Source organism: Cetorhinus maximus, chromosome 21 (genome assembly GCF_964194155.1).
Source record: "Cetorhinus maximus chromosome 21, sCetMax3.hap1.1, whole genome shotgun sequence".
NCBI lineage: Eukaryota > Metazoa > Chordata > Chondrichthyes > Lamniformes > Cetorhinidae > Cetorhinus > Cetorhinus maximus.
Window position 1 is genome coordinate 72,495,983 of NC_135899.1, and position 144,179 is coordinate 72,640,161.

General features: G+C 44.4%; 2 protein-coding genes across 2 annotated transcripts; both read right to left on the reverse strand.

Moving 5' to 3' along the window:
• Positions 1-6,061: 6,061 nt before the first annotated feature.
• Positions 6,062-49,328, reverse strand: LOC144695994 (trafficking protein particle complex subunit 3-like). Its single transcript, XM_078567149.1, has 4 exons — positions 49,239-49,328; positions 16,418-16,517; positions 10,294-10,476; positions 6,062-7,325 (listed from the first exon to the last, which is right to left on the reverse strand). The coding sequence occupies exons 1-4, from the start codon at positions 49,244-49,246 to the stop codon at positions 7,206-7,208; spliced, it is 411 nt and encodes a 136-aa protein (XP_078423275.1). The 5' UTR covers positions 49,247-49,328; the 3' UTR covers positions 6,062-7,205.
• Positions 49,329-53,027: 3,699 nt separating this feature from the next.
• LOC144695992 (amine sulfotransferase-like) lies at positions 53,028-102,091 on the reverse strand. Its single transcript, XM_078567147.1, has 7 exons — positions 101,925-102,091; positions 92,012-92,182; positions 80,772-80,971; positions 72,024-72,150; positions 65,318-65,412; positions 58,769-58,946; positions 53,028-54,720 (listed from the first exon to the last, which is right to left on the reverse strand). The coding sequence occupies exons 2-7, from the start codon at positions 92,166-92,168 to the stop codon at positions 54,572-54,574; spliced, it is 906 nt and encodes a 301-aa protein (XP_078423273.1). The 5' UTR covers positions 92,169-92,182; positions 101,925-102,091; the 3' UTR covers positions 53,028-54,571.
• Between the last annotated feature and the right edge of the window lie 42,088 nt (positions 102,092-144,179).

Genomic DNA, 144,179 nt, shown 5'->3' on the forward strand with positions numbered 1-144,179 from the left:
ATTCATGTACCAGGACACCCAGATGCCTCTGTACCACTGAGTTTTACAATCCTTTCATATCACAGAATCACAGAGTGCAGAAGAGGCCCTTCAGCCCATCGAGTCTGCACCAACATGTGAGAAACACCTGAGCTACCTACCTAATCCCATTTACCAGCACTTGGCCCATAGCCTTGAATGTTATGACATACCAAGTGCCCATCCAAGTACTTTTTAAAGGATGTGAGGCAACCCACCTCCACCACCCTCCCAGGCAGCGCATTCCAGACCGTCACCACCCTCTGGGTAAAAATGTTTTTCCTCACATCCCCCCTAAACCTCCTGCCCCTCACCTTGAACTTGTGCCCCTCATGACTGACCCTTCAACCCAGGGGAACAGCTGCTCCCTATCCACCCCGTCCATGCCCCTCATAATCTATTAACAGACAGTGATTTTAAAATTGGGCTGCACACAATGCCACTATCAACCAGCGTAATACAAAATAGAAAAATTAATAAAGTAAAGGAACATCTATGATACCCATTATTGTAACTTCCATCCTAAAAGAAGAATTTGTACAGATTTATATTCAAATATAATTATCTATAATCCTTCCTCTTGGTCAGGTGTGCTCAGCCTTACTCATTATGTACAGGAATAGACTTGCATTTCTTGGAACTAATATTTACTTTTGTATGCTTGCAATAGAAACTTAAGCCTTTCAACCTGTCCCCGAGCCTTACAAGCATCTAATCTCATAACTGTATCTGGTTACTATAGGTGGAGAATTTTCAGGTCGTCAGGCAGGGGCGGTGGGCGGACCAGTGAGCTGCCGGGAAATGGCCCACCCCCTGCGATCCTTTAAACAGTATCCTAATTTTGTCCAATAATGGATGATTCTGTTTTTGTACAGGAAAACCAAATCACACATAGAACCATCTTTTTTTAATGTAGTTACTATATTGTTAGGGCTTCATCTGATCAAAGTCGCAAACGACATCCTAAATGTGATTGTGACAAAGGTACGCTATCCCCTCCTCATCTATGACCTGTTTGCAGCCTTTGAAACAGTTACCAACACTAACTCAGTTCAAGATGGTGAGCATGTGGTTCAGGATAACATCCACACCGTGGTTTCGAGTTCTCTTCCGGCTTAGATTTGCCTCCTCACCCTGCCCAAGACTAAAATGCAATGGCGAACAACCATTGACAAAAGCTCAAGAAAACAGCTCAGCATTTTGTTTTATAATGCTCCTGTGAAGTACCTTGGGACATTTCATTACATGAAAGGGGCTATATAAATATAGGTTGTTATTCATCAGATAGTTTTCTTGTACTTAGTGTGCGCATTCTGCATATTCATGAGAAACAACGACTCCTCTCTAATCTTCAACTTGTGGAAAATAAACACTTGCACTCTGATACTTCATCTGTTAACTACAAATTAGGTTTATTAAAAGTGAAGGTAAACAGTAGCAGAACATTAATACAAATCGTATTTAATTACAATCTTTAACTTACACCTCCTGCAAAATAATACTATGCTTTGCAATTTTCTTCGTAATAGCAAACATGAACAAGGGTCCACAACTTGGGCATTTAGTTCCTTTAACCACCAGTGTTTCCAGTTGCCAGTCCTTCAGAACCAATCAAGGTAAAGAGCTGGAGCTGGTTGCCAAAATGCATCTTACTGATTGACAGCTTCCACTGAGGGCATCTTCTGGACCATCTGTTGTAAGAAACGTTGCTAGTCCAGAGGAGTTTTCAAGTATGTGGACTGTCAATCCACATCCTGCAGACAAAATGCACCTTGCCTGAGTTACACAATAAAAGCTAGGCAAGAACCAATTTTACACATTACCTTCAATCGTGTCCACGGTAAAACAAGCAGTCCATGCTAAGTGGTTTCTATTTGCTTTACAATTGAAATGTCTTCATGAATTAAAAATGTTTGTCTCTGAATGGTTCCCTGTAATTCTTCTTTTATTCTTCGCCTCATCCGTCGTCTCAACAAGAAACTTTTTCTCTTTCTGTCAAGTGCTAAGGAACGCAAGCTCCAACAACTCATCGACTCCAACACCCATCTGGGACCCTCCACCCCTGCTTGTCCCTCCGTCCTCACCCCATCTTCCAATCCCAGCCCCAGCCGCGTATTCACTATACCCCCTGACCTTCCCCTCTCCGATGCTGAACGTTCAGTGCTCAGCAAAGGACTTAGTTTCATACCCTTACGCCCTCATCTCAATGAATTTCGGGCTCGGCATGATGCTGAACTCTTCTTCCGCCGTCTTCGTCTCCGTGCTCACTTCTTTGGGCACGAGTCCTCTCCCCGTTCAACGGATCCTTTTACCCACCTCCAATATTCTCCCTCCACCTGGACCCCTCTCTCTGGATTCTTACCTTCTCTTGATCTTTTCATTGAGAACTGTCGGCGTGACATTAGCCGTCTCAATTTCTCTGCTCCTCTCACCCATTCTAATCTGTCTCTCTCTGAACTCACTGCACTCCGTTCTCTCAGGTCCAACCCCAACATTGTCATCAAACCCGCTGACAAGGGTGGTACTGTTGTTGTCTGGCGCATTGACCTCTACCTCGCGGAGGCTGAGCGTCAACTCGCAGACACTTCCTCCTACCTCTCCCTGGACCATGACCCCACCACAGAACATCAAGCCATTGTTTCCAGGACTGTCACTGACCTCATCTCCTCTGGAGATCTTCCTCCCACAGCTTCCAACTTGATAGTCGCCCAACCTCGGACGGCCCGCTTCTACCTCCTACCCAAAATCCACAAACAGAACTGTCCTGGCAGACCGATCGTGTCAGCCTGTTCCTGCCCCACGGAACTCATTTCTCATTATCTTGACTCCCTTCTCTCTCCCCTTGTCCAGTCCCTTCCCACCTACATCCGTGATTCCTCTGACACCTTACGTCACATCAACAATTTCCAGTTCCCTGGCCCCAACCGCTTCCTCTTCACCATGGATGTCCAATCCCTCTACACCTCCATCCCCCACCAGGATGGTCTGAGGGCCCTTAGCTTCTTCCTTGAACAAAGGCCCCAACAATCCCCATCCACCACTACTCTCCTCCGTCTGGCTGAACTTGTTCTCACACTGAAAAATTTCTCCTTTAACTCCTCTCACTTCCTCCAAATAAAAGGTGTGGCTATGGGTACCCGCATGGGCCCCAGCTATGCCTGTCTCTTTATGGGGTATGTGGAACATTCCTTGTTCCAGTCCTACTCCGGCCCCCTCCCACAACTCTTTCTCCGGTACATCGATGTTTACTTCGGTGCTGCTTCATGCTCTCGTCGGGACCTGGAAAAATTTATTAATTCTGCTTCCAAACTCCACCCCTCCATCATCTTCACATGGTCCATCTCTGACACTTCTCTTCCCTTCCTTGACCTCTCTGTCTCAATTTCTGATGATAGACTGTCCACCAATATCCATTACAAGCCTACCGACTCCCACAGCTACCTCGACTACAGTTCCTCACACCCCGCTTCTTGTAAAGACTCCATCCCATTCTCTCAGTTCCTTCGCCTCCGTCGCATCTGTTCAGATGACGCTACCTTCAAAAACAGCTCCTCTGACATGTCCTCCTTCTTCCTTAACCGAGGTTTTCCATCCACGGTCGTTGACAGGGCCCTCAACCGTGTCCGGCCCATATCCCGCGCATCCTCCCTCACGCCTTCTCCTCCTTCCCAGAAACATGATAGGGTCCCCCTTGTCCTCACTTATCACCCCACCAGCCTCCGCATTCAAAGGATCATCCTCCGCCATTTCCGCCAACTCCAGCATGATGCCACCACCAAACACATCTTGCCTTCACCCCACCTGACGGCATTCCGTAGGGATCGTTCCCTCCAGGACACCCTGGTCCACTCCTCCATCACCCCCTACTCCTCAACCCCCACTTATGGCACCTCCCCATGCCCACGCAGAAGATGCAACACCTGCCCCTTCACTTCCTCTCTCCTCACCGTCCAAGGGCCCAAACACTCTTTTCAAGTGAAGCAGCATTTCACTTGCATTTCCCCTAACTTAGTCTACTGCATTCGTTGCTCCCAATGCGGTCTCCTCTACATTGGAGAGACCAAACGCAAACTGGGCGACCGTTTTGCGGAACACCTGCGGTCTGTCCGCAAGAAAGACCCAAACCTCCCTGTCGCTTGCCATTTTAACACTCCACCCTGTTCTCTTGCCAACATGTCTGTCCTTGGCTTGCTGCATTGTTCCAGTGAAGCCCAACGCAAACTGGAGGAACAGCACCTCATCTTCCGACTAGGCACTTTACAGCCCTCTGGGCTGAATATTGAATTCAACAACTTTAGATCTTAAACTCCCCCTCCCCCCATCCCCACCCCGTTTCTTTTCCCCCCCCACCCGCTTTTTTTTTCAATAATTTATATAGATTCTTCTTTCCCCACCTATTTCCATTATTTTTAAATCTAAAACTAAAACCTTTGGTCTTTCCACCCCACCCCCACGAGAGCTGTACTTTGAATATCCTGTTTTCCATTCTTAATTAGCACTTTTCTCAGACAAAGACCACCACCTTCAACACCTCTTTGACCCTTCTGTCTGTGACATCTTTTGATTATTATCTGTTCACACCACACCCTCAATGTGTCTCTTCACCCCCCCCCCACACCCACCTTAAACCAATTTATATTTCTCCCTTGTTGAAACTATGCTGCAGTTCTGCCGAAGGGCCATGGAGGCTCGAAACGTTGACTGATTTCTTCTCCGCCGATGCTGCCAGACTTGCTGAGTTTTTCCAGGTAATTCTGTTTTTGTTTTGTTTTGGATTTCCAGCATCCGCAGTACCTTTTAGCTTTTTGTTTTTATCCCTGTAATAACAAGCTCCAGACACCCACTGGGAATGCAAATTTTATCCACAACCCAGAGAAAAAGTTTATGGTAAAACCTAAAAGGCCTCTGACTTGAAATCTGATAGAGAACTCCCCATCATAACTTTGCCCCCTGTTACAATATTAGGATTTCTTTGGTTCCGGTTTAAAAACACAGTTAGCTTTAGCTCGTGTTCCAACCAACTTTTGTGGGCGAGTAGGCTCCCTACCTCCCAAAGAGGGTATTTTCATTTGCCCAGATTTCTAAGTAAATTGGTAACGTGGTAGGGAATGAACAGAGAATCCTCTTCAATTTACTTAAGTTTTATACTTGGCTTTCATATGATCATTGTCTTTGGAAGGCGTAGAATAGCACCACATTGGTGTTTGACAAGGTTTAAATGGCAAGTGTATCTAAATTTTAAATACAACCAACTAGTGGAACACAAAACGTAATTTTAACAGTAGTTAAATCTAGCTAGCTCGATGATCAGTGGAGCCAGACTATGGGGGATTCCAATATTTGTCCACAACAGATAAAAGCAAAAAACTGCAGATGCTGGAAATCCGAAACAAAAATAAAAATACCTGGAAAAACTCAGCAGGTCTGACAGCATCTGCGGAGAGGAACACAGTTAACATTTCGAGTCCATATACTCTGCAACAGAACTAAGGAAAAATAGAAAAGAGGTGAAATATAAGCTGGTTTAAGGGGGGGTGGGACAGGTTGAGCTGGATAGAGGGCCAGTTATAGGTGGAGATAGCCAAAAGATGTCATAGACAAAAGGACAAAGAGGTGTTGAAGATGGTGATATTATCTAAGGAATGTGCTAATAGGTGACATTAAGGGTAGAAAGCAGGACGAGCAAGGTACAGATAGCCCTAGTGGGGGTGGGATGGGGGGAAGGGATCAAAATAGGCTCGTCCTACTTTCTACCCTTAATCTCACCTATTAGCACATTCCTTCGATAATATCACCACTGTCAACACCTCTTTGGCCTTTTGTCTATGACATCTTTTGGCTATCTGCACCTATCACTGGCCCTCTATCCAGCTCTAGCTGTCCCCCCACCCTCCCCCTTAAATCAGCTTATATTTCACCTCTTTTCTATTTTTCCTTAGTTCTGTTGAAGAGTCATACGGACTCGAAACGTTAACTGTATTCCTCTCCGCAGATGCTGTGAGACCTGCTGAGTTTTTCCAGGTATTTTTATTTTTGTTTTGTCCATAACAATTTGAATGGAGCCCTTTAATTGTATCAAATGGGTGCATTCACACAACCACTTTCAATGCTGTAACTTCTTTACAAAGTGCATCTTTATATCATCTTATTGGGATTGTGATGATGATACAATGTGTCACTGATAACCTGCTAGAATCATTTGTCAGGCAGCTATATTGTCTGTTTATTGAAAAGATGTGGGGGGTGGATTTTCACTGCTCTTGCTTTGGAGCATTGGAAGAAATTCATAGTTCTGTTTCTGTTTTAATGGACCATCTCCAGAATGTACAATCCACAAAGAGTTGGAGGAAAAGATTTACACTGGAGTGGAATCTATACCAAATTCAATTTTAAATAAAGCAATGAAGAAGGAGAATCAGATCACCATGATGCAGGATACATAGCACCCTCAATAAGCTCGCAACCATTCTAATAAAGAAGGAAAAAATGCAAATATTAGAAACAATGAAAATACGGAAAAATGTAAAACTCCACCAGGCTTCACTCAAACACACACTAACCTGTCTTCTCTCTTTAGCAGATCAGTCAGCATCTGAATGTATTTCCAACATTTACTATTGTTTACCATTTTAAAATAACCTTCAAGCTTTCTTCAAATTCCATTCATCTCCACATTACTACCAACATTAAATTCCACAAATCCATGACGTCAGCCACCAGAAACAAAGGTACACATTAATGATATGGCTCTTCAGTCATTCTGAGCAGAAGGTTTTGACAAAATATGGGATGGAGCGAGGGGGGAGTAGTCACCTTGTACATAACATTGCATTCTTTAACAGTAACCCATGGAGTTTATGTCAGAAGAACAGGTGAAGGTAGCATTTTTTTTTTGCACCCCCAAACAGATTTGCAATCCACAGAAATACAGATTATAGAACAGTAAAGAAAAACACAAATTTTTGAATATGATCTCAAAGAAGGTGGAAGGGCATGAGCGCAGGAATTCACTGCTGTTTTCAGTTTAAGGAGTCTCTCTAGGTTAATTCCATGGTTAATAAATTGTCTTCCATTGCTGCTCTTATAAATGTCAAACTTTTGCCAATAAATAAACTTCACAATACAACAATTTATAGTATTGAGAGAATATCTTCTAACTGTCCAGAAAAATGCTGCACTATGAAATGCTATTCTTCTCCAGCTGGAAGATTTTCTTCAATCCTTTTGATGAATTTCATTCTGATTTCTGTCACATTGTCACCCCTGAGTGTGTCCTGGACAAATTTCACATCAATTGCCATTTGAACCTGGTAACACAGAAAAAATTAAAGAGAGAATACACAGTACTGTTGATTCTACTAGTGCTCTTGACACAGAGGTCACAACTGTTTGTTTTCTTTTTAACCTACGGTCAATCAGCTTCAGGCCATCTGATGTTTTGACATTACTACATTAAATTTACTGGATCATGTTTTCATCTACAATTTAGCTGTGCCTTATATTTGAACAATATATATCATCTTTAAAAAACTTTAAAACTGCCATTAATTTGGAATGAAACATTTGCTACTCAAAAGTAGACTGTTCTCAAACTGATATATATTATGGATTTTCAACATATGTTATAGAGCATGTGTATGTGAGCTACAAGCCAAATAAATTGCTTTCATGCAGGGAATTAAAAACAGATATTATAATTATTTGTAAACAGGTAAGAGATTTATCATAAATATTGAGAAATTTTAAGATGGTCGTAATTCAAAGTTATTTGATATCACAGGAACTCATGAGGAGGAAGCATAAAACCTTGCAAGTAAACAATCCAGACAAGGATGTGAGGTATAAAGAAAGTGGATGAATACTGGTGTCATGGCTGCTGGAAGCATGAGAAAGTGGATGAATACTGGTGTCATGGCTGCAGGAAGCATGAGAAAGTGGATGAATACTGGTGTCATGACTGCAGGAAGCATGAGTAAGAAGTACCTACAATTTCACCAGCTTTTAGCTAACCATAGACATATGGAACTGCTTAAAGAAGACCTTTTTTTTTAAAATACAAAAGGAGACACTGATCAAAAGATGGCTGCCACAAGTCACCTGATAGCTGATACTGTAAAGTTGACCACTTATCTAGAAAGTCTATAGGAATTACACTGCACACATGTACATGGAATTTCACACCAGGGTTTGGGGGCAAGTGGGGGGGGTAGCGAGGAGAAAGAGGGGTTGTCAAGGACTACTTCAAACAGGGCAATCTTGAAAGGAAGGCATTAGAGGTGCAAAGTGCTGGACTTCGATCAGATGCTCATCAGGTATTCAAAATCCCCGAGGAGGACGAAATAACTCCCATCTCCTGTTTATTTACATCTCGAAATGTGCAAAAAGTTTCAGAGATGCAGAGATCAAAAAATGGGATTACTCGGTGTACAATAATGAATGCAATATATGCGAATTGAATTTCCTTCCAAGAATGTACAGGCGTGAGTTTAAAACTGGCTCTGCCAAGCAGAGAAAATAACAAGCAGGAAAAAAACATGACAGCAACCTAAAGCATTGCTAGAAAACAGCAGAAAGATTTATTTCTCTCTCTCTCTGAAGCTAGAAGAGGATCAACAAAATGCAGACCTGAATTAAGCCAGAGTGTCTTCAACAGAGTGCAGCCCTGAACAAAGCCAACTCCAGAATTCTACCAGGAACCACCTAACTTCAAAACGGCTGCAACATTCAACAATCTATGCCTCACAGACAAACAAACAACTTACTCATGTTCTTTTAACTTTTATTTGGACTCTAACCTTCTTACTTCTGACATATGTGTGTGTATGCGTCTTGTCGTGTCTTTTATTATTTTTTCCTCTGGTTTAGTGACAAATAAACTTACTCTTTCTTTGACTCGAGCAAACCTGATTTGATTGGCCCCTTTTAAAAAGAAAATACATTTGGATTTGAAAAGGCATCTATGGGGAAAAGAAATTTGTACAAACCGATGGGGCTGAATAAAAGGGGGGCCAGTTCACTCTTCCTCACCCAGTCGTAACACTGGCCATTCAAGGAACAGATGTGCTCTAACCTGAGCCAAAACAGATTGTCACATACCAAATTCGCTTTATTGAAAGGATCAAGTTTTAATGACATTGCTCCTTTAATGTAATAGAATTCCCCAAGGCACTTTTCGGAAGAATGCCAAATCAGGCAAAAACGGATACTAAACCAAAGGAGACATTAGATGGCGTGAAAAAAAATGTTTGATCCAGGATTAAGGTTGGTTTTAAGGGGTGGCGAGGGTTCAGGAAATACTTAAAGAGCATGCAGCCAAATCGGCTGCAGCCACGACTGCCAATGGGGAGCAAATGCAAAAATGGCCAAAGTCAGATTTTGGGATTGCATGAGGTTACATAGATAGGAAGGAGAAAGGTCATAACAAGAGGATAAAAATTTTAAGGATCAAGTATAAGGGTGTTTCAATTCTATTTAAGTTCTCAATCTTGCCTCAATGTCAGAAGGTTGAGGCTTCAAGACCACTCCAGGGACCTGGGCAATATAATCCAATTTCATGCTTCAATACGGTACTGAGAAAGTGCTGCACTATTGGAAGTGTCTTCTTTCAAATAAGATATAAAATGAAGGTCCCATTTTCTCCAAGATCACATGACATGAATATTTATCTCGATCAATGCCACTAAAAAGATTATCTGGTCCTTCTATATTGGTTGCTTGTAAGATCGTGTTATGTGTAAACTATCTGCTGCTCTTCCCCACATTGAAACTTAATCACACTTCAACAGTTCTCCATTAGCTGTGAAATGCTTTAGGACACTACATTGATGTAACTTTTTTTTCCTTTCTTTAACAGATATATCAAGTTAAGGCTCAAACATGGTTCCACTCACTGTTGACCAGAGGGCCTGGAGACAAGCAGGAATGGCATGGACAAGGCAGAGGAAAAAAAGAAATGCTGGAAAAGAGGGGCCACTGGAAGGAAACTCATTAGTAGACCTCGGGTAAACATTATTCATCTGTGCCAGCTGCAAAAGGGACTGCCACTCATGAATTGGCCTCTACAGTCAAAACAGGCAATGTTCAATACAGAAGTGACAAATGCCCTGGACACAGCCCATTGTCTCCCAAGGCAGACAGATGCCAATAATAATGATAATAAGGATAATGCTAATAATAATAAGTCCATTACCTAAACAAATCCATGTGCAATGCAGATTTAGCGAGATGAGCATTAAAGTGTTAATTGCCAATGCACAAATATATCACAATGCTCACCATTTCCAATGCACCTCTCAGAACTCCGCAGAGGAAATTAGAGTAAATCAAACTGGAATGGTTGTCAGGCAATTCCACAAAGTCCATGAGTGGATTATTTTCTACAATCAATGAAAATTCATCTCCAGCTGCATTCCAGTTGGTCACACTGGGAGTTTTACCCAGATACGTTTTAAAAACAACCTGTTAATTAAAAAAAAATGCAAAGCAAAATCCATTTAACTACCTGATACTGTTAAAAATAAAGGCTAGGTGACTGCATGAAAAAAAAATCACAGTGAAACTAGCAGCTCTCCATTATAATGGAATAAATCATTCAGGAACCTCTGAAGCATGCACATGCACAGTTAAACATCGGAAATCAGAAGTTCCAGTCCAAATTCCCAAGCTCCTTTGAAGTCTGTACAAGTTCCTCCACACTGAAATACATGCAACAGTGTGAATTGGGGGGTCATTACTCAATACTTACCCACTAAAAAAGCCAGAGGTTAGGGCTCATGCATTCAAGTGTCAGTTAATTTTTAACACTATGGCAAATGATAATTGCTGCCAAACAACTTCTCTGCCAGAAAGCTTATTTTTACAACTTTGGAATCTGTCACAAAACTATAACAATTTCCATAATCTTATTGTGGTTCATTGTAAAGTAGGTTTATGGGTGTGAGTGTAGATGGTTCTGTATGATTTGGGGAGGCAGTGGCGTAGTGGTATTGTCACTGGGTTGGCAATCCAGAGACCCAGAATAATGCTCTGGGTTCGAATCCCACCACGGCAGATGGTGGAATTTGAATTCAATAAAAGTCTAAAGATGACCATGAAACCACAGTTGATTATTGTTCACTAATGCCCTTTAGGGAAGGAAATCTACCTACATGTGACTCCAGATCTGCAGTAATGTGATTGACTCTTAAATGCCCTCTGAAATGACCTAGCAAGCCACTCAGTTGTATCAAAGTCAATAAAAATGAATGAAACCAGATGGACCTGGCATCGATCTAGGGGCCAGAAATGACAAAGGCAAACCCCAGCCCAATTGACCCTGCAAAGTCCTCCATACTAACATCTGGCGCTTTGTGCCAAAATTGGGAGGTCTGCATCACAGTCTTGTCAAGAACAGCCTGACATAGTCATACTCAAGGAATTATGCCTTACAGATCATATCACAGACATTACCTTCCCTGGATGTGTCCTATCCCACCGGCAGGACAGACCCAGCGGAGTTGGCGGCATAGTGGTACAGAGTCAGGCAGGAGTTGCCCTGGAAGCCCTCAACATCAACTATGGACCACATGAATTCTCATGGCACCATGGACAAGGAAACCTCCTGCTGATTACCATGTACCGCATTCTCTCAGCTGATGAGTCAGTATACCTCCATGTTGAACACCACTTGGAGGAAATACTGAGGGTGGCACGGGCGCAGAATGTAGCCGGGGTGGGGGACTTCAAAGTCTATCACCAAGAATGGCTTAGCAGCACCACCACAGACCGAGTTTGCTGGCTCCTAAAGCAGGTAGCTGCTATACTGGGTCTGCGGCAGGTGGTGATGGAACTAACAAGAGGGAAATGCATACTTGCCCTCACCCTCACCAATCTGCCTGTCGCAGATCCATCCATCAATGATAGAAAGTGACCACCACACAGTCTTGGTCGAGATGAAATCCTGTATCCACACTGAAGATACCCTTCATCGTGTTGTGTGGCACTACCACCTTGCCAAATGGGATACATTTCAAATAGATATAGCAACTCAAGACTAGGCATCAATGAGGCACTGTGGGCCATCAGCAGCAGCATTGTACTCAACCACAATTTGAAACCTCATGGCCCAGCACATCCTCCACTCTACCATTACTACCAAGCCAGAGGATCAACCCTGGTTCAATGAAGAGTGCAGGAGGGCATGCCAGGAGCAGCACCAAGCATACCTAAAAATGAGGTCTCAACCTGGTGAAGCTACAACACAGGACTATTTGTGTGCCAAACAGCATAAGCAGCAAGTGATAGTCAGAGCTAAGGAATCCCACAACCAACGGATCAGATCTAAGCGCTGCAGTTCTGCCACATCCAGTCATCAATGGTGGTGGACCATTAAACAACTCACTGGAGGAGGAGGCTCCAAAAATATCCCCATCCTCAATCATGAAAGGAGCCCAGTGCATCAGTACAAGAGAAGGCTGAAGCATTCACAACAATCTTCAACCAGGAATGTTGAGTGGATGATCTATCTTGGCCTCCTCCGGAGATCCCCCAGCATCACAGAAGCTAGTCTTCAGCCAATTCGATTCACTCCATGTGATATCAAGAAATATGTGAAGGCATTGGACGCTGCAAAGGCTATGGGCCCTGACAATATACCGGCAATAGTACTGAAGACTTGTGCTCCAGAAATTGCCGCGCCCCTAGCTAAGCTGTTCCTGTACACCTACAACACTCGTATCTACCCGAAAATTGCCCGTATCCTGCACACAAAAAGCAGAACAAATCCAATCCGGCCAATCGCCGCCCCATCAGTCTACTCTCAATCATCAGGAAAGTGAAGGAAGGGGTCATCAACAGTGCTAACAGGCACTATCAAGCATTGCTTTACAGTAACCTGCTCAGTGACGCTCAGTTTGGGTTCCGCCAGGCCCACTCAACTTCTGCCCTCATTACAGCCTTGGTTCAAATGTGGACAAAAGAGCTGAACTCCAGAGGTGAGGTGAGAGTTATTGCTCTTGAGATCAAGGCACCATTTGACAGAGTGTGGCATCAAGGAGCCCTAGCAAAACTGGAGTCAGTAGGAATCAGAGAAAATTCTCTGCTGGTTGGAGTCATACCTAGCACAAAGGAAGATGGTTGTGGTTGTTGAAGGTTAATTATCTCAGTTCCAGGGCATCACTGCGGGGGTTCTACAGGGTAGTGTTCTAGGGCCAACCATCTTCAGCTGCTTCATCAATGGCCTTCCTTCCATCATAAGGTCAGAAGTGGGCATGTTCGCTTATGATTGCACAAATTTCAGCACCATACATGCCTGCTCAGGTACTGAAGCAGTCCATATCCAAATGCAACAAGACTTGCACAATATCCAGGCTTGGGCTGACAACTAGCAAGTAACATTCGCGCCACACACATACTGGGCAATGACCATCTCCAGCAAGAGGGAATCTAACCATCGCCCCTTGTCATTCAATGGCATTGCCATTGCTCAAACCCTCACACTCAACATCCTGGGGGGTTACCATTGACTAGAAACTGAACTGGACCAGCCATACAAATACTGTGGCTACAAGACCAGGTCAGAGGCTAGGAATCCTGCGACGAGTAACTCACCTCCTGAGTCCCCAAAGCCTGTCCACTATCTACAAGGCAGAAATGAGGAGTGTGATGGAATACTCCCCACTTGCCTGGATAAGTGCAGCTCCAACAACACGCAAGAAGTTTGACACTGTCCAGGACAAAGCAGCCCACTTGATTGGCACCCTTTCCACAAAACATTCACTCCCTCCCTACCAACGAACAGTGACAGCAGTGTGTGCTATCTACAAGATGCACTGCAGAAATTTACCAAGCCTCCTTAGGCAGCACCTTCCAAACCCACAACCATTACCGTTCCATCTAGGAGGACAGGGGCAGGAGATAGATGAGAACACCACCACCTGGAAGTTCCTCTTCAAGCCACTCACCATCCTGACTTGGAAATATATCACCGTTCCTTCACTGTCTCTAGGTCAAAATCCTAGAACTCCCTCCATAACAACACTGCAGGTGTACCTAAAACACAGAGACTGCAGCGGTTCAAGAAGGCAGCTCACCTCCACCTTCCCATGGGCATAAGGGATGGGCAATAAATGCTGGCCTAGCCAGCAATGCCCACATCCTGTAAATTAATTTAAAAAAACCTCATCACCTTGGCAGTTGCTGCCATAAAAACTAAATCTGGACACGGAACATATTTGGCCCATGCAGGAACACTGGAAGATGAAAGAGCTTTGTAGGACACCTCCAACCACTAACCCTCCGTGAATCAAATTTTAAAACCCCTTTATCCATGTCGATGACCACTTAACAGGATGTTTCAGATAGACATCAAACTATGCAATTAATCACAAGGCTTAAAAGGCATAAAACTAACAACTTCAATAAAACTTACATTTCAATACATTGCAAAATAAAAATTCAATTTGAATATTACCACTTTGATAATCCAGCTACTAAAACAAGTAAAATTATCCTAACTATGATCATTTACAGCCAAGGCTTGTAATTATGTGTTTCAAATCCAATGTTTTATAAAATGATTATGTATTAGACTGTCTCTTTAAGGTAAAATGGTGTAATGAAGAGAGGCATGTGATCTGTTATGATTTCTGCCCAGCAACAGGCTTGCCTGGTTACCATGAGGACCAGAAGTCGAGTGCTATTGAAATGCATGTGCCAGAATTAACACCTGAGCACTAAGGGAGAGGCAGGTGTTTTTACTTTTGCAGACTTATTGTCTCAGAGACGTTGAACAAAGGAGAGAGAGAGAGAGAGAGAGTGTGCGTCCTGGAAAAAAAGTCAGGGAGCAGCTACTGCCATTTGCAGACGGAAAAGGCTGTTTTTCCTGCTATGAGGCAGAATGTGCGTAAGATGATGTTGCAGCATAGCAGGAGAAGGCCACTTGGCACTTTGAGCCTGCTCCACCATTCAATAAGATGTTCCTTGGTTGAAGAGACAGACCCCCTGCACATTTCAGGACTCTTAAAAATTCTTCCTTGCGTGGCCCAGAGAGAATCACTGGAATGAACTGTGCTGCTGGGAGTCCATTCGGGAATACTCAGAAGGCTGAGGGAAAGGACTTTCAACGATTGCTGGACATTAAGACCCATAGAAACAAGGAGAAGCAAACCCATTGGATACAGGGAGTGACTTTAGACTGTTCCCTGTAAATACTCCAATTCTGCAGAGAGCAGCTTGTAACGTATATTTATGTGGTGGTTATTGGTTAAGACATGAATGAGCATTATCCTTTCTGTGGTTTAGAGCATTAGTTGCCTACTATGCAACGCTTAGGCGGTGTTGCTTTCAGTTTGCATGCTACAGTAAAAGCCGTAAAAGTAGCAATGTTGGCCAGAATTTTTCCGTCGGCGAGTTGGTGGCGGGGCTCGCTCACTGACGCGAAAATGACGCGGGATGAGTCCCCGATGTCATCCCGCCCCATTTAAATATTCAGGAAGGCGGGCGGACAGCGAAATCAGCTGTCCGCCCACCGACCTTTCAATGGCAAATTGAGGCCATTGACAGGATAATTAACCCAATTAAAGTCCCTGCCCATCCAACCTTAAGGCTGGTGGGCAGGCCAGGAGCCCCAGCGGGCAATCGAAAAAACATGAAGCCTCATCCACTGGCGGGATGAGGTTTCATGTCCGTTTTAAAAATCTTTAATAAACTTTATGTCTTATTTATTAACATGTCCCATCTCGTGTGACATTGTCACATGAGGGGGACGTGTTAATAATTTTTTTATTTTTGAGGTTTTTTAAACTGTCACCAATCTCCCTGAGACAGCATTTAGTCTCAGGGAGCAGTGCGCTCTTTCGTGTGCATGCGCGTACTTTGACAGTTGGGGAATCCCTCCCCCCACCCCGGCACAGAAAGCGCATAGCACTTCCCGTCGGGCAGCCTGCTGGATGGACCTTAATTGGCCCGCCCACTCAAAATGGCGGTGGGGCTCGTTTTGGCAGTGGAGCTTGGCTGCCCGCCCGCCGCCGAGCCGGTGGGGCCCGCCCACCCATCGAGGGCTAAATTCTGTCCGTTGTGTAATTCCTTAAGTTGGTCACTGGGAATTCATTTTTTTTTAAAGTTGTCGGACTTTACAGGGATTCAGGGATTGTAACAAGTTATAATGTTGAAACCATTGCCCCACAGGCCTTCAGTCTTCACAATAGTTCATATTCTAGCATTTAAAATGCATATATAAGCTGTCCTGTAACAGCATGATTCTGGAGCAGTTTTATTTTTCCACACTTCTATTAATAATACACAACTTCTAACAGTTTTGTTCATTTCATACTCCATTCAATTTAAGTAGCACCTGTTGCTATAAGGTGATCATATAAATTGAAAGTACCTTTGAATTAACCCATGCCAAATTTTAATTTACCTTTGCAATAACATCTGCAGTTTCACGGAAATCATGGCATCTTCCAACATTAGAACGAGCCAGAAAATCTTCAATCAGTCTGACACCAATGTTGTACCCCCTATGTTGAAACACAAGGTAAACCAATATTGTTCATTTAACAGAAAATAAATGCTTTAAAAGGTCATGTATACACTCTCTTCAAACTTGAAGTGTGTACATTTCCTAACCTCCTTTGTAAAACACTCAAATAAGGCAACTTTTGATTTATTACAAAATACTAGTTAGATACAGGGAAAAACAATTTCTACTGTTGTCAAAAGATATAACTGTTATCAGATCAAATCAACAGACAGAAAAGCATGCCAAGAACATAATGTACATATACCATCAGACAGTAGTGACAGAATAAACAAAACCTATTTTTTATGGAATTTGCTTTGTTGAAATGAATGAAATGCAGAGTTCCCAATTCCTTTTCACTTACCTTCAAATTTTTCTTAAAATCTAAACTTAATGTAATCACTACGCCCCAATTTACCCCATTTTTCATTTTAATCTCTTCAAATTTATTGTGTTGTACCTTGAACTTTCATCTTGTTTGCTCAAACAATTGGAAATAAAATATAGTACAGTTGGGATTTTAAATATTGAGTTTTTGGTAACTTAAAAGATCAGTGCTCTGCCACTATCCCAAATCCCTCACCTTTCTGATTGGGGAAACTGCTTAATGTATAACAAAAAACAACCTCTGGTCACCAATAGTATTTTATACAGTAGAACCCACTTAAGCACACTCCATTTAGCCACTTTCCCAGCTATTCATCAAATTTTCATAGGCCAAAACTTTGAGATCACCCCACTGCAGTCTTCCAAGACCAATTCTGACAAAGTATTCTCTCAACCCTAGAAAGATTAAATTTAGTTTGTCATTTCCATTCCATTGGTTTTCATTCCCATGTTTAGGTGATTGTTACAGCAATCACCTTTTGTAAATATTCCAAAACTTAGGTATCGATTTCCTGCGACTTTCTATTATCCATTATGGAAGAGTGGTATTCCCTTGTACGCCCAAATTGTACCCCAGATGCAGATCCAAGGTTTCAGAGTCAAACAGCTGTGCTGACAAAATTCACTTGTTTATGTGGTCTTATGTCTACATGATTCAGACTGTCCTGCTTTTTACTAGATTACATCAACTGTACTTACATCTGAGTAAACAGACATCAGTTCAATCTGAAGCTATTAACAGACTGAAGTGCTACAGAAAGGACATCATACACTTACTTCTGAGATATGGGATATAATATTTATCCAAGTGGAACTGACTGCATATCATAAAAGCAGACATTATGCCAGGTGAGATCTGAGAGTTACAAATATAATCTTAACACATTGCTTGCCATGGAGCATGTGACTTAATGGAAATCTAAGTGCTGAAATACCCTGTGACATTATGCAACAGTTAAAAAACTGTTCCTCACCCTACAGTTAATCATTTAAAAAGTCATTGCTTAATTTTTACTGTTCTTAGTGAGGGCGAGACTCCATGTATCGTCCAAAGAACAGTAATCCTGAAAAATAATAACGCTGAACACTGCATTCATGCTCCAGTAAGATCTTCCATTGGATTGCAAATTCCAGGTTCATCTAATTCTAACAAACTGTACTTGCTTGTGTTATCAATGACAGGAAAAGTTTAGCATAAAAGGTAAACCATAAAGGGAAAGATTAAAGTAAGTCTGGCAAGTACAAGGAAACTGTTGGCCCAATGTAAAGTGACTTAAGTTTTTAAATACACTTAGATTTTATCCAACAGCTTATTGACATCTTCATCATTTTCATAATCTTTACAGAGTTGTGTAACTAGAGCTCCATAGGTCAGAGTGAATAGCTCTGAATTCTGTTGAGGAAGCAAGAGAAGTTGAGCAAAACATTCAAAAACACTAACAACTGCATCAACGTCTACCACGCTTGCACTCAAAAATCTAAATCTTTGTTGACCACTGTGATCATCAAGAGTTTATCTAACAAGTCACAGTATTGACTGCATTTTAAAAATTAATCAACAACTTACTCCTTGAACAACTGAGCCAATTGTTACATCATACAGCAATTACAAAGAACACATTGGATACAGCCTTCTATCAGGTCATCTCGAGCCAACAAAATAAATGAAGGTGCAAGTGAAGCGCTGCTTCACCTGAAAGGAGTGTTTGGGCCCTTGGACAATGAGGAGGGAGGAGGTAAAGGGGCAGGTGTTGCACCTTCACCAATTGCATGGGATGGTGCCGTAGGAAGTGGATGAGTTGTTGGGGGTGATGGAGGAGTGGACCAGCGTGTCCCGGAGAGAACGGTCCCTACGGAATGCTGACAGGGGGGTGAGGGGAAGATGTGTTTAGTGGTGGTGGACACTTTTCACCCTACCAGCCTCTGCATTCAAAGGATCATCCTCCGCCATTTCCATTCCCACGATCCATTAGATCAGTAGAGAAATCCATAAAGGAAACTAGTAATTAAAATTGTATTTGTTTATTTTGTATTTACTGAAGGCTGTTGAAGGCTGTGAAGGTGGTCAACAGCCTTCACTAAATACAAACTAAACAAACACCATCTTAATTATTAGTTTCTTTTATGGATTTCTCTACTGATCTAAGATATTATCTAATGCCTGTAATCAGATCATTTCCTCGTCATCATTAGTAACTGCACTGAGATCTTATTCCAAAACAATAAGTCAGGTCAAACAAGTTAATTTATAAAATAAAATTGAAGGAGGTGCAAGTGAACAGCTGCTTCACCTGAAAGGAGTATTTGGGTCCTTTGGTGGCATCATGCTGGAGTTGGCGGAAATGGCGGAGGATGATTCTTTGAATGCAGATGCTGGTGGGGTGAAAAGAGTCCACCACCTTTAAACATATATTCCTCTCACCCCCCCCGTCAGCATTCCGTAAGGACCATTCCCTCCGGGACACCCTGGTCCACTCCTCCATCATCCCCAATAACTCATCCACTTCCTATGGCACCATCCCATGCAACCAGAGAAAGTGGAACACCTGCCCCTTTATTTCCACCCTCCTCACCGTCCAAGGGCTCAAACACTCCTTTCAGGTGAAGCAGCGCTTCACTAGCAGCTCCTTCAATTTGGTCTACTGCATCCACTGCTCCAAATGTGGTCTTCCTCTACATCGGGGAGACCAAACGCAGACTGGATGACCGCTTTGTGGAACACCTCCACCCGGTCTGAAAACATGACCCAGAGCTTCTGGTCACTTGCCATTTCAACACACCATCCTGCTCTCACTCTCACATGGCCGTCCCTGGCCTGCTGCAATATTCCAGGGAAGCCCAATGCAAACTAGAGGAACAGCACCTCATCTTCCATTAGGCACTTTACAGCCTTCTGGACTTGATATCGTGTTCAACAACTTTAGACCATAAACTCTCTCCTCCATCCTCCCCTGCATTTTTTAATCTCCTTTTTGCTACATTCATTTTTATTTTTCATCCACTCATTTTTATTTATATTCATTTATCCGTGGTTTTATCCCTTTTTTAACCCCCCTTCTTTCCCATTTTCTATCCTTTTCCCCCCTCCACCGCCACCCCCTCCCCCCACCCCATCTCCTACAGGGCCATCTGTTACTTGCTCCATGTTGTTCTTTCACACAATTGCTACCCTTGTTCTGCTATTACCACATTCTGCTTTCTTCACTTCATGCCACTATCAGCACCTAAATTAGCACTAACCACTTCCATTAGCACTCCCTTTGTCCTTTAGCTCATGACATCTTTGTCAATGCCTCCTTCGTCCCCACCCATCGCTGGCCTTCTATCCAGCTCTAGCTGCCCCATCCCCCGAAACAGTATAAATTTAATCACATTTCCACTTCTCTTCACCTCTGAAGGAGTGTCATACGGACTTGAAATGTTAACTCTGTTTCTCTCTCCACAGATGCTGCCAGACCTGCTGAGTTTTTCCAGCATTTTCTGTTTTTATTTCAGATTTCCAACATCTGCAGTATTTTGCTTTTATCCTGTTTCCATGCAGTTTGCTTAGTCCCTATACCTCAAAATTCATTGGTCTGTTCATCTTGTGTATCTTTCTGGATAATAGAGTAATCAAATTTGATAGGGCCTCAAAAGGATGCATAAGGCTTTCAGCAGCAGGCAAAGGTTGACAGTGTTGTGGAGGTTGAAGTACAGGATCTTAACAGTGGATAGGCTGTGGGCTATGAAACTCAGTTCAGGATCAAAGGGGAAAAATGCCCCTGGTTCAACTCATCATTATTGCTCAGAAACCGCCACACAACCATGGTAGATATCCACCTCTGGGAAGTCATGAAGTTTATTTCTGAGGCCTTGAAACCAACATAGCTCGAGGGGCTTCCTGTGCTAGCACACACTGAACATTCTGATCTCCAAATGATAAACATCATCCTCAAAGAACAGCACCAGCTGAGAGCTAACTCAGCGCTCCCACTGACACTGCACCTCAAAATAAAGTCCCACATATTCATCTGAAATCCAATAGCCCTTAGTGGAACACATACCACACCTGCAAATGCGACAGCCCTACCTCTCGATGGCACGCCTCCTGGTTGACTGCAAACATTAACAACCACAACCTGGTAACTGATCCGAGTGGTCAAGTCCAATGTTTCGACCTTCTATGGAAAATCTGACCAACCCTCAACCACTTGAGGATGGGCCGGGAAGATGTGGCCATTTGCTTCACAAGTAGAACATGAGTAGCAGCTCAAATGGCCATCCAAGTCAGACCATCACGCACACACTGAATTTCTGCCCTGAGACAACCATTTCTGGTGGCATCACAGCCATTCACACCATGTCAGCTGTGGTCATTGAATGGATTTCTAACCTTGACATCGAGCTACTGTATAACACTGCCTCAGCCAAACAGAAAATATGACAATAATTGTGCAAAACTCAAAGCATTTTAAATGAATTTCTGCAAAGGGCAAAATGTTCAGGTTCAGCAATTTGATCAACTGTTGGTTACTACCACAGCATCACGAATGCAGGTTGTGCAAGAGATTGGAGCAGCTTAGGAAACGGAATTGGCTCTTGAAACCTAAAGCATAAAACATTTATTTACATGTCATTTTAACCTGACTAGAATACAATTTCAAAAATAGTATTCCAGTTTCATGGCTGATGAAAGTTAAATATTCCGGTAAATTGTCTCAATTATGACAAAAGGAGTTGCCCATAGTAAAAATGTCTTAGAAATTTAATCCACAAGTAGCTTTCCAGAAAAATAAGGATGCATTAGTACTTTCTTCCCAATCGTAAGATTGTTTTGTGTATTTGAGATACATATTTCTACTTCATTTTGAATGTGGATGCCTAGTCAGAAGATCGCGGTGTGAACAAGGTGCGATAGGGAAAGTGTTGTCAGAAGCAATTATAACAAAATACACTTTTTTTTAATGTAAGAGGGTCAGAGAGAAATTTATATCCCTGCATTAGTTAGTAAAAGGACCAAGCTGGCAAATTCGGCTTAAACTAATTTTGGTTTTTTTCCCCTCTCATTGAAACTGTCATTGGTGAAAAATATTCCCATAAAGGGGAATGAGTAACTTTGAAGGTTCATTTTTAGGCCCATTTACATCTCAGTGAATAAGCACCAAAACTGAAAGATAAATCAAATGACTAATACAGATCAGTAGCAGGATTGCCACAATTTCAATGTGATCATCAGTTTATTCCAGTGTTTGACCTTTGCTGAGCATTTCAATTAATCTGTTTTAGAAACCATTATAAATCAATGAGATCATAGAAGGTGTTACTATTATAAAAGTTTGCTTGTTGCAGCATTAATGAACTCAACTCATGACGCTTTAAATGATCATCACAAAGTGAAGAGTAGCAAAGAAAAGCTAAATGCAGCATTCTGGTTGATATTTCACTTCATCCCCTTCCCTCCTGTAATTGGTTTCCTGGTGCTGGTCACCATCCAGACTTTGCCAAAATGGCCATTGGTTATAAGTGAGTCTCAACAATTATTGGAAGACTAATTAATCATGGGACATCGCTGGGAACCCTAATCCAATCCTCACCAAACTGCACTTCCAGAAGGAGCTGAATAAAAATCTGCAGTAGGAACCCTGCCCAATCCTTTCCCCTCTCACCCAATTGTAATGTTCAATGGCTGACATTAATTAACTCAGTGCAAACCAGGAATCAGAGGATCTCCTGGTTCAATTAACTCAGCTATGCACTCAAACTCAGTAAGCTTTTGAAAAACTCTACAGTCGGGCTTGGATTTCCTGTCATCTTTTCTGACTACCTGTAAGAGGCAATAAAACAGAAAATAAAAAGTGGTCAATTTTAGAAAAATCGGAAAATCTCTCCTCGATTCCCAAAACAATCAGGCAAACTCCAGAAAATCACTGTTAGTCATGCTACACCTTTAGATAGTAGAAACTAATGCACATTCCTCTACCCTCTTAAACCCCACTCACAAGTTCAATTGTTCTAGGATTAAAGGACCTCACAGAATGGGAAAAAAATAATCTCCAGATGTCAGACCTGAAGTTGCAAACCCATTAGTTCTACAGGTGCTGGCTGTCTTGTACCTCTTCCACGTGGCTTTACGTGTGTAAATGCTGACAAGTTATTTAACGGGGCTGGGAAGGGAAACGACGTAGGATTGGTTTTGGCTGTCATCACCTATCTTTTCCCAAGATGTCAAGAAATAAATGCACACACCATTCCAGCAGTACATTGATAAGGGATATGCACATGATTTTTTAAACTCTCCTTGCATCCGAAATGTAGTTTCCATAATGCCACAGATATGTTCCACATAGCAGAGGTTTAATTTCAATCAAAATTAACCAAATGCATTTCCTTAAGTCCGACAGCAAAACTTCAAATAATGGTTGCAATCTTTATAATACAATCCCAAATAGTTTTGCGGCCGCTGTAAATCAAATCAGGTTTTGAAATCTGATTACAAATTTCACTTCACATTTCATAACTTAAGGAGAAACCCTACATTGCACAGGAATAGCCATGAAGCAAATCAGAAAGCAAAACGAAAACATGCATTGCAGCAAATCCATTTCCAAAAAGGTTAGTATTCCTAACACCTACCATGAGATGCAGAAGGTGAAATGAATGGCAAATACCAGTGCTACAGAATGAGTGCATCAGGCAGAGGAGACAGGAAAAAGACAGAATTGAGATTTAGTGACATCACACATAAAACAAAACTTGTATACAATGAAGAACACATCAAAAAAGATGTATTACCCAGATAAAATAATACAGAAGATCTTGCAGTCCTGCACATACAACAAACAAAGTAATTCACCAGTTTTAACTCCAACACATTGGTAATATGGTTCTGAATCTACTATTAATCAAGGATGTTTAGAGAAGTTCATCAATTTTGCCTGGATGAAATTTTCAGCAAAAATATTCTTGATTTACTTTTAAAAATCATGCTTGAATGGACAATACTTGTAAAAAAAAACCTAAATCTTACAGTTCATAAGCAACATTATGCTAACTTGCGCCAATATTTTGTCCCTCCAATCTCCATAAACTGAACAAGAAAAATATTGACAGGCATTTGTGACTTTGAGCAGCAGTAATTTAGTTGCTGTGTGCCTGGTGCCACAAACATTCGATAAACACAATAAATAGTAGTGACACAAAAAGGACTTGAATCTTATGCTTTGATTAATTTCTGCCACAGATTAACCTGTGCAGAAAAAGATTCTAAAGTGAAACCAATGCTGAAAACACAAGATATCAAATTTTGAAACCATCCTGAAAATTAGTGCATACATTGACATTATGTATGAAATAAATAGGACAATTATCCAGGTTAGTACACTATGATTCAAACCAGAGATTCTAAATAAGTAATTCACTGTTTGAAGAAATATGAAGATTCTCTCAAAATCAGAAAGGAGTTACTTGTGCTGTGTCTGGTTTATGACTATGACTGGCATTGTTTCGTGCCCACACAGGCAGCGATAGAAAGATATGTGATATGGATTCACAGACATGGAAAGAAAATGTGTCAAAAATTATGATAGCATTCTGAATGTCTACAGCTGTATGTTCACAATCAGGCTGCATGTGGCAACCTGATAGTTGTTTATAAATATTTGTGTTTCTGCAATGTATTCAGTTAGAAATATGAATTTAGCAATGTAGGCACCATGTTCCTATTTCATTTCTCCATGACACACGCAACAGCCAGCCAGGTAGAGCTGACAAACTGATCACCAGCACACAGGCCTCTTGTAATTCCCTTAATCTTCCAGGAAAAAGATGAGAGATAGGCCTAAAGTAACTTCTTACCTACTGAACTTTTATTTACATTATAAGCCTTCTACACAATGCTTAGCATCACAATGCAGCCAAGCATGGGAACTGCTCCATAGAATCAATATGAGCAATTCTAATATTAACAAATCCAATTTTCTTTACAGATTTCTTAAAATAGCTTTATTACTAATTTACTGCCTAAAATATAGGGATGCAGTCCATAACGTTCATGAGGACAACTTATTCAAAAAAGGAGTCATAATAATACTTAAGGAAGCATCAGTCTAACCACATGATGTATTACATCATATCTGATTAAATTACTACTGAATGAAACCACAGGCAACCTATTTTTCAGTTGATCTCAGTAGTAAACTGGGTAAAATTCTTTCCATTTTGTCATATGCTTAAAACAAGTGCATTTTTTTTAGTTTAAGGGCTTTTACATCTACAAGTATAACCATCGGGCTTTTCGTATGTAGAAAGTGGATTGGTTTCTTCTCATCCTACTGACATCGCTGTTCAAGTTAATGACAAATACAGAAGAATTGAAATGCTTTGTAAGAAAAGCTGAATTTGTCGTTACTGCAGTGTGTTGTCACCCAAAACTTCCTCTGTACACTACATTCCAAATAGGACAGAAAAAATCTCAAAGTTACACTTTAAAAAATACATTATACTGAAATAGAATTTTTCAAGGACCTTAGTTAGGATTGGGTACATTATAAAATTCAAATCAAAAAGCTGTTTGTTCCTCTATTATATTTTGTAAAAAATCCAAATTAAACTCTTACAAATTGATGGACAAATGGTCTTTGGTTTCCTATACTTCTGTGTTTTTTTCTATCTTACTCTAAACCCTAAACATTACAGTGGGGATTTTGATCATCAGCTATCACACTTACAAATATTATTGAAATTTGAGATGCACTATATTTGACAAGTTTAAATGGCATCCATTTCTTTACAAATATTTAAAATTAACTGAATTTGACACACAAAAAGTCTTTAAGAGAAAATGCAGATGCTGGCGAGGTATGCATGAAGCAACAAATCTGGATTGGGCAGACACGGCAGTAGGAAAGTCAGAAACACTAACTGGATCACATTACAGTTTACATCAGTAAGTTGCCACAACATAGCAGGTTATTATATTTTCTCCAGTTGTAATGCATTGGGATTTAAATTTAAGCAAAAATGCATTATATTTGAATTGCTTTAACTTCAATGGAAGATTTATAAACAAACTTGGTTACTATTTCACGTTATATATACCTTTGGCTTTGACATTGACATTTTGAAGTCTTTTCTGTCCAATAGACTAAATCACCATAGCTTGTTATTTCACAACATATCCAGGCAATAGCCCTAATAACCAAAAATGTGTTCACAAGCTGGATCCGGTTGTTAAAATTCAGCCAATTAAGTGTCTTACATACAATATTATGTTCCAACTCAGTCTAGACGTATGAGCCCTGAAATACTAGTACTTGAAAATGATCATACTCGCTCGAACCTGCACCTTTAAGGCAGCTTTCAAACTTGTAAATAAATACAAGTTGTTTTTGTAAAATTGCAATCATACAGCATTGCATCAGGACAATATCTTGTATTTATTTAGGGGGAGGTGATGGCAGAGTGGTCACTGAACCAGTATTCCAGAGACCCAGGGTAATGCTCTGGCGACCTGAGTTCAAATCCCCTGGAATTAAAAAGTTGATGATGACCACGAACCGATTTCCAATTGCTGTAAAAACCCATCTGGTACATACGAATTAGGAGGAGTCGGCCCCTCGAGCCTGCTCCACCATTCAATAAGATCATGATCTGATTACAACCTCAACACCACATTCCTGCCTACCCCCGACAACTTTTCACCCACTTGATCATCAATAATCTATCCACCTGTGCCTTAAAAATATTCAAAGACTGCCTTCTGTGGAAGAAAGCTCCAAAGACTCACAAAAGAGAAAAAAATTCTCATCTGTCTTAAATGAGCAACCCCTTATTTTTAAGACAGTTCTGGATTCTCCAACAAGAGAAAAAACATCCTCTCCACATCCACCCTGTCCAAACCCCTCAGGATCTTATATGTTTCAATCAAGTCGCCTCTTAATCTTCTAAACTCCAGTGGATACAAGCCTAATCTGTCCAACCTTTCCTCATAGGACAATCCACCCATTCCTGGTATTAGTCTAGTAAGTCTTCTCTGAACTGCTTCTAACACATTTACATCTTTCCTTAAATGAGGCCAGTGCTGTACACAATACTCCAAATGTAGTCTCACCAGTGCCCTGTCCAACTGAAGCACTACGTTTGTAATCAATTCCCCTCACAATAAACAATAACATTCTATTAGCTTTCCTAATTACTTGCTGTACCAGCGTACCTTTTGTGATTCATGCACTAGGACACACAGCACCCTCTGAATCTGAGCTCTGCAGTCTCTCACCATTTAGATAATAAACTTCCTCTTTATTCTTTCTGCCAAAATGGACAATTTCACATTTACCCACATTATACTCCATTTGCCAGATTTTTGCCCGCTCACTTAACCTATGTACCTTCGTTATGTCCTCTTCACAATTTACTTTCCTACCTATCTTTGTGTCACCAGCAAATTTAGCAACCATTCCCTCGGTCCCTTCATCCAAGTCATTTATATAAATTGCAAAATATTGAGGCCCCAGCTCTGATCCCTGTGGCACACCACTCATCACATCCTGCCAACCAGAAAAAGATCTTTTTATGTTAACTCTCTGCTTCTTGTTGGCTAACCAATCTTCTATCCATGCCAGTATGTTACCCCCAGGCCATGAGCTTTTAATTTCCGCAATAACCTTTGATGTGGCACTTTATCAAATGTCTTCTGGAAATCGAAGTACAGAACATCCACTGGTAAGAACTCCAATAAATTGGGTAAACATGACATCCCTTTCACAAAACCATGTTGACTCTGCCTGAAACAAAAACAAAAATATGCTGGAAAAACTCAGCAGGTCTAGCAGCAGCTGTGAAGAGAGAAAGAGTTTTTATTTTTGAAAAATATACTTTATTCATAAAATATCTGAAATAACATTACAAAACATTTCTAGATCACCATCAAAAAAAGTGCAATCAGATTCAACTTTCACACATGTATCACAAGGTGCTTCAATACAATCAATGAATATTACAATCATTTCAATATGGTCATTACAGATAGTCAGACAGTGCAATGGTATTGGAGTTATCAACATACATCATGTTGCACTCTGAGGTGCTTCAATACAATAATAATACATTTAGTATTCACTATATACATTCCTTGTGAGCCGTACGGCCCGAGGGGTCTATACCTTTCCCAGCCCCTCGGTGCACTATGGCAGACAGGTCTTAGACAGCGACCTTTCCCCATTGCGCCTTTGTGGCAGCTGCCCCAAGCTTTACTGCGTCCCTCAACATGTAGTCCTGGACCTTGGAATGTGCCAGTCTGCAACACTTGGTCAGGGACAACTCTTTGCACCGGAAGACCAACAAGCTTCAGGCAGACCAAACAGTGTCTTTCACCAAGTTGATGATCCTCCAGCTGCAGTTGATGTTTGGCACAGTGTGTCCCCCTGGGAACAGCCCGTGGAGCACAGGATCCTGTGTCACAGCACTGCTTGGGATTAACCTCGACAAAAACCACTGCATCTCTCTCCAGACCTTCTTTGCAAAAGCACATTCCACAAGGGGGTGAACAACAGTCTTTTCCCCACCACAGCCACCTCGAGGGCAACATGCAGAGGGGGTGAGACTCCTGGCGTACTAGAAGGATCTGACCGGTAGGGCTTTCTCACCACCAGCCAAGCTATATCTTGATGCTGGTTGGAAAGTTCTGGCGATGAGGCATTCTGCCAAATGACTTTGACAGTCTGCTCGGGGAACCATCCGACAGGATCAACCATCTCCTTTTCCCGTAGGGCCTCTAAGACGTTACGTGCTGACCACTGCCTGATGGACTTGTGGTCAAAGGTGTTTCTCTGCATAAATTTTTCCATGAGGGACAGGTGGTACGGCACGGTCCAACTACTTGGATCGTTCCACGGCAGCGTGGCCAGACCCATCCTTCGCAACACCGGGGACAGGTAGAACCTCAGCACGCAGTGAAACTTGGTGTCTGCATACTGTGGGTCTATGCACAGCTTGATGCAGCTGCACACAAAGATGGCCATCAGGATGAGGGCAATGTTGGGTACGTTTTTTTCCCCCTTTATCTGGAAGCTTGTACATCGCGTCCCTGCGAACACGATCCATTTTTGACCTCCAGATAAAGCGAAAGATGGCTCGGGTGATCGCCATCGCGCAGGAGTGAGGAATGGGCCAGGCCTGCGCCACGTACAGCAGTAGCGAGAGTGCCTCACACCTGATAACCAGGTTCTTACCCGCAATGGAGAGGGAGCGTCGCTCCCACATGCCCAGTTTTCTTTCCACCATAGACACTCACTCCTTCCAGTTTCTAATGCATGCCCCGGTCCCTCAGAACCATATCCCCAGCACCTTCAGGCCCTCTGACCTGACGGTGAGGGGGATAAAGGATCAGTCAGCCCAGTTCCCAAAGAACATGACCTCGCTCTTGCCACGATTTACCTTGGCTCTTGAGGCCAATTCGAACTGGTCACAGATGTTGATCAGTCTGCACACCGACAGCGGATCCGATCTGAAGATGGCGACATCCTCCATGTACAGGGAGGCTTTGACCTGAGTGCCTCCACTGCCTGGGATCGTCACTCCTCTTATGCCCTGATCCTTTCTGATGGACTCAGCAAAGGGTTCTATGCAACACACAAACAGGACAGGAGAGAGAGGGCAGCCCTGCCTGACTCCAGATTTAATTGGAAAGCTTTCTGATTCCCACCCATTGATTGAGACTGTACTACTGATGTTAGTGTACAGCAATTGGATCCAGTTGCAGATTCCCTCCCCAAACCCCATTTTGGAGAGCACATCCACCATGTAGGTGTGCAATATTCTGTCAAAGGCCTTCTCCTGATCCAGGCTGATGAGGCAGGTGTCCACACCCCTATCCTGCACATAGCCAATCGTATCCCTGAGTAGCCCAAGGCTGTCAGAGATCTCCTGCCGGGCACAGCACAGGTCTGGTCAGGGTAGGTCACCAACTCCAGAACAGACTTGACCCGATTGGCGATGACTTTGGACAGAAACTTATAGTTCACATTCAACAGTGAAATGGGTCATCAATTTCTAATTTCCTCCCTTTGCCCCTTGTGCTTGTAGATGAGGGTGATGATGCCTTTCCACATGGATTCTGACATGTTGCTGGCCAGAAGCATACTCTAGTACACGTTTAGCAGCTCTGGGCCGATTCAGTCCCACAGAGCTGAATACAACTCAGCCGGTAAGCCGTTGCTTCCAGGAGTCTTACTCTTCTCAAAGGACTCAAGGGCCTTAGTCAGTTCGTCAGGAGTTAGCGGTTTGTCCAGACTCTCCCATCTAAGGCCTCCATGATAGAGGACAGGAAGGACTGGGAGGCTGCGCTGTCTGTGGGCTTCACGTCATACAATTGGGCATAAAAGGATTTGCTGATCCTCATAATGTCAGACTGCAATGAATTTAATGAGCCGCCTTCTTCATTCAGCCTGTTGATCACAGAGCTCTCTCTGTGTACCTTTTGGGAGAAGAAACGTGAGCACGTCTCATCCTGCTCCACGGAGCGGTCTCTGGGCCAGAAGATGATCTTGGAGGCCTCTGAGGCAAAGAGCGAGGCTTGCTGGCTCTTCACCTCTTGGAGGTCCTCTTTGACACTGGCACCCATCGACTGCAGCCAGAGTAGGTTCTGCATGTTTTTCTAGAGTAGGGACATTTCCCTCTGTCCCTTTCTAGCTTCCTGGGCGCCTTTGAGGATGAAAAACCTCTTGATGTTTTCCTTGATCGCCTCCCACCAGTGTGTCAGGGACTCAAAGAGGGGTTTCATGGTTCTCCAAACTTTGTAATCCCTCTTGAGTTCCTCAATGTTCTCTGGGGTCAGTAGTTGCACGTTCAGCTTCCATGTTCCCCTGCCACCCTCTGGTCTTTCTGTAAGTGACAGACCGCCAGTAGGAGGCAGTGGTCAGACGGCTTGATGTTGGTGGATCGGGCTGTGACTGCATGGGACAGAAACAGGAAGTCTATCCTGGAACTGATGCACCCATCTGGCCGCAACCCGGTGTATCTACGCTGCGCTCCACCTGCTGGATTGCTGAAGATGTCGTGCAACTTGGCATTCTTCACTGTTTCCATCAGGGATCTGGACATAGCATCCAATGTGCTGTCGGTCCTGCTGGGTCGTCCAGCCGCATCGAGGATGCAGCTGAAGTCACCATCCAGAATGACCAGCCTGGAGGTCGCCAGCAGCAGTGGGAACTGCTGAAAGGCCGCCAGCCGCTCGGTCTTTTGAACTGGGGCATAAACGTTAATTAACCGGAGTGAAATATTCTTGTACATTATGTCTGCTATGAGGAGGCGCCCGCCCACCACCTCCTTAACCTCGGAGACGGTGAAGTTGCCTCCCCGCAGCAGAATACCCAGGCCGGAGGAACGTGAGTCATTTCCTCCTGACCAGATCGATGGCCCATGGGACCACCATCGTAACCATTGCCTGTAGGAGTTGAGGAGCGGTGTCGCACACTCCTGCAGAAACAGGTCAGCTTTGACCTTGGCAAGGTAATCCAAGGTCGCAGCACATCGTGTAGTAGATTTAATGCTACGTACATTTATGGATACAATCTTTATCCCCATTTTTAAAGTATTTTGTCGCTTACCAAACCTGTTGTCTTTGGAGAGTCCAGACCTCTGGTCTGCTTCTGCATACTCATAGCGTTCACAAATTGTCTTACTTTGGATGGGCTGAAGGAAACTATCCTGAACCACCCCATTGGAGATGTTCTGCTCAGGTGCCATCTGGGGGTTCATGCAAGGAACAAGGTTTGAATTGTTCTCTGTTGGAGAAGTCTCTCCGATCCACTCCCCCCTCTGGGGTGTTGCTGCTCCCGGTTTCCCGGAGCTGGGCGCGCTGAGCACTTCACTACTCCCAGGTTCCTGGGTCTGGGGTGCGCTGACCTCTTCAAGTTGTGGGCAAAGTTGGGGTGCGCTGGTCTCCTCATTGTCTCCAATGTTCTGGAACTCAGGTGTCTCGTCCTCCAGCTCCCTAGAGCTTTGCCGCTTCTTCATCCGAAGAGCAGCCGCCCTTGTCATCCATGTCAGATGGGAGACGCCTCTTGCCACTCATCTGGAAAGTGGTGTGAACCCTTCTTAGCCCCTTCTTCTTTTTGGCCTTCTTCACCAGCTGCCACTCCCCTTGATGATTTTCTGCTGGTTCCTCCTCCATTGGTTCGCTCTGCTGAGGAGTGGGAGGTTCAGGGGGCAGTGCAGTTGTTTGGCTGTCTGCTGCCTCAATCTTATCCTTCATCTTGTCTCTCTCCATGTCCTCCTTTGTCCCATTTTGCTAGCTGGAAGCCTTGGTGGTTGGACGGTTGCAAGTGTCCCTGGTAGTAGCGACACTAAGCATTTCATCGGCTTCCCCCTCGTTGGTTTTGGCCGCCTGTGCATAAGTGAGGCAGCGTTTGGGGCAGGTCTTGTAGAGGTGGCCTGCCTCACCACACAGGTTGCAGCACTTAGTCTGCTTGCAGTCCTTTGTCTGGTGCCCTTCCTGCTTACAATTCTTAGAGGACGGCGCTGCAGTTGGCCACGACACGACCAGACTTGCTGCATAAGCGGCAAAGTTTCGGCTGCCCAACGTAGACAAGGTAGCCACAGCTTCCCCCAATAGCGAAGCTGGAAGGAGGGTGGAGGATTGCTCCCTTACCATCCGTCTTGAGCGTGACCTTCTCCTGGCGTTTGTTGGTCCAAATCCTGAAGGTGTCTTTAACCTCGGTGCAGTTCCCAATCTTGTCGACGCACCTGGTGAGGAAGGTGAGCATACCGGCGACAAGGGAACAGTTAATGTTTCAAGTCCATATGACACTTCTTCAGAGCTGAAGAGAAGTGGAAATGTGATGACATTTATTCTGTTTAAGGGGGGTGGGGCAGGTGGAGCTGGATAGAAAGCCAGCGATAGGTGGGAACGAAGGAGGGATTGACAAAGATGTCATGAACTAAAGGACAAAGGAAGTGTTAATGGTAGTGGTTAGTGCTAAAAAAAAGGTGCTAAAGGTTACAAAGCAGAATACGATTATAGCAGAACAAGCTTTTGTGTGAAATTGTGTGAAAGAACAACATGAAACAAGTGACAGAAAGCTCTGCAGGGGATGGGGTGGGGGAAAAAAGGATAGGAAATGGAATAAAAAAGGGAATAAAACCACAGATAAATGAATAAAAATAAGTGGATAAAAAATAAAAATGAATGTAGAAAAAGGGGGATTAGAAAAAGGGGTGAGGATGGAAGAGCGAGTTCATGGCCTGAAGTTGTTGAACTCAGTATTAAGTCCAGAAGGCTGTAAGGTGCCTAATCAGAAGAGGAGGTGCTGTTCCTCCAGTTTGCGTTGGGTTTCACTGGAACATCACAGCAAGCCAAGGCCGGATATGCGGAGATGAGAACAGGATGGTTTATTGAAATGGCAAGCGACCGGAAGGTCTGGGTCATGCTTGCGGACAGATGGAGGTGTTCTGCAAAGCGGTCAGCTAGTCTGCGTTTGGTCTTCTCAATGTACAGGAGACCACATTAGGAGCAGTGGATACAGTAGACCAAATTGAAGGAGGTGCAAGTGAAGCGCTGCTTCATCTGAAAGGAATGTTTGGGCCCTTGGACAGTGAGGAGGGAGGAGGTAAAGGGGCAGGTGTTGCACCTTCTGTGATTGCATGGGAAGGTGCCGTAGGAAGCGGATGAGGTGTTAGCAGTGTTGGAGGAGTGGACCAGGGTGTCCCATAGGGAATGGTCTCGACGGAATTCTGACTGGGGGGGGTGAGGGGAAGATGTGTTTGGTGGTGGCATCATGCTGGAATTGGCAGAAATGGCGGAGGCTGGTGGGGTGAAAAGTGAGGACAAGGGGGACCCTATCATTGTTCTAGGAGGGAGGGGAAGATGTGTGAGGGCAGTGGCGCGGGAGATGGGTCGGACACGGCTGAGGATCCTCTCAACCACAGTGGGGGGAAACCTCTATTAAGGAAGAAGGAAGACATGTCAGAAGCTCCGTTTTGGAAAGTGGCATCATTGGAACAGATGCGACGGAGGTGAAAGAACTGAGAGAATGGAATGGGGTCCTTACAGGAAGCAGGGTGTGAGGAGCTGTAGTTAAGATAGCATTGGGAGTCGGTGGGCTTGTAATGAATATTACTGGACAGTCTATCACCAGAAATGGAGACAGAGAGGTCAAGGAAGGGAAGTGAATTACCGGAGATGGACCATGTGAAGCTGATAGAAGGGTGGAAATTGGAAGCAAAATTGATAAATTTTTCTAGGTCCAGACAAGAGCAAGAAGCAGCACCGAAACAGTCATCGATGTACCAAAAAAAAAGTTGTGGGAGGGGGCCTGAGTAGGACTGGAACACGAAGTGTTTTACATACGCCATAAAGAAACAGGCATAACTGGGACCCATGCGGGTACCCATAGCCACACCTTTTATTTAGAGGAAGTGAGGCAAGTTTGAGGAGAAATTGTTCAGTGAAAGAACAAGTTCAGCCAGGCGGAGGAGAGTGGTGGTGGATGGTAATTGTTCAGGCCTCTGTTCAAGGAAGAAGTGGAGAGCCCTCAGACCATCATAGTGGGGGATGGGGTTGTAGAGAGATTGGACATCCATGGTGAAGAGGCAGCAGTTCGGGCTAAGTGCCCTGCTATAACATCTTTAATAATAGCTTCTAAATTTCCCTATGACAGATGTTAGGCTAACTGGCCTGTAGTCTCCTGCTTTCTGTCTCCCTCCCTTTTTGAATAAAAGGGTTACATTTGCTCCTTTCCAATCTCATGGAACCTTCCTCGAATCTAGGGAATTTTGGAAAATTAAAACCAGTGCACCAACTATCTTACTAGCCGCATCTTTCAAGGCCTTAGGTTGAAGTCCATCTGGACCAGGGGATTTGTCAGCCTGCAGCCCCAACAATTTGCTCAATACCACTTCTCTGATGATTGTAATCGTCCCCACATTCCTCTCTCCCTTCCTTCCATTTCCTGATTTACAGCTATTTCCACAATGTTACTTATGTGCTCTATAGTAAAGATCAATGCAAAATACCTGTTTAATTCATCCGCCATCTCCCTACTTTCCATCAACTCCCCAGACGCACTTTCTATAGGACCAATGTTCACTTTGCTAAATCTTTTCATATTTAAATATCTATAGAAACAATAGAAACTCTTAATATCCTTCATTATGTTACTAGCTCGCTTTCTCTTGTACTCTAATTTCTCTTTGCTGTTCTTTATATTCTTTCTAATCTTCAGACCTGCCACCTACCTTTGCGCGATTATATACCTTTTCTTTAAGTTTGTTACTGTCTTTAACCATTTTAGTTAACCACAGATGGTGGGTCCTCCCCTTGGAACTTTTCTTTCTCGTTGAAATATATCTACTCTGCGTATTCTGAAATATCCCTTTAAATGTCTGCCACTGAACCTCTATTGACCTATCCCTTAACCTCATTTGCCAGTTCATTTAGCTAGTTCCACTTTCATGCCCTCATAATTGCCTTCATTTAAATTTAAAATACTTGTCTTGGACACACTCATCTCTCCCTCAAAATGAAAGAAAAATTCAATCATACTATGATCGCTGCTACCTAGGGGTGCCTTCACTATGAGGTTATCAATTAATCCTATCTCATCACTCAATTCCAAGTCCAGTATAGCCTGCTCTCTGGCTGGCTCCAGAACATGCTGTTTGAAGAAACTATTCCAAAAACATTCTATGAACTCCTCATCTATGCTACCTTTGCCCATCTACTAATGTCCTTTAGGGAAGGAAATCTGCTGCCCTTACCTGGTCTGGCCTACATGTGACTCCTGCAATGGGATTGACTCTTAAATGCCCTCTGAACAAGGACAATTAGGGGTGGGCAATAAATGCTGGCCTAGCCAGTGACGCCCACATCCAATGAACGAATAAATTATGTTTAATCACATCAAACTGTACAACGCTTAAATTTAAGAAAAAACAATGAATTCAGATAAGTGCAGATCTATCAATGAGTGGGTGGTTGGATTACGAACAGGATTTGAGACACTGCAAACTCATTGCACTGTATATACCAAAGCAGGTTGAACACTTAAACACAATGAACGTATCTCGATATATATTTATACGTGATTGTAAGTAACAAAGTATGAAGGGCCTGTCCCAGCCATTGGGAAACCCATTGAGTTAGGTCAGCAGCTCCAAAACAGGCCCAGCAATGACAGACTAAACACTTCATTCGTTTTGCTTTCAGCCTCAGCAATCGCAGGAATTCTAAACCAGGAATTACCATTTTCTTGCTCTCGGTACCTCGATTTGCCTGGCGAGACATTTTCCTGCAGCCTCAGGGCTTCTAACCGTCTCTCTGCTCCTTAATGAAAAAATCCTCGCCGCAAGATCCCAGGAAGGCAGAGTTACACATGTGCGCAGCCTCCCAATAGGTGCTGGGAGATGTGGTCTCTTCCCGCGAGCTCAACAAATAGCGTCCCCGAGAATGGAAAGGCAGCAAGGACTACAACACCCAGACTCCACTGCAGTACTTTTTTTCCAATAATTTATATAGATTCTTCTTTTCCCACCTATTTCCATTATTTTTAAATCTAAAACTAAAACTTTGTTAGTCTTTCCACCCCATCCCCACTGGAGCTGTACCTTGAGTGTCCTGTCTTCCATTCTTAATTAGCACTTTTCTTAGACAATATCACTACCTTCAACACCTCTTTGATCCTTTTGTCTGTGACATCTTTTGATTATCTGCTCCTATCACTGCTTGCTTATCTCCACAATCACCACACCCTCAACTTCTCTCTCCCCCCGCCCCCCCATCTTAAACCAGCTTATATTTCACCTTTCTCCTAACTATGCTTCAGTTCTGCCGAAGGGTCATGAAGACTGGAAACGTTAATTGATTTCTTCTCCACCGATGCTGCCAGACCTGCTGAGTTTTTCCAGGTAATTCTGTTTTTGTTTTGGATTTCCAGCATCCGCAGTAGCTTTTAGCTTTTTGTTTTTATCTCTGTGCTTAATTGACTGCCACCTCTCTTCAAGAAATGTCCTCTCTGAAGAAGTATGGCTCTGTTCTCCGACAGGATTTCCGCCTGTCTCTTCTGCCCTGCTCACCTTCATTGCTTTCCGTTTCTCTCCTGGTGTTTGACAAGGTGTTTACTAAAACCCGCTTTCACAGCCATATCTCCTTTCTCAGTGACTGTCTCCGTCTCCGGCTCACCCCACATGGATTTCAACTGAAATTCCATCCCTCTTGTTTCGAACCCACCCAGGATTACAGATATCTCTGGGACATAAAACGTTTCTCGGACTGCTGTTCCCGTCGCATTCTGAGATCCACACTCAGTGCCATGCGACGCCAAATGAACACACTCGACCTCTCCCTCCAGCAGCACCGCCGCACCCTTTTTCAAAGCTGCGCGTGCCCCCAGTTTCATTTTATTCTTCACCTCATCCGTCGCCTCAACAAGAAGCTTTTTCTCTTTCTCTCAAGTGCTAAGGAACGCAAGCTCCAACAACTCATCGACACCAACACCCATCTGGGACCCTCCACCCCTGCTTGTCCCTCCGTCCCTACCCCATCTTCCAATCCCAGCCCCAGCCGCGTATTCACTATACCCCCTGACCTTCTCCTCTCCGATGCTGAACGTTCAGTGCTCAGCAAAGGACTTAGTTTCATACCCTTATGCCCTCATCTCAATTAACTTCGGGCTCGGCATGATGCTGAACTCTTCTTCCGCCGTCTTCGTCTCCGTGCTCACTTCTTTGGGCAGGAGTCCTCTCCCTGTTAAACGGATCCTTTTACCCACCTCCAATATTCTCCCTCCACCTGGACCCCTCCCTCTGGATTCTTACCTTCTCTTGATCTTTTCATTGAGAACTGTCGGCGTGACATTAGCCGTCTCAATTTCTCTGCTCCTCTCACCCATTCTAATCTGTCTCTCTCTGAACTCACTGCACTCCGTTCTCTCAGATCCAACCCCAACATTGTCATCAAACCCGCTGACAAGGGTGGTACTGTTGTTGTCTGGCGCATTGACCTCTACCTCGCGGAGGCTGAGCGTCAACTCGCAGACACTTCCTCCTACCTCTCCCTGGACCATGACCCCACCACAGAACATCAAGCCATTGTTTCCAGGACTGTCACTGACCTCATCTCCTCTGGAGATCTTCCTCCCACAGCTTCCAACTTGATAGTCGCCCAACCTCGGACGGCCCGCTTCTACCTCCTACCCAAAATCCACAAACAGAACTGTCCTGGCAGACCGATCGTGTCAGCCTGTTCCTGCCCCACGGAACTCATTTCTCGTTATCTTGACTCCCTTCTCTCTCCCCTTGTCCAGTCCCTTCCCACCTACATCCGTGATTCCTCTGACACCTTACGTCACATCAACAATTTCCAGTTCCCTGGCCCCAACCGCTTCCTCTTCACCATGGATGTCCAATCCCTCTACACCTCCATCCCCCACCAGGATGGTCTGAGGGCCCTTAGCTTCTTCCTTGAACAGAGGCCCCAACAATCCCCATCCACCACTACTCTCCTCCATCTGGCTGAACTTGTTCTCACACTGAACAATTTCTCCTTTAACTCCTCTCACTTCTTCCAAATAAAAGGTGTGGCTATGGGCACCCGCATGGGCCCCAGCTATGCCTGTCTCTTTATGGGGTATGTGGAACATTTCTTGTTCCAGTCCTACTCCGGCCCCCTCCCACAACTCTTTCTCCGGTACATCGATGATTACTTCGGTGCTGCTTCATGCTCTCGTCGGGACCTGGAAAAATTTATTAATTTTGCTTCCAATCTCCACCCCTCCATCATTTTCACATGGTCCATCTCTGACACTTCTCTTCCCTTCCTTGACCTCTCTGTCTCAATTTCTGATGATAGACTGTCCTCCAATATGCATTACAAGCCTACCAACTCCCACAGCTACCTCAACTACAGCTCCTCACACCCTGCTTCCTGTAAGGACTCTCTCAGTTCCTTCGCCTCCGTCGCATCTGTTCTGATGACGCTACCTTCAAAAACAGCTCCTCTGACATGTCCTCCTTCTTCCTTAACCGAGGTTTTCCACCCACGGTCGTTGACAGGGCCCTCAACCGTGTCCAGCCCATATCCCATGCATCCTCCCTCACGCCTTCTCCTCCATCCCAGAAACATGATAGGGTCCCCCTTGTCCTCACTTATCACCCCACCAGCCTCCGCATTCAAAGGATCATCCTCCGCCATTTCCGCCAACTCCAGCATGATGCCACCACCAAACACATCTTCCCTTCACCCCCCCTGACGGTATTCCATAGGGATCGTTCCCTCCGGGACACCCTGGTCCACTCCTCCATCACCCCCTACTCCTCAACCCCCACCTATGGCACCTCCCCATGCCCACGCAGAAGATGCAACACCTGCCCCTTCATTTCCTCTCTCCTCACCGTCCAAGGGCCCAAACACTCCTTTCAAGTGAAGCAGCATTTCACTTGCATTTCCCCTAACTTAGTCTACTGCATTCGTTGCTCCCAATGCGGTCTCCTCTACATTGGAGAGACCAAACGCAAACTGGGCGACCACTTTGCAGAACACCTGCGGTCTGTCCGCAAGAAAGACCCAAACCTCCCTCTCGCTTGCCATTTTAACACTCCACCCTGTTCTCTTGCCCACATGTCTGTCCTTGGCTTGCTGCATTGTTCCAGTGAAGCCCAACGCAAACTGGAGGAACAGCACCTCACCTTCTGACTAGGCACTTTACTGCCTTCCGGGCTGAATATTGAATTCAACAACTTTAGATCTTAAACTCCCCCTCCCCCCATCCCCAACCCGTTTCTCCCCCGTCCCTTTTTTTTTTCAATAATTTATATAGATTCTTCTTCTCCCACCTATTTCCATTATTTTTAAATCTAAAACTAAAACTTTGTTAGTCTTTCCACCCCACCCCACTAGAGCTGTACCTTGAGTGTCCTGTCTTCCATTCTTAATTAGCACTTTTCTTAGACGATATCACCACCTTCAACACCTCTTTGATCCTTTTGTCTGTGACATCTTTTGATTATCTGCTCCTATCACTGCTTGCTTATCTCCACAATCACCACACCCTCAACTTCTCTCTCCCCCCGCCCCCCACCCCCCCCCCCCACCTTAAACCAGTTTATATTTCTCCCTTCTCCTAACTATGCTTCAGTTCTGCCGAAGGGTCATGAAGACTCGAAACGTTAACTGATTTCTTCTCCACCGATGCTGCCAGACCTGCTGAGTTTTTCCAGGTAATTCTGTTTTTGTTTTGGATTTCCAGCATCCGCAGTAGCTTTTAGCTTTTTGTTTTTATCTCCACTGCGGTACTATTATGACGCTGTTGGACTACAACACCCAGAAGCCAGTGCGTGGTGACTCAGGCAGTTTTGGGGGCGGGTTGGTGGGGGGGGGGGGTGCGGGGGGAGTGGTGCAGAAAATTCTCAAAATATTCAGTTGGTCCGGTAGTGTCTGTGGATAGAGAAATAGTGTTAACGTTTCAGGTTTGTGACTTTAGAACTGAGTAAAGTTAGGATTGTAAAAGCTTTTGAACAAGTGAAAATGGAGGGGTTGTCGGAAGAAATCATAAGGCAAGGAGTTAAGCGTTGCCAATCCTCCAGGAATTGAAGATCAATCTCCAGAACACTGCTGTGTGCAAACCTGGAGAAAATACTGGGGACATTAAAAAAGATTGTATTTTGTTGTTTTCTTTAAGCTTCTTTTTTTACCAAGTATAAAAATATTGAAAATGGGATTGTTGTTAGCGAAAACAAAAACAGAATTACCTGGAAAAACTCAGCAGGTCTGGCAGCATCGGTGGAGAAGAAAACAGTTGACGTTTCGAGTCCTCATGACCCTTCAGCAGAACTGAAGTATAGTTAGGAGAGAGGTGAAATATAAGCTGGTCTAAGGTGGGGGGGCGGTGGGGAGAGAGAAGTTGAGGGTGGGGTGGTTGTAGGGATAAGCAAGCAGTGATAGGAACAGATAATCAAAAGATGTCACAGACAAAAGGATCAAAGAGGTGTTGAAGGTGGTGATATTATCTAAGAAAAGTGCTAATTAAGAATGGATGGCAGGATACTCAAGGTACAGCTCTAGTGGGGATGGGGTGGAAAGACTAACAAAGTATTCGTTGTAGATTTAAAAATAATGGAAATAGGTGGGAAAAGAAGAATCCCGCCCCCCATCTTAGACCAGCTTATATTTCACCTCTCTCCTAACTATGCTTCAGTTCTGCCGAAGGGTCATGAGGACTCGCAACGTCAACAGTTTTCTTCTCCACCGATGCTGCCAGACCTGCTGAGTTTTTCCAGGTAATTCTGTTTTTGTTTTGGATTTCCAGCATCTGCAGTAGCTTTTAGCTTTTTGTTTTTATCTTTGTTGTTAGCGATGCTTGGGAAGTTCACATCTTTCGGATGTTGCTGTCAGAATACTGCAAAGAGCTAGGTTCACGGAAGCAGAGCTGGTTGCACAATATGAATGACCAAATTATGTGTAATTATCTGACAAAGCTGTGGTTGTAGGGTGTATCATAGTAAAACCTGAGCTTTCAATGAGCTTTATAAATAGAGGTCATAACCAAGTACAAAAGCCATGACGTTTTGCTGAACCTACATAAAACAGTTTTGACCTCACTGTAAATTAGGTTCCCAATTCTGGGCATACGAGGGTGTGAAGGCTTTGTCGAAGGTTTAGAAGAGATTTACTAGAATGGCTTCAGGATTGAGGGATTACAGAGAATCTAGAGTTGTTCTCTTTAGAGCTAAGAAACCTGAGGGTATTTGATGAAGGTGTATAAAATTATGAAGGATTAGAATAAATAGAAACTGTTTCCAATGGCTGAAGGATCGATAATTAGATGGCCCAGATTTAAGTTGATTGGCAAAAGAACCGAAGGTGACAGGAGGAGTGGTTAGGATTTGGAATGCACTCTCTCCCTGAGTTTCAAATTAGTGTTCAAAAGGAAATTGGATAAATACTTGGAGGAAAAAAAGTATAGGGAAAGAGCGGATGTATGGTGTGGTAGAATTGACTGGATTTATTTTTGAAAGAGCAGGCACAGACTCGATGAGCTGAATGGCTTCCTTCTGTGCTGCACTATTCTATTCTATAGGACCAAAAATGCAATGCAAAGACACTTGATGGAAGCTGTTAAGGGTTAAAAGAGAGGGTAAGGGGTTCAGAAATGGGAGAAGCACCAGGCTCTGATCAGAATCACTTGTGGACTGAATGGAGGTGTTCCCCAGCTTGCATTTGAGTAGAAAATACAGTGTATTAAATGAAAATAAATAAGTACAAGTAAATCGCTGTTACATTTGGAAAGAATGTTTGCTACATTGCAAGGTGAGAAGAGCGGAAGAAAAACAGCTGGAGTTGCTTCGCTATTGAATTGAATACAAAAGTAGGGAGGTTATGCTTGAGTTGTACAGAGCACTAGTGAGATCACATCTAGAGTACTGTGTACAATATTGGTCACCTTATTAAAGGAAGGATGTAAGTGCGTTGGAAGCAGTTCAGAGAAGGTTTACCAGACTAATATCTGGAAAGGGCAGGTTGTCTTATGAGGAACGGTTGGACAGGCTGGGCTTGTATCAGCTGGAGTTTAGAAGAGTAAGAGGTGACTTGATTGAAACATATAAGATCCTGAGGGGTCTTGACAGGGTGGGTGTGGAGAGGATGTTTCCTGTTGTGGGGGAATGTAAAACTAGGGGTCACCCTTTAAAAATAAGGGGTCGCCCATTTAAAATGGAGATGAGGCAATTGTTTTTCTCTGAGGGCTGAGAGTCTTTGGAACTCTCTTCCTGTAAAGGCGGTGGAAGCAGCCTTTGAATATTTTTAAGGCAGAAGTGGATTTGTTCTTGGTATGCAAGGGGGTGATAAGTTATCAGGAGTAGGCGGAATGCAGATTTGAGGTTACCATCAGGTCAGCCATGATCTTATTAAATGACAGAGCAGGCTCGCGGGGCCGAATGGTCTACTTCTGCTCCTTGTTCGTATATTTGTGTGATTTAGATTAGATGTGTAGATATATCAATGATTTAGACTGTATATGCCAACTATTTACACTTAATTGCAAATGTATTAATGAATGATTTTGACTTAAATGTGTCTATATATTGATGATTCGTACTTAAATGTAGGGGGCATGATTATAAAATTTGCATATATACAAAAATTGGGCTGTGCAGTTGATCGTGAGGAAGAAAGCTGTAGACTGCAGGAAGATAGCGATAGACTGGTCAGGACTGGCAAATGGAATTCAGTATGGAGAAGTGTTATGTAATGCACTTGGAGAAGGCAAAAAAATACACAATAAATAGTAGGATACTGAGCAGTGCAGAGGAACTGAGTGAAGTGCATGTGCACAGATCCCAGAAGGTAGCAGGATAGGTAGATAAGGTGGTTAAGAAGGCATTCAGAATATTTGCCTTTATCAGCTGAGGCATAACATGTAAGATTAGGGTTTGCTAAAACTATATAAACACTAGTTGGGCAACTGTGCAATACTCTAACTTGGTTCCTGTCACCCTGTGATAGGAAGGATGTGATTGTAATGGAGAGAGCGGAGAGGAAATTTACGAGGGTGTTGACAGAACTGGAGAATACTAACTATGAGGAAACATTGGCTTGGTTGGAGTTGTTTTCTTTGGAACAGAGGAGGTGGTGGGGAGATTTAATTAAAGTGAGTAAAACTCAGAGGGGTCTAGGTAGAGTGGATAGGAAGGACCTTTTTTGTTAGCAGAAGAACAGGGGAGTTGGGAGAAATTTTTTCACCCAGCGGTAGAAAACCTCATCATATTTAAAAAGTACTTGAATAGGTACTTGAAGCACTGTAACCTACAACGCTATGGGCCAAGAGCTGGAAAATGGGATTAGGCTGGATAGCTCTTTTTTGACTGAAGCATGCACAATGGGCCAGTGGTCTCCTATTGTGCCATAAATTACTATGAATTTTACGATTAGAGTCAAAATGCCCTCCGATTGCATTATGTAAATGCAATCAAGGAATCATCAGACAATCTTCAAGTGAGCAGAATGGAAACGCCATAATTCAGACCAGAAAAATCTTGTGCTGAGCTATTTAATTTCAGCCATAATTGGAATTCAACTCTCGTGTTTCAAAGAAAAATATCAGCCACGGTCCCTGATCACTATCCAATAATATCCACTAGAAATATGAATTTAAACTCCAGAGAGGGATCAAAAATGTCATTTAGACAAGATACAAGTGAAACTTCTTCCAGAAATGGCAATTGATGTTAATTATTAATTTTAGAGATTGATAAATTTTTATTAACCAAAGGTATTAAGGGATATGGGCAAAAACAGGTATATGGAATTCAGTCATGGAACAGCCATGATCTCATTGAATGGTAGAACAGACTTGAGAAGTTAAATAGCCGACTGTTCTATGTCCCCATAATGGCCGGAGCTCAGGGGGTTGCATTTCAGGAGAGTAAGAGAAAATTTGGTAGGAGAAAAGGCAAAATATTGTTCTCTTAAATTTGATAGCAAATTTTACAAAATTAGTTAATGAACAATATTTACAACAACAACAAATTGCACTTGTAAACCATCTTTAACATAAAATGTTCCTCTGTGGTTCACAGGAGCAAACAATGGTATAAATAAATAAGGAGACATTTGGATGGAAGAAGTAAGATTTAAGCAACATCTTAAAAGAGAGAGAGGTTTTGTTTATTCTTTCATGGGATGTTCACATCCTTACAAGGCCAGCATTTATTGCCCATCCCTCATTGCCCTTGAGAAGATGGTGGTGCTGGTGAGCTGCCTTTTTAAATCTCTGCACTCCATCTGGTTATGTACACCTACAGTGCTGTTAGGAAGGGATTTTATGATTCATTTTGATCCAGTGACAGTGAAAGAATGGCGATATAGTTCCAAGTCAGGATCGTGTGTGGCTTTGAGGGGAACTTGCAAGTGGTAATGCTCCCATGGAGAGACAATGAGATTTAGGGAGGGAATCAGAGAGCTGAGGGCCTAAATAGCCACCAATGGAAGGGTGAAAGAAGTGGATGAATACAGAATTCTTGGGGGGTTGTAGGGCTGAAGGAGATTACAGATCTTTAAGGAAGAATGAGGCCAATGAGGGATTTGAACAAAAGATTGAGAATTTGATTTGAGTGGACTGGAAACTAATGTATTTAAATTAGCATAGGCATAACGGGTGAATCAAACTTGATCTGAGTTGAGATACAGATGGCAGAGTTTTGAATAAGAAGTTTATAGAGGCGAGAAGATGGAAGGGCAGCTAGGAGAGCATTGGAATAGTTGTGGCTGGAGGTAAACAAAATGCTTGGATCAGTGTCTCAGCAGCAGATGGGCTGAGGCAGGGGCAGGGATGGGCGATATTACAGAATTGGAAGTCGGCAGTTTTTGTATATGAAAGGATATGGGACCGGAAGATCAGCTCTGGGTCAAGTAGCATGCCAAAGTTACAAATAGTATGGATACCCTCAGACAATGGTCAGGGAAGGGGACAAAATCAATGGCCAGAGAACAGACCTTATGGTGTGGACTGATGACAGTGCCTTTGTCTTCCCAGTGTTTACTTGAAAGAAATGTTGACTTCATGTATGACTGGATGTCAGAAAATCAGACTAACAGCCTATAGGGGCTGAGAGAGGTGGTGGTGAGTTGAAAAAGGGTAGATATAATATCAGCATACATGTAAAACCTGACATTATATCTTCTGATGATGTCACTGAGAGACACAAAGTGGAAATGGGAGGGGGAGAAGCCTTTGAGGGACTCCAGAGATAACGGTACCAGTGTGGAAAGAGAAGCCATTGCTGCAGATTCTCTGGGTACAACTGGATAGGTAAGAGTGGAACCAAGTGCTGGTGATCCCTCAAAGATGGAAAGCAGAGAAGAAGCTCTGGAGGAAGATTTTGTAGTCATAGACCACATAAATGTCCAGAAGGATAAGGAGCGATAGTGCACAGAGGACGTAATTTCTGACTTTGATTAGGGCTATTTTTGTGCTGTGGCAGGGGGCAAAAACCAGATGCGACTGGCCCAACATGAAGATGCAGGAAAGCTCGGCAGGGATTTGGGATGCAGTAACGTTTTCAAGGACTTTAGGGAGGAAATGGAATTTTGAAATGGAGCTGTAGTTTGCAAGGACAGGGGTCAAGACGTTTTTTTGATAAGGGAACGATGATGACCATTTTGAAAGGAAGAAGGCAGTGAATAGTAAGAAACAACCATATGCAATATCAGCTAGCAGGTTAGCTGATCGGCAATTTGTTAAGAATAGGTCCAAGAGAACAGGAGGCGGGTCTTGTGGAAATGATAAGCTTGGAAAAGGTGTATGGAGAGAGCTATGAGCTCAGGTGTGTGGCGGAGATGACCTTGCTGGAAGCTTAGCTTAGTGGGTTATGGCACAGGAGAGATACAGCAGAGGTAGCTTAATGACAAAGAAGTCCGTGGGCTCCTTGCATGTGTTGCTCGAGGCGAGGTCAGAGGTAATGGTGTGATTGAACGTGTGGGTAGCTGCAGAGGTGTTGTAACAAATGGAGCACTGAAGGCTAAACAGTTGGGAGTTTGAAACTGCCATTGTAAATGTATTTTTTACCAGAGGCAAGCTCACAGGAAGGTGAAGGTTGATGTGAGTGGTAAGTGATCCAAGATGGCTTCGTCTGTGACTGAGACAATGGAAACAGAGACACCACATGATATGGCAAAGTCGAGGGGGTAATTGTGATCACGGGCAGAAGAGTTTATATGGAGGGAGATATTGAGGCAGGACAAAACAATAATGTTTAACTAAAATCTTCCACGTTCTCTCAAGTCGGGAACAATTAATTTAGATTTAAAAATTGCGCATGTCACTCTCCTTTTTAAGACAGGTGAGAATGGGAAACCAGAGAATTATAGACCAGCTGGCCTACATTGGTTTTTGGGAAATTGCTAGAATCTATAATTGAAGATAGGGTGACTAAACACCTCAGAAATTTTTCAGCTGATCAGCAAGTCAACAGAGATTTGAAAAGGGTAAATCATGCCTAACAAGTCTAGTTGAATTTTTTGAAGAGGTGACTAAAATAGCACACGGGCTGTCTTTGGATGTTAGTTATATGGATTTCCAGAAGGTATTTGATAAAGCCTCTCATAAGAAACTGCTGGCAGAAGTTTAAAATAAAAAAATTTGAAGATAAATTATTAACCTGGTTAGGAAATTGACCATGTGGCATGATACAGAGTGTCAGGATAATGGGCATGTTCGCCAATCGGCAGAATGTGACCAGTGATGTTCAGCAAGGACCTGTGTTGGGGCATAGAACAGGGTACTTTTTAAATGGTGAAAAGGCAGTGGTGATCCAAAGAGACTTCGGGGTCCAGGTACATAGATCATTAAAATTTCATGAACAGGCACAGAAAATAATCAAAAAGATTAATGGAAGGGCTGGCCCTTATATCTAGAGGATTAGAAAACAAGAGGGTAGAAGTCATGCTTTAGCTATGCATATCCCTGATAAGACCACACCTGCAGTACTGTGAGCATTTCTGGGCACCACATTTTAGAAATAATATATTGGCCTTGGAACAGGTAGATTTGCCATGAGTCCAAGGGTTAAATTGGACAGAGAGATTATACAAGATAAGGTTGTATTCCCCGGAATTTAGAAGGATCAATGGGGCCAATGACAGCGGGTTGAGTGCTGATTGGAAAGGTCAGTGAGAGATTATGATGGGGCTATTGTGGTGACTTTGACAAACGGACCACAGGAGTCTCAGGTACAGGTCACAATCGTTTATTCAAGCAATTGCAAGGAACAATCTCAAAGCAGCTTGAGACAGCACTCTGCTAAATTACAAGTCTTCACCATGTTTATACATTATTGGTCACGTACAAGAACATTCTCCAGATTCCGATCTCATCAACATATAGGTTTACATTAAACAGACATCTCTGGTAACAGGTACATGCATCGTATGTCCCTATTTTCACCCAGGCAGAGACTTTCCCTCCTATCTAAGCTGGGACCATCTGTCCTTCCCCCTATCTGTTGAGGAGCACATTTAATCTTACTTGTTTTCCAACCTAAGCCTCCAGTCTAACTCCCAGGACCTTGCTGGTGATTGCAAACCTTGAGGGTGTACAAAGTTTGAGAGTGTATAAGGTTCATCTGGTTTAACTGTTGATGTACTGGTTTGCGCTGGCCTGCCTGTAGATTCTAATTTAAGTAATTCATTCCGTTATAATGCAGTCCTACTTTCTTCCCCTAACAGTACCCCCTTTTGGCCCTTGGCCTCACCCAAGGCAGCCAGCTACAGCAGTACTGTCTTATCCTTTACGCACCACCGCCCATTGATGCTGGCTAGTCATCCAGCTTTGGGTTATAAAAGGCACCGTCAGACCATCTGTATCATCTGGCCTTCACTTCAGGCCTCTGGCTTACTAAATTTTGTCCCCACCGGTATAAACTCCCCCAGCGCCACCTTTGTTTTTGCGATCGAGTATGATGAATCAAGTATGTTAAATATATAATTATTATCAGCTGAATCACAATTAAGGCATGGGAGATAATCCATGTGTGTATGTGTACATTTGTGCCCCAGTTCCACAGATCCTCCCACCATGTGGAAGAATGTGTTTGATCAATACCTTTTAAGGCTCTAACCTGTTGCTGCAGTGTATATGCAGTCCCTTACATTTGTTGGGCCTGACTCTGAATTGCAGTTAAGTGCTCTGTTAGTAAGGGAATTTCATAGGAGAACGGTTCAAATACTGCGTCAGGTTATTCCTAAGGCTTTCCATGATCTGGATAGTAGTCGTTCCTCTCGTGTATATTTTGGCCAGTTCCACCTTTCCTACCCTTGCTGGCACCTGCGGGTGTAGGCACACTGAATGATTGTGGACGGGGCATATCCGGTTGCTCCCATACTGGATCTTTTGCTGCCACGTGGTAATACAATATCTCCCATTCCCCATGTATGCAACATGGGTCGGCTCTTTTGCAGCCCACATAGTTTCCATTGTACAATTTGTTGCTACTTTAAATCGGCACTTAGCTTCATCTGTCTCATATATTGGGTGTGCATACTACTGCAGTGGCCTCTATCCTACACTCTCCTAATGTGTTGCTAACAATATTCCCTTCTATGTCTACTGCGTATGGTGGAATGTCATGATACCTAATATAATTATCCCCCCCCCCCCCCACATATCACCCCATTTTCTACTCCATGTAATGTTCTCCCTGGTGTTAACATAGGTATAACAGGTATCACTAAGACAATGACTATTAGCATATTATTATTCACTATACATTCAACATTCATTCTATATACATGTTTTAAACCTCTGAGCTGGCAACCAGTCAAGTCAGGATCCTTGTGTCGTGAAAGATTAAATAAATGTTCATTACTTACCCCTTCATTAATCTGTCTTAAATTCTCTCGGGCTTGTTCCAGGCCCAAGATCCATAGGTGCTGCAAACATCATTTCTGCTTGCTTCATCTGAAATATTTTTTCCTATCCCAATCAGTTTATTGATAGTCCCTGTGTGACCTTTGAGCACGGTAGCCAGGTTTTGGATTAACTGTGTCATGTCCTGGTCTGTATTTAATTGGGTGTTATGAATTCCCTGTCCCCGCTCTAAAATCTCCTTAAGCTTGGAGCTCAAGGTCCGGACCTTCTGGTCAACAGTTGCCAGGTTCTGAATTAACCACTGATGTCCCTATAGTAAATATCTTGGCGACGTCATTTATCAGGCTGCACTTAACTCGGTTCCTTCCCAAACCTGATCGCATCCCGCCGTTGAACTGAGATGCTTCAGTCATTAACTGGCCCATGAGAGCCGTATATAGTGCTCGAATATGGGTTGAGCACCACTGGGATGGCGCAATTCCGGATATGTTCAAGACTACGGGTACCAGCTCATGGTGTACATTATCATACAAAACTTCTGATTAACCAGTACCAAACCATTCGTCAGTCCTGGATGCATAGTCAGACAAGGTGGGTAAGTCGGTGTGGTTTGAGAGGTTTCAATTATCTCTACTCAGAATGTGGAAGTAGACGTGGGAGGTGGCTGGGTAGTGGTACTAATCTTCTCGTTTGGGCAGACCTCCCACGCCCGATCTGAAGCAGACCCTAACTACAATTCAAAAGCACTTGTTCTCCTACTGTTACATTTATCATTCCCCATTGCGTGTTGTATTCGGCACTGTCCGTGCTGTACCAAAGTTCCTCCTGCGGCGCGGGATGAGCAGCGATGATCCCTGACCTTGTTGTCAGTACTGATACACCCACAACCAGGATCGTAAACCTGTGGAGACATTAACGTTGGCTCCGGTTGTCCAGGTTACCTCTTGGTCAATTGTCATGTATCTTTAACTGTATGTAATGCCTCCATTTACTTCCTGTTCTCATATCTACAAGTGCCCACGTATCACCTGTCACAATTGCCTCGTATGGTCCATGCCTGTTCACTCCGGGCTCACTTTGACCACTCCAAGTGGGGAATAAGGTGATGGAGGGGGGAGGGTCCATTGTTGCCCTTTGGATTTGCATGTTTCCATATCCTTAATCACCTGTCGGTCTCTGACTTGCTTCCTTAACTAATGCAATCGCTTACTCATTTCCCTCACATAGTCTCGCACCCTTCCTTTTAGTAGTCCTACATCTCCCCCTCCTTGGGTAACTGCATTGCTCTCCTTGTCATTAGTTCAAATGGGGTGAACCCGGCGGTCCTGCTTGGTGTAGCCCTAAGGCGCATTAGAATATTTGGCTGTTCCCTGTCTCTTGAATTGCTTTTGCGATTGATGGTTTTTTAAAAGTTAAATTCGTCCTTCCCACCATCCCCGAGCTCTGTGGCTGGTAGGGAATGTGGGATTTCTGTTTAAATCTAAATGTATACATTTCTTTAATGACTCTTCCTGTGAAATGAGTTCCCTGATCTAAATCTATCTGGATAGGCACCCTCCACTCCTTCCAGTCTACTGTCTCCTGCTGCTGTCCCACGTTGGACCTCAATTCCTTAAACTGCCTACACAACTCTACAGTGCACCTTCTTATCCTGTCTTTCAATGGCTCAGTATCTTCACTTCCAGTGACGGTTCTCTCTGGAAGCCGCTTAACTCTGCCTGTCATCAGGGTGTTAATCCTGTGGTCTTACATTTTGTAGCTCGCAGGTGCACTAATATAGTCAGTAATACATCTATTTAGCCTTTTTCCAGCTTTCCCTTTACCTGTATCTATCTTGTGGCAAATTGTTGTTAAGTATTATTTCTCCTTACCTTTCAATTGCCTGAACTATAGATTCCACATAGAGGTAATACTAAGTTTTTTTTCCCTGACCATGATCATCCTAAGATTCTCTTGAGTTCAGTTTCTCTATTGTCTTGATCGTTTAAAATGTTCCCTTACTCTTTAGGCTATATTAACAATTCCGTGTCAACGAGGATCTCTTTCTCTAGATCTTTGCTTATCTCCCCCTGTGTGGTTCCAAAGTCTCACCTGATGGTCAGATTACCAAATTCACTTCCCTTAAAACAGCTTGTATATTGCATCCTCTTTCCCTAACTCTTTCTCCTATTTGCCTCATACCATTTTACTCATGCAACAGCTACTGTCTTATCTTGTTCAGGTTGCCAGGAGAGACTTTAAAGTCCAATAAAGTATTTTCATAACAGTTTTAAAACAGAAATCAGGCATTGACATGTTTTGCTTCCTTATCTTCTCAAGCAATATTTTATTGTCTCAAAAGTAACCCACTAAATTGTGTCTGACCCATTTCTTTTAGAATTATCCCAGATTCATTAACTCGGCCAAAAATTGGATTTCTGCCAAACTTTGTCAAGGTCTTGAGCTTAACTTCGTATTTTGGGAACAGACTTACAAATACAAAAGCTTGCAGCATTTGAATTCGTGCCAATTGTTGTCAAAAACCCTTTAAAATGAAAATTCTCTTTTGAGAATTTTATCACGAACCAAACCTCAAAATTTTAAACTTTAAGAAATGTAATTTACACTATCAAAATTAAGACAACCTCTTTTTTCATGTGTAATGATTTGTATCCAGATTAGAAGTTCCATATGTTTATCAACACATTCTTTACCTTTGGATAGCATCCTCATTATTCAAAGTAACCTGTTAAATTACACTGCACTTTACAGCTCAAGATTGTCCCAAATTCAAATTACAGTGCTGTTGGAATGCAGATTTCCTTTAATATTTAATTAATCTCTTCAAAGGAAACCCCTTTTTATCCATTGGAACCACCTAGACCGTGTGTTTATGCCTTTTGGTTTTCCTAGAATCCTTTGAACTTCACGTAATTTTTTCCCTCAGAATTTTAGTCAGTGCTTCTTAATCCCCTAGGGGTAACCCCCTTTTCTCTCTCTCTCTCTCTCTGCAGCAGAAGCAGCTCTTGTAACTTAGATCAATTCATTTTTTTTAAGTTACAGAAAATTCAGTGGGGGACCTTTCGGGTCCCAATCATCCTTCCACATTTTCTTGATTAATTTTGACGATTGTTCTGCCATGAATCTCGTGATGGAGTCCCCAATTGAGTTTATTAGCACTTTCCTGTTTTCCTGACAGCATTCTATTTTATTTGTCTCTGCACAATTAATTCATGCGGCTCTGACAACTTAGTTACTCACGGTTTAATTAGGGGTCTGGCCTCTCTGCATGGCTTTGGTTACGGTTATATTTCAAACCGTAGCCTGCCAGCATGGCTCCACCTCTTAACTGGGGTCTGGCCTCACTGCGTGGCTTCAGCTATGGTTTTATTTCAAACTGTAACCCACCAGCACAGCTCTGCCTCCAACATTTTTTTTCCCCAGGGGTCTGGCCTCCCTGCGCGGCTTCGGTTATGGTTATATTTTAAACCATAACTTGCCAGCACGGCTCCACCTCCTGCTTAGGGTAGTGGTCTGGCCTCCCTGCGCGGCTTCGACACTGCTAGCCCGCCAGCGTGGCTCTTGCCTCCTACACCAGCGCCTCTTCTCCCTGCCCTGTCCTGAGTCCTCCTCCCAATTCTTTGATACTCAGCTGGACTATTCCCAGGTAGGCTTACTGCACTAACTGCGGGTGGTAAATAAAATATACTCACACACTTTGCAGAGCCGTCCCGAGGATCCAATCCGAGTATCATGCCAACTACGCCAAACTATTATGGTAACTTTGACAAACGGACCACAGGAGTCTCAAGTACAGGTCACAATCGTTTATTCGAGCAATTGCAAGGAGAGAACTATCTCAAGGCAGCTTGAGTTAGCACTCTGCTAAATTAAAAGTCTTCACCATATTTATACATTATTGGTCAAGTACAAGAACATTCTCCAGATTCTGATCTCATCAACATATAGGTTTACATTAAACAGACATCTCTGGTAACAGGTACATGCATCGTATGTCCCTATTTTCACCCAGGCAGAGACCTTCCCTCCTATCTAACCTGGGACCATCTGTCTTTTCCCTATTTGTTGAAGAGCACACTTAATCTTACTTGTTTTCTAACCTAAGTCTCCAGTCTAACTCCCAGGACCTTGCTGGTGATTGCAAACCCTGAGGGTGTACAAAGTTTGAGAGTGTATAAGGTTCATCTGGTTTAACTGTTGATGTACTGGTTTGCGCTGGCCTGCCTGTAGATTCTAATTTAAGTAATTCATTCCCTTATAATGCAGTCCTACTTTCTTTCCCCTAACAGGGCATTTGAGGTTGCTACTCATAAGGAGGTAGCAGCAAGTGTCTCAAATACATATTGAGAAGCTGTGAGCTTATCCAAGAGAGAGTCAAGCATAATATGGCAGTAGGTGAGTCTTTATGGTTAAGGACTAAAAATAAATTATGCCAGATTAAACATTAAATAAAACTTACAATATATATGACAAATTTAGAATTAGTAACAGATTATTCTACATGCATAATATTGTTGAAATGGTTAATATATTTCAGTACAATATCAAACCTGGCCTAAAAACAGATTGGGTGATTCTGTGATACAACATTCCTAATGAGGAGTGGCGCTCATTGAAAATGCACCTTGGGAAAGCACAGGCCATTAAAATGAATGCCCCCAAAATCATGGACTGTACACCAGTGATATCCAGAGATGCCATCCTTGTGAGCAACCCCATTGCAGGGAACATTGGATTCTAAAATCTACTGAGCAACCATTCCTGCATAACTTAAAGCATTCTACAGTAATACCAACATTATTTTTCTTTTAAGCAATAAGATTTGATGTAACTAAAAGTTGGGGTAGGGAGTTGTGAGGCAAAGTACCTGTGAGCGGTGAAAGGAAAGTAGGCATGGCTGAGTAATAGGAAAACAATGAGACAAAAGAGAAGGTCCCAAAATATATAGAGAGAGAAATAAAAGGCAAATTGATATCACAGGCTCAGGATCAAGGACAAAAGCCAAAATGCTCATGCAAATGGATTTGGAAAGTCTGGTTACATAGACATGCACTGATTCGGATAAATATGTTCTGGTAGAAAATAAGGAGGAGACCAGAAGAGTGAGACAACGATTGAAGTTAAAGGTGCCATGGTGGGGTGTGATTTATTTGTACATAGGGTGGAGGAGTCAGCTTGGAGCATCAAGGAACTGATGTCCAGGTTTAGACAAAGGTGTGGAGGGCAAGTGAGTTCAGGAGCTATTTGAAGTGTAGAGTATCAGCATGAGCACTGCTAAAAGTATTTGTGGGAAGTAGAGACATGGAGGTGTGAGGAATCAAGCGGGTGTCAACATTTAAATCCACTGCTTGTTTGGGAAAGAAATCAGATCAACAGTATCATAGTCAAATGTCACTGGGATGTCCGTCATCTTCTCCTTGTAGATGGAATCAAACCACTCATTCTGAGACACAAGAAAGTGATTCTTCCAGTCTCCAGTAATCCCTAAAAATAAATAATGCCAGATTGAACATTAAATAAAACTTACTAATTCTAAATTTGTCATATCACAGTGCAGAAGAGGCCCTTCGGCACATTGAGTCTGCACCGACACATGAGAAACACCTGAGCTACCTACCTAATCCCATTTACCAGCACTTGGCCCATAGCCTTGAATGTTATGACGTGCCAAGTGTTCATCCAGGCACTTTTTAAAGGATGTGAGGCAACCCGCCTCCATCACCCTCCCAGGCAGTGCATTTCAGACCGTCACCACCCTCTGCGTAAAAAAGTTTTTCCTCACATCCCCCCCTAAACCTCCTGCCCCTCACCTTGAACTTATCCCCCCTTGTGACTGACCCTTCAACTAAGGGGAACAGCTGCTCCCTATCCACCCTGTCCATCCCCCTCATAATCAATCAGGTCACCCCTCAGTCTTCTCTGCTCCAACGAAAACAACCCAAATCTATCCAACCTCTCTTCATAACTTAAATGTTTCATCCCAAACAACATCCTGGTGAATCTCCTCTGCACCACCTCCAGTGCAATCACATCCTTCTTATAATGTGGCGACCAGAACTGCACACAGTACTCCAGCTGTGGCCTAAGGTTCTATACAACTCCAACATAAGCTCCCTACTTTTCTAATCTATGCCTCGATTGATAAAGGCAAGTGTCCCATATGCCTTTTTCACCACAACCACTAACATGCCCCTCTGCCTTCAGAGATCTATGGACACACACACCGAGGTCCCTTTGTTCCTCAGAACTTCCTAGTGTCATGCCGTTCATTGAATACTTCCTTGTCAAATTACTCCTTCCAAAGTGTATCACCTCAGACTTTTCAGGGTTAAATTCCATCTGCCACTTATCTGCCCATTTGACCATCCCGTCTATATCTTCCTGTAGCCCAAGACACTCAACCTCACTGTTAACCACTCAGCCAATCTTTGTGTCATCCGCAAACTTACTAATCCTAACCCCGACATAGCCATCTATGTCGTTTATGTAAATGATGATTGATAGGGGACCGAGCACAGATCCCTCTGGTACGCCACTGGACACTGACTTCCAGTCACTAAAGCATCCTTCTGTCATCACACTCTGCCACCTACAACTAAGCCAATCTTGAATCCACCTTATCAAATTACCCTGTATTCCATGTGCCTTTGCCTTCTTTATAAGTCTCCCATGTGGGACCTTGTCAAAGGCTTTGCTGAAATCCATATAAACTACAACAACTGCACTACCCTCATCTACACACCTGGTCGCCTCCTCAAAAACTTCAATCAAATTTGTTAGGCATGACCTCCCTCTGACAAAGCCATGCCGACTATCCCTGATCAAACCTTGCCTCTCCAAGTGGAGATAGATACTCTCCTTCAGAATTTTCTCCAATACTTTCCTTACCACTGACGTGAGACTCACTGGCCTGTAGTCCCCTGGCTTATCTCTACAATCCTTCTTATATAGCAGAACCACATTAGCTGTTCTCCAGTCCTCTGGCACCTCCCCCGTGGCCAGAGAGGAATTAAAAATTCAGGTCAGAGCCCCTGCGATCTCCTCCCTTGCCTCCCTCAGCAGTCTGGGACACAAATCATCCGGATCTGGACATTTGTCCACTTTTAAGCCTGCCAACACCTCCAACACCTTGTCACTCCCTGTATCAATTTGCTTAAGAACCTCACAGTCTCTCTCCCCGAGTTCGATACCTTCATCCCCATTCTCTTGGGTGAAGACAGATGTGAAGTATTCACTCAACACTCTAGCAATGTCCTCTGGCTCCACCCATAGATTGCCCCCTTGGTCCCTTATGGGCCCTACTCTTTCCCTGGTTATCCTCTTCCCGTTGATATACTTACAGAATATCTTGGGATTTTCCCTACTTTTACCAGCCAGAGCTTTCTCATATCCCCTCTTTGCTCTCCTAATTGCTTTCTTAAGCTCCACTCTGCACTTTCTGTACTCCACTAATGTCTTTGCTGATTTGCTCCCCTTGTACCTGCTAAAAGCCTCTCTTTTCCTTCTCATCGTATCCTGAATATCTCTGATCATCCATGGTTCTCTGGGCTTGTTACTCCTTCCTATCACCCTAGAGGGAACATGTTGAGTCTGTACCCTCCCCATTTCCTTTTTGAACACCCCCCACTGTTCCTCTGTAGATTTCCCCACAAGTAACTGTTCCCAGTCTACCTTGGCCAGATCCTGCCTTATTTTACTAAAATCCACTCTCCCCCAATCCAAAACATTTTTTTGCAACTTGTTGATTTCCTTGTCCATAACAAACTTAAACTACCATGTTGTGGTCGCTATCGCTAAAATGCTCCCTCACCACCTCCTCAGCCACCTGTTCGGCTTCATTCCCCAGAATTAGGTCCAGCACTGCGCCGTCCCTTGTTGGACCCTCTACATATTGACCTAAAAGGTTCTCCTGTACACATTTCAAGAATTCCACTCCATCCCCAAGCCCTTAACACTATGTCTATCCCAATTAATGTTGGGAAAGTTGAAATCACCTAATATAATTACCCTATTGTTATTGTTTTTACACATCTACACAAATTGTGCACATATTTGCTCCTCAATTTCCCGCTGACTATCTGGGGGTTTATAATAAACACCTAACAATGTGGCTGCCCCTTTTTTATTCCTAAACTCTACCCACAAAGCTTCATTTGATGCCCCCTCCAAGATATCATCTCTCCTTACTGCAGTAACTGACTCCTTAACTAATAATGCAATGCCTCCTCCTCCTTTACCCCCTCCTCTGTCTCGCCTGAAGATTCTATATCCCGGAATGTTGAGCTGCCAATCCTGTTCTTCCCTCAACCACGTCTCAGTGATGGCTACTATATCACAATTCCACGTGTCAATCCTCACCCTTAACTCATCTGTTTTACCTGTAATACTCCTGGCAATAAGGTAGAGGCCATCCAGCCTTGCCTTACTCCCTTGAAACTTAATGCGGCTGTACTCCCTCTGACTTGATTGTTTTACTGTATTATGATGTGTCCCTATTCTACTAACATTCTGTGTCCCCTCCCCCTGCCGAATTAGTTTAAACTTCTCCCAACAGCACTAGCAAACACGCTCGCAAGGTTGTTAGTCCCACTCTGGTTCAGATGTAGACCATCCCGCTTGTACAGGTCCCACCTTCCCCTGAAACGGTCCCAGTGATCCTGGAATCTAAAACCCTCCCTCCTGCACCAACTCTTAAGCCATGTATTCATCTGCACTATTCTCCTATTCCTGAGCTCACTAACACGTGGCACTGGGAGTAATCCAGAGATGACAACCTAAGAGGTCTTGCTTTTTAGTCTACTGCCTAACTCCCTGAATTCTTGATGCAAGACCTCATCCCTCTTTGTACCTATGTCATTGGTACCAACATGTACCATGACCTCTGCCTTATCACCGTTCCCCTTCAGGATGCCCTGCAGCCGTTCAGTGACATCCCGGACCCTGGCACCAGGGAGCCAACATACCATCCTGGAGTCACTTTGACGGCCACAGTAGTGCCTATCTGTTCCCCTGACTATAGAATCCCCCATTGCTATTGCTCTTCCTCCCTTCCTTCCCTCCTGTACAGACAGGCTGCTTGTGGTGCCAGAAGCTTGGCTCTGTCTGCACTCCCTGGAGGAACCAGCGCCCTCATCAGCCTCCAAAATGGAATACCGATTTGCGAGCAGGACCCCAGGGGACTCCTGAACTACCTGCCTGTTTCTCTTGGACCGCCTAGTGGTCACCCATTCCCTTGTTCCTCAAGATTTGATGTAAATAAATCCAATAGCATTCCTCAACTGTAAGCAAAATCTACCCCAATGGGAAACTAATTTCACATACTCGGTAGCTACAAGCATTTACAAAATCTAACATAACCATCTTTGAAGATCACTACTGGTGAGAATGCTCAAGCAAATTATTTCTCCATACTTCCTATTATTTTAAGTTTCTTGTTAGTGAAAATAAGGACGGGAACAGACCAATCTTTAAAACAAACTTAAAGTTGTTTTGTACTGACCTAGTCCTTTCCTGTGATCAGTGCATTACTCACCTTTCCTATAAAAAGAGCCTTTGGCAGTATCGAACAGCCCCATTGTTTCATGGTAGTTTGTTTCAGGGTTTTCCTTCATATACTTAAAAGTGCAATGTTCCAAAATTGACTCCAAGGTTTCTCCATCCAGCTTTTTATTCAGAAAAGATGCAATTTTTTCTATCACACTCCTGAGATCCTTTAACAATTTAAAATTATTGTAGTTACTCAATTATAAATCCAAGGTGTAATTCCTTTCAGACACAAATTAACCTTAGCATTTTGCTACTATCAAAGTGTAAGTAGTGATATCCTTGTGCTATCTATATGTAACACAAATGAGATACGTGGATTCCATTTACTTGAAGATCTCTGGTGGGTTAAACACTACACAAGTCGAGCAATCTCTCGACACACGCTGTTGTCTAGGGTACTGAAGTGCAGAGAGAGACTGTGGCTCCTGGTCACATGATGATATCCAGAAACCTAGCTCATTTGCATGTTGAGCTTCTTACAGGGACATCACTTTCAAAGCGATATTACAACTGTGTACACATCCACCAACAAACTTAGCAACACAATTTTGAATATCATTAAATTGTCTGCATTCTGCCTCAATTATTAAGTCAAAACATTTTCAACATAGTCGCTAGCAATTAAGCAGCAATTAAAAGCCATTGTGTCAGCTGTGGCTTAGTGGCATTCTCAGCTGAGTCAGGCATTTGTGGGTTCAAGCCCCACTCCAGTCTTTCACAATCTAGGCTGAAACTTCAGTGCAGTTCTGAGGGAGAGATGCACTTTTGGAAGTGCTGCCATTGGATGAGCTGTTACACCGAGACCTTGTACCTCTCTTAGGATGACGTAAAAGATCCATCTAACTATTTCAAGAAGAGTGTGGGAATTCTCCTGGTTCTCCCCATGTTGGCAAGTTAAACACAAAATGACGTTTCTCCATCAGTCTGCATAGTCCCCCGCTGTCCACTCTGAAAGTGGGATTCAGGTTAGTTAGAAACTGGCCTCAGTTTAGCTGAAACGTAGCTAATAAAGCTTTTTTTACCAGTCAGCTGAGGCTGAGGTCTTGATTTTGTTGACTTGACTTCTTCTCATTATAGTTATGGCCATGTTTAACCATAGAAGCATAGAAGATTAAAGCAAAGAAGGGATGTGACCCATCTTGTTTATACTGGCTCCTTGCTGGTGCCATTCAAAGCTAAAACCACTGCCCCACACTCTCCCCATAGGCCAGGACTGTGTTTGGTCAACGGGGGTCTTACCCGCCGATATGGAGCTCCTGTTATTTCTGTGGGTGATGTCCAAATTAAGTTGCCACCGTTGGAACTTCCCCACAATTGAGGTCACTGACAAAAGATATCCCGCCCGTCGAGAGGTGCTGGAAAGTCAGAGGCTGGCAGCTCCTTGTGCTGCCTGCACCAGAGGGAAAGGTGGCTACTGGCAGCAGTGTACCCACCAGAGGTCCAGGATCATTGTGGAATCTCAGGCCAAAGGCAAAATGGGGATTGCTGTGGAGGGATTGTGGTGGAGCAGAAAGGGGAGGATCAGAGGCAAGGGCATTTCCCATTGCCATTTCCCATTTCCCAATGCCAGATCTCTTGGTCAGGCACAGATAATGAGTGACCACCCTCCCCACCACCCCGGAGGCCACTGGCAAAGCCAACAGTGTTTGCTGGATCGCCTTCCGAGGGCGCAGGAAAGCCATGCAGTCTCCATTTAATCCCTGAGTCACCACTAATTGTGGTGGGTTCGGGAATTATGCGTTTCAATTGGCTTATTAATGAGCCTAATTGATATCCCACTGCTGGCGGTAGGAAATCCCATATCAGCCCCGTCCACCCTCTGACTTAATCAGGGAAGGTTTTGTCACCGCTGGGAGACTGACGCAGGGCCTCTCCCACAATTAAGTGAGCCCAGTCACTATTGTTCCCTTGTCGATCAGCTGTATTAAATACGTTCCATAGTCTTGTAACTTCCTCTGCTTCAAGTATTTATCCAATTTTCTCTTAAGTTGCAATGGTCTCCTGTAGCAAATTTTTCACTGCTCCAAAATCCCCATGTGCAAAGAAAATCCTCTTAATTTCATTGTGATGATTTTAAGTTCAAACACTGATTACCCAACCAGAGGAAATATCCTTTATCTATTCACTCTATGAGAAACTCTTCAGAATTTTATTAACCTCGACTCATTCTCTTCTTGCCCTTCTCTGCTCCATTGTGAATATTCCCAATGTTTAGAATCTCTCCCCCATTTATACTTTCCCATACTTGGCATCACCCTGGTGAATCTACAACGTATGACTTTAATGTCCTTTCTATAATGGAGAGTCCAAAGCTGTTACAGCACTCTAGCTGGAGTCGAACCAATGTTTTGTATAAATTTATCATGACTTCTCCATGCTCCTATATATAAATCCAAAATTCTACTGGTCTTTCTACAGTAAATTAAAGTGTCATCTCCCATCAGATTGCCTCATCAGCCAGGGGGGATGAAATGATGACATAAGATTGATTGCACATCCAGGATTAAGAACTGTCCCACTGTTGCTGAACATGAGGAAGGGGTTAAATGGTTGGAACATACCAAGATGCTGCATATTTATTAAGGGAAGGCAATGGCATGGTGGTAATCCAGAAATCCGGGGTAAAGTTCTGGGGACCCAGGTTCAAATCCCACCACGGCAGATGGTGGAATTTGATTGCAATAAAAATCTGGAATTAAAGTCTAATGATGACCATGAAGGCATTGTCGATTGTTGTAAAAACCCATCCAGCTCACAAATGTCCTTTAAGGAAGGAACGGAAACCTGCCGTCCTCATTGAGTCTAGCCTATGTGTGACTCCACATCCACAGGAATGTGATTGACTCTTAAATACCCTCTGATGACCATGTGCCTCCCCCTGTCCCCCCTCCCTCAGCTGATGAATCAGTATTCCTCCATGTTGAACACCACTTGGAGGAAGCACTGAGGGTGGCAAGGGCACAGAATGCTTCAATGTCCATCACCAAAAGTGGCTCGGTAGCACCACCACAGACCGAGCTGGCCGAGTCCTAAAGGACATAGCTGCTAGACTGGGTCGGTGGCATGTGGTGAGGGAATCAGCAAGAAGGAAAACCATACTTGATCTTATCCTCACCAACCTGCCTGTTGTAGATGCATTTGTCCATGACAGTATTGGCAGGAGTGACCACCATAAAGTCCTTGTGGAGACAATGTACCATCCTCACATTGAGCATACCCTCCATTGTGTGGCGCTACTTCGTACCATCGTGCTAAATGGGATGGATTTTGAACAGATTGAACTCAAGACTGGGCATCCATGAGGCGCTGTGGGCCATCAGCAGCAGCAGAATTGTACTCAACCACAATCTGTAACCTCATGGCCCGGCATAGCCCCCACTCTACCATTACTATCAAGCCAGGGGATCAACCCTGGTTCAATGAAGAGTGCAAGAGAGCATGCCAGGAGCAGCACCAGGCATTCCTAAAAATGAGGTCTCAACCTGGTGAAGTTATAACACAGGACTACTTGCATGCCAAACAGCATAAGCAGCAAGTAATAGACAGAGCTAAGCGATTCCACAACCAACGAATCAGATCTAAGCTTGGCAGTCCTGCCACATCCAGTCGTGAATGATGGTGCACAATTAAATAACTCACTTGAGGAGGAGGCCCTATAAATATCTCCATCCTCAATGGTGGAGGAGTCCAGCACATCAGTGCAAAAGAGAAAGCTGAGGCATTCGTAACAATCCTCAGCTAGAAGTGCCGAGTGGACGATCCATCTTGGTGCATTCCGGAGGTCCCCAGCATCACAGATGCCAGTTTTCAGCCAATTCGATTCACTCCACATGATATTAAGAAATGGCTGAAGGCACTGGACACTGCAAAGGCTATGGGCCCTGACAATATTCCTGAAGATAAAAAGAGAAAATACTGGAAAAGCTCAGCAGGTCTGACAGCATCTGTGGAGAGAGAAACAGAATGTCCAGATAGTGTGTGATCACAGGACACAGATTCTGCAAGTCTGTGCAAGGTACCCTGGCAGTTCCCATGACACTTATATCGTAGCCAAGTGCCAAGGCTATTCAGTGATCCAGCCCGACTGGATGGATGACTGCTGGGTGACAAGGGCTATCCGCTGAAAAAGTGGCTTATGACATCTCTCTACCACCCAAGAACAGAGACAGAGCAGCGTTATAATAGAAGTCATGCCTCCATAAAGGCGGTGACAGAGAGGGCCATAGGTCTTCTGAAGGTGTGCTTCTAATGCTTGGACTGTGCAGGGGGAGCACTACAATACTCCCCAGAGCGAATGTCACTGATAGTGGTTGCATGCTGCACTCTCCACAATCTGGCACTGGCAAGGGGGAACCCACGAGGAAGAGTGTCTTGAGGCAGCTCCACAGATCACAGATGAAGAATCCAGTAGTGAGTCAGAAGAGGAGATGCTGGTATCTGCTCTGGTGCCTGGTTCAGAGAGCGGGTGCGACACAGCTGCAGCTGAAGCCCGGTGATCCTCTGGTGTGAGGGGTAGCTCTTTGGGGTCCTGAGAATGAGTGCTTGCATGGCGAATCTAAGGGAGAACAACCATATCATTAGTTCAAGTCATCACACTGTCACTGTGCATGCCAGGCACCCTGGTGAGACAATGGAGATCTGCATCACCCATCATCTTTCAATGGTCAATAGGGACTCCAGGTTTGAGGCTCCCATTAATTAAGAGACTACACAAGAATGTTTGTACCATCTGAAACTCTCACCCGTGCACTGCACACTTACCTTCGTCTGACACCCCAGCTACTCCACAACCAGCTGGCCAAGGTGTGTGGCGCATCTTGCTTAAACTTTGTAAGGATTAGGTTTGGGGGACCTCTGCCTGTCCATGACCTCTCAATGTTGTTATGGCTCATCTTCTCCTGAAAGGACAGAGGAATGTTGACTAGTCCACTCTCTACCCTGCAGCCTGGCCAACCCCACCTGAGGACCACCTTGCAGGGCACATCTGAGTCGTGGCCCTCGAACCGCAAGGCACTCAGTCCAAGCATCCAGGGCTCACCCCCTTGGCCAGCTCCGGTGTCATTAACAGTTGCACTCAGGCTCTAACACACCTGAGCTCCATGGAGGGGGGCAGCCAGCCTTTAACATTTCACCACACTGATCCATGCCAACACGGTACTCATCCTTCCCGAGCGCAGCAGGTCGATGAACCTTTTGCGGCACTGCACCTACGTGCACCGCACAATGTCATGGCTGCTGACCTGGGCTGCCACCTCCTCCCAAGCTTTTTTTGTCAGGTGCGGTGACCTCCTCCTTCCATCTCTGGGGACAAGGATGTCCCTCCTGGCAGCCACCTCCTCCTGGAGGACCACAAGGCACTTGTCTGAAAACTGCGGGGCCGAGTGCCCACCCGACCTTCGTCTCCGGCAGCAGTTGATGCCATAGCTTTGGTCTTCAGCATGTGGAAGATATGTTCTTCCCTGGCATACTTCAAGGAACTGCCTGCGCTGTTTTCAAACCACCCACCTGGCCACCGTTGGACCCGGCGCCCAACAGGCCCCTGACCCGCCCGGCCCTTCCCAACCATTGGGAAGATGCGTGTCATGCTGGGTGGGCCTTAATTGGATAGCCAGCACAAAACCGTGATCGTGGGCGGGGGCTTGTTTCCCGACTGGTCCTGGGCCCGCCCAGCCAAGGTAAAATTCAGGCCATGGTTTACTTTTTCCAAAATGGAGGCCAACCTAGCTCTCCCAATCACATACTTAAAGGTCAGAATTTTATGTTGCGTGGGCGGATGTATGCCCGATCCGACCGGGCGTAAAATTGTGCGAGATTATGTCGGGCAAGCATCCCGGTGTCATTGCGCATTCGCACGATATTTCGCTCGGTGGGCACGCGCAAAAGTTGGAAGTGCGCCCACCGACAATTAAGCGGGCAATTAGGCCCATTAATGGCGCAATTGTCTGCTATTTTTCGTGGCCCATCCACTCTTATGGTTGGCAGACGGGCAAATCAGCCAGGCGGCTTTTACATTTTTCATTAAAGCAAATCCAAGGGTGGGATGAAATCTCCATTAGGAAATAAAATAAAAAGAAATATCTGGGGACAGCATTTTTATGAAGTATGCTTTCAGGTGCTTGATTGTGATGCATGGACAAATTTTGCAGCTTTTTAGTGCTTTATTTTATTATTTGCAGGTTTGCAGCTCCCTGAGGTAGTCGTCAGCCTTCAGTGAGCTCTCCCGTAGCGCTCGTCCGTGGTGATGTCATCACCAGCCCTCTTCCCGTCCCCACCCTGGCAGCACTGAGCTTTTCAGAGTGCACTTCACACTGACTGGCCATTAATTGGCGGTCGGGGGCTCGTTGATCGCGCGCACCCAATGAGGGAAAAATTCAGGCCGAAGTTTTGGTTCGAAGAACCAAGGTAAATATCGTTATAATTCATATAAACCACTAGACACAGAAGATTTAATATTCTGCCTGATTTGTAATAGTTTCAGGTCCACATAATTCATGATTTATTCAAGCATCTTTAGTTATAGATAAATATCACTTACTTTCTTCATATCCTCAAATGTCACAAACAAGATGTTGAGTTCATCTTTATGGCTGTACCAGTCTCTGATATGGTGAAACCACGATCCATAAAACACTTAAAAGACAAGTATGATGAGTAAACAGTGCTACAGAGAGCCTTTACTGCACAGAAGCAAATTTCGACATTTGCTTCAATCCATAACCACTTCAAATGTTGATTTACCTATTCCTTTAAGTTGTAAGCATACATGTACAAAAAACAAAATGGCTCTTTGTTTGTGCATGTGTCATTTTTCCTAAACCGCATATTAATATGCGGCACCCAGAGTACATTTGATTTAGATTGTGCCCTACAGCACACCACAAAGACACTGCAAATTTCCATGACTTTTGAAATTTAGGATTCAAGCTATACATGTGTGCATTGAAGGGCGAGTGCCACACCACAGCACTGATGAAGCAGTACCGTACCTTGATATGACACTCACAGCTCAGCTACTGTCACTGTGCATAGCCTGAAGAGTCGCATAGAATTGGGATCTGCACATGGTGAACCACAGGGCAAGAGTGGGGAGCAATGAGGCCAGAGGCAAAAGAATAGCTTGTATGCCAACTCACCAGGTGGCAAAGTCACAGATGCTTTCTGCTACAGGGGACTCAGGTGAGACTTTGATGAGGCGATGTGCAGGAGAAGGCTGATGAACATGAACATTGTGATGCATGATGCATTGCCATGTTTGCCAGACAGTATCTTGTTATTGTCAAGGAGCATAGATCAGTCCAGCTACAATGCGACACAAGACATCGTTCAGAGCTTGGTATCCAGTCTTTTCACCATGGAGGCTAACCCTGTGATAGCTCTTGCAGACCCACCCGTGACACAGCGTCTGGTGGCTGACATCAGCTTTCGTTGCAGCACAAATGGAAGCCATCAGTGGAAGCTCTGATGGAGGTCATAGGATCTATGCTTGCTGCCATTTAAGCTCAGAATGCTGCCATTATGGCTGCTGATCTCATTGTTCAAAGGGGTGTGCAAGCTCCAACAGCATTGTAGCAATCGATCCTCCAACAGATTACTAGCTTTGCTGAGGCAATAACCCAAGGGAGTGACAGTAATGCATGGAGCATGAACCTGCTAGGCTCTCTCAGGATGACGGTAATATTGTTCCTATCACTGTTCCTTTTTTTATTTGTTCATGGGATTTGAGTATCACAGAGAGGGGCAGCATTTATTGCCCATCCCTAATTGCCGTTGAGGAGGTGGTGGTGAGCTGCCTTCTTGAACCACTGCACTCCATGTGGCGTAGGTACACCCACAGTGCTATTACTGGGGGAGTTCCAGTAGTGGACAAGTTCTGGGAACCAGGAGATCAGTTACTCACTGCAGAATACCCAGCGTTTGACCTGCTTTTGTAGCCACAGTATTTATATGGCTGGTCTAGTTAAATTTACGGTCTGTGGTGATACGATGTTGATGCTAGGGAATTCAGTGATGGTAATACCATTGCCAGTACTTCAGTGTTGTCTGTCATCAGTCAATCCAGATTGCTGTTACCCATGCAAGGTGCTGCAATCCGAAGTTGTACCCTCAAGGTCCAGAACTACTCGAGGCTGTCTGCAAAGTTGTCTGCAGTCTTTCCAACTGAAAGTCAGCTGTCTCCCACCATTCATGCTTCATTCAGGCACTGGAGGGGCACTGTGTAGGAGCACCAGAACAGGCAAGGGAACCTGCAGGCCAAGCACTAAGAGAATGCATATGGGTGAAGAGTTCATTTTTGCTTGTATAATTGGATATGTAGTTTGATAAGGATGTAATGAACAGCTGCAGCCCATATGGTGTTGGTACACCCACAGTGCTGTTGGGGAGGGAGTTCCAGGATTTTGACCAAGTGACAGTGAAGGAAGGGTAATATATTTCCAGGCCATGATTGTGAGTGGCTTGGAGGGGAACTTCCAGGTGGTGGTGTTCCCATGTGTCTGCTGCCCTTGTCCTTCTACATGGTAGTGGTCGTGGGTTTGGAAGGTGCTACTAAGGAGCCTTGGTGAGTTCTTGCAGTGCATCTTGCAGATGGTACACACTGCGGCCACGGTGCGTCGGTGGAGGGAGTGCCAATCAAGTGGGCTGCTTTGTCCTGGATGGCATTAAGCTTCTTGAGAGTTCATCACATTCCTGACTTGTGCCTTGTCGATGGTGGACACGTTTTGGGGAGTCAGGAGGTGAGTTACCCGCTGCAGGATTCCTAGCCTCTGAACTCCTCTTGTAGCCACAGTATTTATATGGCTAGTCTAGTTCAGTTTCTGGTCAATGTTAACCCCCAGGACATTGTTATTGGGGGGTTCAATGATGGTAATGCTATTGAATGTCAAGGGGCTATGGTTAGATTCTTTCTTGTTGGGGATGGTCTTATATTATAGTCCGAGATGGAAGGAGCGCGCAGTTAATTCTAGCCCTACGTCTCCACAGGTCGTAACAATAGTTTAAATGTTAAATTCAGCCACAAAATTGGCCAATTGTTTATCTTTGATACTGTTATTCCCAGCATAAGAAAACTCTAACCACACTTCTTTCAGTAAACACAAAATGATATTGATTTATGACAAAACTCAGTACTTTTTAAAAACCATTTAATAGACTGGTTAACATACCAGTTGTTGTTTAGAACTGTAACGATTTTCCCGATTTTAAAGAAAGATATTTGAACCCCCAATACTCACACACAATCACAAAACAGGACAAAACAAACAGCCCTCTGCAGAGGGAGGTGATGGCGTAGTGGAAATTTTGCTGGACAAGTAAACCAGAGACCCTGGGTAATGATCTGGGATCCAGGTTCAAATCCCACCACAGGAATTAAAAGTCTAACAGTGAAACTTTGTAAAAACCCATCTGGTTCACGAATGCCCTTCAGGGAAGGAAATCTGCTGTCCTTCCCTGGTCTTGCCTACATATGACTCAAGACCTGCAGCAATGTGGTTGACTCTTAAGTGCCTAGCCAGTGAATAAGAGAAAACAAAGAGGCTGGAGTATGGGAACATTTCTTTAAAAGGGATAAATTCGAAGAGATCTCAACGCTGTCAATCTAACAGAATTCTGGTCAAAATAGATCTGGAAGTTCTTTCAGACAGATCTTTTGGTGAAACTGCCCTTAATTATTCTTACTTATCACAATTTTGCGAACTCTCAAAATAAAACAGATGATTTATCCTGATGAAGCGTTTCTGAGGAAGGTTTAACTCAAAGGTGGGGCAGAGAGGGGGAAAGTGAATCTTTTTCTTGCAGCCTGCTTCTAAGGCACCCCACACTCACTCTGGCTGAGAGTTTTAAAGACTAAGATATTCAAAGAATACTTCTCTTTAGCCAGGTATTTTTAACCAATCAGCAAGAGTCTTTAACCTGATGCAGCAGTTCTTTGTTAACTTAGATATACAGAGTATCTCTTCCCTCTCCAGGTGTTCTCCGCTGGACATCTACCTTGACGTGTGATTTCTTGAAGAATGGCATAGTCACAGCCCCGAATTAATATTGCAAACTTATAAAAATAACTCAGGAGGAACAATATCCAAAATTCAATGCCCTTCAAATTTTTCCAAAAACGGATTCCTCACAATGGTCATTGCCTGGCACTTGTGTGACGCAAATTTTGCTTGCTGTTTTTCAGCCCAAACCTGGATATTGTCCAGGTCTTTCTGCATTTGAACATGGACTGCTTCAGTATCTGAGGAGTCGCGAATGGTGCTGCACATTGCACAATCATCAGCAATTATCAGCGAACATCCCCACTTCTGACCTTATGTTGGAAGCAGCTGAAGATGGTTGGGCCAAGGACAGAACCCTAAGGAACTCATGCAGTGATGTCCTAGAACTCAGATGATTGACCTCCAACAACCACAACCATTTTTCTTTGTGCTAGGTATGACTCTAGCCAGCGGAGAGTTTTCCCCCTGATTCCCTTTGGCTCCAGTTTTACAAGAGCTCCTCGATGCCACATTCGGTCAAATGCTGCCTTGATATTGAGGGCAGTCACTCTTGCCTCACCTCTGGAGTTTGGCTATTTCGTCCATGATTGAACCAAGGCTGTAATGAAGTCAGGAGCTGAGTGACCCTGGTGGAACCCAAACTGAGCATCAGAGAGCAGGTTATTGCTGAGCAAGTGCCGCTTGAAAGCACTGTTGATGACCCCTCCCATCACTTTACTGATGCTCGAGAGTAGACTGATGGGGCAGTAATTGACTGGGTTGGATTTGTCCTGCTTTTTGTGGACAGGACATGCCTGGACAATTTTCCACATTGCTGGGTAGATGCTAGTGTTGTAGCTGTGCTGAAACAGCTTGACTAGGGGCGAGGCAAGTTCTGGAGCACAAGTCTTCAGTACTATTGCCGGAATATCGTCAGGGCCCATAGCCTTTGCAGTATCCAGTGCCTTCAGCCATTTCTTGATATCACGTGGAGTGAATCGAATTGGCTGAAGATTGACATCTGTGATGCTGGGGACCTCAGGAGGAAACCGAGATGGATCATCCACTCAGCACTTCTGGCTGAAGATTGTTGCAAATGCTTCAACCTTCTCTTTTGCACTGATGTTCTGGGCTCCCCCATCACTGAGGATGGGGATATTTGTGGAGCTTCCTCCTCCAGTGATTTGTTTAATTGTCCGCCACCATTGACGACTGGAAGTGACAGGACTGCAGAGCTTAGACCTGATCCGTTGATTGTGGAATCACTTAGCTCTTTCGCTTGCTGCTAGGCACGCAAGTAGTCCTGTGTTGCAGCTTCATCAGGTTGACACCTCATTTTTAGGTATTCCTGGTGCTGCTCCTGGCATGCCTTCCTGCACTCTTCATTGAACCAGGGTTGATCCCCTGGTTTGTTGGTAATGGTAGAATGGGGGCTATGAGGTTACAGGTTGTGGTTGAGTACACTTCTGCTGATGTTCCACAGCACCACACGGTTGCCTAGTCTTGTATTGCTTAGATCTGTTTGAAATCTATCCCATTTGGCACGGTGGTAGTGCCACACAACACGATGGAGGATATCCTCAATGTGAAGATGGGAATTTGTCTCCAGAAGGCCTATGCAGTGGTCACTCCTACCGATACCATCATGAACAGATGCATCTGCGGCAGGCAGATTGGTGAAGATGAGGTCAAGTCTGTTTTTCCCTCGCCACATGCCACAGACGCAGTCTAGCAGCTATGTCCTTTAGGACTTGGCCAGCTCGGTCTGTAGTGTTGCTACCGAGCCACTCTTGGTGATAGACATTGAAGCCCCCCACCTAGAGTACATTCTACGTCCTTGCCACCCTCAGCGCTTCCTCCAAGTGGTATTCAACATGGAGGAGTACTGATTCATCAGCTGAGGGTTTGGGGGGTGTGGTTGCGGTTATCAGCAGGAGGTTTCCTTGCCCATGTTTGATCTGATGTCATGAGTGTTCATGTAGTCCAGAGTTGATGTTGAGGACTCCCAGGGCAACTCCCTCCCAAATGTATACCACTGTGCTGCCACCTCTTCGGAGGGACAGGACATACCCGGTGATGGTGATGTCTGGGAGCATGACCTCTATTGTTCCGTGAGTATGACTATGTCAGGCTGTTGAGACAGCTCTCCCAATTTTGGCACAAGCACCCAGATGTTAATAAGGAGGACTTTGAAGGGTCAACAGGACTGGGCTTGTTGTTGTTGTTTCCAGTGCCTATGCCCAATGCCAGGTAACCCATATTATTGACTTTTTAGCGGATTGATATCAGGCCATTTCAGAAGGCTATGGGTCTGGAGTCATATGTAGACAGATTTCCTAAAGGGGCATTAGTGAACCAGATGGGTTTTTACGACAATTAACAATGGTTTCATGGTTATCATCAGACTTTTAATTTCAGAGTTTTTTTTATATTGAATTCAAATTCCACCACCTGCCATGGTGGGATTTGAACCCTGGTCCCCAGGACATTACCCTGGGTCTCTGGATTACTGGTCCACTGACAATATCACTACACCACCACCTCCTATCCGCTTCTTGGCAGGGCAGCGGGTGCATCGCATCCGGAGGTTCCATGCCTCACGGAGGGCTGAGGGAGCCCCCTATGGCAACGGCCACCCATCGTGGTCCTGCCAACATCTCTGGAGGTTTACTCCTCCGATCGCCAAGGCCTCCCTACTTACCTCCCTTGGGCTGACAGCCTGAAGAGCCAGCCCACTTTACTTAATTAGCCAATGGGCCCAAGTGAAGGCCAGTCAAATGGCTGCCATCAGGAACATTGCAGCCATGTTCCCACTGCCCAACTATATTTCCTCGGAATTTGTATTTGGTCTGGATATGAGGGCCTATCCAGTGTCATTAAAATCCCAACCATTGCATCTAGAGCCCCCATACCTGTTGCAGCCATGTTGTTGGTTGACCCTTTAAACAAACGTTAAGCAGTGTGTAAATAGTGCATGCACTCAATGGACCTGCGTGGTCCAAGCTTCAAAAACATGCCTTAGATCAACTGGAATAACTGTTTGACGTCATGATCTAACAAGTTGGGAGGCTTCTGGCGCACACATGCATCCTCTTCCCTTTATGCAGAGCTGAGTGGGACCACATCAGAAGCAGCCTGAAGTTCTGCGCAGGCCATTCTGAGGGTTTTTGGCTTCTGCCACTGGCTTTCTAGCACAAAGAATCTTAAATAATTTGACAGTTCAAAACAAATGTTTTTGATAAGAATTGAGTAAAGCTTAAAAAAGCTTACCGTTTCCTTCAACAAATTGCTCCAGAAAGTCCTGAAAATCCTTTGGTTTCTTCAAGAAATGACCGTATTTGTGAAAGTGATATGATGACACAATCACATCCTTGGGATTTCTGGCAACATAAATGATCTGGATTGGGAAATAAATACAAGAACAACAAAGTCAGTCGCCAACTGCTGTGGATTTATTTCTACCTATACTGGGCAATAACGGCCCAAACAATTTAGTTGTCTGACCTATTTTTCTCAATGTTTTCTGCGTGCTTGTTTCATCCCTGCTATTTTGATTCTCTATCCCTCTCCTTTTTCGTCTCTTAACTGATTTGTCTATTACTTTTACAGAATGTATAACTAACTACCTCCTATCTTATAGAAATGTCACCTTGTATAGGGGATTACAGTCAGGCCTATGAAAGTAAGAAAAAACATTGAATCCATTCCCAATATCACAAGGTATATATTGCCTAGGAAGGGCGTTTTAATTCACCCAGCCAGAAAGACCTTACTAATTCCTGATAAAAACAAAAAGCTAAAAGCTACTGCGGATGCTGGAAATCCAGAACAAAAACAGAATTACCTGGAAAAACTCAGCAGGTCTGGCAGCATCGGCGGAGAAGAAATCAGTTAACGTTTCGAGCCTTCGTGGCCCTTCGGCAGAACTGAAGCATAGTTAGAAGAAGGGAGAAATATAAATTGGTTTAAGGTGGGTGGGTGGCGGTGGGGGGGGGGAGAGAGAGAGAGAGAGACATTGAGGGTGTGGTGATTGTGGAGATGAGCAGATAATCAAAAGATGTCACAGACAAAAGGGTCAAAGAGGTGTTGAAGTTGGTGATATTTGTCTAAGAAAAGTGCTAATTAAGAATGGAAGACAGGATATTCAAAGTACAGCTCTAGTGGGGGTGGGGTGGAGAGACTAACGAGGTTTTAGTTTTAGATTTAAAAATAATGGAAATAGGTGGGGAAAGAAGAATCTATATAAATTATTGAAAAAAAAGGCGGGGGGGTGGGGGGGAGAAACGGGGTGGGGATGGGGGGAGGGAGTTTAAGATCTAAAGTTGTTGAATTCAATATTCAGCCCGGAAGACTGTAAAGTGCCTAGTCGGAAGATGAGGTGCTGTTCCTCCAGTTTGCGTTGAGCTTCACTGGAACAATGCAGCAAGCCAAGGACAGACATGTGGGCAAGAGAACAGGGTGGAGTGTTAAAATGGCAAGCGACAGGGAGGTTTGGGTCTTTCTTGCGGACAGACCGCAGGTGTTCCGCAAAACGGTCGCCCAGTTTGCGTTTGGTCTCTCCAATGTAGAGGAGACCGCATTTGGAGCAACGAATGCAGTAGACTAAGTTAGGGGAAATGCAAGTGAAATGCTGCTTCACTTGAAAGGAGTGTTTGGGCCCTTGGACGGTGAGGAGAGAGGAAGTGAAGGGGCAGGTGTTGCATCTTCTGCGTGGGCATGTGGAGGTGCCATAAGTGGGGGTTGAGGAGTAGGGGGTGATGGAGGAGTGGACCAGGGTGTCCCGGAGGGAACGATCCCTACGGAATGCCGTCAGGGGGGGTGAAGGGAAGATGTGTTTGGTGGTGGCATCATGCTGGAGTTGGCGGAAATGGCGGAGGATGATCCTTTGAATGCGGAGGCTGGTGGGGTGATAAGTGAGGACAAGGGGGACCCTATCATGTTTCTGGGAAGGAGGAGAAGGCGTGAGGGAGGATGCGCGGGATATGGGCCGGACACGGTTGAGGGCCCTGTCAACGACCGTGGATGGAAAACCTCGGTTAAGGAAGAAGGAGGACATGTCAGAGGAGCTGTTTTTGAAGGTAGCGTCTTCAGAACAGATGCGACGGAGGCGAAGGAACTGAGAGAATGGGATGGAGTCTTTACAAGAAGCGGGGTGTGAGGAGCTGTAGTCGAGGTAGCTGTGGGAGTCGGTAGGCTTGTAATGGATATTGGTGGACAGTCTATCATCAGAAATTGAGACAGAGAGGTCAAGGAAGGGAAGAGAAGTGTCAGAGATGGACCATGTGAAGATGATGGAGGGGTGGAGATTGGAAGCAAAATTAATAAATTTTTCCAGGTCCCGACGAGAGCATGAAGCAGCACCGAAGTAATCATCGATGTACCGGAGAAAGAGTTATGGGAGGGGGCCGGAGCAGGACTGGAACAAGGAATGTTCCACATACCCCATAAAGAGACAGGCATAGCTGGGGCCCATGCGGGTGCCCATAGCCACACCTTTTATTTGGAGGAAGTGAGAGGAGTTAAAGGAGAAATTGTTCAGTGTGAGAACAAGTTCAGCCAGACGGAGGAGAGTAGTGATGGATGGGGATTGTTGGGGCCTTTGTTCAAGGAAGAAGCTAAGGGCCCTCAGACCATCCTGGTGGGGGATGGAGGTGTAGAGGGATTGGACATCCATGGTGAAGAGGAAGCGGTTGGGGCCAGGGAACTGGAAATTGTTGATGTGACGTAAGGTATCAGAGGAATCACGGATGTAGGTGGGAAGGGACTGGACAAGGGGAGAGAGAAGGGAGTCAAGATAACGAGAAATGAGTTCCGTGGGGCAGGAACAGGCTGACATGATCGGTCTGCCAGGACAGTTCTGTTTGTGGATTTTGGGTAGGAGGTAGAAGCGGGCCGTCCGAGGTTGGGCGACTATCAAGTTGGAAGCTGTGGGAGGAAGATCTCCAGAGGAGATGAGGTCAGTGACAGTCCTGGAAACAATGGCTTGATGTTCTGTGGTGGGGTCATGGTCCAGGGAGAGGTAGGAGGAAGTGTCTGCGAGTTGACGCTCAGCCTCCGCGAGGTAGAGGTCAATGCGCCAGACAACAACAGTACCACCCTTGTCAGCGGGTTTGATGACAATGTTGGGGTTGGACCTGAGAGAACGGAGTGCAGTGAGTTCAGAGAGAGACAGATTGGAATGGGTGAGAGGAGCAGAGAAATTGAGACGGCTAACGTCACACCGACAGTTCTCAATGAAAAGATCAAGAGAAGATAAGAATCCAGGGGGAGGGGTCCAAGTGGAGGGAGAATATTGGAGGTGGGTAAAAGGATCCGTTGAACGGGGAGAGGACTCCTGCCCAAAGAAGTGAGCACGGAGACGAAGACGGCGGAAGAAGAGTTCAGCATCATGTCGAGCCCAAAATTCATTGAGATGAGGGCGTAAGGGTATGAAACTAAGTCCTTTACTGAGCACTGAACGTTCAGCATCGGAGAGGGGAAGGTCAGGGGGTATAGTGAATACGCGGCTGGGGCTGGGATTGGAAGATGGGGTGAGGACGGAGGGACAAGCAGGGGTGGAGGGTCCCAGATGGGTGTTGGAGTCGATGAGTTGTTGGAGCTTGCGTTCCTTAGCACTTGACAGAAAGAGAAAAAGTTTCTTGTTGAGGCGACGGATGAGGCGAAGAATAAAATGAAACTGGGGGCACGCGCAGCTTTGAAAAAGGGTGCGGCGGTGCTGCTGGAGGGAGAGGTCGAGTGTGTTCATATGGCGGCGCATGGCACTGAGTGTGGATCTCAGAATGCGACGGGAACAGCAGTCCGAGAAACGTTTTATGTCCCGGAGATACCTGTAGTCCTGGGTGGGTTCGAAACAAGAGGGATGGAATTTCAGTTGAAATCCACGTGGGGTGAGTCAGAGACGGAGACAGTCACTGAGAAAGGAGATATGGCTGTGAAAGCGGGTTTTAGTAAACACAAACACTCCTTTCAAGTGAAGCAGCATTTCACTTGCATTTCCCCTAACTTAGTCTACTGCATTCGTTGCTCCCAATGCGGTCTCCTCTACATTGGAGAGACCAAACGCAAACTGGGCGACCGTTTTGCGAAACACCTGCGGTCTGTCCGCAAGAAAGACCCAAACCTCCCTGTCGCTTGCCATTTTAACACTCCACCCTGTTCTCTTGCCCACATGTCTGTCCTTGGCTTGCTGCATTGTTCCAGTGAAGCTCAACGCAAACTGGAGGAACAGCACCTCATCTTCCGACTGGGCACTTTACAGCCTTCCGGGCTGAATATTGAATTCAACAACTTTAGATCTTGAACTCCCTCCCCCCATCCCCACCCCGTTTCTCCCCCCCACCCCCCCGCCTTTTTTTTCAATAATTTATATAGATTCTTCTTTCCCCACCTATTTCCATTATTTTTAAATCTAAAACTAAAACCTCGTTAGTCTTTCCACCCCACCCCCACTAGAGCTGTACTTTGAATATCCTGTCTTCCATTCTTAATTAGCACTTTTCTTAGACAAATATCACCAACTTCAACACCTCTTTGACCCTTTTGTCTGTGACATCTTTTGATTATCTGCTCATCTCCACAATCACCACACCCTCAATGTCTCTCTCTCTCCCCCCCACCAACCCCCCCAACCCACCTTAAACCAGTTTATATATCTCCCTTCTTCTAACTATGCTTCAGTTCTGCCGAAGGGCCATGAAGGCTCGAAACGTTAACTGATTTCTTCTCCGCCGATGCTGCCAGACCTGCTGAGTTTTTCCAGGTAATTCTGTTTTTGTGACTAATTCCTGACCCTGCTGAAAGCACCTAACTGATTTCCATTCTTGTTTTTCATGATTTTCTACCTTTGTATGAAAAACACTTCCTGTTATCTAATTTCATTTCCCAATTTCATTTAAAATAGCTTTCAGTATTTACCACCTCCATTCCCTTGACTGTTACATTCCTCTATAAGATAAACACTTAAAAAAAACTCTTATCCAGGATGAAAAAGACAAGTGTCCCCAATCTTTCCTCCTAACTTGGACCTCTGACAAAAATATCATCAGCTTCATAGCTTTTTGTTGCCAATTAACATACTTTGTCCAATGTATTTCATGATTTGTAAGATGTTCCTTCAATTTTACTTTTGTTTTTTTTTTCATTGGATGTGAGCATCACTGGCAAAGTCAGCATCCCTATTTACCTTTGAGCTACATTCTTAACCACTACAGTCCTTATGGTGTAGGCACACCAACAATCTGTTAGGAAGGATATTGGTCTTGCCAGCTAATTTGGTCTTGTCAGCAAATTTGATTGATTTGCAGCAAGTTTTTAAACTCCAAGTCATTGGGGGAAATTTTAACCTCCCAATATGGACAAGTGTTTGAGCAACAGATTAAAAGACCAGAAATTGGCAGTATGTGGGGAAGCATGCAGAAATCTGCCAACTTTTGCATTTAACTTAAGTATATTTGGTAGCGTGGCCGTGGTCAAGAAGATCTGAAATTTAAATGTGTTAACAGGCAATTAAGTGAAGTTTAAACCCTAGATAATGTCTTTAACTCTGCGCACATAGGTTTGCAGGGCTGTCTGGAATTCTCCAGATGAAACAGCAAGATATTAGTGGGGATTGACAGGGCTGAGCAATTGACAGGTACAAATGGCTTTAATCAATGACATATGACAGTCGGTTCCTTGCCTAAGTGAAAGACTTTTGCTCACCAGACATGTTCTCAGAGAGATGTTTCGTTGTTTTGGAGATGATTTCCAAAACTTTGGAGGTTATTTCTGCTATCAGTGAGATTTTTACCTTTGGCCTGCACTTCCTAGTTGTCAGCCTTCACAAAAACATGTGAGCTGCTAATGCAACTCTACATTGAACATCTTATGAAGAGCAACAACACCTACACCAACAGCAGGAGTAGCAGCTGGCTTCTCCTCAACCAGCTGCACAGAACAGAAGGAATGAAGACAGAGCTCTAGCTTCCAGGAGTTGATACCCCCAACGTTGGGTATATTGGCAGAGGTTTCTGTACATGACTGAACACCAATGTTTTAGTAGGCTCAGACTTTCCCGGCAGGTGGTTGCTGATATTTGCATCTTCCTGGAAGAAAACTTTCTGTCAAGTGGACTAAGCTGCTATAGCTATATGTTGCCAGTGATCATCAAGGTCACCACAGCTCGTAATTTATATACATCCAGCTCCTTCCAGGAACACTTGCTGAATCTCTCAATCTTTTGCCACACTTGAATCTCCCAGGTTGCAGATGCCATGTTTGCCAGGGTCAGCAATTACATACACTCTACTACTGATTAGAATGAGAGGGCGCTCAGATTTGCTGTACTGGCTGGATTCCCATGGGTCCAGGGAGACATAGGTTGCACATATGTGGCATTTGAGGTGCCCACAGAAATATTTATCAGCCAAAAGGAATTCTGCTCCATCAATGGTCCACAACCACCAGAGGATCATCATGCATGCCATTGCAAAGTACCCAGAAATTTGCCATGATGTCTTTAACCTGCACCAGTCAAATCTCCAATAGATATTCAAAACAGCTGCACAGGGAGAAGGTCCTTTCAAGATGGCAGCAGGTGGCTGTAAGTCAATGAATCCCATTTTGAGGGAATTTTGCCCAATTAAAGTTGGCCCGTTTGTTTGCATTTTTATGCCAATATTGAGTTCATTTAGGCTATGAGGCACAGATGAGAACCAGGAATTTTACAAGCACTGGCCTTAGGACTGTGGGGAAACGAGAGAAAACAAGGAATGAAACACAGAGATTTACTGAGAACTGTTGCAACAGTTTTGTCTGTTTCAGGCTCTAATATCAAAAAGCCATGTTGCTGCATAAGGAGGAGTGATCGGGGCACCAGGTGTAGTTTATGGGTCAGTATTTTTGATGATCAATGTTAAGTTAGTTGAAGTATTTCATTTAGTGGTTTGTATGGTTAGTGTTATTTTTTAATGTGGTTAGTGCTCTTTATGTTTTAGTATTTGTTAAACAGTTAAATAGGCTGAAAGCTAAACAGACAATTTTAAATATCGTAGCTAACATGGTAGGAGAGCTTACACTAGTCACATGTGCATCCTGTGCCATGTGGGAACTCCAGAACACTTTTTGTATCCTGGAAAACCACAACTGCTCCAGAGTTGAGCTCAGAGTTTCTGTGCTGGAGGGGCAGCTGGCATTACTACTGTGCATAAGAGAAGCCAAGAGTTTGTGGGTAACATGTTTCAGGAGATGGTCAGCTCACAGCTGCAAAAAGCTCAACAGGAGAGGGAGCAGGTGACCACCAGACAAACTAGGAAGAACAGGAAGGCAGGGCAGGCATCCCTGGGACTGGGAACTCACAAACATTCAGTGTTAAATATCAAATGAGGGTGATGACACCTCGGGGTGTGCAGTCAATGGCAAATCCATGGCACAGGGGCATAAGAAAATGGATAAATATAGTTAATGTAGGAGATTCAATGGTCTGGGGGCGGGGGGAGGGGGGGGCAGGTTTTTCTGCAATCACAGAAGTGAGTGAGTCTTGCATAATGTGTTGCTGTACAAAGCTACCCCACTATAAATTTCTACACAGCAACTAAACCAGGCACACTGAGGGAATGCCTAGTCACAAGGACAAGGTTGAGGCTGCTGTTTATCACTGTGGTCATACAAGTCACATTGATCATCTAGAAGTAGTCACAGTAGTATTATAGTTGTAGGTTTTAGTTATTCCAGAAGAAAATGTATCACATTGATGAAATGCATCACTAATATACTGCTAGAGCAGGTTGTCAAGCTGGCAATCTGTGGGCCACATTGTGGCCGCTGAAGTCATTCTATGTGGCCCCCGGAGCTAGTTTTCAAACTGCCAGTCAGACATGTAAGTAGATTGGAAGATTATGCAAGGTGCTGCTCCTCCAGTCACAGGCTGTTCCCCTCCCATGTTTGCTGCTGATAGCAGCAGCAAATGTGGGAGAGAAACAGCCTGTGATTGGCAGAGCAGCAAACACCAGTTGCAGTGTGTTTGCTGGGGGGAAAGAGGTTTTATTTCAGCGGGAGGTGGGACTGGTGGTGGGCCAGAGTGCCCGGGCCCCGGAGGTGGGCAAGAGGGCCGGGGCCCCGGGGGCAGGTCAGAGGGCCAGATCCCTGGGGGTGGATCAAAGGGCCAGGGCCCTGTGGCGGACCAGAGGGCCAGGGTCCAGGGATAGATCAGAGTGCCGGGGCCCGGTCGGGCATGAGAGTGCAGGGGCCCGGAGGGGAATTGGAGTGATGGGGCCCTGGGATGACGAGGCTGCTGGGGGCCCTAGGGAGGAGAGGCTGGCTACAAGGCCTCAGAATAAGAAGTCACAGAGCCTGGGGAAGAGGCTGACTGGCATGTGTGAGTGAATGAGTTTGCGTGTGTTGTGTGTGTGCATGTGGGAGTAAGAATGTGAGCGATTGAGTGTGTCTATGTGGGAGTGAGAGAATGAATGTGTGTCTGCCTTACTCCCAATCTCGGTTTCTCACTTGCTGTCACCGCCACACACCAACACATAGACACACCTACTCGCAGTGGGTGAGGGTGAGTGAATGAGCACCGTGACACTGGGAGTAAGCCTGGCACACACACTCCCATCCTCATGCTCTGGTCATTTTTATTAATTACTCTTTTTTAACTTAGCAATTTATTGCAATGACTGCTTTATTTTTGCTCAGCAATTGTTTCTTTTCTTGATGCCTCAACTTGTTTTTGAAATTCATGTTTAAAGTTGCGCCAAACCTTATCTTCCTGAAATTTGCTCATGGGCCCCTTGAGTGAGCAAAATTGGAAATGTAGCCCCCTAAGTGAAAAGGTTGGACAAGCCTGTGCTTGTCCTTATAAGAACAATATGATCAGAGTTTCTTTTCTGTATTTTTGAACATAATTTGAATAATTTAAAAAGGGTATAACTATTTCTGAAAAATAAATTGGTCAATACAGCTACAGGCAACAATATGTAATTTCAATGTATCCAACAACTCTTATTATGTTGCAATTCTATTTAAAATTTGTTTAAAATGCACCTTGATCATTTTATTCTTCACACAATTTGGAGCCATGTGGTAGTTCAAGTGTGTTGTCAACAGCTGATAGTCAGTCCAACCTGGCTTGAATCCAGCATACTCTATCCATGGGGCTTTACGATAGAGCTTCTTGCCTTTGCTGTTAGCATCATTGCCACTGCTTAAAATCTGACTTGCAATCTGCTGCATCCAAAAAGTTCCTGAATCAGGGGATATAAAATAATTACCAGTAAAAAGCAGGTTGGAAAGTGGTGCCTTGTGGTGTGGTAGCTTCTTATTCAAGTCTATGATGTAATTTCTTTTTGACTTTATAAGTAAGATTTCTGTGAGCGTCATTATTAATAGCAATATCATCACAAAAAGAGCAACTCTGTGGTTACAAGGGGAGGCTGCCCCATGCTTTGGGGCAGTGGTGCACACATGCACTCAAAGCAGGAAGGTCAGAATACTTTAAAATTCATTCAAGGGATGGGGGCTTTGCTGGCCAGGCCAGCATTTATTGCCCATCCCTAATTGCCCTTGAGAAGGTGGTCGTGAGCTGCCTTCTTGAACCGCTGCAGTCCATGTGGTGTAGGTACACCCACTGTGGTGTGAGGGAGGGAGTTCCAGGATTTTGACCCAGCAACAGTGAAGGAACAGCAATACATTTCCAAGTCAGGGTGGTGAGTGGCTTGGAGGAGAACTTCCAGGTGGTGGTTTTCCCATGTGTCTGCTGCCCTGTCCCTTCTAGATGGTAGTGGTCGTGAGTTTGGAAGTATCATTGTTCTGAAAGTGCCAGGTGCACTCTGCCCACTATTAAGTGATTGAAATGTAATGGTGTTCAAAATGCTATGCAAGAAGTCCTCACTTAAAGTTCTGGTTGTGCTTCAGAAAACCATCACTTTAAGTAAAATGACTAAGTGAATCATGGGTTCCCATAGGAATCAATGTTAAAGTGAAAGTTAGGTTCCTTCGGACATTTGCCCAGAAAAACCAGTGCACAAGTTGAAACATTGCACCATACGTGTACATCACATTGCGTTCATAGCTGTAATCACTTGGAAAATAAACAGCACTGAATATAACAGAAATACTATGTATGTTGAAATTAGATAACACTAAGTCACCCAAACAAGCAGAGTAGCACAGCTTCTGTCTCACCCACTGTGCTCCTGAAACTCAGCTTAACTTTTTGCTTGCTTTTCTATCCCACTCTCTCTTGCTCTCTCTCTCCATTCCCACTGTCTCTGCCTCTTTCCTCTCCTTTCCTATTCTGTCTGTGTGTGTCTCTCTCTCTCTCTCTCTCTCTCTGCTTTCTCTCTCTGTCTCTGTCTCTCTGGGCACAATTTTCCGTGCCCATTGCCGTCGGGTGTGTTCAGTGACGTGAGCGGACAATATGGCGAGAAGACCAAAAATCAGTTTCACAACTTCGGAAAACCTGTTTGCAATTATCCGCTCTGCCGGTCACTGGCGGGCCGTGTTTCCCACCGTCGGATGTTGGGAACTTCATTGTATTACATCTGCATATCATTATAAGGCCACCCCGCCAGAATCATTCCCCCATGCTGGATCGTCCAAGCATGATGCGTGATTGCACACCGACGTGTTTCACAACAGCATATATAAGGCATGCACTTGGAAGGTTGCACTTTGAGGGGAACTCAGAGGTGAGAGCACAGTAAGGTTGTGCAGCACTCGTGAGGGTCACCTGTTGGACTTCAAGGTTGAGGCGAGTTGGGGAGTGGGCGAGGGCTACACTGCAGTTGAGGCGAGTGGGGGAGGGTGATGCAAGGGCTGCCCTTCAGTTGATGGTAGTCCACAAGCACATGCCGGGTGGAGCAGAGCCACGTATCAGGGAAACCTTGTATAAAGCGACCATTCCTCCATAGGTGACACAGTTCAGATGCAGCCACATTAACATGCTTGGAGCTGGGCCTCTAGCTTATTTGCCCAATTAAGCAACGCAGAGACATGAAAGTACCACCAAGTACTCCAGAGCTTTTCACCCCTCGGGCATAGACTACAAACTACTGAGCATTTTAGTGGACTGCAGAACAGTTGGTGACTGCATAAGTTGTGCATTCTCCTTGCGAAACTGGCCTTGGAGCAATCACTGGTGGAAGTGCTCACAGCCACTTGCAAAGTCATCATTCTGGTTTGGACCAGTCTCCCCCATGGTTCAAGCCAACAGTCCAGTCTTGCAGTGCGAGTTAGGAGAATGCCTGAGCTGAGAGCACAGCATGCATTCCAGTGAGCAAAGCTGTTGCCAGTCGGTCAGATGGAGTGGGGTAGAGGAGGGTGAGGTCTCGGGCAGCTATGCAGTGCACTAAACTCTGGCCATCCAAGTTCTTAGAACATCCAAGCTAACCAACGTGTCTCTCTCTTTCACCCTGCAGGAGGAGTACATCAGGAGCATGGAGCCTGGCGACCTAGCTGTATGCCTCATGGTGTACGGGAAGCAGACACGACAGAGAAGAGAGTGACGGAGGTGCCTGGTTGCGCAGAGAGAGGAGCAGCAGCCTCAGGAAGAAAGGGCAGCTGGGGCTCCCACACACGTCGCTGAAGAGACACAAGGGGCTGTTGCTGGTCGGTGCCTAGCTAGACCCAGGCTCTATAGACACCACCTGTCATCCTGCAGGTAACTGACAACCAGTGTCGCTGAAGAGCGCACATGTCTAGGGAACTGGTCAGTCATATCTGCCAACTGCTGCAGATTTGGCGCCACTGGACATGGAGGGCACCCACTGCCAGTGGCCGTGAAAGTGACTGTGGCACTATATCTTTACGCCAGTGGCTCCTTTCAGGGCTCCAGAGGTGACCTCTGTCGGATATCGCAAGCCTCCACCCACAAATGCATCCAGGAGGTCACGAACGCCATCTTCGCAAAGGCAAACAACTTTCTGCATTTCACCAGGGACCAGGACAGCCAGGATGCAAGAGCGATTGGATTTGCCCAGATCTCTGGTTTCCCACAGGTGCAGGGTGCCATCGCCTGCAATCACATGGCGCTCAAATCTCCGCCATAACAAGCAATGAACTACGTCAACCGCAAGGGATTCCATTCGCTCAATGTACAGCTGGTGTGCCACCACCACAAACGCATCCTGTAGATCTGCGCTCGGTTTCCAGGGATTGTCCACGACTCCCACATTCTCAGTCGGTCACTGATCCCTGATGTCTTCTAGGGTCCACAGAGTCTGCAGGGATGGCTCCTCGGAGGACGGCTACCGTCAGAGGGCGTGGCTGATGACGAATGTGCAGTGGCCTCAGACTGCAGCAGAGCAAAGGTATAATGAGGGTCATGCTGCAACTCGCACCTTTGTGGAGCAAACTATCAGGTTGCTAAAAATGAAGTTCCGGTGCCTGGACCAATCTGGTAGAGTCCTGCAATTTAGTCCACAAAGGGTGTCACGCATCGTTGTTGTCTGCTACGACCTTTGCAGCACCAGTTTATAACGGGGAGAGAAGCTGGCTGAGGAGGAGATGGAGGAGCTAGAGGTCTGCTCCAATGAGTTGAACGTTGTCGGGGATGAGGGTGAGGAGGACCTCGCAGGCGGTGATGACGGCAATGAGGCCATCACACTGGCCAGACGAAGCAGGTGCTCCTGGGAGGCCCTCATAGCTGCTAAATTTGTGGAGAATGATGACATCATGTAGTGAGGAGACACCATAAATCCTCATATTACATCTGTGAAAGTTTGACTCCTGTCTGGCTGAGGGCTCGCTTGCAGTCTGTAATCAGGGTCATATCATGGAGAAGCAGCTTTGAGACTTTAAATGCACCTGATCCTTTGTCAGCCTTCAGCACCTGACCCCCTCAGGAGCACAGCACCACTCGTCACAGATGGGAACAACATGGGGGCCAGCCCCACCCTAACAGTCAGGGGAGCACACAGAGAGAATGATGGAACTCTGTGACGCCTGCCCACATCATTCTGGCAGCAAAGACTAGCACCATCAAGGTGCAGGAATCACTAATGTGTCCAGGAAGTGAGAGGCCAGACTATCATTTTGGCCTGAAGGCTGCACAACGCACAAGAAGAGGGCCTGAACTGAAACACCTGCCTTTATCTTGTGCAGGAACCAAGGTTTCACATCTGAGTGAAATGAACATGGCTCATCAGAACAAGGAGCCATAGGCAGGGCAACATTCTTGGGAGTTTATGTACAAGTGATTAACACCTCTGCCCAGGCTGTGCAATTACATCTGCTTGAGGTGTCAGCTGTGGCTCAGTTCATAGCACCCTCGCCTTTGAATCAGAGGGTTGTGGGTTCATGTCCCACTCCCGGAAACCAAGAACTGTGAATGTACTCGAAAGAGTTACAATCTGTGACTGTTGATAACTCAAAAGAGTTACATCTACTTAACGAGGTGTCAGCTGTGGCTCAGTTCATAGCACCCTCGCCTTTGAATCAGAGGGTTGTGGGTTCATGTCCCACTCCCGGAAACCAAGAACTGTGAATGTACTCGAAAGAGTTACAATCTGTGACTGTTGATAACTCAAAAGAGTTACATCTACTTAACGAGGTGTCAGCTGTGGCTCAGTTCATAGCACCCTCGCCTTTGAATCAGAGGGTTGTGGGTTCATGTCCCACTCCCGGAAACCAAGAACTGTGAATGTACTCGAAAGAGTTACAATCTGTGACTGTTGATAACTCAAAAGAGTTACATCTGCTTAACCTTCCTAATCTTGCCGCTATGCTTTGCTGCTCCCTGGACATCCACAGCAGAGGTGGAGACAGCCTGCTGACTATCTGTGATAACCTTGGTGGGCGTCCTCTGCAGGGCTGAGACCTGGAGGGCCCCAGCCTGCTTTTAGCTTCCTGCTGTATGGCAGTGGCACCCTCCATGGCCTATGGAGCTGGAGCTGCAGGGCTCACAGAAAAAGGGGATTCAGATGGGCTAGACAGTCCCTGATGTCACCTTGGTGGATGACCCTGGGGTGTGCACCTGCTGATCCTCGTCTCTATGGTTGCCCAAGAGCCCCTGGCTGACTCCTTGAGGAGGAGTGGCAGCTGGAGTGAGATGGAGCTGCCCCGCTCCCCTCTCGTGTACACACTGTTGGAGGTCAACGATGGCATCAGCGATGGAGTTCAGCCTGCTCAGCAGTCCAGGACCGGTGTCCTGGACAAAGATCACCATGGCGACCACCATCCTACTAGTGTTGACCTTGGTGCATTGGCATGCCGGCGCTATCGCTTCAGCTTGAAGGCGGAGGGACTCCTCCATCATGCCTTGCAATCTGAGTTCAGCAGACATCCCTTCCTGATATTCCAAAGCTTGCCTTTGCAGCTCCAGCAACTGAGGTATGACTGAGTCCAGAGGCTCCTCATCCAACTCAGACTCAGCAGATTTCTGGCAGTCCTCCGAGTGCCAGAGACCTAGAAAGTCCCTGCTGCCACCTGCTGTGGAGACAATGCGTTGTGCTAACCAGACTGTGATGCCAAGGGTACTCTAAAGCTAGGTCCCACCAAGGTGTATGTCTGTGCACTGGTAAAGCGTGTGCGTGAGCGTTATGGCATGTCATCAATGAAGATGCCTTCAGATTCCTCTTCAAAGATTTCTTTGGATCTTGTTTAGACATCCTGGGTTGTGGACTCGATCAGCTGTTTCCAAGATGTGCCTGTGAATGCAAGGAAAGATAATTAGAGTATGGCAGAGGCCTATGAAACAGGACGCATCACTCACAGCTTGGTTGCACTGATAGATGTTGCACTGCTTGATCCTCACTTGGTAGAGCACCGCCGACCTCACTGTCAGCACAGGAATGGTCCAGATCATCACTGGCCTGCTGGATGACTGTTTTCAAAGTCCATGAAGACCTTGATTTCAGGCATTGCTCCATCAGTCTGCGACCTCTCCCTCTTGTTGTGTGCAAGCTTGTCCTGCATGAATAGAGATGCGGAGGGTGTAAGCAGGACACCTGCCAGGCCAGATGATAAGTATGCCTGGCATGTTTGGGTGGTGAGTGTTCCCATGGATGGAATGAGGACAATGAAGGTGTGTATGAGAGAGTGAATGGTGATGCGCCCTGAACTGGCAGTGAGTGATTGAGAGCCTTGTGGATGTGTGATGGGTTTGAGAGTGTGAGAGTTGAGAGTGATGAGAAGAATGACTTACACTGGCGAAACGGGGGAGATCATTCATCCTTTTACAGCACTGGGTGGCTGTCTTCAATTGTAGGCCGTTGGCGCTGACCACAGCTGCCACTGCCTCCTAGCTCGATTGCTGATGTTGCTGCCCACCCTGCGGTCAGAGCAGGGGTAGAGGATATCACAGCAGGCCTCCGTGGTGTCCAAAAGGTGGTCGAGGGACTGGGGGCTTCAGTCTTCCTGCCTTTCGGGGCCACGTCTTGTGTGCAGTAGTCCTGCGCTCAAAGCAGAAAGGTGTGTGCGTGGCTGCACACTTTAAATATGGCACCTGGTGTGAGGAAACGGTGAGGTGATGGCATGGCAGGCAAATGAGAGGCCGCCCACCATCAAAATGGCATGTTTCCCGAAAATGCATAATGAATGCGGCAGGATTAGGACAATAATGGCCATTGTGGCCAGCGAGTAAAACAATAGTTTCCTGCCTGCTACCACACTTAGTGCAAATCTGGGATGATTCCACCCTCTCACCCCTTACCCACTGTCTCTGTGTCTCTCCACTCCTTTCCCACTCGCTCTCTCTCCCCTTTCCTACAGTCTATCTTTCTCCTTTCCCGCTCTCTCTCTCTCACTCTCTCTCCATCTTTCTGACTCCAGAGCCTGGATCCAATCCTTATAGTTTGCAGGGACCAAGTCCTTGTCCCACGGGATGACGTGGAAGAAGCCAGGCTGGCAGGGATGGGGTGTGGGGGGTGCGAAGGAGCCGGGATGGCTGTGCAAGAAGCCGTGTTGAAGGGAGTATCACAGAAGCCGCCAATGTTTTGGGGGGGTGGGGGGGGTCGGGGGTCGCTCCTTCTCCTCCCGCCCCAGGTTATTCACAGTTCTTCAGCTGATTGTCAGCCAGCAGCTTCCCATCCCTGCCCTGCACTCCTGCTCCTGGACCTCATGGCCTTGCTCTCTCCCTGTAGCCTGGGGTATCTGGTGACCATGCTGGTGGCTCCAACGTCAGAACATGATGGTGGCTAGCCCAGCGTTCAGCATGGGGCGGGGCGGGGGGAGCAGACTGCAGATGACATATAATTGAAAATGGTGATGTAAATTAAAAAAAAGGTCCTGAAGAGTCAACAACATTAAAGTAAAATGATTTAAAGCCGGGCAACTTATAATGATGACTTACTATATGTTGGACTCATTAAAATTTTGAAATTCCTTCTACTATCTTTTCCAACGGTTGCTGCTGAAATGCAATGTCATTAATGAAGGTCTGTTTAGGTGTAGTTTCTCTATTAAGTTTATCTTTAAGACAATATCTATTGTAGTCTCGCACATAATTCCTTTGCCAACATTATCTGTTCTCCATTTAAAGTTGTCAGATTGGTAGACTTGTCTTTGGATTTCTGTAAGTCTTCAAAGTGATTTGGTGCAGAAAATCTATGGCCCACTCTCATGGCATAATGTTTGACGCTTCTACTTATAAAGCCACCAAGGTCTCTGGAGTTCGGGCAAAATTACAGCACCTACATGAGCTGGCAGGCACAATACCATGGATGTATCTTAGGCAGCTGCAAGGAGAGACAGCAGGCTAAATCCAGTGGCACTCATGGGGGTGTCTGCTGCACAAGTGCTGGCAAATGGACAGATCAGCCATCTGCTATGAGGCACTGGAAGAATTTCGGACTCAGTCAGCTTTGAGTCCTAAGACTTGTCTGTTGTGTTTATCTCAGGATCGTGCACTAAGAGGCTGAGAAAATAATTGCTGTGGAAATCTCTCACACTTGGCCCTACCCCCTCTTATGTTAGGGGTCAGATTCAGGGCCAACAGGAGTGCTACCAATCCCAGGTCTCAAAGAGAACATATAACCAATGGGATTCTGAGTGAAGATTTGGCGAGTTTGGATCCTGGAACTTTGGCCTTTATTGGTCTCCTGTGTCCAGATTCCAACCGAACCATCATTGGGGCAGAAGATCACATTTTACTCTGCTTATCCTGAAGCTCTCTGAGGGAAAGAGGAATTCACAGTGAATGCTGATTATGGTATAACAGTTTAGGGGAGAGGCTACTTAGATCTGCTCATCAGGGTCTGACACTGGTTTTAGGTTCCCAGTTGCAATTATCAGGTATTTGTATCAGGCATTGCATCAGCTTTTTAGAGGGGCCACTGAAGACTGCTCACAAAATGTCATTTTCTTGTTGGAATCATAAGATGTAAGGGCTGCTCCTCTTGGGCCAATGGAAAAATTCTGTCCCAGTGCTAGCCCATTCCAGACCCTCCCTGGGATGACTTTTCTCCCAGATTTGACTTGCTGGCCAGTCAAGGGTGGGAATGCCCAGGGTGGGAGCCAGCCAATTCCATTGGTGCTTGCAGTTCACTGGCAGCAATTAAATAAAGCCTCAACCAATAATGATTCAAATCTCCCAACACAAATATCAAGTCGGAAATGTGACCTCTTTGAGAGTCAAATTGTGATCCTGTTGAATGTTACACCTTTGTGAATAAGTTGGCACCTGTTGAAAGCTTGGTAGCACCCTCCATTCGGAATCAGAAGGCTTTGGGTTCAAGCTGCACTCCACAGCCTGGAGACTGACACTTCAGTGCGGGACTGTAGGCATGCTGTACTGTCAGGGCATTTGGGATGAAACATCAAATCAAACCTACATCTGCCAGCTCAGTTGGATATAAAAAACCCATGACAATTTTTGAAAAAGTGTGTAGGACTTCTGAGTCTCCAAGCAAACATTTATCCCTTAACTAACATCACCAAAAAAAGATTAACTTGTGTTTTATCCAATTGATGTGAAAACTGGTGCCACATTGCCGAAATAAGAAGTCGTGATTGCTCTTCAAAGGCACTTCAGTGACCTTGGAGTGCTTTGGTATGTCCTCAGGGAAGGAAAGGTGCAGTAAAAATGCAAAATGTTACTCTTAGTTTCTCAGTTTGGTACTTAGGAAAGTAAGATTGTAGTCACCCATAATCATTGCACAAATAACTTTATGATCTGTACGGTAACATACTGCCGTTAAACAAGTTCTTTCTAATTGTAAAAGCAAAAAACTGCAGATGCTGGAAATCCAAAACAAAAACAAAAATACCTGGAAAAACTCAGCAGGTCTGACAGTATCTGCGGAGAGGAATACAGTTAACGTTTCGAGTCCGAATGACTCTTCATCAGAACTAAGGAAAACTAGAAAAGAGGTAAAGTATAAGCTGGTTTAGCAGGGGGCGGGGGAGGTGGGACAGGTGGAGCTGGATAGAGGGCGATTGCCAAAAGATGTCATCGACAAAAGGACATAGAGGTGTTGTCGGCGGTGATATTAGCTAAGATATGTGCTAATGGTGACGTTAAGGGTAGAAAGCAGGATGAGCAAGGTACAGATAGCCCTAGTGGAGGTGGGGTTGGGGGGAAGGGATCGAAATAGGCTAAAAGGAAGAGATAGAACAATGGATGGAAATACATTTAAAAATAATGGAAACAGGTTGGAAAAGAAAAATATAAATTATTGGAAAAAGGGGGATCTGAAAGGGGGTGGGGATGGAGGAGAGAGTTCATGATCTAAAGTTGTTGAACTCAATATTCAGTCCGGAAGGCTGTAAAGTGCCTAGTCGGAAGATGTTCCTCCAGTTTGCGTTGAGCTTCACTGGAACATTGCAGCAGGCCAAGGATGGACATGTGGGCAGGAGAGCAGGTTGGTGTGTTGAAATGGCAAGAGACAGGGAGGTCTGGGTCATGCTTGCGGACAGACCAAAGATGTTCCACAAAGTGGGCACCCAGTCTGCGTTTTGGTCTCTCCAATGTAGAGGAAGCCGCATTGGGAGCAGCGAATGCAGTAGGCAAAATTGAGGAAAGTGCAAGCGAAATGCTGCTTCACTTGTAAAATCCCGCTGTCGTAAAATTCCACCCTATGTTCTCAGGAAGACACACTCAACTCTTCTGGTAGCACTTTGCATAATCCTGGCTGGCATTCAGTGCCATGCTGAGTGATTTTAACATTCCAGGAACTTTTTTTCAGATAAGATGTTGAACCGAAACCTCAGCTATTTGCTCAAGTGGACCTAACTGACACCACAGCAGTTTTCAAGAAAGACTAAGGAACTTCCTCAGTGTCCAGCATAATACTTATCCCTCAATCAATATGACATAAATAGATACGGTAGCACAAATACCAAAGGCTGCAAGACAAATGACTAATTAATCTATCTGAAGAAGGAAATCCATAAAAAAACACCACAAATACAAAAATTAATGTCACTATGTGACTGCATCACCCAATAAAAGAGTTAGTGATATTGAAAAAGGAGCCCTTAAAATCAAAAAGTAGCCCTCGAAAAGAAAATTGATCCCTGCTGTTTGATAGAGGTGTTCAGAAGCCTGATGGGTCTGGAGAGAGTGGATAGGGAGAAACTTCACATCAGCGAAAGGATCAAGCGCCAGCGGACACCAATTTAAGGTGATTGGCAAAAGAAGCAATGACGACATGGAAAGAACTCTTTACACAGCAAGTGGTTAGGATTTGGACTGTGCTTCCTAAGAGTGGATTGGAAGTAGATTCAGCTGAGGGCTTCAAAAGAAAATTGGAAACTTATCTGAAGAGAAAAGATTTGCAGGGCTACAGAAAAAAGGGGAATGGGACTAGATGAGTTGCTGTTGCAGAGAGCTGGAACAGGCATGATGGGTTGAATGGCTGCCAGTGCTATTGTTAGTTTCTTTCTCTTGTTAAAAAAGGTAATTGTGTGGCACTTGTGTGATGTTCTCTATCACTGACTGACACATGCTGTCTAAGCTGACAAATAAAAAAATCAACACCTGGGCAGCGCTACAATTATTCCAATTGCGATCAGCTAACTTAGCATGGACCATGGATCAAATCAGTTTTCTGCAGGTTTATACGGCTCCATTTAAAACTAGGCAAAGTGCATACAAAGCAAACCATAGGGGAAAATATAATTCAGTTTTAAGATATCAATATATTGAGAGCCTGTGTGTTATATGTACCTTTATCACATACTCGACAGAACCCCGTGCTCATCAATAAAAGCACACAGCAAAAGGATTGTGGTTCCAAATAGAGGATCGAAAATTAAAAGGGGAAAGTGTATATTAAAATGGTTTTCAAAAATTAATGATGCAGCAACTGTGGGCACAACCTTACACCATTATGACATATTCTGACCAGATTTGGGATAAGTCACGACGAGTGGAAGATCTGGATCCATTTCGAAATTTTTCACCAATTCAAGTTGTTCAATTGAGTGAATCGGTGAAATGAATGAGATGCCATTGTGTTGAAAATACTCAAACGATTGCTTGGTTTCTTTGTTGTTATCCATTGTGGATTTGTTATCTAAAAAAGAAAAGATTTAATCCAGGATTATTTTTTTGCACACATTTTTAGCAGGCAATTATAAAATCAATCCAGAGTGCCGCAAAATATTACAGGGTCAATTTTCCAGGCCTTTGCCCCAACAAACCTTTTTGCAAAGGTGAAGAAAAAATTGGAGATCCAGATCTCTGCCCTTTCGAACATAATCTGGGAAATTTCCATAGTTTATCTGAGGGCCTGATGGGGCTGTTGAAATAAACCAAAATGGGTCCTTCCCAATCTCTTGCTTAATTTCCCATTGAGAATGGTTGCTAGACACCCTATTGCACAAGCACAGGAAATATTCTGCTGTGTATGCTCCATAATCACAGCTGATCTGAGGTCTGAGAGTTCTGAGGGCAGATAGATGATAAAAGCTAGTTCACATGTAGTTGCTTGGTAGCACAGAATTTGAGAATTGCTAAAAAACGAGACATGCAGCCAAAACTTATTATTTTACACTTATCAGGATAGACCCAAGAATGCCAATTATCAAAAGGAGCAACAAATTATACTGCTTGAGAAAAGGGTGCTGATTGATTGGCAAGCGAACTCTGATTGGTCGAGGCTTTGCCAAGGAGGATGGACCAGGGAACTATTGTCCCCCATGCTTTTGTTTAATTCAAAAAAGGTGCAATGCCTGGACATGTTTCTTTTGCCTGCAGAGGACAGGTCCCTGGATCTGAAAATATCTAGCTTAAGCATAAGTGAGCTATATTGTGAGCCCACCTGATGATCTTAAATTGGCTGTTAGTGCAATTCTTAACTTCTTAGCACACTTTGGACAGCACTTGCTGAACAATCCCATCAGGGAATCACATCTAACATTAGACATTATAGGAACACAGGAAATAGGAGTAGGCCATTCAGCCCCTCAAGCCTGCTCCACCATTCAACTGGATCATGGCTGTTCTTCTACCGCAACACTGCTTTCCTGCGCTATCCCCATATCTTTTGATATTTTAACTATCTAGACTCAGGCTCTGTGTTGAAGATACTCGATGACTAAGCCTCCACAGCCCTCTGGGGTACAGAATTCCAAAGATTTATCACCCACTGAGTGAAGAAATTCTTCCTCGTCTCAAATGGCCTACCTCTTATTCTGAGACTTTGTTCCATGGTTGTAGGCTGGCAACCGCCCCCACCACCACCACACCCACCCCCCAACCAAACCATGCCACCAACCAGTCAGGAAAAATATCCTTCCTGTGGTTTACCCTGTTGAGCCCTGGAAGAATTTTGTATGCTTCAATGACATCACCTCTCATTCTTCTAAACCAGACATGTTCAAACTTTGTGTGGTGGCCACATTTCCATTTGTTTTGTCACTCAAGAAGCCAATGAACAAACTTAGGAAAGATACATGAATTTTAAAAATGTAGAAAAGAAAACTTGCTGAGCAAAAATAAAGCAGTGTCAAAGCAACAGAGTAATAATATTTTAAAACTAATAATTATAAAGAAGATGACCCTTAGAGTATGAGAGGGTCAGAGTTGTTTGTCCGACTCACTGCCAGTCTAGGCTGCTCACTCACAGCCTCACCCAATGTGTGAATGGATGTGAATATCTGTTGGTGTATGGGGATGAGGGTGAGTGAGCATCCAGAGACTGAGTGAGCCAGACTCTCTCACATACACACACACGGGCGTTCGTCCTCTCTCCCCAGCTCATGTGGGCATGCTCACGCTTTTCCTCTCACACACACCAGTTTGCCTCTTCCCCCAGCCCTCAACCCCAGGTTCCACAGCATCTCACCGTCTGAGCCGCCCAGTCTCTCCTTCCTATGGCCCTGGCAGACTCTCTCACCTCCCGCCTGGCCCCAGCAGACACTCTCACTTTTCCCCATAGCCCCAAAAGACTCCCTCACCTTCTGCATGGCACCAGCGGACTCTGTCACCACTAGTGGTGACAATCAGCAGGAAACGTGGCAGAAGAACGGCCTGTGGTTAGAGGAGCAGCCCCTTGCAGAATCTCCAACTTCACTTACCTGTCTTACCAGCATTGTGAACAGTGGCTTCGGGGCACAATCTGGCCCACGGTCTGCTAGCTGGAGAGTACAGCCCAGTCTCCTCAATCTTTCCTCAATCCCACCATCCCAGGGATCAGTCTGCTGAACTTTTGTTTCACCCCCCTCTTTGGCAAGTATATCATTCCTTAGGTAAGGAGACCAAAACTAGACACAATTCTCCAGGCGCGGTCTCACCAAGACTCTACAAAATTGCAGCAAGGCTTTGTTACTCCTGTACTCAGATCCTCTTACAATAAAGGCCAACATACCATTTGACTTCCTAATTGTTTGTTGCACCTACATGTTAGCTTTCAGTGACTTATGAACAAGAACACTTCCCAACTTCTCACCATTTAAGAAATACTCTTCACATTAAATTACATCTGCCATGTCCTTACCCACTCACTTAGCCTGTCTAAATCCCCTTGAAATCTTTTTCCATCCTGGTGAAAACTCACATTCCCACCTAGTTTTGTGTCATCAACAGACTTGGAAATATTACATTTGGTCCCCACATTTAAACCACAGTTCCTTGAGGTACGCTACTAGTCACAGCCTGCCAACCCAAGAATTACCTGTTTATTCTTACTCTCTCTCGGCAGAATTTTGCCCTTGATGGGCGGGCGGGCCCGACCGAATTGGCAGCGGGCGGGCACCCGATTGCCGCCGCTGAAACGGGTGAGCGCCGCTATTTTGCACAGGCGGGCCAGTTAAGGCCCACCCAGCGGGTTAGCGACTCCCACGTAGAACGGGAAAATCGTCGCGGAGGCGGGCATGCCCAGGATGCCGGTTCCAATGGGGAGCTGGCAGTCGGTATAAAGAGTGGCCAGGCAGCCTCCTTCAGGCAGTGCACCATGGCCACTCGAAGAGGGAGAGAGGCTGCTCTCAGAGGACAGGAGCAGGAGGAGGGGGGCAGGCTGCAGGAGAGGCCAGTGGGGGGGGCCAGTGTGCCCCTCGCTTCTCTGATGCCTGCCTTGCTGTCCTCCTCCAAGAGGTGTCCAGCTGTCAGGATATTTTGTATCTGGAGGATGGGAGGAGGAGGGCCCCCCATGTCACCAGGCAGGCGTGGGAGGAGGTAGGTGACACAGTAAGCGCCCATGATGATGTGCGGCGCACAGGAACACAGTGCTGCAAACGATTCAATGATTTGCTGCGCTCTGGAAGGGTGAGTACCATGTCGGTCTTGGCCATTTGACTCAGCAGGAAGCCTTAGCCTTTGAGCCCTCCCCACGTCTTACTGTCGTTACTGCATTGGGCATTTGGCGCACGCTGGGTGGGTAAACAGATAGTGACCATGCTTACATCAGCCTTAGTGGTTGATGAGAAGATGGGTTCTCCCCCCAGCATATGTTAGTGTTACTTGCATTTGAGTAGTTTGGGGGCAACCTGCAGAGGAGGGAGCTAGACACATACTCAGAACTCCAACACATGTCTTATTGATGGTGATGAGATGGTGGAAGGGGAGCCTCAAGGTGTCGTGGCCAAGAGCTATCTGCTGGCCTCGGCGCCGCATCTAGTTGCGCCTCCTTGCCATGGGCGCTAAGACCCGTGTGTTATTTAAGGTGATGGACGCGGAATGTGTCCAAGGTGTCTGTTGGGGGAGGGGGTTGGGACCAGCCGTACTATCTTCTGGGGACTGATCACCAGTAGTGTGGACAGGAGCCCTAGAGGCCTCAGATGGGCCACTGTGGTTGGGGTGTGGCATGTGCGTGCAGAGTGCATGAACGATCAGCCCCAATAAATCCTCTTCACTCTTCTGCAGGCAAAAACTGACCACAATCAAAGGGAATGCCAGAGGACCGGTGGTGGGCACGCCCCGCTCCAGTGCCACACCACCTACGAGGAGCAGGCCATGGAGCTGGGGAGGAGGCAGGCAGCCAGCGCGGCAGGTGGCGGCGAGGCTGGGGTCCAGCAGCCAGGTATTTGAGGTCTACAGTCCCATCCACTCTGTCTGCCCACCATCCAACCCACTGATGGTTGCTGCAATCATTAATGCTGCAACACAGCTAATTCACAGACTGAGACACTCTGACGTGTGGGTCATACACAAAGGTCCATCGTCCCCTTGAGGATGCGCATCTCCAGCACCTTCCAAAGTCACCTTATCCCATTTGTGACTACTATCCCCATGCCATGGCATGTTAGGCCATGGTTGCTTCACAGCCAAAGAGGTTTTGCATCTTAGGGGAGTTGGAACCTCCACCATCCTTTCAGCCAGTGCACCCCGCATTACTCTGTCGAAAAGGTCCTCAGCACCTCACCTGTGAACCTCATGTCACTCAACTTAAATAAATGTCACCACGTTACTCATCCGTGCACCAAGGGGAAAATGTTGCCTTCTGCCCACCCGTTCTATGTCCCTCATAATGTTATGAAGGTCAATAATGTGACCTCTCAATCTCCCGTGATCCACGGCAAATGTCACAAGTGTTTGCAATGTTTCCTCAGCACCGCAACTATCCAGGCCAGCATGCATCCAGGTCAGGTACCTCTGCACTCTCCCCACTCGAATGGTACGTAACATGCCATGTGGCATTCCTGAGGCCATCTGACCAGCCTGTCTGAATGCGCATCTAATGTTTGGGCCTCCTTTTGACTCTTATCCACCCCACCAATGTTCGTCTCCTTAGGGTGAGTGACTTAAGAGGATGCGGGGGTGGGGGGAGAGTGGGGAGGGATGAAAGGTTTAACTGACTGAACGCTAACTGATGCACTGTCCTTGTTGCTAATTTCAGCATCACCACTGCAAGGCCTCGCCCAACGACACCGGAGCCCCCCCACCACCCCCTCCACACCTGAGGGCCAAGACGTGCAACTTGCGGCACATTAGTTCAGCCAGCCAGGCACCAGCACAGACACAAACTTCGGTGGGGAATTTAACGTCAGCTAGTGTCCCGGGTCACTGTGGAGAGGGCACTTCACAATCGCTGGAGGAGATGGCAGGGATAGAGAGTGCTGATGGCGCCAGCAGCTGCAGGACTGCAGGGGACCAGGCATACGCTGAGTCCGGCACTGATGTGCCTCTGGAGTTGTCACCAATGCAGCAGCTGCAGGACAAGTGGCAGGAATCGCGTTTGCATCTGGCAGGGTTGCATGAGGGTATGCTTCAGTTGGTCTCTGCGATGGAGGAGTCCAGGCAGAGTGCAAGTGAGGCATGAACCTCAGGACAGATCTTCACGCTTCCTCCACTGAGAGATGGGCGACTCTCATGGAGAGGGGCTTCGATCGGATAGAGACTCTTCTGATTAGTTAACGCTCTGACTTGCAAGCCCTCACAGCGGCAATGGCCATGGGTGGTCATTCCCAATGTGGGAGATGTTCTGGGCACCAAGTGTCAGCGCTCAGTGTCCATGCATCTGCGGTGAGCAGTGAGGTCCAATGTGACCTCACATCGACGCAGCAGCTGCCTGTCATCACTGCGAGCTCCTCTCAGGGTGCTCCGGATGAGGGCAGCAGCTCCTCCGCCCCTCTGCCAGTCAACGTTGTATCCGTTGAGGCTGCGATAACTGGGGAGGTGCCAGTTCTGGAACCAGCCACTCCCTCCCAGGCGGGGCCATCACAGGCTCCACGGGCCAGAGGACGCCCGCCCGCCAAGGTCATCGAGGCCAACAGGACAGCAGAGTCAGCAGGCCGTCTCACAAGCCACTCCGAGCGATGGGGCAGCAACTGGACATAGCACCCGCAAACAAAAGCGTAAGGCACTTTAGGCACTCCATCGGTATGTCACTGGTGATTTTGTGTTGGCCTTAGATTAGGGAACAAATACTTATGTTTGTCATAGAGACGTTTCTGTTTTATGTTGGACTGAATAAAGTCCACTTTTCTGACCATGGCTGAGGGTGTTTCATTTGTGCTGCAGTTGTATTTTTCACAGACATCTCATGAGTGTTTGAGTGGACATTGATGTTTCTGTACTAAGCCCTTTGTTGCAGCTGATGAGGTGGAAGATGTAGCACCTAAGTGCCACGTGTGGAAGCGTCAGACAATGCTAGTCCTGCTGATCGATGTGCGTGGAGCTAGCTGAAGGTTCGTTGGATTAAATTGTCCCGGGTGTCCCTGCCTCCTTTGTGTAATACCGGGTCGGCGTGCTGCCCCTCATCATCGCCCTGTGCTTCCCCATCCTCTGAGCCACTGCTGGATTCATCATGTGCAGCCTCATCCACTGCGTCAGGGTCTTCATCGTCAACTGCATCCCCCCTTTCCAGTGCAAGATTGTGCAGAGAGCAGCATGCTACCACTATCACAGAGACGCAATCTGGGGGGTACTGGAGTGCGGCCCCTGAACGTTCCAGGCAACGGAAGCGCATCTTAAGATAGATGGCTCTCTACACCACAGCCCTTGTGGAGGCGTGGCTCCTATTGTAGCGCTCCTCAGCTTCTGTTCTTGGACGGCGGAGTGGCGTCATGAGCCACTTTCTGAGGGGATAGCCCTTGTCATCCAGCAGCCAACCATCCAGCCGAGCCGGAGCACTGAAGAACCCCGGCACCTGAAAGTGTCTGAGGATGTAGGCGTCGTGGGAACTACCTGGATACCTTGCACAGACTTGCAGAATCTGCATCCTGTGGTCACACACTATCTGCACGTTCATAGAGTGGAAGCCCTTCCTGTTGAAGGCAGCATCAGGCTCACCTGCTGGTGCCTTGATAGCCACACGTGTATAGTCTATAGCACCCTGGACGTGGGGGAAGCCAGCAATGGCCGCAAAGCCTCTGGCTCACTGTGGCTGACTTGCCTGGTCGCAGCAGAAGCGGATGAAGGTCAATGCCCATCTGAACAGAGCGTCTGTAACCTGCTTAACACAAGTGTGGACAGCTGATTGGGAGACACCGCACAGATCACCCACCGAGCCTTGGAAGGAGCCAGAGGCATAGAAGTGGAGGGCAACTGTGAGCTTCAGTGCCGCTGGCATGGGGTGTCCACCCACACAGTTAGGAGAGATCTCAGGGCCAATCATCTGACAGATATAGTTGACTATTTCCCTTGAGAGACGGAGCCTCCTTCGGCACTGCACCTCAGTCATATTGAGGTAGCTGCTTCGCCGCCTGTATACCCTGGCAGCAGGATAGCGGCGTCTTCTGCGGCCCCTTCCACTTTGGACAACCTCTTGGCCCTGCACCCCTTGTGCCTGCACCTGGCCTCCCAAAGGTGGCTTCCCTGGAGGCTGATTGTCCACGCCTGACCTCCTCCTTATTCTATCCCTCCCTTCCTCCTCAGAGGAGCTACCTGCAGTGGAGATGTCGGAAGATGTCCAGGCTAAATGGAGGCCTCCGGAAAGCTGCAGGCCTGATAAAGATAACTGTCCGCAGACTGGTTTCAAAGTACAGAGAACGCTATTGGAAATCGATCTGAACTGCTAACAATCACACAGGCGAGTTTACAACACTCACTGCTTTAAATACTTCATGAAAAACATGAACAACCCCTCTGAGTACACATATCCCATCAGTGCATGAGTTTTAATAAAAAATCTCCTACCCGCCTGCCCGTTGGGCTCATGCGCCGAGCCGAAGTTCGTATGGGCCTCTCAAAATTGTCGACAATTGGCAAGTTAAGAGCCTTAACGATGCCTTTAATTCATGGCCGGTGCGCGACACGCTGCATAGCGTGCCCGCCGACCGAAATATCGCGATGCCGCGCGCTGACATCAGGACGCTCACGCGACATTTTAAGTGCTGACATGCGGGATCTGCCACCCACACGTCAGCCAGAAAATTCTGCCCTCTGTTTTCTGTCTGTTAACCAATCCTCAATCCATGCTGGTAAATTACGCCCATCGCACGTGCTCTAATTTTGCTTGCTAACCACCTGTGTGGGACCTCATCAAAAGCCTTCTGAAAATCCAAACAGCCACTGGTTCCACATTATCTGTCCTTGTAGTTTCATCCTTAGAAAATTCCTAACATGTTTGTCAAACATGATTTCCATTTCATAAATCTATGTTGACTCTGCCCAACCAGTATTTTCTAACTTTCCAGTTCTAAGTTTCGCAAATTCAGACTTGTTGACTACACTCTTAACCAGTTCAATACTTTGCCTATTGCGAAGAGCTGAAGGGATGTGCTGTTTGACAGCCTACATACCTGGCATCATACCAGCACTGAAATTCATAAAGTAGAACATTTGTTTGGCTTGACAGCAGCTTCCTGGACAAGTTATCCAAAAAGTTATCCAGCTTTGAAATGAAGCGGCCTAACAAACTCCCTTTCCTTTCTACTACTGTCTACCACAAGCCTACCTTTACTGTTCAGTATATGTATTGGGTTTCTTGCAGCTCCATGCCCTAAAGATTGGCCTTATCAGAAATCGTGTAAATACAGCCTGAGCCATTTAATCACCATGCGAGCTTCATGCCAAAATGGGGCACATCAAGGCTGGATCCAGATTACCCATCCAGATTATTGTTTGCTGTATCCCCGTACTCACAAATGGACGTAATGCCGCCACTTTCAGACCTGAAAAGTACCCGTCTACCTCATGTTATCCTGGAATATTTTCATAGAATTCACAGCACAGAAATAAACCTTTCGGCCCAACTGGTCTATGCTGCTGTTCATGCTCCACATGAGCCTCCTCCCACCTTACTCCATCTAACCCTGCCTATATATTCTGCTACTCCTTTGCCTCTGAGTAAAGAAGTTCCTCCTGGATTCCTTCTTGAATTTATTCGTGATCCTCTTATATTTGTAGCCCCTGGTTTTGGACTCCTCCACAAGATACCTCTATTAGGTCACCCTTCAGCCTTCTCTTTAGAAAAGGACCCCAGCCTGTTCAATCTTTCTAGATATTTATGTAAATAGTGAAGAGCAGTGGTCCCAGCACCAACCTAAATAAATAAAGGTATCTCAAAAATTTGGGCAACAAGTGAAGCTAGCCGTTTCAGACTGCGGTTATGCAGCAGCAACACAAGTGGTACCTTCCACTCACTAGTCCAGTAACATAACCACTACAGTCCCTTTTCATGAATTTAAAAATCAAGAGAGATGAACAATGGGTGGCTGCTCCAACATTGCCAGTTTTACACTATTGCCCAATGCCAAAATTAGCCCAAACTACAGCAGATAACACAACCAGAAATGTTTAAAAGCCCACTAGCAGTCTAAAACAACTAACCAGTGAAAATACCTACCTACAATTGAGAAGCAATTTAAATAATGCTGGGGCAGGGACTCTCCCAATTGCTCTCACCCAGGAGCTGTAATCTTGTTTTAGAGTGGGCGAATCCAGTACCTGTACCTAGGAATTTGGCCTTACGTGCCCGGTGGGCACCGCAGGGACTGGGCTGTTTTGTTGACCCCTTTAATCACATCTTGGTTTGATGTTTGTAAGCTGTCTTTAAAGTTTTTTTTCCTTGATTTTACAGCTGACCTGACTTAGGGGCTGTGCTTAATTTCTCCCTTGTTATTGTTAATTTAGTTAATTGTTTTGACTCGAAAAGAGTTACCTAGGAATTTGAAAATAGCAGGAAGTTCCTTAAGTAGTCACGTACTCTCATTTGCAATCATTTATTAGCTGCTCACAATTTTGCACAGGCACACTAGATGACCAAAGCACACCTGACTGAAAATGATTTTGAGCACTTTCAGTGGCCGTCAGTTGCAAGATATCTCCAGGCAAAATTTGGATCTCTTAACATCTAATTTACCAGCAAGCGTAAATCAACAACCATGAGTTCAAAATCCACCCAGGCCACTTATAAAAATGATATACAACATTACCTTAAACAGTGTCTCCACTTCTCATTTGCTGATTGCTTAAATTCGTGATCACTGTGGAATACGTTGTTTCTCTTCCCTTGCTTCAACTCGCGATGAACGTGAAATGTATCGTTTCTCTTCCTGTAAGTGAAAGATCATGTGACTTATTTAATACGAACTTTGTGCCCATCAAAATAGTTGCAGGGAGAGATTGGGCTCCAAGTATGTTCTTCTAATCTGATTCCCGCATTATTTTCAATTCATCCTTTTAACAACAAATGAATGCCGCGCTGAGTTTCATTCATGTCACATTAAGGACAAATGTGGGGTGGGGCTGCAAGGTTTATTTTCCAAATTTCTGGATGGATTAATTTGAATAGACTTTATGAACAACACTGACAATATTCTTAATCTGCACAGATTGAAAGCAATTAACAGCCTTAATTGGCAGGAACATGCATTTACAACCTGAGAGTTGATGGAATATCGGTAATTGAGAGTTGAATTTAAGAACGTTCCCAAAACTGGCATCAAGCTATAGCCTACGTGATTTTGAAAGCAGCTGGAACGGCAATTGTTGAGGGTTTTGCCATAACTAATCTTACTGCAACAGTTTAGTAGGAAGAGAAAGAGAAGCCTGCAAATGGGTTCGATCATTAGCATTTTAAAATGTGGAGAAACTATCCAGCAGTTTATTTATTAAGTTGGAGGAGAATTTTGACCATAGATGGTAATCTTATATGTATAGCATTAAGTGACAACATTGAGAAAGAAAGCATATCAGTAATGAATTAATTCACAGAAGTAATTCATAATTACTTCATAATTCTATTTTTCCAGCAGCATTGTCTAAATAGAATTGAATGTCAGGATTTAACCTTTGATTTATTGTAGTTTATTGTATTGTTTTAGGTTTTGATATGTTCCACTGGAGGAGATTTTTGATTATGGCATTTATTAGCTGGATGGTAGACACCGGGCAGAATTTTCTGCCTGTCGGGCGGGTGGCCCGACCCAATCGCCGGCGGGCGGGGAGCCGATCGCCGCGAGCGAAGCGGCCGCACCGCCATTTCACGTGGCAGGGGGCCAATTAAGGCCCGCCCAGCGTGACGTCCGGCGGGAAGCGCTATGCGCTCCCTGTGCGGGTGGGGGGGAATCTCTGAAACCGAGAGTGCGCTCTTTCGCACATGTGCACGAAAGAGCGCGCATCTCCCTGAGTCTAATATTGCAAAATATTAAAAATATAAAAAAAATTCCCTTACATGTACCCTCACGTGACAATGTCACATGATTTGGGACATGTTCATAATTTACAGAACAACTTTATTACAATTTTTAAAACCCTGCATGAAAACTCATCCCGCCGCTGGATGAGGTTTTATGTTTTTTTTCTAGTTGCCGCCGGGGCTCCTGGCCGACCCGCCAACCTTAAGGTTGGATGGGTAGCTCCTTTAATTGGGTAAATGATCCTGTCAATGGCCTCAAGTGGCCATTAACAGGTCGGCGGGCCCGCAGCTGATTTTGCTGCATCCCTGCCTTCCTGAAAATTTAAATTGGGCGGGGTGACGCCGGAGGTTCCACCATTTTACGCGTCGGCAAGTGGGCCTGACACCGACGGCAAAATTCTGCCTAAGGTTTATGCTGCAGCGACCTGATTAAGTCAGAGGGGCCAGGAAAGGGGACTGTGACGTTTTCATAACTGAGCTTAATTTAATCGGTTTGCTAACACTAATCATCCTCCCTATAGACCATTCTCCAGTTGGAAAAGCAGGAAATTTGTAAGTTTGCCACTTCTTAATGGCAAGCTGGTGCACCTTAAAGGGAAGGTGCGCTTTTCAATGGTGTATAGTGAATAATAATGTTCAGGAACATCAGGCAACATGATATCAACCGTTGGATCAAATTTGCTGACACAGTGAAGGTGCTCATAGACAAAGTCTACAACAAGAAGGAAGTCCTCTTCCTCACAGATGCCCAGACAAATGTTTCTACAGCAATGGAGAAAGATGTTTGTAAATACTCCCAGGACTGAATTTTCCGGTTGGTGGGGTAGGCGGAGCGGGAGCGGGTGCGGACGGCGATCGAGTCTGCACCACCAGTTTACATGGGCGAGCCAATTAAGGCCCGCCCAGGGTATTTCTCGACTGCTGCAATGTTCCAGTGAAGCTCAACGCAAACTGGAGGAACAGCACCTCATCTTCCGACTAGGCACTTTACAGCCTTCCAGACTTTATATTGAGTTCAACAACTTTAGATCATGAACTCTCTCCTCTACCCCCACCCCCTTTCTGAACCCCTTTTTCCAATAATTTATAATTTTTAAAAAAATATTTTTCTTTTCCCACCTATTTTTAAATTTATTTCGATCTATTGTTTTATCTCCACCTTTTAGCCCATTTCGATCCCTTCCCCCCACCCCACCCCCACTGGGGCCATCTGGGTCCTGTTTGCCACCCTTAATGTCCCCATTAGCACATTCCTTAGATAATATCACCACCGTCAACACCCCTTTGTCCTTTTATCTATGACATATTTGGTAATCTCTTCTTTGCCTCCACCTATCACTGGCCCTCTATCCAGCTCTACCTGTCCCACCCCCCCCCCCCACCCCCCCCCCCCCCCCACCCCTACCAGCTTATATTGCACCTCATTTCTCTATTTCCTTAGTTCTGTTGAAGAGTCATACGGACTCGAAACATCAACGGTGTTCCTCTCCGCAGATGCTGTCAGACCTGCTGAGTTTTTCCGGCCATTTTTATTTTTGTTTTTGTACTAAGAACCTCTCTTGGTTAAGCATGAAGGCCCCTTAACACATCCCGAGGAGCGGTGGCGACCACTTGGATGGACAGTGTAGTGTGCTGCATGGCTGGCCGAAACCCCACCCTCCTGAGCCCCACTCCATCTGACCGATTGGCAGCAGCTTTGCCCACTGGACTGCATGCTGTGCTCCCAGCTCAGGCGAAGGCATTCTTCTAACCTGCACTGCAAGGCTTCATTGTTAGTTTGAACCATGGGGGAGACTGATCCAAACCTGAATGATGACATTGCAAGGGGCTGTGAACACATCCACCAGTGACTGCTCCATGGTCAGCTTTCACAAGGAGATTGTACAATGTACACAGTTGTCCAATTGGTCTGCAGTCCACTAAAATGCTCATTAGTTTGCAGTGTCTGCCTGAGGGGTGAAAAGCTCCGGAGCATCTTGTGGCATTTTCTGGCCTCTGAATTGCTTGAGTGAACAGATAAGCTGGAGGTCCGACTCCAAGCATGTCAAAGTGCCTGTGTCTGAACTGCCTCAGCTATGGAGGAATGGTCACTTTATATAAGGTTTTCCTAATGTATGGTACTTCCCTGCCTCCCAACCCCTGCAGGTGCTTGTGCACTACCATCAACTGCTGTGCAGCCCTTACCCCCCTCAGCTTACCTGGAATACAGTGCAGCCCTTGTCCCCCCTCCCAGTGCACCCCAACTTACCTCAAACGCAGTGTAGCCCCTGCCCTGGCATTGCATTGTCAGCCAGCCGGGAAAATGCACCTTGCCTGTTCCCTCGCCTGAATGCGCAGCACCTCAACCTTGAGGTCCAACAGGTGACCCTCACGAGCGCTGACCAATGTTACTGTGCACTCACCTCCAAGTGCCCTTTGCATTGCAGTTCCAGGTGCCCTTTAAATGCCCTTTAAAAAGCCCTTTAAATGAAGAACATCCCTCAAATCAGTCCTAAATGGTTGATCCTTTATACTGATATTCTGGCCCCTAGTTCTGCACTCACTGACCAAAAAAAAACATCCTCCCATTGTATAGCCCAGGGGTCAGTAACATTTCGGAAATGGCATATGATGTCTTCATTTATTCACTTTAAGTTTTCGTGTGCCAGTAATACATTTTAACATTTGTAAGGTCTCTATACATAACTACCATAATCTTACCAGTTTACTGCAATCGTTGCCCTTGCTTAGTTTTCCAATGTCCGGCACTTATTTGGATACCCCCTCTACATCCCCCCCTCCAACTCCGTCCCTATCTCAAACGCAACCCCTTCCCACCTCACTCCCAGCTGCCTCCACCCACCCCCCCCCCACCCACTACACACACAGCATCTAATTAGTTCTAAACTTCAGGGATTTCACCTCCCATTTTTCTACCTTTGGTACTTTCTACCTACCTTCGGGCATCTTTGACGTTCTGGCGGGCTTTTAAATACAAAAATCGGACCAATGCTGCCACCCAAAGGTCAGAAGCAGCAACTCAGGGAAATTGAAACTGTCAGATCGGCTTTTAAAAGTCGGGACTCTCTGGTTCTGATTTTTAAAGCTAGCCTATCATGTCTGCAGCTCTGGCTGCTCAGAGTGGATGATCATCTTGCATGCCACTGAAAATCATCTCACATGCCACCTTTGTTGTGCGTGCAATAGGTTGCAGACCTCTGGTATAGCCTACTGTAAACTTTACAAATTTATGTTTCAATAAAATCACCTCCAATTCTTCCAAATATTGCGGAGTACAGGCCTAGTCTACTAAATCTCATCTCATAGGACAATCATCTCATTCCAAACATCAGTCCAGTGAATCTTGGTTGCCTTCTCTCTAAGGCAAGTATATCCTCCCTTAGGTAAAGAAACTGCACACAATACTCCAAGTGTGATCTCACCATTGCTAATCTAATTCCAAACTAGTTAGTGTAGTATGAAACTTGACACTGATACTTTTCTTGATAATAAGTTTATTCATAGAATGAAGCATTACATATGTATACTTCCTACCTCCCAACCCAGTGTCCCAGCACTCTTTCTTTAGAAATGCACTGTACTCAATTAAACAATGCTCTTCACCTATGTATCTTAACAATATCATTAACCACCAAGACCCCATATAATTATAGTAATACATCTTTACCCTTATGCTCCAATCCATTTGTCACAAAGGCCAACATATAATTTGCCTTCCTAATTGATTGCTGTGCCTCCATGTTATCTTTCTGTGATTCGCATATTAAGCCACCCACATTTGAATGCTACTATTTCCTAGTCCTTAACCATATAAAAATATTCAGCTTTTTTATTTTTCCTACGAAAGTGGATAATTCACAATTCCCCGCTTTATATTCCATCTGCCACTATCTTACCCATTAACTTAACCTGTCCACATCTTTTTGCAGCCTCTTTGTGTCTGCCCCAGTTTACTTTCCAATTAATTTTATATCCTGAGAAAACTATGTATGTTATACACAATCCCCTCACCTAAGTCACTGACATAGATTGTAAATAACTGGGATCTCAACATTAATCCTTACAATACCCCACTAGTTACAACATGCCAACTCAAAAATGAGCCATGTATTTTCTTCTCTGTTTTCTGTACGTTAGCCAATCCTCAATCCATGCTAATATATTACTACCAATCACATGAATGCAAATTTTGTGGAATAAACTATTTTATGGCAGCTTATCAAAGCTTTTTGAAATTCCAGATATGCTACATACACCAGTTCCCCTGATTGACCCTGCTCGTTACAGCCTCAAAAAACTCAACGTTATTGTGAAAATAGAATTTCTCTTTTCTAAATTAATGTTGACTCTGCCCATTCATATTATGATTGTCCAAGTGCCTGTTACCACATTCCAAATAATAGATTTCAACAGTTTCCCTGCAACTGATTTCTAACTGCCTATAATTCCCCATTTTCCCTCCCCTCCTTTCTTGAATAGCGAGGTTATGTTTACTGTGACATTTTCAATATCTTAAAATTATTGCTTATTTGGGAAAGAAGGGAAGCTAACAATATCATAGTCAAACTTCACAGGGAAGTTGGCCATTCTCTCCTGGTAGATAGAGTCAAGCCACTCATCCTGAGACACAAAAAAGTGATTCTTGCAGTACTCAACAACCCCTAAAAAATAAATAATCCCAAATTTAAACATTAAATAATAATTTCAGTATACATTTCCCATCAATTTAGACTTAGAAGCTTTAACACTTCTGTTATGACCGATGCATTAGGTAAAGCGGAGTTATTTAACAATCCCAGAGGGAAACTTTAAACAACTGTCATAACCTATAATTTTAAGTGTTATGTTTGAGACACGACTCTAAATTCAGGAATCAGACCATCAGTTCTTGCGGTATTACATTAAACTAATTGAAACATTTTATTAATTTACACAGGTTAAAAATATATATACACATGGCTATAAATTACTACTATCATAACTTTTAACAAATTCCCAAATTAATCTCCATTAAGGCAAAAGCAACCCATAGACTTAACCAAACACCAGGCAAAGCATTTTTGCCTTACAAATTCAAAATTAGGTTATTTCACTTCGGTTCATTTGGAGCTAGTTGGGGGCTTACAGCTGCCTTTTGATCTCACGTTGCCCCAGCTCTGCACACTCGAAAACTGCTGAGGTTATACCTACCACCACTGATTGAATTCACATTCTCATTGTCTCACCAGCCTCTTTGACCTTTTAACAATGAAACTCTCTTCCATAGTACCAATTTTATTAGTAATATAAACATATTTCTAGGTAGCTGCTAGACAAGCATCAAGCTTTCACCCCACTTCTTGAATGTTCTATTCAAAAAACGCAAATGCACACTATCTCTCTGACATATTAAAACTAGTACATATCAAAGCACCCAGACTAGCTGGCTTTAATCCAATTAAGACACACCCGCAGACTATACCTTTATTTTAAAAGAAAAATATTTTCCAAAATATTACATATATTTATAGCTTCATGACAGCCCCTTCCTTATCAAAAAATGAGCCATCACAATTCTAAAAAGATGGCTTCTATTTAATAACCCATCTCACACTACCTCCTGTACTCATTACACCATTTCATTACCAGATGTATGCATTAACATAATATATATACACAAGTCCTTGGTATCAATAGAAATCACTCCAATTCAGTGTCCAGGTTTTTTCTATTTAAATGTTGCAATTTCCTTTCAGCTTCAAACTCTTGATAATGCATCTGCGAACAGATTTTCTCTTCCAGCAATATGTATAATATGTAGATTAAATGATTGTAACAATAGACTCCATCTGAAAAGCCTTGCACTTTTGTCTCAAAATTTGTCCAAAAACTTCAAAGGATTATGGTCTGTATAAACAATTGTTTCTGATTAATTGTTTGCAACATAAATTTCAAAATGCTGCAATGTTAACACCAAACTCAAAGTCTTTTTTTCAATCGTTGAATATCTTCTCTGTCGTTCTTTCAGCTTCTGTGAAAAATACCCTATTGGTTTTTCAATTCCAGCATCATCTTTTAACAGTACAGTCCCAATGCCTATATCGCTTGCATCAATGGCCAACTTGAATTGCTTGGCATAATTGGGTACTGCCAACACTGAGGTCATAGTTAATACAGTTTTCAAACTATCGAATGACTTTTAACTCCAGTGTCCATTGAAGCTTCTTGTTCTTTTTTAATAGTTCAGTCAGTGGAGCAACCACTTGGCTAAAATTTGGTACAAATTTCTGGTAAAACTCACTCATGCCCAGAAATCTCAAAACTTCTCATTTTGTTGTAGGCACTGGGAAATCCATGATAGCCTTGACTTTTGCATCTCTCGGAGCCACCTTACCATGTCCAATGGCATGGCTTAGATACATAACTTGCGCTTCTGCAAATTCACTTTTAGCCAAGTTCATCACCAAATTAGCTTCTTGTAGTCGAGTAAATAATTCTTGCAGATGTTGTAAATGCTCCTCCCACGTCTGACTGAAAACAATTAGATCATCAATATAAACCGCACAATTGCTTAGACCCGCAATTAATTTGTTTGTCAGTCTTTGAAATGTCGCACTGCATTCTTCATACCAAATGGCATGACTTTAAACTGATATAGTCCACTGGGCGTTACAAAAGCTGATATCTTCTTTGCTCGCTCCAACAATGGTACCTGCCAATGGTATCCTTAACAAGTCAACCTTTGTGATAAATTCCCATTGTCCCACTTTCTCAATGCAATCCTCCAATCATGGTATGGGATATGAATCCACATTCACCTTTTGAAAGTCCACACCCAGCCTTTGTGTTCCATTCATTTCAGTACCGGTACAACAGGAGAACTCCAGTTACTACAACTAGACTCAATGATATCATTTTGGATCATGAAATCAATTTCGTTTTGTACTTGTGATAACTTTGCTAGATTTAATCTATAAGCTTGTTGCCTCACTTAAAATGATATTCCTATACATACATCATGTAAAGCTAAATGTGTCCTTCCCAACTTATTTCCACAAATAGGTTTGTGTGACTACAATAGCTTTCCCAGATCACTTTGACACTTGCTTGGAAGGTAACTCAACATTTCCTTTAAATTTTAAAGCACCCCCTCATTATCCAATTTGACTAGAGGAAAATCAATTTCAGAGTCCTGATCTTCTGCCTCTTTCTCATCATTCACCATCACTAACTCCTGTTTTTGTTCCTCTTCCCTGTCAAAGTACTTTTTAAGTGTATTTACCTGACACACCCTCTTCTATCTGGAGTATTTATTAAATAATTGACTTCTCTCAATTTCTTTTCAATCCTGCAAGCCCCACTAAATCTTGCATTTAAAGAATCCCCTAGTACTGGGAACAAAACTAGTACTTTCTCTCCAGAAAGAAAACTGCGAATTTTAGCTTTCTTATCTGCTTTCACTTTCATCACTTGCTGTGATATCTTTAAATGTTCCCGAGCCAACTCACATGTTCTGTTTAATCTTTCTGTGAAATTTGATACCTAATCCAGGAGAGTAGTTTCTGAATTTTGACCCCCCAATTTCTCCTGAGTTAATTCCAGTGGTCCCCCTACCTCATGACCATAAACTAGTTCAAAAGGGCTAAAACCAGTTGATGCATTAGGAGCATCTCTAATAGCAAATGACAAAAATGGAATTCCTGTATCCCAATCTTGTGCATAATTCTGGCAGTGTGCTCTTAGAGTTTTTAAAGTTTGATGCCATCTTTCCAAAGCTCCTTGTGACTCCGGATGATAAGCTGTCGACTTAAACTGTTTTATCCCCAAACTGTTCATTACTTCCTTAAAACAGCTGTGACATTAAATTTGACCCCTGATATGATTGTATTTCCTGAGGTAAACCATATCTTGTAAAAAAATTAATTAACTGCTCCACAATCTTCTTAGTTGTAATATTTCTTAAAGGTATTGCTTCAGGAAACCTGGTAGACACATCCATTATTGTTAATAAATACTGATTTCCACTTTTAGTCTTAGGGAGGGGTCCTACACAATCAATTATGACCCTAATAAAAGGTTCTTCAAATGCTGGTATTGGGGTTAAAGGCGCCGGCTTAATCACTGCTTGTGATTTTCCTGTTACTTGACATGTATAACAGGTTCTACAGAAGTTGACCACATCCCTATACAATCCTGGCCATCAAAAAAGCTCTGCAGTAGCTTTTAGCTTTTTGTTTTTAAAAAAGCTCTATCGTTTCCTGTGTTCCCTAATTCCTAAATGTCTCTCCATTGGAATTTCATGAGCAATCCTCAGAATCTCATTCCTATAACCTAATGGGATAGCAATCTGATGCACCTCTCTCCAGCTTTTATTTGCTGAGACATGATCCGACCACCACATTCTTATTAATATATTCCCTCGAAGATAATAACATACTGGGCTACATTTTGCTTCGGTGTCTGAATAAGCTTTCTGATATAACTGTTTTAATTGCAAATCACTTTTCTGTAACTCCACTAGCCTCTTTGAGTTAAACACTTCACCTGAACTGTCATGCGTTCCTTCCTCCTGAACAATATTATCAAATGCAGTGCCAGGTAATTGGATTTCAACACCTTCTTCTTGCCTTTGAACTGCCTGCTTATCTTGTTTATGTTGTTCTTCCCTATGGGCCTTTGATCTTGTTATAATACGATCAGGAAACAATCCAGGGTGTTCCTTCTGTAGCACTTCTATTGAAAACACTTCTACAGGCTGCTCAACTACCATAGGCATCACTTAAATTTGCGATCCAGCTATATCATTACCCAGATTAAACTGAATCCCTGCAATGGGTAATTTTTCCATCACTCCAACTATAACTTCGCCATCTTCCATCTGCTCTTTAAATTTATCTTCCACAATGGAATAGATTTAACATCACCATGAACCCCATTTATTATTACCTTTTCCTGCAACACTCCCTCTGTACAACAAATATCACTATCCCACAACATTAAGGATTGACTAGCCCCTGTGTCTCTTAATATTTTAACATCTTTACCTACTCCACCCTGTACACATGGAAAGACTTTCCCTTCACACACAAAATCTTTAAACATTTCTGCAACCTGCTCCTCAGAATCCTCTTGAGGAAACATTGAACACATTCCCACTTCTTTACCTTTCACTGATTCCCCCTGTTTCAGCTGTACACAAATCACTGGTTTCTCCTGTGCCTGAACCTCAGAGCCCACAGTACTTTTACTACCAGAGCTTTTCTGTACCCCAATAATTCCTACAGATTTTCCCTGCAATCTCCAACACACTGACTTCGTGTGCTGCATTTTATTACAATGAAAACATCTCAATTTTTGAGTGTAACTTCTACCTTCAGTGCCTTCCTTCTTATTCTGAAAAAAACTTCCTGGGAACTTCCAGCTACTCCTTCTCTTCCCTGACTACCTGCCTTCCTTTTACCTTCTCATATTTTCCAAATTGAAAGGGTGAGGGAAAAAAGGTTTAGATCTATGAAACAACTCATAATCATCAGCTATCTCTGCTACTTGTCTTACAGAGTCAACCCTCTGTTCCTCCACATGAGTTCTCACTACTGAAGGGATTGAATCTTTAAATTCTTCCAAAAGAATGACTACCCTATGAGCTGCATAGGTTGTCTCTATTTTTAATGCCCATATCCGCCAGTCAAAATTACTTTGTTTTACTCTTTCAAACTCATAAATTTGCCAAGGCTATTTTCTCATATTCCCACATTCCTGTCTGTCTGCTTCAGGAACCAACTCATATGCACTCAAAATAGCTTTTTTCACCAGATCATAATTCACCAACATTCCTTCTGAAAGCGAAGCATATACCTCAAGCCCCCTACCTAATAACTTAGACTGTAATAATAATGTCCAGTTTTCCTGTGGCCATTTCATTGTTTAGCTAGCTTCTCAAATGAAATAAAGAATGCTTCAATACCTGTTTCCTCAAACTTTGGAAGAGCTTGTACAAATTTGAACATATCCCCACTGGGTTCTACTCTGGAGACAAATCCTTCCTCACCTACTAACATCTCTTAGAACCATAGAAAAGTTACAGCACAGAAGGAAGTCATTCGGCCCATCTTGTCCATGCCAGCCCAAGGGCACCCAGGTGCCCTTTCTAATTCCACCTTCCTGCACCCGGCCCATAGCCCTGCAGCTTACAGCACTTTAGGTGCAGATTCAGGTACTTGTTAAAAGAATTAAAAGTTTCTACCTCTACCACCAACTTGGGCAGCGAATTCCAGACACCCACTACCCTCTGCGTAAAAAAGTTCTTCCTCATGTCCCCCCTACACCTTCTGCCACGCATTTTGAATCTATGTCCCCTGGTTCTAGAATTGTCCATCAAGGGAAACAATTTTATCCTGTCCACTCTATCTATTCCCCTCATAATTTTGTACACCTCAATCAAGTAACCTCTCAGCCTTCTTTGTTCCAAGGAAAATAACCCCAACCTATCCAATCTCTCCTCGTAGCTACACTTTTCTAACCCTGGCAACATTTTCAGTTGGAATCCCCTCTCTCTCTCTCTTTATATTTCCTTCTTCTTCATTTCACAATTATTAATTCCTTTTTGAAACTATTTCTCTGTCCTTTGCTTCTAATTCAAGCCTTTTCATTTGCAACTGAGGTCTCACTACCTCCAGCTGTGGCTCACTAGTGTCAGTTTTCACTTCCAACTGTAGATACTGTGCTATACTTTTAACTATATCTGATTTCTTAGCCCCCTCAGGTAACCCCAATTGTAGCTTATCCGCCAACTCTGTTAACATACTTTTGGTTATTGTCTCCAACCCAATCGGAGTTATCTCTTCTACTCCCAGACAAGTCTTAGCAGTTGTCAAAACCATATTGCAGTCTCACTATGAGGAGAGCATCTCAGGATATCACAGATGCACAATCCATTGTTTTGGATGGACAGTTTAATGGCCTCTGAAATACCTCACCAACTCCTGAACTCAAAGTGCCTCTCGTACTCATAAGCTTAAAATTCACCAATTCCTAAACAATCAAGGAATTAGAAATATAATTTATCCTGGACGAGCCCCCAATTGTTATGACCAATGCAGTTGGTAAAGCAGAGTTTTTAAAAACATCCCAGAGGGAAACTTTAAACAACTGTCATAACCTATAATTTTATGTGTTATGTTTGAAGTTTGAGATGAAACTAAATTCAGGAATCAGACCATCAGTTCTTGAGGTTTTACATTAAACTAATTGAAACATTTTATTAATTTACACAGGTTGACATATACACATGGCTACAAATTACTACTATCATAACTTTTAACAAATTCCCAAATTAATCTCCATTAACGCAACAGCAACCCATAGACTTAACCAAACACCAGGCAAAGCATTTTCACCTTACAAATTCAAAATGAAGTTCTTTCACATTGGTTCATTTGGAGCCAGTTGGAGGCTTACAGCTGCCTTTTGATTTCACGTTGCCCCTGCTCTGCACACCCGAAAACTGCTCAAGTTATACCTACCGCCACTGATTGAATTCAAATTCTCATTCTCTCACCAGCCTCTTTAAACTTCACCTTTTAACAATGAAACCCCCTTTTATAGTACCAATTTTATTAGTAATATAAACATATTGCTAGGTAGCTGCTAGATAGGTATCATATTTTCACTCCACTTCTCGAATGCACTGTTCAAAAAATGCAAGTGCACACTATCTCTCTTACATATTAAAACTAGTACATATCAAAGCACCCAGACTAGCTGGCTTTAATCCAATTAAGACACACCTGCAGACTAAACCTCTATTTTAATAGAAAAATATTTTCCAAAATATTATATACATTAATAACTTCATGACAACTTCCTGATACCATATATGTAGAATAATGCATGTTAGTGCAATACTGAACGTGGACCAGAAACTCAAATAGGGTAATTCTGTAATCCAACATTTCAAATGAGAAGTGGTGCTCATCAGAAGGGCATCTTAGGAAGGCACTGGCCATTAAGCTGTCCATCCAAAACAACGGACTGTGCATCTGTGATATCCTGAAAAGCCCTCCTCGTGAGAAACCACATTGTAGCGGGTTTAGGATTGTGAAATCACACCTAGAGACTGCAATAAGGATCCACTGTACAACTATTCCTGCATCACTGCAAGCAGTCTAAAGTAACACATTATTTTCCATTTAAGCAATGAGCCAAGATGGTGTAATTTAAGCAATGTGGTTTGATGTGGCAGATACATATCAACTTTGGGCAAATCTATCTCAATGGAAACTAATTTCAGATACTCATTTGGAGTACTACAGACATTTTGAAAATCCAAGGGACGCACCCGTGAAGACCATTTATAGTCAGGATGCTCAGTCACAACCAGGTTATTTCTACACGCTTCCTATTAATTTTAAGTTTTTTGCCAGTAAGAATAAGAACTGAAACAGAGACCAATCTTTAAAAAAAAACTTCAAGCTGATTTGTATTGACCTATTTCTTTCCTGTGTTCAATAGCATTGATCACCTTTTCCACACAAAGAGCCACTGCCAGTATTGTACAGCTCCGATGCAACTCGGTAGTTTGTTGTGGAGTTTTCTTTCATATTCTTAAAGGAGCAATGATCCAAAACTGACTCCAAAGTTTCTTCATTCAACTTGTTATTGAGAAAAGTTGCAACTCTTTCTATCAAGTTCCTGAGATCCTTTAGCAAATTAAAATTACCACTAGGTTACTCAATTATATATCCAAAATATAATGCCTTTTTAACACGTTAACTGACTAGCATTCTCTAATTATTGAAGTATATATTCATCCACTAGCAAATGGCCTGAATAAAGATTATCAAATTGTCTGCACTCTGCCTGACATAAGTCAAAATGTTAACAACTATATTGAAAAAAAGCTTTAAGTTGTAATTGAAAGCCATTGTGTCAACTGTGGCTCAGTGGCATTCTCATCTCTGAGTCAGCAGTTGAGGATACAAGCCCCACTCCAAACAATTGAGCACACAATATAGGTTGGAACTTCAGTCCAGTATGAAGGAGTATTGCACTATTGCAAGTGTTGTCTTTTGAAAAATCTCCTTACTTGCATTGTGATTATTTTAAGTTGAAGGTCTCTCAATCACTGATAACCCAACCAGAGGAAATAGCCTTTATCTAGTCTGTCAAACTCTTCAGCAATTCATTAACCCATATCCAATTGCTTCTTACTCTCTCTGCTCCTGTGGAAATCTTCCCAGTACCTTGAGGCTCTCTTAATTATGCTTTCGCATCCCTGCATCATTCGCTCAATGACTTTAATAGCCTTTCTATAATGGAGTGCCCAAAATGTTCATGACACTCTAACAACAGTAGTCCAACCAATGATTTGTGTAAATTCATCCTAACTTCTCCATGCTCTTGGGTATAAAATCCAAAATTCTACTGGCCTTTTTGGCACCAAAATTACTGTTTCATTAACCAACAGATCATCTCATCCTCAGCTGTCAACATGAAAAGTAGGTCTGATGACAAAAAATTGATTACACGCCAAAGAACTCTCCCACTGCTACCAAACATGGGGAAGGGGCTAAATGGTTGGAACATAATCACACCTTTAAACTGTCTATACATCTTGCATTCTGCTGTGAGCCCAATGAAAGCATAGCCTGGTAGTGTAACTATAGGAACCCCTTGTGATCTAAGCTTAATTTCCTGTCTTTCACATGGACCTCGTAGTCTTCTCCAATCTTTTCGAAGGTAGATTGTGAAAAGATGCAAGTTATTAAGCTGCTTATTTAGAGCAAGTGAACGTTAAAGGGCTGAATTTTACATGCCACCAGTGGGCATTTTCCCACAATGGGGCACATAAATTGGGGTGGGTGTCCATCCCATCACTCTCCCACTCACCCACCACCCCTGAGCTCATCCCCATAATATGAAAACGGCAGCCCACCTGCCTATTTGAATGAACATTTAAAGGTCAATTAGGCTTGTTATCAATCCTTTTGACCCTGATAATATGCAGCCCACACCATAAAACGTTTGCTGTGGGGAGCAGGAAGCCCAGTTTTTTTTTACATGTAATGTTTAAAGGGCAGGAAGGGAGGGGGTGGTTGCTCTTCGGGGGCTGCCTTTTGCCAACTGCGGGGTGCCCCCCCCTTTCCTTCCTACCTGCTCCGTGCCTTAAACCCACCCCCTCCCACCCCACTGCCCCTCTCCCTAACACACCCACACCCTCCCGGCTGAAGACCACAAACTTACCTGCTCCGGGGACTCTAGGCCTTGGGCCCCTCTGTTCAGCAGCAGTGTCGGCAGCTGCCACTGACACCTGCCTGGCGCTGCCGGAGCTGATGGAGCTGTCAGCCAATCGGTTTGCCAGCAGCTCCAGAAGGTGGGGCATCCGCCCCAATGAGGGGCATGAGTCCCACTCCAACCTCACTCGTTAGCCCTCCGTGCGTTATGGCTGCGGGGACATCCAGTGTGGAACATGTCGGCGAGTGCTATCCATGCCCTGTATTATTCCACCAAAGGACAAAGCAAACTCCACTTACTGAGCCCAATCTCACTTTTCAAAAACATCAGAAAAAAATAATAAACTCTGTGCCTTGTCCCCTTTATGGGCTGACTGACTTGTTTTTGGAAGATTATTAAGAGCAAAAGAGCTAAGAGAAGTTGTAGGCCCCACGGTCCTTCGCCTGCTCTGCCATTCCACCGGATCATGGTTGAACTTCAACTCCACTTTCACACCCTATCCCCAAATCTCAATTTCCTTAGTGTCAAAAAACCTCTCAAAGTATTGAAAAAACTCATGAGCATCCAACAGCACTCACAGTTGGAAAATCCAAGGATTCAAAAACCTCTGAATGAAGAAATTTCTCCTCAAATCAGTCCTAATTGGCCAGACCCCTTATCAACCTTAGTTCTGGATTTCCAGTCAGGGAATAAGCTTCTCAGCATCAAACATTTCAAGCTTTCTAAGAATTTTAAAAGAGATGAGGCCAAATTTTTTCGCTCAGGGTCATGAGTCTTTGGAACTCTCTTTTTGAAAAGGTGGTGGAAGCAGTCTTCGAATATTTTTAAGGCAGAGGTAGATAGATTCTTGGTACACAAGGGATTCCAGATCACAGAATCACACAGTGAAGAAGAGGCCCTTTGGCCCATCGAGACTGCACCGACACGTGAGAAGCACCTGACCTACCTACCTAATCCCATTTATCAGCACTTGGCCCATAGCCTTGAATGTTATGACGTGCTAAGTGCTCATCCAGGTACTTTTTAAAGGATGTGAGGCAATCCGCCTCCACCACCCTCCCAGGCAGTGCATTCCAGACCATCACCACCCTCTGGGTAAAAAAAGTTTTCCTCGCATCCCCCCTCAACCTCCTGTCCCTCACCTTGAACTTATGTCCCCATGTGACTGACCCTTCAACTAAGGGGAACAGCTGCTCCCGATCCACCCTGTCCATGCCTCTCATAATCTTGTACACCTTGATCCTTGATCAGGTCGCCCCTCAGTCGCTCCAACGAAAACAACCCAAGTCTATCCAACCTCTCTTCATAACTTAAATGTTTCATCCCAGGCAACATCCTGGTGAATCTCCTCTGCACCCCCTCCAGTGCAATCACATCCTTCCTATAATGTGGCGACCAGGACTGCACACAGTACTCCAGCTGTGGCCTCACCAAGATTCTATACAGCTCCAACATGACCTCCCTACTTTTCGATTGATAAAGGCAAGTGTCCCATATGCCTTTTTCACCACCCCACTAACATGCCCATCCGCCTTCAGAGATCTATGGACACACACGCCAAGGTCCCTTTGTCCCTCAGAACTTCCTAGTGTCATACCGTTCATTGAATACTTCCTTGTCAAATTACTCCTTACAAAGTGTATCACCTCACACTTTTCAGGGTTAAACTCTATCTGCCCATTTGACCATCCCGTCTATGTCTTCCTGTAGCCCAAGACACTCAACCTCACTGTTAACCACTCAGCCAATCTTTGTGTCATTCGCAAACTTACTAATCCTACCCCCCACATAGTCATCTATGTCATTTATAAAAATGATGAATAATAGGGGACTGAGCACCAATCCCTGTGGTATGCCACTGGACGCTGGTTTCCGGTAACTAAATCATCCTTCTGTCATCACCCTCTGTCTCCTACAACTAAGCCAATTTTGAATCCACCTTATCAAATTACCCTGTATCCCATGCGCATTTATTTGCCTTCTTTATAAGTCTCCCATGTGGGACCTTGACAAAGGCTTTGCTGAAATCCATATAAACTACATCAACTGCACTATCCTCATTTACACAACTGGTCACCTCCTCAAAAAATTCAATCAAATTTGTTAGGCATGACCTCCCTCTGACAAAGCCATGCTGACTATCCCTGATCAAACCTTGCCTCTCCAAGTGGTCATAGATTCCCTCCTTCAGAATTTTCTCCAATAGTTTCCCTATCACTGACATGAGACTCACTGGTCTGTAGTTCCCTGACTTATCTCTACAACCCTTCTTAAATAGCGGAACCACATTAGCTGTTCTCCATTCCTTTGGCACCTCACCCATGGCCAGAGAGGAATTAAAAATTTGGGTCAGAGCCCCTGCGATCTCCTCCCTTGCCCCCCTCAGCAGTCTGGGACACAAATCATCTGGACCTAGAGATTTGTCCACTTATAAGCCTGCCAGCACCTCCAATACCTTGTCACTCCCTATTTCAATTTGCTCAAGAACCTCACAGCCTCTCTCCCCAAGTTCGATACCTTCAACCTCATTCCCTTGGGTGAAGACGGATGAGAAGTATTCGTTCAACACTCAACCGATGTCCTCTGGCTCCACCCATAGATTGCCCCCCTTGGTCCCTAATGGGCCCTACTCTTTCCATGGTTACCCTCTTCCCATTGATATACTTATAGAATATCTTGTGATGTTCCCTACTTTTACCAGCTAGAGCTTTCTCAAATCCCCTCCTTGCTCCCCTAATTGCTTTCTTAAGCTCCACCCTGCACTTTCTGTACTCCACTAATGCCTCTGCTTATTTGCTCCCCTTGTACCTGCTAAAAAGCTATCTTTTCTTTCACATCAAATCCTGAATATCCCTGGTCATCCAATGTTCTCTGGGCTTGTTACTCCTTCCTATCACCCTAGAGGGAACATGTTGAGCCTGGACCCTTCCCATTTCTTTTTGATAGGGGGTGATAGGTTATCAATGGCAGATTTCAGATTACTATCAGATCAGCCACGATCTTATTAAATGGCAGAGCAGGTTCGAGGGGCTGAATGGCCTACTCCTGGTCCCTGTTCGTATGTTTGTATATCAATGAGATCACCTCTCATTCAACAATAGCAACATTTATATGGCATTTTTACCACAATAATATTTCACAAGATACTTTACAGGAGCAATAGGGAGCAAAATTTGAAACCTAGTTTCATAAATATTAGGCCAGATAACCAAAAGCTTGGTCACAGATGTAGATTATAAGGAGTAACTTATAGAAGGAAAGATGAAAGGAGAGATGATGAGATATAGGGCTGGATTTTCAAATGCCAACAGTCTCATGACCCAGTGTAGGCACCATTTAGAACTCCTGCTCCTGGACATTGTCTCAGGATGTCAATGCTTCTGGGACATTGTGAAATCTTCAGTGTGCTGGCATGGGGGAAGGAATGGGGAACTCGCTTGCCTCCAATTAATGGCTAATTAAGCTCCTTAATGACCTTGTTAAGGAGTTGAGGAAATCAGCACTTCAATTTTTAATGTTGATTTTGGCAAACGCAATCAGTCTGGTGCACATTAGTGTACAGCTGTTGGGTTTGCTGTATGGCAACGCAGAAGTTTTTCAATTAACATTGAAAATTATTGGGCCCATAAGGAATCTGTGCCAGAATGTGCACATTATCTCATTTTAGACCAATCACCCTCAGTCTTTTATTCTCCATGGCCTTCTGATGTGCTGCCTCGTCTCTTCGGCAAGACAGCAGCAGGCTCTAACATGGCTACCACCTGCCATTGTTACTGGTGCCAAGGAGATGGCTCACACCTCTTGGAGGCACTTAGCATCACTAATTCAGCTCCTATCTTTCCTCTTGTCCAAGCGATGCGCTTGAGGAACATGCTTAGAACCCAGAATTTGCCTGTGTGTCGGATTCCTGAACCTGCTTTGAAAATCTGGCCCACAGGGAGGGAATTCCAGAGCTTAGGACTCAGGCAGCTGAAAACAGGACTACCAATGGGAGAGTGATTAGATTCAGGGAATGCTCAAGATGCCAGATTGACAGGGTGCAGAGATCCAGGGAGTTTCTGTACTGAAGGAGACTAGAGGAATAGTGGGTGAGGTCTTGGAGTGATTTGAAAACAGGTATGAGAATTTTCAAGTCGAGGTAATACTTGATCAGGAGCCTGTATGCATCAGTAAACACAAGAGAGATGGGTGAAAGGGACTTTGTAGAATAGAATCATACAGCACAGAGGCCATTCGTCCTCTCATGCCCATACCAACCTTTCCGTATATCCTGCATTTGTTCTCTTCATCTGCTTATACAATTCTCTTTTATAAGCCCTGATTAAAAGTGCCTGCACCACACTCTCAAGAAGCGCATTCCAGATGCTAACCACTTGCTACGTTTAAAAAAAAGTTCTTCCTCATGTCGTCATTAATTCTTTTACCAGCCACCTTAAATTACAGCCCTTTTCTCAATCCTTCTGCCAGTGGGGATAGTTTCTCACTATCTGCTCTGTCTAGGCCCCTTGCACTTTTGAAGACTTCTGTTAAATCTCCTCACATCATTTGTTTTTCCATAATCACCTAATTTCAGTTTTACCCCCATAAAGGCACTATTTTAATGTTTAACGTATTAGTTCTTATAAATTATAAGTATGAGATTTATGTTTTGGGACTGTCCCCTCCATTTGGGGTAAAATGGAGAAATGAAGGGGTCATGTGACCTGAATTCTGCCTGATAACGAACTTGAGTGGCTAGGTTGTTATAGGTTAAAGGTGGGCCCAGGTTAGTGGGAAGAAGGTGCAAGATATTCACACTTGTAAACAATGACCAGAGCAGCTGTGCTGACATTGGATAGATTTGTAGTCTTCAAGTCTCATTGTGGAGGTGTTAGGAATGTCAGACTTTATAAATTTATACTTTAAACCAAGCTTGTCCAAGCCCCAGTCCATGGGCCAGATGCGGCCCATGAAGCCCCCTAACATGACCCGTGGAGCCAGTTTTTAATTGCCAGTTAGACGGGTAAGTGGAGTGGAAGATTCTGCAAGGAGCTGCTCCTCCAATCACAGGGCATTCCTCCCCCACGTTTGTTTCTGATTGGCTCACTAGTGAGCCTATCAGCAGCAAATATGAGAGAGCAACAGTCTGTGATTGAAGGAGCAACCAGCGGTGGTGAGTGTGCTCAGGAAGGTTTTCAGAGAGCGTGAGAGACAGAGAGAAACTGGCTACAGGGCCCAGGGGAGAGAGACTGGCTGTGCAGCTCAGGAATGACAGACACTGTGGGCCCCAGGGAGGTGGGGTGGGGGCGGGGAGGAGGTTGGCTGCTGGTGGGTGAGTGAGACGGAGGGCTGAAATTTCCCATCCTTCCCTATGGCAGATTTTGTAAGAGCAGAGAATCCAGCGGCAGGCAAAAATGCTGTTAGGAACTAAAAATAGTTTAAGCAAGTTATATTTTGCATTTCTGGATGTTAGGAATGAGTTTTAGCTTTGAGTTTAAGTTTGATTTGTATTATGTATTTGTGTGTTAAGAAAGGGGGAACTTGAGCTTTAATTTCATTTTAAAAGATGCCTGCATTTTAATTAGGTTTTACGACTCTTGAAGGGGAGTTAAAACAAACACAAGGTAGAAAAAAACTGGGCTGTTGCCAAGCAACAGGAGGCCCACACAGAGAGACCAAAAGCAGTTTGAGTTCAGTTGGTGATTATGCTCTGAGGCTGGAAGCAGTTGCCAGCGGACACAGCATAGGAGAGGGACAGATTGCAAGTCCCAGACTAAAGTTGAAACCAGGAGGAGCTGGACACAGGGGAGGGAACTGCAGGAGAAGATCCCAAAAACTAAAGAAGAAAGTCCCCAAAACCAGGGGGTGAAATAGGAAAGGACCCAAGAGGATAACCTAGTCAAAAGACAAGGACAGGAATCTGGAACAAGATCATGTTCAGTGAAAGTAAAAGTAAGGAGCAGAGAGGAAGGCTCTCAGCTTAAAGGGAGAAAGCTGTAGGATGCAGACTTAAAGCAAAATAGGCTTGCGAGAAGCCAGAAGATCCAAGGAGACAGCCGAAGGTCTGTAACTCTTTACTATGAGCATGTGAAGCAGTGGCGTTCTATTAGCACAGCTGAGCATTTGAGAGAGTGCATGGAAGGAAGTTTTAATGCAGATGGCAATCCAGGACAGTTTGCAACCCTGGAGGTGGACCCTCATGGAAGATGACCGAGAGAAAGCGTAATTTGGGAGAGCATTCCATAGTGAGTTCTTTGAGAGTGGAGATTGGAAACCTTCGTGTGAAAGACGGAGTTCAGTGAGCTGGGTAGGCTCACAGTGTGACAAGCGTCTAGAGGGAGTTGATGAGAGATCCATAGCATCTCTTTAGGGTGGCATCTGTTGATCCTTTTAATTGCTACTTAAATGGCCTTAATCGGCCTTTGACAGTTCGGCGGGCGTGCATCTGACTACGGTGTGCGCCCGCCGAACTGAAGATCTGAATGACACACGGTGACGTCGGGACGCATGCCTGTCGACACCGTGCATCATTATATGCATCGGCGAGCGGAGCCCGCCCACGCACACCAACCAGAAAATTCAAGCCTATAAGATCTTGAGGGGATTTGATAGGGTAGATACTGGAAGTATGTTTCCACCTGTGGGAGAGACTAGAAACAGGGGATACAGTTGAAGAAGAAGAGGTCTACTGGAAGAGGACTACAGGAAGAGGTCTACTGTTTAAGATGGAGATGAGGAGATTTTTTTCCTCTCTTAAAGGGTTGTTAGTAGGTGGAATTCTCTTCCCCAGAAAGCAACAAAGGCTGTGTCATTAAATATATTCAAACAAGAGTTAGACAGATTTTTGATAGACAAGAGAGCCAAAGGTTATGAGGGCAGACAGCAAAGTGCAATTGAGACTACAATCAGATCAGCCATGATCTTATTGAATGGCGGAGCAAGATCGTAGGAATTGACAGCTATAAGTGCATAAAAGATAGACCTTAATGGCTAGGAAATTGGCTTTCACCAGCAGCAGATATTGATCTCTGTGTTAGAATGGCTTGGCCCAAGGCCTACCTAATATTGGGCATTGGGCCTCAATTATGTCAGATTGGAGAGCAAAAGACACCCGAGGATGAATGGAAGAAAAGTGAGGGGGGGGGTTCGATTAAGAAGGCAATCAGGAGAGGGAGGGGAGTGTTCAGGAAGGAGGCAGAAATCATGGCTTTATTGCGAGGGTTGTGACTTCTGATTTACTTCCACATAGCCTGAGGAAACAAGTTTATCTTTTTCTGATTCCTTTGCGACCTGTAGCTATTACTGAAATATGGCAGAGTTTTGGCAGCTGAGAGCTGATGTTTAAAATTTTCTTCCATTTATTACTTCAATCAGTTTCTAAAATAATGTTATTAATGTTGTTATTAAACCACATCTGTTTTCTGTGTATATCATTTCGAGAACAACACACAGATGCGAAGGGTTGATGATTTCATAAGTTAAATATGGAAGCTCTTTGGAGCACAGTAAAGCCTTGCGTATCTTTAAAGCTTGCACAATCTTTCTTCTCTGAAAAGTTCTACAAAAATAATTCCCTTAAAATTATTATAACCATTAAAAAGTCAAGTTGGAGCAGCACGACTCACACAGAATCTCTTTCTCATTCATATGTTTTGCACTGACCCTATCTCTTCAAACTTTAGGGTTGCCTTTATTAGTTATTGAAAAGCTCCTGGTACTTTGGACCCAGTACTGGGAGCTCCCCAAATTGTTAGGTGGAGAGTAAATTTCATGTATTAGTAAACCTTAAAGGGCTGTAGCCAAATTGAAAGTACATGGCTGCATGTTCGTAAAACATCTTTGGAGTCTTTCTGAATGCACAAAAAAAACCTGTCAAAAACCAGTGACTGGAAAAGTAAATGTAAAAATTGTAGACTCATAAAGTTATTACAGCACCGAATCCATTTTCAGCTCTCTTTAGAGCATAGAAAAGAAGGTAGCAAAATGAATCTGGGAAAGTGATAGAATAGCACTGCAAACTCCCCTATTCGATGGGCTTGGCAAAGTGGTACTGCAATATAGAGCAATGCCTTTTTGAGCACTCCAAGGCACCATTCCTAGAACAGAATATTGGAGCACGCCCAACAGGGGATAGCAGCCAGGATCAATAGAGAGAAATAGAGTTAACGTTTCTAGTCCGTATGACCCTTCTTCAGAGTCTACCCATTTTCTACCCATTTTCTGCTCCCAGCACAAAGAAGGTACAAAACTTCCTCCGAGGACATTTTGACTCCTACTTTGGATAAATTCCTATTATGTTGAGGAGCCTTATTAATTTTCTTCTATATAGCTTTTATTCATTACACCCATTCTCAAAAATCCCAAACAAAATGTGTTGAATTGCAGCATGTGATACAATGGACCAAATCTTGCTGGAATAGGGCATCAATGTGTATGCCATTGGTTAGACATTTTCCTGCACCATTCAGCTCAAACTTTTTTGTGCTATAAATGGTTGAAAGCACTTTGGAACACCTTAAGGCTGTAATAAGATGCAATATAAATATAAATTCTTTCCTTCTTCTGTACCTTACAAAGCATTCATTGTTCTGGAATAATGTCCTAATAAATGAAACTATTTGTCGGCTGTCCCTTGATTCGAGGATGACGCCTACTCAGGGTCGTGAGTTTCTGCTATGGGTCCTCATGTGACTGAACAGGCTGATTCTCAACCCACAGATCTTTGGGCACATGGAGCAGGACATCCCAAGAGGTAGTGGGATCCAGGGTGAAGGATTTGCATTTTTTCTTTTCTTCTCTGATGCCACACTGCCCCATCATTAAAGTGCTTGGAGTCTTGATATGAGCATAAGCCCATCAGCTTTGAAGACCTCAGCTGGAAAACCATCAGGGTTCAGGCTTAGTTATTTTTCATCCATTTGATTGTTTGCTGCAGCGCTCCCATCAATGATGGTTCACCCATGGATTCTACCAGAGGGTACTAGGGGATAACCTGGAGAGTATCACCTGCCACTGCGGATTGACAGTCGAGGAGTTGTTGAAAAAGCTTCTTCCAATGTTGATGAATGGCATTGTCATCCTTAAGAAGAGAAACACCATCCTGTGAGCGAAGGAGATTTTGTCCACTTGATCTTGGTCTGTAGATGGCCTTGGTGGCTTCAAAAAAGCTTCACATGTCATGATGGTCAGTATGTTGTTGGATCTGTCAAGCTTTATCATCCCAGCTTCCATATTTCTCTTTGGGTGTCAGCCTTGGGCTGTTGGATGCTACTTTCTTGACTTACGACCTTTGCCAGGCAATGAAGGCTGTTGATTTTTATTCCAGGAAGTCACATATATCAACATTGTTTTCACTGAACCAGTCCTGGTGATGAAGATGCTCAAACCCAATGATCTGGACATGGGAACCTAATACAGCCGACTTTATTTGATTGCATTCTTCTGAAATTGAGTTGGGTGTGTGAAGATTTTCTGGATGGGTTGTGAGCTGCACATGGAATTCCTCTCTTTAGTTGGGCTGCTTTAGGGCGGTGACATTGATCATCCTCTTGCACTTTGGGGGTCTTGCGATGTCTTGGTGCTGGGTGCGTGTTCATCACCAATCAAAATATTGAGCCGTGTTTAATCCCAGACATTCAGTAAACCACAAAATACAAAGAAAGCTAGGCATTGGAAAAAAGACTTATATTTAGTGTCCAGTGGCGTACCACAGGGATCTATGCTCAGTCCCCTATTATTTGCCATTTATATAAACGACATAGATGACTATGTGGGGGGTAGGATTAGTAAGCTTGCGGATGACACAAAGATTGGCCGGGTGGTTAACAGTGATGTTGAGTGCGTTGGGCTACAGGAAGTTATAGACGGGATGGTCAAATGGGCAGATAAGTGGCAGATGGAATTTAACCCTGAAAAGTGAGGTGATACACTTTGGAAGGAAGTATTCAATGAACGGCATGACAACAGGAAGTTCTGAGGAACAAAGGGACCTTGGCGTGTGTGTCCATAGATCCCTGAAGGCGGAGGGGCAGGTTAGTGGGGTGGTGAAAAAAGCATATGGGACGCTTGCCTTTATCAATCGAGGCATAGATTACAAAAGTAGGGAGGTCATGTTGGAGTTGTGTAGAACCTTGGTGAGGTCACAGCTGGAGTACTGTGTGCAGTTCTGGTCGCCACATTATAGGAAGGATGTGATTGCACTGGAGGGGGTGCAGAGGAGATTCACCAGGCTGTTGCCTGGGATGAAACATTTAAGTTATGAAGAGAGGTTGGATAGACTTGGGTAGTTTTCATTGGAGCAGAGAAGACTGAGGGGCAACCTGATCGAGGTGTACAAGATTATGACGGGCATGGACAGGGTAGATAGGGAGCAGCTGTTCCCCTTAGTTGAAGGGTCAGACACAAGGGGACATAAGTTCAAGGTGAGGGGCAAGAGGTTTAGGGGGGATGTGAGGAAAAACCTTTTTACCCAGAGGGTGGTGACGGTCTAGAATGCATTGCCTGGGAGGGTGATGGAGGCGGGTTGCTTCACATCCTTTAAAAGTACCTGGTTGAGCATTTGGCACGTCATAACATCCAAGGCTATGGGCCAAGTGCTGATAAATTGGATTAGGTAGGTAGGTCAGGTGTTTCTCACGTGTCGGTGCAGAATCGATGGGCTGAAGGACCTCTTCTGCACTGTGATTCTGTGATTTAGAGAGTGCCTTACATTTACATAGCACTAACCATGATTTCAGGGTGTCCCAAAGCTTTTTACAGCCAACTAAGTACTTTTGACGTGTAATCAATGTTTTAATGGAGAACATGTGGCAGCCAGTTTGCACCAAATTCCCACAAACAGCAAAATGATAATGGCCAGATCATCCTCGCTTGCAAGATATTAAAAGAAAGAATAGCATTTGTATTTCAAGATGTTCAAAAATTGTAAATAAGAAATGGGAAGTGCCAATCCATGTCTGCCATGTAAACACATTTTTTTTTTAAAAATATATGTCTAACAGCAGGACAATGGGTAAGACCTTGTGTTAAAACATTCTCGTATCAACTATAAGACTTCAGCAGATGGAAGGTGTGCAACCTCTCTTTGATATGGAGCGGGTATACATTGGCAATGTATATGAAGATTGACATGCTCACATAGGTATTATGTTCTGTCATTTCGTGAGCCTGGGTTTAAACCCAGTCAGTGTAGATAAGGAAGTGAAGAACTTTTCCCTCTGATAATATTTATGAGTCTAATTGTCAAGGAAGACAAACTGACATATTATATTACACATTAATTAATGTTAATAGGGTCGTGATACTGAACTTTCACACTGGTACAGAAGCTAGTGTACTACTGAAGATGGTTTTAATGCATCATTTTACATGAAACTGTGTAAGAATAGTACCTGAATTGTGACACCCTAACTAGCATTGTGTATGCATTGAAATTACTTTTGTACAGCGAAACAATAATCCTTGCAGCTTGAAAAGCACAAATCCGAACGGTACTTGTGCAGTACAACAGAGTTGAACACTCTCCAAGCTGCTCCCGAACTTCTATAAAACATGTTCTTTGGTGATCGGATTCCAACTTCCACTGTAATAATATGGTAGTGGTTTCTATCTATTAGTTTGTACCCTGTGTTTAAAGATGCCTGGGTCATCTTTTGTGAAATAAAGTCCTGTGTTCTATTTTATGTTGACACAGCTAAGGTGTCAGGTTTTTTTTGCACATAATGGCCAAGGGATAATTTTCAGCAAAGATCTTTATGGGAACAAATCCATTGCTTGATGTGGGCAATATAAATACTGTGAATTGTGTAAACTACTTCAAGAAGAGCCAAAATCATCAGCAACTATAGGAATTTTATAAAATGTATGTTTATGTCTTCATTGTGAGCTCCCAAAGTGTAAACTGCCTGGACCCTCCTTAGACAGATCGTGCCTGAGACTTCTAACATCTGGGAATTGTGGGCAATAAACAAGAACAAAGGTCTCCACAGCTGAATGCCATATGTCTTGAATGCCTGCACTCTCTTTGAGCCAGTTTATGTCCTACTTACTGGATGAAGAAACCTTAAGTAAAAAAATTGACAAGTTATACTGAGAAGGGCTTCTGTCATACAAATAAATCTGAATTAAGTACATTGCTGCTTGTGGATCTAATTGTACAAGTATCTTTCTCACATAAGCTGGGCCCAGATGAGCTGTAGGAATGGTTGACGCAGACTTTCCCACATTCAAATTAGGTTTATCATGATAAAATCAGGGGACTTGTCAAAAAGAACTCTTCGCAGCTAAGCTGGTAGCCTGTAATACATGCACTGTGAAGGCAGATGCTACAAGATAGTATCAGGATTTAACACTTCTTCGTTTAGGAATGCTGATGCACAGTAGGAGATTTTTAAGGGGTGATCAGAAACAAGATTTTATTATAAGTATGTCAGAAACTCAAAAGAATTCAGTTGAAACATCCACATCATACTAAAGATAAGAATAAACTGGATATATTGTAAAGATCATTTATTTTTATTCCTGTTGGATTGTGGATTAAAATTACAATGGCTGAAGTTTGAAAGACTGGAACAGCGTGAGGGATATATACAATGTTGCTGTCCTGGAACAGTGTGCCATGAAAGACAGGATGGTGCCGAGGAGGAGTCCGGTCTAATGGGGACCTGCCTGGCAACAACATTTTAATTGGCTCCTGACCAGGTGACCAGGGTTTGTGTGACAGCAGTGCAGCAAAAAGAAGCTCCTAGCCTGAAAAGAGAAAAGACCTAAAACCTCTTTCTCCTGTGTGTGGAAGACTCCAGTAATTCTACAATGTTAGCTAGCTGGTTTTTTTCCCCTCATATCTCTATACGCTGCTCTCTCTCTAAAAAATCCCTGTCAAGAGGAAAAGGGGAAAATCACCATTAAAGACACAGTGAACTAAAGACTGAAAGTACTGGGAAGACCACCTCGTGTCACTAACAAAGAACTGAAAGGAATTTGGAAGACATAGATCAAAACCAACCCATCGAATCCCTGTACCCTGGAATCGGTACTATTGAAATGTTTTATCCTGCCCTTAAAATCCATGTTTTTTTGTGTCTTATGTGTCTTGGCATATGTGTGTATACGGATTTAAGACGGGGTAGAGTTTAGGTTATTGATTTAGAAATTAGCAGTTCATTTTTTTTTTTTTGCCACTAGTTAAAAACAATTTGGTCAATAAACACTTACTTATCAAGTTTACAAACCCTGTACTAAATTAAACAATTAGGTGGGTTAATCAAACTTTTCACATTTGTTGCAGCTCGGGGAGCAGTGGAGCTTGATATTGCAGCACACTATCCCCAGTGAGTCATGACAATATGTATATACTTTCTTAGGTTATTGAAACATCTGTGGCTGGCATTGGCATTATATTTGGAATTGAAGGGTGAACATTTGTTTAAAGTTACATACAATTATATTATAATATAGTATATATATTATACTGCTACAGCATGCACATCAGTATCCTTGATATAAGTCAAGGTGTGTACACCACATATCAACACATAAGACATGAAATTTAATGTATGGATCTAAGTCATTGCCAAAATGATATTATACCTGAAGTCAGCAATCCGTGTCTTTTATTATTTAACTTAGAAGATGAGTAGGAAATCCAAGTGTGCTGTTCCATTTTGTTGGTTATGGCAACTCTTTTAACTTCAGATTTCTGTTTTTTCCTCTATTCCCTCTAATATTTTTTACCAGTCAAGAAAGCAATCCTGCATGAACCATGTTCTTCAGGGATGTGTTGTGCAGCCTCTGCCTTTCCTATTCCAGTTGTGAGGGTTCTCCTGTCATCTGTTCAAAGCAGCTGCTAGTGATAACAACACCAAGCTACGTGTTTCTGCAATCATGTCACTGTTGAGTCTAGACAGAGGCCATTGATCCATAAGACAGACAGTTGCACTGCTGTGAGTTCTCTGAAGTCCTCACTCCTATTTGTCAGGATCTTGTGTCCAAGCATTTTGAAAGTGTATATTATTGGATCTTGGACACTGCAAAATCATGGTATGATGTTCCTGAGGCACGGCAGAGTTTTGAATGAGAAAATGCAGAAAGATAATAAATGAATTGTCTAATTATGTTCTTAGCCCTATTAAGCACTGTTGGTATTGAATTTCCATCACTGTTCTCCTGATCACTTGTTGTACCTTTGGTGGATGATCCACAGAAATATCAGAGAAATTATGTATCTGCCAATTATATCAATTTCGCCAGGGTTTCCAAGGATCTTACAACAAGGGGACGATTGTGAGAACTTCCACTAAAATTTATGGCATAAAAGTTCTAGATTGGAGGAGGATTTCTTGATGTAACCTTCGATGGTGTGGCGTGGACTTAACTTTTAATCTTGGGAAATCATGAGCGTGGAGCTGATTAATTAAATTAATATTACCCATCAAAATTAATCAAGGAATCAAATTCAGGGGTCAATTTTGACTTATGCACATTGCTGATTACCCATATCTGCAATGATGAGCTGGCTGCGATATTAAGGCATGGAGCCTCATTAATATCAGGCTGGTGAGCTGTAGTACCCCATAAATCCATTTTAACAGATTGAGATTTCCTGATATCAAGACCTTTTGGGAAGAGGGGGCTGGGGTTTCAGGAGACCCATGGCTGCAAAGTATCCTGGAGTGGCAGCAGCCCAGATTATTTTCATGGGGCCCCCAAGGGAATGGGCTATAAAAATAGGGAAGTCTTGCTAAAACTATTCAAGGCACTAGTTAGACCACACCTAGAATACTGTGAACAAATTTGGTCCCCTATCTAAGGAAAGTTATATTGGCATTGGAGGCATTCCAGAAAAGGTTCACTAGGTTGATCCCGGGTATGGAGGGATTTTTTTATGAGGAGAGGTTGAGTCAGTTGGGGAAAAGGCAGGAAAGCGGAGTTGAGGATTATCAGATCAGCCATGGTCTCATTGAATGGCAGAGCAGACTCGATGGGCTGAATGGCCTCCTACTACTCCTACATCTTATGGTCTTATTCCATCAATGAAGGTCTGTCATGTGTTCACCAGACTTGACATTCCTAACAGACCAAATGGCATCCACTCATTGAACATGAGCAACTGACTGGTCATTAATATGCTACACCTAAGATTGGAGCACAGAGCTAGGTTGGGTCAATCATCTCAATTAAACCTTAATATCCCACACAGGGCTTAAGATGTTACATATCTGCAATGCCATCTTGGTCCCCTTGATTTGTGTGCTAGTGTTTCAGGGACAAGGCAGCATCACAGCTCCACACGCTCCCTTACAGACCAGACCATAGGGCTTCTGAAGATGCGTTTTAGTTGCATGGACCGCTCAAGTGACCCATTCCAATACACACCCCTTCACAATCTGACAATGCAAAGAGGTAAACCCCTATGAGAGGATGAACTGGAGGAGGATGAGAGCTCAAGATCCAGAGGCCCAGGAACCTCAGGAGGCTGTTGAGAGTCAGTATGAGCACAATCACGCCAATGAGGAAGGAAGATGTGGGAGAAGTGCTCGTGATACTTAATTACTGACAGTCTCCAGGCAGAGTAAAATTAATTGAGGGCATATGGCCACATCTCTCCTAGCCCTCAATGCCATTCCCTTTCATCTCAGGGGACGTCCAACCACTTACAGCGAGAACGAGCCCAGCATTCACACTTGCATATTCTGGCCTCATGAATTTCCAAGCCATGATCTCTGCTTTGGTCCAGGGTGCCCTGAGTGAGTTCATTCTGGGAACTGAGATTCCACTTAGGAACAAGAGCGATGCGAGAGAAGACTTGAAGCCTTTGCCGCCATCTAACGCTGCGACTGAGATGTGAATATACCTAGGGATCTCCTACTCCTGTACATGACTTGCCTTCTGCCATTACCACTGAGGAGACACAAATGCTGCTAGAATATCAATGCTGATGAGCTACACTCACTCAATGGTGTTTCCTGAATAAGAAGTGTCAGAAACGCTTACATCACACTCTTCAAATAAAGATTTAAACACATCTCCCTGACATTTCACAAGGGTGCAGAGATGAGTTCAACTGTGGTTGACATCACAGGAATGTTAATCTCACAGTGGGACACTCTCATTGAGTGGGAGGATGGCTAAATCTCGACGTAAGAGGATTCCAATGTACAAATTCTCAATGCCTTAATTTGCCCAAAACATTCACATAATCATGGAATGTATTCACAAAAGTGCAATTTCTTTACATGTATAGCACACGCGTGACCAACAGTGACATAAAATTGTCTTAACTTTCCTAACCCTACCGCTACACCCAAGTGCAGCCCCGACATTTGCAGCGGAGATGGAGACAGCCTGCTGACTGTTACATCCTGATGTCCGTGATGACCTTGGCAGAGGTCCTCTGGTGGCCCAAGCCCTGGAGAGCCCCGGCCTGATAAGGGTCACCTGCTCAGGGGCAGAAACGCTCTTGGCGACCTGAGCAGCAGGAGTGGATGGGATCAAAGGCAGAGGGGGCTGTGAGCGGCTGCACACCCTTGGAGGAGATCCCTGGGATGTCCAGATGACACATCCTCCCTGTGGGTGCCCAAGGGCCCCACCCTCACTCTTGCCAGAGATGGTGCACCTGGAGGGAAGTCAAGGTGTCTTGTCCCCATGTCACCTACATGTTGATGAAGAAGAAAGAAAGGCATGTGATGAGAAGGGATGGAGCAGAGGTTGGATGAGATCCATGTCCCCTGTGTGTGGTGAGCCCTTCCCAGAAGAGCCAGAGGATGGAGTGTGAGCAACACGATAGATAAAATGGTGATGTGAAAGTCTCAGTGAGAATGAGAGTTGATATGTGTCCCCCACCAATGGTTGTGTGAGATCCCTGAAGAGAGTAGCCATTTGAGTGCATAATTTGATTTTGTTTGATTTTGGAGGGAGTTGAAGGATGATTTACACCGGTGGATTAGATGATATCATTCATCCTCTTCCTTCACTGGATGGCAAGTCAGGCGCCGTTTCCAGCTGCACTGACCTGCTCTGCGATTGCCTCCCAGGCCGGAGAGGTGAGGCTGGTGAGTTTCCTGCAGCCATCCCTGGGATACAGGACATGCCTGTGTGCCCACACTCCCCTGGTCACGGGCTGGAGGACCTGGTGGGTGAAGCAGGGTGCTGCCTTCTTCTTGAGGCTTTCGACCTTCGTCTTGTGGCTGGAAGACATTTCTGCACGTGTCTTGAAGATAGATGGGCTGGAGAAAGTAAGATTATTGCCTGAGTCTTCTGGTTAGCATGCGGGGATGGGTCCCGCTCGCCGACGCGTAAAATGACACGTGGGACATTGGGTGTGCATCCCGACATCTCCGCACGTCATTCCGATCTTCAGTTCGGAAGGCGAGCAGCGGAGTCGGCTGCGCACCCGCCGAACTGTCAGAAACCTATTAAAACCATTATTAAACTAATTGAGATACTTGTCTGGGCTGCCCGTCCAACCTTAATGTTGGCGGGCAGGCGAAGAGCCCAGGAGGCCTTCACATTTTTCATGGAACCTCATCCATGGGTGGGATCAGGTTTCCTGAAGGGTTTATAAGTTTAATAAAAATTTTTACGAAAATACATTGACATGTCTGAAATTTATTTTAATTCTCTTATTCAACTTTTCATAATCAAAGTAATCTCCCTGAGGCAGCTCCGGGCCCCACACAGGTAGCATTAAGCACTTCTGGGTGTGCGTCACACTGGGCGGGCCTTAATTGGCCCGCCCACGCAAAATGGCGGTGCGCAGCCGATCACAGGCGGCGATCGGCTGCGCACCTGCCTGCGCCCACTCCTGAACCGCCGCCCGACGGAGAGAAAATTCTCCCCTGTGTTGGACTGGCGTTTAAAAGTGGCACCCCATCCGCCAGTGAGTCGGCCCGATACTCGCCTGTGCATAATTAATGAGCTTCCAAGTGTGAAATCGGGCGTGAGTTCCCACCTTTCTGGCCAGCGGATTAGGCGCCACCGAAACTGCTCACCACCCCACTGAGTCTCATAAATGGAAAACTCTGCCCAATGTTTCCAATTATAAACCCCAACTTCTGATTTAGTGAGACATGTCATGAGTTTAACTTTTTCCCAGCATTTGATTTAAGACAAATCATTTTCCTACCAAAACTGCTTTTTTCATGTCAAACAAACCATCTTTGGATTTGTAGTGCAATTATGACAATCCTAGCCGACGGTAATAAATGATTCATATTCGACTTTTCCATGTTTTAGATTTCCCACTCATTTTACAAGCTTTCAACTGCAACAAATACGAGAGCTGTTTGGCTCTTTTAATTGCAGATGAAATGAAAGAAGTATTTCATCATAAAGCATTCCCTAACAAAACCAGCAGAGGTCTCAGTACCTTTGATTTTCGACTTCTGCCACATCTATGAATAAGCTTTTTGGCTTTTTTCCCCATTTTCGCCCTTTGAGGGCTCTTTTCTCCCTTGGCCTATTATAAACAAGCAGGGAAGTGAAGTTTGCTCCACATAGCCTTCTTTAGTTTAGCTGAAACACAAACTACATAGCTCTCACATTGTGTTATTCAGCTAATATCTTGTAATCTCTCCTATCTAAACTGCAATTATACTACCTCTCATTGAGCTGAAATTGTGCATATGCAATCTTCAGATTCTGTATGTAGCTTCCAGGATAGAAATGGATGAGGAAACCCATTGAACCCACCCTTGCTTAAAAAGATAGCATCCCCAACCCCATCCCCTCTCAGTCACAGTGTCTGACTATTTCTTAAATAATTCCATGACGTTTGCCTCCAATAATATAGACAGGAGCCCATTTCCAGACATTCATGACATTTTGTGTGAAGGACATCTTAATGTCAATCCTAAATTTGCATGGGTTGAATCAATCTTCCCTTGGCCTTGTGCTAAAGTTTAATTTGAAGCAAAACTTTGTACTTACATTTTTAAGAGTAGATAAGTATTTGAAACAGAGGAAAATATAGGGTTATGGAAAGAGAGAAGAGCAGTGGAATTATTTTGAAATGCTCTGGTGAGGACCTGTCACAGGCAGAAAGGACTGAATGGCCTCCAGGGAGTGCGGACAGAGCCAAGCTTCTGGCACCATAAGCAGCCTGTCTGTACAGGAGGGGAGGAAGGGAGGAAGAGCAATAGTAATAGGGGATTCTATAGTCAGGGGAACAGATAGGCGCTACTGTGGCCGTCAACGTGACTCCAGGGTGGTATGTTGACTCCCTGGTGCCAGGGTCCAGGATGTCACTGAACGGCTGCAGGGCATCCTGAAGGGGGAGGGTGATAAGGCAGAGGTCATGGTACATGTTGGTACCAATGACATAGGTATAAAGAGGGATGAGGTCTTGCATCAAGAATTCAGGGAGTTAGGCAGTAGACTAAAAAGTGAGACCTCTCGAGTTGTAATCTCTGGTTTACTCCCAGTGCCACATGCTAGCGAGCTCAGAAATAGGAGAATAGCACAGATGAATACGTGGCTTAAGAGTTGGTGCAGGAGGGATGGTTTTAGATTCCTGGATCACTGGGACCGTTTTTGTGGAAGGTGGGACCTGTAAAAGCGGGACGGTCTACATCTGAACCAGAACGGGACTAACATCCTTGCAGGCGTGTTTGCTAGTGCTGTTGGGAGGAGTTTAAACTAATTCGGCAGGGGGAGGGACACAGAATGTTAGCAGAATAGGGACACATAATAATATAGTGAAACAATCAAGTCAGAGGAAGTACAGCTGCAATAAGCTTCAAGGGAGTAAGGCAAGGCTGGATGGCCTCTACTTTAATTCCAGGAGTATTACATGTAAAACAGATGAGTAAAGGGTGAGGATTGACTTGTGGAATTGTGATATAGTAGCCATCACTGAGACGTGGCGGAGGGAAGGGCAGGAATGCCAGCTGAACATTCCAGGATATAGAATCTTCAGGCGAGACAGAGGAGGGGGTAAAAAAGGAGGAGGCGTTGCATTATTAGTTAAGGAGTCCGTTACTGCAGGAAGGAGGGATGATATCTTGGAGGGGGCATCGAATGAAGCTTTGTGGGTAGAATTTAGGAATAAAAAAGGGGCAACCACATTATTAGATGTTTATGATAGACTCCCCAGATAGTCAGCAGGAAATTGAGGAACAAATATGTGCACAATTTGTGAAGGTGTGTAAAAACAATAACAATAGGGTAATTATATTAGGTGATTTCAACTTTCCCAACATTAATTGAAATAGACAGAGTGTTAAGGGCTTGGATGGAGTGGATTTCTTGAAATGTGTACAGGAGAACTTTTTAGGTCAATATGTAGAGGGTCCAACAAGGGGCGGCGCATTGCTGGACCTAATTCTGGGGAATGAAGCCGGACAGGTGGCTGAGGAGGTGGTGAGGGAGCATTTTAGTGATAGCAACCAAAACATGGTACAGTTTATGTTTGTTATACACAAAGAAATCGACAAGTTGCAAAAAAATGTTTTGGATTGGGGAAGAGTGGATTTTAATAAAATAAGGCAGGATCTGGCCAAGGTATACTGGGAACAGTTACTTGTGGGGAAATCTACAGAGGAACAGTGGGGGGTGTACAAAAAGGAAATGGGGAGGGTACAGACTCAACATGTTCCCTCTAGGGTGATAGGAAGGAGTAACAAGCCCAGAGAACCATGGATTACCAGAGATATTCAGGTTACGATGAGACGGAAAATAGAGACTTTTGACAGGTACAAGGGAAGCAAATCAGCAGAGGCATTAGTGGAGTACAGACAGTGCTGGATGGAGCTTAAGAAAGCAATTAGGAGAGCAAGGAGGGGATATGAGAAAGCTCTGGCTGGTAAAAGTAGGGAAAATCCCAAGATATTCTATAAGTATATCAATGGGAAGAGGATAACCAGGAAAAGAGTAGGGCCCATAAGGAACCAAAAGGGCAATCTATGGGTGGAGACAGAGGACATCGCTAGTGTTGAATGAACACTTCACGTCCGTCTTCACCCAAGAGAATGAGGATGAAGGTATCGAACTTGGGGAGAGAGACTGCGAGGTTCTTAAGCAAATTGATATTGGGATTGACATGGTATTGAAAGTGTTAGCAGGCTTAAAAGTGGACAAATCTCGAGGTCCGGATGATTTGTGTCCCAGACTGCTGAGGGAGGCAAGGGAGGACATCGTAGGGGCTCTGACCCAAAGTTTTAATTCCTCTCTGGCCACGGGGGAGGTGCCAGAGGACTGGAGAACAGCTAATGTGGTTCCGCTATTTAAGAAGGATTGTAGAGATAAGCCAGGGCACTACAGGCCAGTGAGTCTCATGTCAGTGGTCGGGAAACTATTGGAGAAATTTCTGAAGGAGAGTATCTATCTCCACTTGGAGAGGCAAGGTTTGATCAGGGATAGTCAGCATGGCTTTGTCAGAGGGAGGTCATGCCTAACAAATTTGATTGAATTTTTTGAGGAGGTGACCAGGTGTGTAGATGAGGGAGTGCAGTTGATGTAGTTTATATGGATTTCAGCAAAGCCTTTGACAAGGTCCTACATGGGAGACTTATAAAGAAGGCAAATGCACATGGGATACAGGGTAATTTGATAAGGTGGATTCAAAATTGGCTTAGTTGTAGGAGGCAGAGAGTGATGACAAAAGGATGCTTTAGTGACTGGAAGCCAGTTTCCAGTGGCGTACCACAGGGATCTGTGCTCGGTCCCCTATTATTTGTCATATATATAAACACATAGATGACTATGTGCGGGGTAGGATTAGTAAGCTTGCGGATGACACAAAGCTTGACTGGGTGGTTAACAGTGAGGTTGAGTGTCTTGAGCTACAGGAAGATATAGACGGGATGGTCAAATGGGCAGATAAGTGGCAGATGGAATTTAACCCTGAAAAGTGTGAGGTGATACACTTTGGAAGGAGTAATTTGACAAGAAAGTATTCAATGAATGGCATGGCACTAGGGAGTTCTGAGGAACAACGGGACCTTGGCGTCTGTGTCCATAGATCTCTGAAGGCAGAGGGGCATGTTAGTGGGGTGGTGAAAAAGGCATATGGGACACTTACCTTTATCAATCGAGGCATAGATTACAAAAGTAGGGAGGTCATGTTGAAGTTGTATCGAACCTTGGTGAGGCCACAGCTGGAGTACTGTGTGCAGTTCTGGTACCAAAATCATAGGAAAGATGTACTTGCACTGGAGGTGGTGCAGAGGAGATTCACCAGGATGTTGCCTGGGATGAAACATTTAAGTTATGAAGAGAGTTTGGATAGACTTGTGTTGTTTTCGTTGGAGCAGAGAAGAGTGAGGGGCGACCTGATCGAAGTGTACAAGATTATGAGGGGCATGGACAGGGTGGATATGGAGCAGCTGTTCCCCTTAGTTGAAGGGTCAGTCCCAAGGGGGCATAAGTTCAAGGTAAGGGGCAGGAGGTTTAGGGGGGCTGTGAGGAAAAACTTTTTTACCTGGAGGGTGGTGACGGTCTGGAATGCACTGCCTGGGAGGGTGGTGGAGGCAGGTTGCCTCACATCCTTTAACAGCACCTGGATGAGCACTTGGCTCATCATAACATTCAAGGCTATGGGCCAAGTGCTGATAAATGGGATTAGGTAGGTAGGTCAGGTGTTTCTCACATGTCAGTGCAGACTCGATGGGCCGAAGGGCCTCTTCTGCACTGTGATTCTGTGATTGTGTGTGAAACCATCAGGAATGATGGGCCAATGGGCAGAGTCAAGACAAATGCAGCAGGAATCTGCCATTGGTGGACCCATGGTAATGGTCTCTAGCAGTTGTGGGGGAGTCTTTGATTGGGGCAGGATGGAAAGTTCAAGCTAAAGGAAGTCCAAAGTTTGTTTGTGGGGCCCAGAGGAGGACCTCTACTCCTTCAGGTCCACCAGAAACCTTTAAAAAATGTTATTGCATTCTCTTTCTGATCTTCTTGACAGCCTGTTGGTTTATGAGAAGGCCCCTCGTGTGCTCTCGAATAAACTAACTGGTTCCAATGTGTGGCAGGACAACCATGGAAATCACGAATTGGATCATATTTTAATAAAATAAATGCAATTTAAATGTGTATCAAAAATGTGTTTTATTCAATGATTAATGTTATGGCAATGTTATATTGGTAAATATCAGATGGTATTTCTCAGATGTTACTAGAAGTATATAACCTTTGAGGGTATGAGCCAGATTCATCAGTTTTCATTCTTATTAAATTTCACACACGGCATATTATTTGAAGTCTCACTTTTCAAGTAACCAGACTTTGGCCTGTTCAATGCACTGAGCAGTCTTTCATCATTCCAATTTCCATGGGGGACACAACCAGCAATGTCAAAATGTGCAACAGGGAGAATCTAAGCATGTGTGATTTTTTTTTTTAGTATATTTCATAATGCTTATGTAATGCCAGCACTTGCCAATAGGGAATTCAATCCTTTCCTCCGGAATTGTGAACAGTTCAGGTTTTCGTCCATTAGTTGCTTCCTGATGTTGCTGAAGCTTTTTCAGCAAACCTATCAGCCAGAGTCAATAATTAAATGCACTTCTTTTCCGGATAAACTGCTTCGACATCTCAAACATTGGTTTTGTGCATTACGTCCTCTGTTTTATCTACAAAGTTGTTTGGATTCAGAACTTTTGAACCAAGGATAGAAATATGAACAGTCTATTTCCTCCAATTTATGCACCAGCAAGTTATGGTCTTTACCAAAACCAATTTAATTTGGAGGATGTGAAGATTTTTGCCCGCTTTCTAGACGACTTTGTAAAACTATGTGATTAGGTAAACCTATATGAGAGGTTGTTGACATTAGCTGAACTTTGTGGCACAGATTACATAGCATTTCAAATGCCAATTTTTAGAATACTGCTCTCAAAGGGTACTTTCAAAAAGTGTGGTTTCAAAGCAGCCCATTGCTCTAATAGCATCTCATCAAGAGGATGTAGAGTGAAAGCCTTCGATGATACTCATATACAATATTTCAGGATTAAATATGCTAGCATGTGACCATATTGGGCCTTTCCTCATGAAAACATACAGCTGTAAGCCTGGACATTCTTGGGCTAGAGTCCAAGGGGTGGATCAGACAAAATGGAATTTCCTCCCACCCCATGAACATGTTCCTGATACATAGGAGATTCATGACAAAAGTCAAGGCATGCAAAGTCAGGATTGGTAACAGAATGAATTGAAAGATGGCTACAGGACAGAGAATAAAGGGTCGGGATAAAGGGAAGTTTCTTGGACTGGTGGAAAGTTGGAGGTGGTATCCTGCATGTATCCTTCTAGGACCATTATTATTTACCAAATACATAAATATAGACCTGGGTGGGTAGAGGTTATTAGAGTGAAAGCAGGCAGTGTATAAACACTGGCATGGACCAATTCAAAAGCATGGCCTGTTTCCATGCATAGATTCTACATAATTTTATGCAATAAAAATCGGTTCATTAGTTTGGTTTTCAGAACAGATGGCAGGTAACTAACTATCTGTAAGAGTTTGTGGCCACAATAATTCTGATCTGGCCACTTTTCATGAATCAATCAAAAAAAAGTTCACGCTTTTGGTGGGTGAAATTTCAAAAGAAGCGACTTGACACGGTGATTCTCACACGGTGACAGTGATGAAGACCATTCTCCTTACATGGGTCACTTATACAACTTGTTACAGATGTGAAAGAGGGAAGAAGAAAAGGTAGGTTTTGATTATCAGCGCAGTAAAACAATGAGTAGAATCTTTCCCATGGCGGTCGAGAGTGGGCTGGGGCGGGTGTGGAGCTGATTGCCACTCGCGATTGGCTGTGCGCTGCCATTTTACGCAGACGGGCCAATTAAGGCCCACCCAGTGTAACGTTTGGCCAGTAGCGCTCAGCACTACCTGTGCGGGCAGGGGGAGGTGGGAGAGTCGGGGCCTGTGCTCTTTCGCATATGCGCACAGAGAGCGCAGCAATCTCCCTGAGGCCGCACAGAGCTGCCTCAAGGAGATTAAGTTGATAATAAAACTTTTCAACAAATGAAGTAAAAAATTACTTAAACGTGTCCCCTTATCTGACAGTGTCATATCAGCTGGGACATGTTTGTGCAATATGCGAAATTTATTTAATTATTTTATAAGCCCGTGGATGAGGTTTCCTGAAAAACGCAAATGTCACTTGCGGTCTTCGATTGCCCGCCAACCTTAAGGTTGGACGGGCAGTGTTGTTAACAACTTTAATTACTTTTTTAGTGGCCTTAATAGGCTGTTGACAGTTCGGCTGGCGCGCACCCACCGAACAAAATATTGAAATGATGCGCGATGACGTCAGGAGGCACAACCGGTGTCATCGCGCGTCAGTGTGTTGGGCCCGCACCTGCATGCCGATGGCAATATTCTGCCCAACATTACAGAGCATGCATGCAAAATAAGCAGGTGTATGGCAATATAGAGAATACTTAGGTTCAGAACCTGAATTTCTTTCCCATCACTTCTGCACAGTCACTTTGAACTCCCATCTAGGACTTACACTGCCTCTGCAGCTTAGTTTATATTTAATGTTATGTGCTTATGTTTGTACTCATAGGGTGAGGGATGTCACTTTTAGAGAATGAAATGGAATGAAATACTTTCCATTTCAAGTTTTGCTGTATCTTGTACGACATTTCTCATATATATCGATGCGCCAATTTCTGTTAATCTATACTATAAATTATGCAAATCTAGTTAATCCTTCATGTTGCTGGATTGTGATTACATCCATTTAATTCAGACAGAAATTTTATAACCAGCAGATGGAGGAAACTTTCATCTCATCAGCCTGGGCTGGAGTCAACTGGAAAAACAGCTGTATAACCAACTGCACCACCCAATTTCCCTTGGCTTCTGAAGTGATCTTAAAGTTCTTGATGATGGCTGGACTTTTATGAGATGACAGAAGTAAAGATAAATCAATGGCAAAAAAATTTCATGTTAAAAAAAATCCCACCAAGAACCAATAAAGATTATCACATTGGCTCTAAAAATGTTGGAAGCCACCCAAACAGAACTAAGCCAATATATAGAAAATTAGTGTAAAGCACTGGGCAAAATACACGCTTCAAAATAAATATTTTACTGAGCCAGCATCCATGTTGTTAATTAATGTAAACTTTAAAACTCCTTAAAAAGGTAGAATGAAAAACTGACATAATGAAAAAACTTCCTAAAGTTTTCCTAAATTCATTCTCCCACATGTTCTCCTTAGTTTATCTTCAAAATACTTCAACAGTGAAATGCATTAGGGAAAAACAGCAGTGAAAGGAAGGTGGAGCTGCCGGCTCCGCCAGGTATTTTCCCTTTGTGCACCAGGAAGGGCAGAGGTGCTCTCCTGGTCCCTCAAGGAAGCTGTCAGCCAATCATGGCCTCTTTCTTTCCCTTGTTGCAATCACCGACCCTCTCCCCAAAGCCGGAATGACCTCTCTCACCCCAATCCGAATTACAGCAGGCCACCCCTACACCTAAGCACCGAATGCCAACTTTCCCGAGCTCCTGACTGCCATTCCCTTCCTGTAATTACCAGGGATCATCTCCAAGGGCACCTGGTTGTGGCCTCCTGCCACAGGTTTTTCCACTCAGCTGCCTGTCGCTTTGGTTTGCTGTCAGGCAGGGAGTGGAAGAAAAGTTGTTAATGAAGTTTTGTCTTTACATTTTTGAAGGCACCTCCGCCGCTGGCCTTTCCAGGTTCTGCAGATATTATCAGCCTCTCCGCCTGCCCCTAAATACCATTTCTCAGCTTCTGCTAACAAAGTGTTGTCATAATGTATCATACAAATACTTACAATAAATGTCATGAAAGCCATTTTCCAGCTATTGTTCCCTCAGCGTATTTCAGAATATACTTCAAGTGGAAGGTCTCCCCTCTTTTCTCGTTTGACCACAACAGTTTTTTTTGAA

Bases quoted from the DNA above. Each gene is read 5' to 3' on its own strand.
- LOC144695994 (XM_078567149.1), bottom strand. The intron at 10,477-16,417 runs GTAAATTAAAAT...TTTAATTAACAG, and splicing joins CTGCAGATGTTATTGCAAAG to GTTGTTTTTAAAACGTATCT. The intron at 7,326-10,293 runs GTGAGCATTGTG...CTGTGTTACCAG, and splicing joins TGAGAGGTGCATTGGAAATG to GTTCAAATGGCAATTGATGT.
- LOC144695992 (XM_078567147.1), bottom strand. From the start codon at position 92,168: ATGGATAACAACAAAGAAACCAAGCAATCGTTTGAGTATTTTCAACAC. The intron at 65,413-72,023 runs GTAAGCTTTTTT...TTGTCTTTTAAG, and splicing joins GCAATTTGTTGAAGGAAACG to TGTTTTATGGATCGTGGTTT. The intron at 58,947-65,317 runs GTAAGTGATATT...AAATTGTTAAAG, and splicing joins CATTTGAGGATATGAAGAAA to GATCTCAGGAGTGTGATAGA.